Raw genomic sequence first — 111707 nt, 5'->3', positions numbered from 1 at the left:
GTACTGTATCTATCCCATGGAGCCAACAATAAAAAAACAATGAAAGAAATAAAGAATATGATAATGCATGTTGTGCAGTGTGTGAATCCCTCGTTTTATTTACGCACCTACTTGGTGCCCCTGGATTCTAACGGAAAAGGTTCCCACTTAAAACGATTTTAATCCAAATTTCTTCAAAATTAGTAAAAATGACATTTTTTACAGAGTTAGGCAATGTTCCAAGAATGTCCCCAGCAGAGTCGCCAGCCTGTGGACCCCGATCCTGAGGACGAATGTGGCGAGGGACACGAGGTCCCCCGTCGATCCTCAAAGATCTTCACAATGTGAAGGAGAGCTCTACCCAGGAACTCTCGAAATGGTGCCACTCACAGCATGGGTGGCGATGTAAATGAGATACCTCTCGATTCAAGGACTAGCCCGAAACCGAGATGTACCTATAACAAAGAAGAGTCGCCATCCAGGGAAGTAGGCCCTAGATCCCATGAAATACTCTGTTGCAACGGATAACCAGAGATACAAAAGTTCGTGCCTGATGACGAATGGGGAAGGTGTTAAGCGCCCCCAATTCGCCCAAGTGCAAACACCTAGTCTCTTATGCCATTTTTAATTAATTTTGAAGAGTTTTGGGCTAAAATCATGTGAAATGGGAACGAGTATCCCCGAGAAAACGTCTATCTATGCATGCATGACCCGGGGATGGGCAGAAGAAAATAAACATCCAAATCCTAACTCACCGCATCTAATCCTAACCCATCACATCTAGGAAAGCAATAACATCCGCATGCACAACTACAGCTAAGCAAGTAATAGCAGATATGATAAGCAGAAAAGCGGTAAATATCTACAGCTAAGCATATGATCATGATAAGTAAGCCAATAAATGTCACAGCTAAGCAAGTAAATAAGAAGGTGAAACTAAACGCACAAGGAACAAGCAAGCTGAAAGTAAACACACACGGAACCAAAGACAAACACATGATAAGCTAAAAGACGCGAGGAAAGAAAGGAATCAGAAAATAGACGGTATGCGCAAACCCAGGATGCCAGGGAAAAGAAAATGGGACATACGATAGACTCAGGGAGCGATTCTAAAGGAATCGAGCTCAGTGATCCTGATCCGCTAAAATCGGATAAGTCTCACGATCGTCATAGCCTATCGTTGGGCTCAGCGAGGACAGTCCCTGTGAAGGGGCCACGCTACGTCATCGCCCGTCCCAAAACCCGATAAAACATCGGAAAACCGATAACGCCGGCAAACCACGATCAACATCGGAAATGAAATGAAAAGAAGGCTCCGAGTGACCTGGCAATCACCATCCTTGCCGATTTTGGTTTTTGCATTTTTGAGAAAAAGCTTGAAAGATATTTTTAGATGCTGAAATGATTTTTTGAAGGATTTAAATGATTTTATTGAAAAGTTTGACTGAACTTGGGATGACGATCCCAAGCTGCCTACGTACCCTGTGAAAAGGGATCAAGCCAACGTAGTTCGAAACAGCTTTTCGAAAAACGCTTTTGTTGCTTTTTTGATGTTTTTGGTTTTTTTTGTTATTTGATTTTTATGTATTTTTATCCATTTTGATCGAAAGGGGGTTTGGCTCAAGAGGTTGCCGTCCGTCATCGCCCTAAACCCGACGATGTGCTCCCAAAATCGATGGGATCCCGAAATGCAAAGAGAATCCCGAGGAACGTATGAAGAGAAGACCCGAAACTGAGGAAAGGAAAGAAACCCCCAACCCTGTAAGAAGCAATGATCCTGAAGAAGGTGGAATCCCTAAACCCTCTAGAAAATCCTAGGACAAGAAAGGGGATAAGAAGGGAAAGGGGTTGGCTCAGGAAAAATTCCGTCATCGCCTAACCCGACGAATTCCGAAAACCCAAAGAAGATATTAAACATTGGTAACAAACCCGAACTCTAATGAATATCCCTAAGACGGGAGGGAGCTTTAGAGATCGGAAATGAAACCTCAAACGCTTGACAAAAACAAAAAAAAATAAAAACACCACAGCCCTGTTTCCATCATGGCAAGGATTATAAACCATTGGATTCTCAGATCAAGTGCTCATTTTCTTTCATGTAATACCCAAGGTTACTTTCAAATATGGCATGCAAGTAAAGAAGCTATTATACTGATCTCATTTCTTACTTGATTTCATCTACTCTAGACAAGCAAACACAACTCAGGTGATCAATCAATGGAACTCTTAAACAAATCAATGAAAATAATAATTGGTTGAATACCTGTCAAAATTCGCTGCAAAAATTGCTGACGTAAAATGCTCACTGAAGATGATCGACGGACCCGGAACGGTTGAGGGTGGTATTGGTTGCTGAGTTTTCTGGCAAGCTTATACTGGGATTTCTCCTCCAGTGCTGCACTCGTATTATGCTCGAGACCGAATCTTCTTCTTTTTCCTGGCCACTTGCAGAAACAGCGATCGTGATGGTAGTGGAGACGAAAATGAGGGTATGATTGAGGTAGGTTTGGATCAGGGGAATGGGGGGATGGTCGGCTTGGAAACGGGGGTTCTAAAATAAATAAATAAAAGATTTAGTGTAGAGGGTGAAGAGGCAAAGATGGAAGATGGTGGTGAAATTGAAGGTGGATGGCTGAAGGGAACGAAATGGGTTTTGCTTGAAATTGGGCCCGGGTAGTAGGGGTTAAGAAATGAAAATGGGTTAAGGGTGTGAGATTGAGGTGATAAAGATGGGGTTAGCTTGAATTGGGAAAATGGTTGAGGCCGGTGGCAACGGATTGACCGGATATGGTGATTCGATTTATGATGGCGGTGGTAGAGATGATGGGGAGATGTGAGTGTGGTCGGTTAGGATGTTGACCGGCGGTTGGAGGTGGCTCAGCTGGTGGCGGGAAGAAGGAGAAGAAGAAGAAGAAAAAGGGGAAGATGGTGGTGATGATGGTGGGTGACCGGCCGGATGAGATGGCCGGAGAAGACGAGCCCAACACCCTTTTTCCCTTCTCTCTCTCTCTCCTTCTCTCTCTCTCTCTCTCTGTTTTGCAGAGAAATGGGTTTTCCCCTCTCTTTCTTTTTTTTAGAAGGGTTTTGAAGGGAGGCTGAGGGTGGTGGTTGGGAGATTGATGGTGGCTGTTGAAGGAGAAATGGTGAGGGTGGTGGCGGTTTGGAGAAGATGGAGAGGCGGTGGTGGCCGGCCGGTGGTTGGCCGGGAAATGGATTTGGGGGTGGTGGAATGGAGAAGGCAGATTTGGGTTTCAATTTTTGGAGGTATAGACAAAGGGGTTTCGGTTTTTTGAGGTGAGGAAGGTGAAGGTGGAGGATGGGAGGGGATTTTCGAAGGGTGGTGTTAGGGTGGAAATAGGTTTTGGGTTTTGGGTTGGAGGTTGAGGGTGGTGGCTGGTGGTGGCGCCGTGGAGAAAGAGGTTGGAGTGCGGTGGTGATTGGTGGTGGTGTCCTTCTCCTTCCTCTCTCTGTTTTTGTTTGTTTTTTTTATTTTATTTTTAATGGTGGTGCTAGATTCCGGTGGCCAAAATTGGAAGAGGGATTGGAAGGAGATGGTTTAGAGGGAGGTGGCTGTGATGTAGATGGTGGTTGATAGGCTAGGGTAGAGTGGTAATGGAGGAGAGAGAGATGGTCGGAGGTAGCTTGGTGGTAGGTCACCGGATTCCGGTGAGATTGCCGGAATCCATGGAGGCTGAGGAAGGTGGTCGGATTGGAGATCAAGATAGGGTTTGAAGGGATACTTGATGGTGGAGGGAGGGGATGTAGGAGTTGAAGAGAGTGATGGTGATGGTGGAGGAGGTTGAGGGTGGCGGTGGAAATGGAAGAGTTTTTCCTCCCTTTTTTTCAGCTCCCTCCCTGTTCTCTCCTTTAGAAAAATTTTGGCCCCCCTCTCTCTACCCACGAGATTTTCCATTTTTTATAGTTAGGGTTGCCACCCTCCTCTAATCTCAGCCATCCATTTCCTACCTTTCTTGATCCTATGGCCTTTGATTCCTTATCCCTCTTGCCCTAATTCTATCCTAGGAACCCTAGAAATCTAGAGTGTCTAGTTGATCTAAGCCCTACACCTCACTTCCTTAATCCAATGGCCCATACTTGTGGCTTGTAGAGAAAGAAATGCAAGCTTCCAAAAATGCCCTCCTGAGAGGAGGATTTTACACTTTTATCCACATCCCTATTACCCCCTTTTTCTTCTTCTTCTTTTGCTTTAATGGGCACCCATGCTCGGCTATCCCACCCGCTTTTTATAAAGAGCAACATATATTTGCCCTCTCTTCTTTCATGGGGCAGCCCCCATCTAATGAATTCTATATTATTATTTTTGCAACAAGGGGTGGTTTTGGGCAAAGGAAGGGATAAAATATATCATTACTTATCCTTTGCAATGATTTGAGCACAATTATATTTTAATAGTCGCACTAACTCGTCTGTCCCTCTTCCTTAATTAGCTTGCGAGGGCCATCCTGGGAAATGTGATACCCCCTTAATAGCTCCTTAAACACTACGACAGGGCGAGTTAGCGAAAAAAAAATCAAAATATTGTACGCGGATAAACACTAAAACTCAAGAAACCCAATGGAGTGCCACTACCAAAACCAGGGGTCCTTTGCAACTCTTTCAAACTTTTACGAAAATGAGAAAGAGGATCAGGGCAATTTGAACGGAGGAATGCAATGGGGTTCAGAGATCACCCAGGCTTTCAAACGATTTCCAAAATATATGGAAATGGGCATTTGTAGGGTTTTAGGGTTTGATTTTTCAAAAATTTTGAGATTCGGTTCCGGGATCTCGACTCAACTTCGGGATTGGGATTTTATTCAATTTAGAGAATTTATTCGATTTTGGGGAAAATGGTCTTGTCAAAATGGGGTGTCTACACCCTCTCTCTTTTCCTTCGTGAAAGTATGAAATGAAGCGACTGAAATGAGTGAAATCGCATTCTCATCCGATTCATTTAGTGATAAGAGAGGTTTTGACCAAAGTACCCTTCATAGAACAGTTAGCATTAACAAAATTTGGAGGGTACTTTAGTAAACCATTTCGGATCGTGACTATCCAATGGGCATATGTGGCGTACCCATACACAATCCAAAAATTTTCGGATCTCAGATTTGATGATCCAAAATATGCCCATAGATCCTATTCATATGTTTAGATCCCGTTCATTAACATTTGGATTCAGACGATCCATCGGACCGTCTGGATCCATTGACACCCCTAGCAACCACCATCAACTGACCCTCTCAAACTTGATTTTTAAGGTAGCTCAAAAGGAAACCATGATCCGATAGAAGTTAGTCTTTTTTTAGGGTGGGATGGGGTGTATTTAGAAAGTTATTGGGCAAAGTTACCTAATTAATCATGTTTTAGATCAATTGGTGAGACAGATTCAAATGAAGTGAGAAGATGAGCACTGAAGCTATCTCATTTTATAGTGGAGATGCTTAGCATTTGAAGGGGCATTAACCCTACCTTTAAGCATACCATTAAGCATATACCAAAAATCATCAAATGAGATTGTGGAATGAATTGGCAAGGGGTGCATAGGAGTGAGCTTACAATGGGTGACACATTTTCATTGTAATGTTGATGTATTTGAGTTAAGAATGATGTTGAATTGTATGGCCCTCTTTCTATGCATTAGGTGTTTGATTGTAAATGGACCTCACTATGTTTTATGTTTTCTTGATTTATAATGGTGGCGGCCAAGCATGGTAATGACACTACAACAAATACAACTTTTGGCAACAGACATAATCCGTCGCCAAAAGGTAAAGTTCCATCACGATGAAAAATAACTCCCATTATAAAGCGTAATTAGACGGAAATGGCGACAGTTTTCTATCTGTTGCCAATTTCAGACAGATAGCAACGGAAAATATCCGTCGCTAATGGGACGTCTTGGAGATTTTTCACTTTCTCCCTCCGTGAGCAATGCTTTATTTGTTATCTTCTCTCTTTGTTTCAATTATTGTGTACAATTACCCGCCTCGGTCTTGGGATGTCCCCCTTCTTTTAATATATATCTCATCATTTCAAAAATAAAAAAATATGTCGCTAAAATGCATTTCTAAAAAGTAAAAAAAGTGTATTATGTTATTAGTCGCCAAAAATACTTTAGCGACAGATATAATAAATTGCCGCCAAAAATGCTTTAGGGATGAACATAATAAACCACCAATATTGCTTCTGTAAACTAAATGAAGTCAATAATGAAATAACTCATGAGGATTGTTTGGACATAGTTGTGAAAATAATAATATGATTTTCATTTGAAAATTATAGGGCATATGATGACAAATTTGAATGTATTTCTTCACTCTCTTTTTTTCAGATTTTTTGGTTAATAAGTTATAGGATTGAGCCCTAGACGGCTACACCTCATGTTTTTCACACAACACACCTCCACTGGAAGCCTTTCTATACTTATTGTGTGGAAGAATGGTTGAATGAATGTTGAGTCTGTTTAACATTTCCTTAATGGTTCGAAAGTACACTATGCTAGTTAGTGGAAGAAGATATTCAAGCTTCATTTATGAAATATCAGAATTGAGTTTCTCAATAAGTTATTATGGTTTGATTCTTTGGCTCTGACAGCTGTAGCATCTAGCAAAAGGAAGAGACATTTTACAGTATCTTAGACCCTTAGCTATGATTGAAATTTCAAAGTTTAAAGGACTGGCCAGTCCACTTTACATGACAAGTTTTAATAAAGTTCTTTTTCAAAACCACATATTCACTTGTAGACCAAGTGGGAGACTGTTAGTGCTAGGGGTGGACATGGTTCCGGTTCGAACCGAGGAACCGAACCGAACTAGCACATATGGTTCGGTTCGGTTCGGTTCCATATTTATATGGTTCAGTTCCAGTTCTGATATCCTGGAACCGATGGAAATTCGGTTCGGTTCTGGGTTTGGGATCCTGGAACCAAAAACCGAATCGAGAACCGACCGTCACCTTAAAACCCAATGCCTCATCGCTTTGCCTTTAAAATTTTAATTCATCCCCCAAATTTGTGCTTGATTATTCTAAATTTGTGCATGTTTGTAGGTCATATATAATTTTTGCGTTGTTCAAATTTGTGCAAATTTGTGCCTGATTATTCCAAGTTCGTGCATGTTAGTGTTTGTAGTTCATATATAAACAGGACCGAACCGATTATAAATACGATTAGGCAAAATATCTACATTTGGTGAAAGTTGGGTAAACTCAGAACCGAACCGAACCGAACCGATTATATATGGTTCTGGTTCGGTTCGGTTCCAAACCTATATGGTTCGGTTCTGGTTCCAATTTCAGGAAACCGATTATATATGGTTCGGTTCTGGGTATACCCCAAAACCGAACCGAACCAAACCGAACCATGTCCACCCCTAGTTAGTGCATACACGGGTCGTAAAACTATCTCTATGTGTTTACCTAAGGTTGAGATGTAACGATCAACATGTTTAGACCTTTTGGGGTGTAATCTACACACAAGTTGTACCCAAAATGCAAGTGAGTTGCACAGCCAAACTAATCCTAATCTACTTATGTTGACATATTGAAATGACACTTTAGCTATCACTGCTCATTTTACTATGGAATAACAGGAGCCATCATAGACTTTAGCCACTAAGTGTTTATAGGAGAGAAAACAGCATATACCAAGAATCACAAATCAAACAGCATATATCAACATTCAAAGATCCACTTTCTCCATTTTAGACCAGCACCCAATGGTCCACTCTCAAATTGATAAATTGTCAATTCAAGGTCAGGTAAAAAAAAAACATATAAAGTAGCCAAGTTTACTCTGTAGCAGTTGTGGTTAACCTCCTCGGCCATCAACATGTTCTTTGCTCATTCCCATTTTTAGACAGGACGAAACATGCGGGAGAGAATCTTGTATAGTGAGTCTGCTTTGCTCGCAAGTCATAACAAGTCACTGCAAATTTCTGCTAAGTGTCTGAAAAGTTGCAAAACCTTTGAGAAGAAAGTTAACGTTCTGTTGATTTTCCTTTGCTTTTTATGTTAGGAAATTATTCTAACGGTAGATGTAGCATGTGTAAGATCAACGGCCTAGATCATTTTGTTAGTTGGTTTTGTGAAAAGGCATTAAGTGAAAAGCCATAAAAGAAGGGGTGTAAATGTAAGAAACTTTTGGGGAGGAACCAGCGTGATGAGGAGTTGTGTTTGTTCCCATAAATGTCTATTTATTCTCTCATCCGGTCCCTACTTACACACAACAATTTCTACATCCTTCTCTTTGCAGTGTGTATCTGAAGATTACATAAGCACCGCACTTATGTTGGCAGATCCTTTGACTGAAGGCTTGTCACCAAAGCTCTTCAGAGAGCATGTAGCGCGCATAAGGTTGGTTGACACTTTTGATAGCCTATGACAGTGGGAGTCTGCATTAGGTATTGAGATACACTGTTGTGATCACATTTTATTTTATGATTCTGATATATATTATTTTCTACCGCTCCATTTTTGTGGCATGTGCAAGATCAACGGCCTAGATCATTTTGTTAGTTGGTTTTGTGAAAAGGCATTAAGTGAAAAGCCATAAAAGAAGGGGTGTAAATGTAAGAGACTTTTGGGGAGGGAACCAGCGTGATGAGGAGTTGTGTTTCTTCCCATAAATGTCTATTTATTCTCTCATCCGGTCCCTACTTGCACACAACAATTTCTACATTCTTCTCTTTGCAATCCACGGCAAAAAGAGAGAGGAAGTCGGTCCCCATCACCGTCTGTTGTGGAGTGAGGAGAAATACCGGAATGGAATCCTTCCAGTAATAGCAAAACGATATTCGGCTTTCGGTATGTTTTCTTTACTGTTTCAATTTCAATCCATATGGTTAATTGTGATTTTCTCAAAGTTGGACCGCCAAAGATCCGTTGCCTGTGTTCCTTTTATGATGAACACTTACATGTGGTATCAGAGCCACGGTTCCGGCGAGAAAATGACGAGAAAATCACATTAAAAGTGATTGAAATAGGGTTTGTGAAAACTTGTATTTTGAGTGCCGCCATCAATTCTGGAGTTGGATCGATGATTAAATGGCACTGAAACGTTGCTTGTGTTCCCATGAATCCAACGCAACAAACGGTTCATCAATCCGATGTCTGGATTGCATTTGATGGCGATTTAAAGATGAAAATTTAACTTTTGGGGAAGTTTTGGACCTCGCCGGAAAACAGTGTGCCGCCGGCGACCGGCTTGTCCGACCGGAGATTTTCCAGCGTGGTTGCGAAGTTAGTTGAAAGACAAGTCCAATGGCGTATTCTGAGCCTCAATCGGACTTCAAACGAAGCCGCAATAATAAATCGAACTTTGAATGTTTTTTCGGATTTTGCTGAAATTTTTACTATTTTAATGAAGAAGACGATGAATAGTGTCAGGCAAGGATAGGAAGCGGGCTTTTCAATTAAAAAGGGTCCAGTAGACCCTCTAAGCCCACCAGACCGCTTGGCCCAACCTGACCTGAACCGGCCCATAGGCCCAAACGGCCCAAATCTGTGTTTGACTCGGTTTGGCCTATTTTTGTGAGATTTTTGGCCAGATTATAGCGGTTCTGGAGGTTTTGCACCCTTCTAAATCCATTTTTTGGGTCAGTTTTGGCATTTGGTATCTGTATCATATAGGTATAGTGTAAATTCAAAAAAATTTAATTTTTCAAGTTGGTTTTTTAGTCAAATATTTTAGGGTTTTAGCCCTAATAAAACTGGTTCCGAACGTTTTGCAACCCTTTGAAATCATTTTTGCTATCCGTTTTGCCATTTGAGCATTGTATAATACACTTATAATGTATTTTTAACACTTTTGACTTTATAAATTTGGTTTTGAGTCAAAAGTTTTGGAGTTTTGGGCTCGGATTAGATTGGTTCCTAAGGTTACAGACTGTTCTGGACCTATTTTTTAGGTCATTTTTTATATTTAAGCACTGTATGATATAGTTACAGTGTAAAATCAAGACTTTTGGTTTTGTAAGTTTGATTTTAAGTCAAATATTTTGGAGTTTTGGACATCGGTTAGACCATTCCTATGGTTTTAGACGATTCTGAACCCGTTTCCAAGGTCTGTTTTGGTGTTCGGAATCTGGATTTTAAAATTCCAGTGTAATTTTATAACTTTTGGATTTTTAAAGTGGGCCTTGAGTTTAATTTTGATTTCAAACTCTTAAAGAATTAACTAAATGCCATAGAGACCCAGTTATGTAAAGTTTTGTTGTTGTTTAATGATTAAAACTCAGTCAATGAACACCTTTGGTTTCTAATTCTTAACTTAAGAACCCCTATATGTTGTTTATATGCTTTATGTTTTGCATATAACTTAAAGGTTAAAATGATTAGTTGAAATCATATATGGGACTAAACTTTTAACTTGAATGCACATTAGTTCATGCCAGATATGCTTAAAACCCAAGCTTATGGTTATAATAAACTGATAGTGTGTATTTTCAAAACCTAAAATATTGAATTATGTTTGATCATGGAACTTGAAAGTTGGTTTTGTATACACAAGTTTATTACGTTGTTCATTATTTTTAGTTGAAATTGAACTATATCTTGTTATGATTGGTCACTAAATGAATGAACAAAGAACTGCGATTCCGACTGGGAAACGAAATCGTTTAAGGTTAAGTGGTTAATTTTGAGAACCGTGTCGTATAGAATGACACATTTATGGACTATGAACCACTTTCAATTGCGACTATTTGTCCAAGATCATCTTAGCCCAACGGATGACTGTTGTTTTGCACAAATAGGCGGTGTGAGAGGGCTAGGCCTGGGTAACCTGGTTTGGGGTTATGCTTCTGCCCAACGGTGATGTGCGCCTCAAGTATAGGGTTATTTGGCCCTAATTGGTCTCATGGGAGAGCCAATTGTGTGCTGTGGCACGGCCCAACGGACGGCCCACGGTAACACACCTGGTGTCTCGCCAGAATCACAGTATTGTGATTTCCTGAATTGAAAATCGTTTGTGTGTTGTGGCACGGCCCAACGGACGACCCACAATGACACGTCTGATGTTTCGTCAGGGTCACATTTTTGTGATTATGGGCAATTAACTAATTTTCTCTTAAGATAGATTGACTGAGTATTGTATGTGAGAACCAATTGTGTGCCGTAGCACGGCCCAACGGACGACCCACGGTGATACACTGGTGTCTTTTCATAATCATGGTATTGTGTTTTCTAAAGTAGAAACCAATTCTGCATCATGGCACGGCCCAACGGACGGCCCACGATGGCACATATGGTATCTAATTAGAAGCACACTTATGTATCATCAGGATTTTATACATTTTAGTCATTCTTTTCAGTTGGATTGATTAAAATTGTGGATTGAGTTAATTAAACTCCATTTGTGGACTGAACAGGTGTTATAAGAAATGAACATGTTTGGAACTGCAAGTCTGTGTCTGTGACATTGAAGTTGTTGGTATCTTAGTGTCTTTTCTAGATACCGATTATGTTGAGTACTTTAGTGGGTCAGAAACCTTAGCAAGTGATGTAATAGATCTGCATAATTCAAGACCACAAAAGGCTAGACTATGTATCATTGAATGACAGGCTCACTAAACCCACATCTAAAAAATGCTTATGAATAGTGGGAGTTCAATGTTAGTATCACTCTAGTAGTAATGGTAGATCTCCATTTTTTATGCAATTCGAGATGTTTTTAAGACTCGAAAATACAAAGGAGTTCTTGAATGTAGTTAGTGAATATTTTAGAGGATCATTGGAAGCACTTGCAAATACCCTTATTATGTGTTTTGATAACCTTAAAGTATATTCACCAAAGTTGTAGTTTTGAGCACACTTTGAAAGGCTTTAGATTCAGAACCTTGGTTGTGCTCACATTCGACACACCTCTTGGTTATTTTAAATGGCAGCATTAGAGTCCTGAAGATATAGACTAGTCTTAGCATTATCAATTAAAGAGAGTGAACTTAGTATCAAGTGCCATTATCTTGAATAATAAATGACACATAAAGTATGGATCCCTTAAGTTCGATATGGCCTGGAATTAATACCATATCTTTGTATATTATGATTTCTATTTCGTAAGTACTCCGGAAAAAGATTTGTGAATAGATTAAGGCATTACTATTCACATTTAGAATTCTATGTGACGTCTTGGTGTGAGTTAGGTGCTTAGTAGAGGAGAGTATACCATTATATCGGGAAATAGAATAAAGGTGGCTGTTGAATCCATTATTACTCGCCACTTTTTTCTGAAATTTTGGTTTCATATGAACTAGAAACCTTATTCTAGAAAAACTTGATTCCTTTGGCTATGAATCAAGGTCTGGAAGTGTAATGGATTCTCTCTAGTTTTTCATTTCTCATTTAGTGATTTTGGTTCTCTTCAGGGCAATCCTTATTGACTTGGATTGCACTTCTCTCAAGGTCAGACTTGACCCACCTTGCATTAGAATGAGATAATCAGTATTGTTAGAAATAAATGAAATCGCGTGAACAAGAATTTATCCAATCAGTGGCTTAAGTTTTTTAACCACATATCTGAGGATAGTTGGGTAAAAGAAGAATTCTAGATTCACTTGATTTTACCGATTTAAACAATGATACGGGATACATTGAAGGAGAAATATACAAAGATTAATCGGTTTAGGGTGTCACCAAGAGTATTGATCTACTAAAGGTCATTCACAATGACATCTTGGATCTTTGGACTCTGACAGTTGGTGGCGGAAGGTGTTACCCTTTTGGTTAAATCTTCTAGCCATATTGAAATGTGTCTTTCTAATCAGAAGTAGGAGGCCCTATCTTTGTTTGTGATCTATAAGGTAAGAGTCGAGAATTAACTTGACGTAAACGATCAAAACAATAAGGGTCATTTATGCAACTCTCTGTTGCCTAAGATTGTGGGTTAAAACTCTTAAAACACCCATGTATTTTGTGATCCAAGTAAGGCTGTGCCTAAGACCCTTTAAGATTTATGGATCATTAGGAAGCTGAAATTGAGAAACATGCAACTTTGGGTTGTTTACATGAGGCAAAAGTTTATAACCCACGAATATAGTGATTAAGCTCTATGACCATAAGTTGCAATTTCATAGATTATCTTAAAGTATTTAAGGATTTTAGGTTCTGTTGATTGACCCATAGTACGTATATTGTCGGGATTAAATGTGCCAAGACTTCTAAAGGATGGTGACCTTAGTGGGAGTGTAGTGTCTTTAGTAAAATCACATTTAAGGAGAACCAGATTGTAGTACCGGTGCTGGTGATCCAAGAGAAGGTGGTACCAATGCTCATTGGAATATTAAAAGACACATATAAGTTAACAACCTACATTATAGATGTTTTGGTGGTGACGACTACCGAACAATCCTTGAGGCTAAGGAAAGAGGCACATAGTCTGTAGACTTAGAGATTCTGCTTAAGGTTTAGAGCAGACTTCCCGACAATTGTACATAAAGTTTCATCCAGTACTCTCTATGTTAAGTTTTAAGGAATTGTCACAGGATAATGGATATATCTTAAGGTCAGAGGAGTAATATTATTTTCCTCGTGTTATGTGTTGATGGTATACTACTTGCTAGTAGTACTTAGCCATGTTCAATGATATTCATACAAAAGAATTCAGGTGAAGCATCCTACATAATAGGAGTTTAGATTCACCTAGTTGGGACTCGAGGATTGCTGAGATTGCAGAAAGCTTATCTTGGTAAAGTCCTAAGTATTGAACATGGATAAATTACTCCATTTGTAGTGTTCTTATAGTTAAGGGTGATATATTCAGTCAGTTCCAAGGTCCCAGGATCGATTCATTATAGGAGCAGATAAAGAGGTTCCCTAATAGTTCCGCAATTGGGGTCTATTGAATGTTTAAATCTACACCTATCTGTGTATAACCTATATGGTGGGCAAATTTAGAAAGTACCAATGTTATTTATGTATGGATCATTGAAAATTTGCCAAAAGGTTATATATTGTCTGTAAAGGACTAAAGGTTTAATGCTCACATAAAGTAAATTAGATAACCCTAGTGTGATTGGTTAATCTAATTCCGACTGTTGTCGGAACACCTAGAGTTCTGGTCTAGTATATTTTGCAGAAAGTCCTAAATCGTGGAAGAATGTCAAATCGACACTCAGTTGCTTCCACCTTGGGTACGGAGTTTATTGTGTACTTCAAGGCCTTGTACTATGCCTTGAAGTCGCAGAATTTTGTCTCAGGGTTTTATCTTGTTGATAGTCGACAAGTTACTGAGAATGTATTGTGATAATTCCGTTGCGGTTTTACAATTCCAAGAACGACAAATCAAGTAATGGGGTCAATGTATTGACATATTGTCGTGAGGAAGTTCAGAATGAGTGTGTATTTGAAGATTACATAAGCACCGCACTTATGTTGGCAGATCCTTTGACTGAGGGCTTGTCACCAAAGCTCTTCAGAGAGCATGTAGCGCGCATAAGGTTGGTTGACACTTTTGATAGCCTATGACAGTGGGAGTCTGCATTAGGTATTGAGATACACTGTTGTGATCACATTTTATTTTATGATTCTGATATATATTATTTTCTACCGCTCCATTTTTTATGCAAATTACGTAAATGGATTGTGAGTAAGAGGTAGAATGTCTGTAGACTGTTTTGGACCATATTTACATCTTATGCATGTATGCGTTTACATTCATGTTAGTAAGTATTACTAATGATATAATCGTGGAGTAGGCTATTGGGTAGAGTTGGTGACCCAATGGTTACATGGTTTATTGTTAGTAGTTTTTGCTGAACGGAATGTTGTGTTTATCATCTAACTAACTTAAAGATATGATCCTTATGTTTGGCTCAAAGATCTTGCTGGCCAAGTGGGAGAATGTTAGGAAATTATCCTAACGGTGGATGTGGCATGTGCAAGATCAACGGCCTAGATCATTTTATTAGTTGGTTTTGTGAAAAGGCATTAAGTGAAAAGCCATAAAAGAAGGGGTGTAAATGTAAGAGACTTTTGGGGAGGGAACCAGCGTGATGAGGAGTTGTGTTTCTTCCCATAAATGTCTATTTATTCTCTCATCCGGTCCCTACTTGCACACAACAATTTCTACATCCTTCTCTTTGCAATCCGCGGCAAAAAGAGAGAGGAAGTCAGTCCCCATCACCGTCTGTTGTGGAGTGAGGAGAAATACCGGAATGGAATATCCTTCCAGTGATAGCAAAACGATATTCGGCTTTCGGTATGTTCCCCTTACTGTTTCAATTTCAATCCATATGGTTAATTGTGATTTTCTCAAAGTTGGACTGCCAAAGATCCGTTGCCCGTGTTCCTTTTATGATGAACACTTACATTATATACAAACTTTACAATTGTATCCCCGAATCTTAGGGATCAAAATAAAAAGATTTACAAAGTTTGAAATTGTATCAAAATAGAAAGAATTTACTTCTAGGACTTTACACCGAGATTCTGCTAAGATTGTGCTGCTGGTTCCACAAAGATTCTCCTAAGATGGTGATGCTGATTTCACAATCATTCTTAACACTCCCCCTCATGTTGGACAGTGTATGTTTGTTACACCCAACTTGCCAAGTAAATGACGAAATTGTGCTGCTCCGAGTGCCTTCGTAAAAAGATCTGCAGATTGTTGAGTCGTCGAGATATGCGTTATTCTGATAATCTCTTGTAATTTTTCATGAATGAGGTGACTATCAATCTCTATATGTTTTGTTCATGAAAAATTGGATTTGTGGCAATGTGTAGGGCTGCTTTGTTATCACAATAAATCAAAGCTGGTTGCAAATGCTCCACCTTAAGATCGTTTAACACATTTTAACCATGTGATCTCGCAACATGTCATTGCCAAATATCTATATTAAGCCTCAGCCGACGATCGTGAGATGATCTTTTCTTGGTCTTCCAACAAATTGGTGAATGACTGATGAATATGCAATACCCAATAACTGACCTGCGTGTATCTCTGCAATGGGCCCAATCCGCATCACAAAATGCCCTTAATTGAATTGCACCAGAGGCAGATGGAAGGATTCCTTGATGTACCTTAGCAGTCGATGTGCAGCTTCTAAATGTGGCACACGCTGCTTTTCCATGAATTAACTTAGTACGTGGTAGTGCATAACCAAAATCTGTCCGTGTATTGGTTAGATAAATTAGCCGGCCTACCAATCTTCAATAAAAAGAAGGATTTTCCTAAAGTTCCCCATCAGATGTATTAAACTTCAAGTTTTGTTCCAAAGGAACTCTGCAACTCCTGCAAGTCGTGCCCCTAAAAAACAAGGATTTCTACCCCACATTTTCTTTGTGACAAGCATATTCTTTTCTTTGAATGGGCCACCTTAATCCCTGGAAAAATATTTCAAAATGCCAAGATCGTTGTTGATGCGATCATTTAAGAACCGCTTAAGCGGTTGAATGTGATCCAAGTTGTTGCCAGCTAAGATTATATCATCAACGTACATAAGTACAATGGTAATGCTCTCTCTGTTGGATAGAACGAATAGAGAGTAATCAGCCTATGACAGCTTTCATCCTGTATCAATAAGAGCTGATGAAAATTTTATAAACCATTGCCTGGATGCTTGTTTCAATCCTTACAACGATTTGTTAAGTTTGCACACCCTTATCTCTCCCGTTCCACCGAACTTGAAGGAAGATCCATATACATACACCATGCAAAAAGGCATCGTTGACATCAAGTTGGTGGAGGTGTGAACCTTGAATGGCAGCAATGACGAGAATAACTCGCAGAGTGGCTAATTTGGCAACCGGAGGCTAATTTGGCAACCAGAGCAAAGGTTTCTTGACAGTCGAGGCCTTCCTTTTGGTTGCAGCCCTTTACAACTAAAACGGCCTTGTACCATTTGATTTTGTAAACGGGCCTTCTACCGTGCCATCTAAATTGTATTTAATTTTGTAAACCCATTTACATCCAATGGGTTCTTTGCCAGATGGAAGCACAATTAGGATCCAAGTGTCATTGGCTTCAAGAGCATCTATTTCATCTTTCATATCATCTCTCTATCTTAGATCCTTAACAACTTGGGCAGAGGTACGGGGTTCTGGCTCAACAAAAATGGAGGCTATAAAATCACCATGAGTGGAAGATAAATGATCATATGAGAGAAATGGAGATGAAGGATATGTGGTACTTACATGTTTAGCCAACCCTGATTTTGACACCCTAAATGGTTGGGACGGGAGGCTAAGCCCAACATGGTAATCACGTAAATAGCTTGGTGGTTTGGATGGCCGAGTGGACTTTCGGCTTGCTTATGGCAATGGGGCCGGATTTTCAGGTTGCTTATTGCAATGGGTGAGCCCATAGGTGGGTGGGACCTAGCTATTTCATATTGAGCAAAAGGAAACTGAATTCAAAGAAAATGACATCCAGTGAAGTAAAAACCTTGTGGGTGTCAAGTTCATAGATCCTACACCCCTTCTGACTGTATCTGTAGCCAAAGAATATTCAACGTGTAGCACTCGCATCAAACTTGGAGGGCTTCTTCGCATGTTTTGAAGCAAAACACAAACACCCGAAAATCTGAGATGACTATATAAAGGTTTGTTATTGAGCAACATTTCATAAGGTGATTTGCCGGATAGAATGAGTGTCGGAGTACGATTTATTAAGTATACAACAGTTAGAATTGTATTCCTCAAATGGTTTAGGTAAGTTAACTTGAAATAATAAAGCCCGAGCCACATTAAGGAGGTGTCGGTGCTTTCGCTCCACCACTCCATTTTGTTGTGGAGTGGCGTTGTAGCTAAATTGGCGTATAATTCCCTTTTCTGAGTAGTAATATGTCATGTCAAACTCTTTCCTATTATAACTCCGGAAAATGTTAACCCTATGAAAAAATTGAGTTTCGACCATTTGCACAAAAGATATGAGCAACTGTCGAGGCTCAGATTTATGGCTCATTAAAAATACCCACGTACAACTAGGCAGTCCATAAAATCAGTGTAAGGGGTGTTCTGACATGAAGACATGCTTGTTTTTTTTTGTTTTTTTTTTGTGTCATATTAAAAAATCTCATGGAAAGTAATTTGGTCATATTAAAAAACAAGATGATTCATTTCTTTTTTTAAAATGGAAAGCAGGGGTTAAGGGGTGTTGTGAGGAACTTATGATGAATAGCACAACACTTATGATGAATATTCTCCATTTTCAACTCTAGTCATCAGGATAAAAGGTTTCTCATCACCAGTGCACTAATGGCACACTATGCCGGAGTAACTGTTAATCATAAAAGACATTTACCACATTATAAACTATGTCCCAATATAATATATTTGGATGTGTTTTGAAGTTTCGGCAAAGATAGGAAAAATGACATGAAGACATGCTTGTTTTAAGATTTTCCTAAACAGCAATCCTAATGTTGCTACATGTACCAAATACAGGTATGCTTGTCATTTTCACAAGAAAAATAAGAATGTTATTCTAAAAAAAATACAGTCACCGTTCTTTGACCTAGAGGCCCGAGGTTCAATCCCAACTTACCTATCAAAAAATAAAAATAAAAATACAGTTACTAAGCTAGGCAAAAAAGGGAGGGTTGTTGAGAGGAGTCCCTGAAATCAGTGTCTTTCTAGCAGCCTTCATAAGTATAATATATGTGTATTTAAATATAAATCTATAGTATATACATGTGTATTCAGTGTTTAAAACTCATTGACTCGGCAAGGAACTCGCCCGAGTTGACTCCTTTTTACCTTGGCCGCATTCCGCTTTTCACCACATCCGCGTTCCGCGTTTTGCCTTACAGAGTCAATAAATTCCTTTGACTCTCCCGAGTTATGACCTTGTCAACCATGTCAACCGCGTTCTTGGCCGCGTCCGCGCCGAGTCAACAAGGATTTTTCTTGGCTGCGTTCCGCGTCAAATCCGCATTTTGCGTCAAATCCGCATTTTTAAACACTGTGTGTATTTACACATTTGATGTAGATAAATAGAGAGAGAGAGAGAGAGAGAGAGAGAGGAGCTTTGATATATCATATTCCAGTGCTTCCTAGTGTTGATAGTACATCTTGGGGAATATTCACACTGTTGCAGAACAGAGGAAACAACAGCAGGGGTAGGTCATATGTTTCAATGTTTGAAGAAAAGGAAAAAAATTAAAGTTTGGGAGAATGTTCACACACTCTTGCAGAACATGGGAAACAACAGAACAGGCAATTAGATAAACATCCTATTCTCCAAAGCCAGGGGAAGGCCCCATGTTTTAAGCGATGGCAAAATTTAATTTATTTCACAGCAAGAGGTTGGAAACATGACTCCTGTGGACCTAAGTAGTTGCAATATGATGGTCACCCATGTGACAGGAGCATTAGATACAGGAGCAGCAGCGATAATAAGAGAGCAATCCAGAACTATGGCTCAGACTTTGAATGATCATAGGCCGAACTGAGCAATGGATTGAATATTGTCTAGCAATCCACAAATCTTCCATTTCTAGACATGTGTTACCGGTGTGACTTTTCCTTACTGAGTTCGACATTCTAAGTTCTAACCTTGACAGCCGAGAATTTTAGTAGAGAAATCACGGTCGAGAGCATAACTCGGTGCAAGCCGTATTGGCAGAAAGAACCAATGTGACCAACTTCAGTGGCTGTTTGGATATGTGGATTTCAGAATCCAGGTTTTATAGTTTGAGAGAGGGGTAAAATTCTGGATTTTACAATCCATTGTCTTGGATTTTAAGTAAGAAATCCAGGTTTTAGAAATCTCTCCCCCATTCAGAGATTTTTAAAACCTGGAAACACATGACGATGTCCTACTCTCTCGCTCGACGGAAAGAAGGGCGAGAAATCAGAAAACGACGGATGATCTCCTTCTCTCGTCTCCCATCCTGGATTTTGAGGAAATCCAAGATTCTAAAATCCGCGTATCCAAACGGCCCCTCATGGTACGAACAATAGATGCACAGAAAATGTTGAGACTTGCCTTTGAACTGCTACGACGACTAATTAACCATTAGGATAGGAACAGAAATCAGAAACTGCAGGATAGTAGTCCTCTTCTCCATTAGACTCCCCAAGTTCTGTGGTCTAGAAGCAAGACAGGAATACATAGAATAGACAAAGATAAATTATCAGTACTAAAAAAACAGTAACCCCAAAAATTACAATCTGTGGAATAGAAGTGAACTAAATCCCATGATAACTGTTTTCTCTTTTTTATTAGTGAAATACACAATAATACAGTCTGAATAAAAAGGGAAGAATGTAATCCAAAAAAGATGTTAGCAGGATGGTAATCTGCAATAATTAAAGTCATTAAAAAAATAGAATGCTTGGGTGAGCCAACAAATTGTACATCGTCTCACAAATACATGAACATTGAACGATAACACTACGCTTCTAGTTTTATTGGGTCTGCACAGGGCATCGTAACAATATGGTAACAATTATGTTAACTACCATTCTTGGGATGGAAAGCATTTTGACATGGTTCATAATTTCTGATATTGCAACAAAGAACAATACCGATATTGCATTAAATAACAACACAAACTAATTTTCGTTATATGTTCCCAAGTCTAAAACAATTTAGCAGGACTGTAACCTCTATCAAGAAATGTTCGAATCTCCAAACCTTGCTCGAAAGAGCAGCGGCGGCAATGAAAAATTTTAAACAGTATTCTGGCGATATATCAATTTTTATTTGGAAGAATAAAGACTAATAATCTCCAACGTCGTGCAAAACATGAAAAACTACCTATTAGTCTTTTGTCTCTTAGCGCACAAAATCAGTGTTCGGACTATCGATCATAAAGTATTGAATTGGAAGATGTTAACGTGATTTTTGAGGGTGTAGTGGTACAATACATTGATAAGTTCCCGAATTTGTTTTCTTCAATCATAGTTTCCCAAAATATTTGTATAAAGCATTACCGTTTAAAACTATATATTTTAAGTATTTTCAAAAAAGTATAATAAAAACATGACTTCTTGTTGAATGTATCCCTTCTTTTAACACTAACTTTAACTTATTTTTCGGATATGTCCATGACCCTGTTGGATAGTCTCAAGCAGTGTTTCAAAAACTCGAAGTTGGATGAGAACTCGGCCAAGGTAATAGGGAGGCAGCTAGGGTGTGATTGAAACGGTTATAACTTGGGCTAGTCAAAGGAGTTTTGATTGACTTGGCAGGGGAAAATGCAGACTTGGACAAGAACTCAGTCAAGTTAAAAGGGAGTAGAATCTGGCAGGTCGACAATTGACACGAAGGATTTAAAACAGCGGTTCCAACAAGCAAAGACTGGAAATTGAATATTTTTTATAGCGCAAATGGTAAATGATAAGGATCTTGTCCAAAATATCTGTCAAACAAAATGCAACAATCCAAGGAAGAGACATAATTTTCCAAACCCTGAGATACCCAATACAATTAAAAGACCTGAGACCGGAAAAAAAAAAAAAAAAACTTCATCCCTTCCAGATCCTATAATTTGGAGCATCTCGTCTCGAATTCCAGTTATGTATTACATGTTTGATTGAATGCACGTTCATTTATGCATTGGCCTCCTGTTTTATTGGCATGCCTGGATTCGCTGAGGATCCCATATGACGAATTGAGCGTTAGCTCACCCCGTTGAATATATTTTATAGATCGTGAGAGCTGAACTTTGTTGAGATCAAGAGGAGCGTCGTGCAGATGTGACAGGATCTACTAGCTTCAGTTATTACTTTCTTTACGTTAGTGAGTACCATGGAATAGACTTATGTAAATGTTATTAATTTGTTGGGACAGGGTGAGATGCCCTTTAGGATGTGATTAAATATTGTCTTTAGAGTAAATGCTGGAACTATGTTAGTTTGATACTTGATTGGTGATAATAGCAGTTAGTCATCGTAATTGCTAGATAAATAGCCTTGAATATATGTGAGTTTTGATTGCAGGTTTGCAGCGCTGTCACATGCCTGGCCATAGGCTCGGTTCGAGGCGTGACATATACTCGGGTGACAACTAATATGAGATTACTTTAAAGTTCATGGAATTACACCATGACGTGCGTATCATATATCATACCATACATGTTGTATACCATTCCATACAAGTAACAGATTGATCTCTGCTATTATTTTCATGTGGGAATACAAACTTGTAAGTGGTCATTGTGTCCTTAGCAATCCTTCAATTTGTTAAGAAGTTGAAATTTGATGATGCACACTTTGGCATTCTTACCTATGATTGTGATTTATCTGGCTGGTGGAGGCATTGCTGGAAAAGAAGGTAGACTGATATTGAATGACATACATGCTTGGAAAAAGATTGCGTGATATTAGATCACGCCTTTCGTAGATCTAACCGCCAGCCATGATGGCCATTTTTTTTATTTGCCAACAATTTTGAGTATTTAATTTGAGATTTAATTGTGTTTATTTAATTAAGAGTAGTAGTTTTAAGAAGAGAAGTTTGAGAAACATCTTTTAACTCAATAATTTGATTAGTGCATGAGGCTCTGCGTTACCCTTTCACGTGGGGGTATAGATTACGGATGTTGTCATATTTGTTAGATGAAAGTTTGGTCCTTTGTCTTGGTAGTGTGAATATGCCCGATCGTGAAGGTCTCACCTATTTAGGTATCAATATGAGATATCAATGTTATCTATATTGTATACACTAGCATTCTTGGCCCATGCTATGCATTTGTGTAAAATATTGGGCCCCAATGAGAAAAAAAATGTTGTAAGATAGTGGGCCCACCCTATATAAGTGCTAGGTAGAGATTGTTTGACCCGCCAAATCAAAACAATTAGTGGGTCCATCCGATGCATGGCTTGAGTGAAGTTGGAGGGACCCATGCTACCAAAACATTGTTGTGGGCCTCATCTTAGGCATGAACTTGAGCGCAGAGTGGACCCATTCATGGGTGTAAAATAGTGAGCCCTACTCGTGAGGTGTAAAAAGGGTTCACCGTAGACTCTCTCTCTCTCTCTCTCTGTTCTCTCTCTGTTACCACACCGATTCCAAAATCATGAATAAAGTCCCAGAAATAAATACTTTACACCAAATTTTTAGCGATTACAAGAGAAGGAAGAGAGGGAAAGAATCTATTGCCTTAAATCGCACAAATTAGGTGCCGGTTTAGTAGGAAGAGACTCTTAAATCGTACTAATTAGTTGCCGATCTAGAGAGAGAGAGAGAGAGACGCAAAACCATAGGGGAAATAGTTTAAACAGCAAAACAAATTAGGAAGTGCGAATGAAAACCATACACTAACCAAATTTGTAGAAGAAAAACCTTTCCAAAAAATATTTTTCCTGGAAAAGGCGATTGACATTTTGGAATCATACAGGCTTAGTATATATTATAGATAGATTATACATACATACATCATACATACATACATACAGAGAGAGAGAGAGAGAGAGAGAGGGGGCGGGGGGGGATCGAGAGAAGCAAGGGCACCCTTGCATAAGATGCAGTAAAAGGGCCCTTGTTTGGATCCACGTCAGTAAGTGCAGCCGAATTTACTTTTTCAACCGATTCAGTTACCGAAAATGACGTGGATCCTAGCAATGGCCCTTTTCCGGCTCCTTATGTAAGGGTGCCTTTGCATTTATCATTCCTCGCACACACGCACTCACACACATATACTAGTATTCGGGCCCATGCCATGCATGGGGTGTAAAAGGGTTGGAGGGTTGGCCCCACACCATCAAAACCTGAGGTGTACACACACACACATATACTAGTAAAAATCCCCGTGCGATGCACGGGCCGACAAAGAACTGTACGGACCACGTCATAGGTTGATCCAAACCGTCCCTGTGATGGAACACAACATAAATAGGTTGTGCCCCAAAAATCATTTCCATAGGCTGATCCTAGCCCTCCAATCTGTAGAGGTTTCCATAATTCCTCTTAAATCGGATGGTTAAGATCACCCTATAGATTTTTTATTAAAAAACCATAAAAGAGGGGGGTGAGATTGAAATTATGTGGCTTTAATGGGTGCCTTTGTTAAAAAGCATAAAGGAGGGGGTAGGATTGAAAATATGTGGGTTGAATGGGTGCATTTGTTAAAAAAAGTCAAAAAAAGTGATGTGTAATTCTCATAGAATTTTCAAAAAATTCAAAAATTCTTTTCTTTTCTCTTCTGCTATATAGTATACTAGTAAAAAACCCGTGCGATGCACAGGCCGACAAAGAACTGTACGGACCACGTCACCACGTCATAGGTTGATCCAAACCGTCAATGTGATGGAACACAACATAAATAGGTTGTGCCCCAAAAATCATTTCCATAGGCTAATCCTAGCCCTCCAATCTATAGATGTTTTTATAATTCCTCTTAAATCGGATGGTTAAGATCACCCTATAGATTTTTTATTAAAAAACCATAAAGGAGGGGCGTAAGATTGAAATTATACGGCTTTAATGGGTGCCTTTGTTAAAAGCATAAAGGAGGGGGTAGGATTGAAGTTATATGATTTATTGGGTGCCTTATTTAAAAGCATAAAGGAGGGGGTAGGATTGAAATTATATGAGTTGAATGGGTGCATTTGTTCAAAAAAGTCAAAAAATGTGACGTGTAATTCTCATGTAATTTTCAAAAAAATAGAAAAAACTCTCTTCTTTTCATCCCAGCTTATTGTAGTATATATATATATATATATATATATATATATATATATATATATATAGCGAGAGAGAGAGAGAGAGAGAGAGAGATTTTAAATCGTGGTGGTATAAGGGTATTTATTGCAAAACTGATTTAATAAGGAAAGATGAAGTTTGCAAAAAAAAAAAAAATGGAATTAATTGCAGAGATCAAATATATAGTAGTGAGTGCCAAATTTTTAGGCTATTAATTGATATTGAAACCAATGAAGTAGCGAAAACTGTTACAAGACCCAGCTGATTTGATTTTTCCTCTTCATAAACCGAACTTTATCATGAAAAACAATTTTGTAGGGACACAAATACTAAAAATTGAATGTTAATAGAATTAGTAGAGGGCAAAACCGTTCTTATTGGAGGAAAGAGTTTTCCAATAAATTTTTTTGAACAGTGCTCTATTATCCTCTTGAAAAGATAGTCCCACATGGGAAAGTGGGAAAGATCTTTGCATCCTTATAAGAGGGGTTGTTAAGGGAAAGGCTTGGCCCTTTTCAAGGGCATTTGAATTTGGTTGGGTTAGGGGCTTTTATAAAGAACAAAGGGATTTGCTAGCGTCCATTGCAGAAGGCATTTCGCTGATGGCATGTTGATTGTGAAAGCATCGCTGATGGCATGTTGATTGTGAAAGCAACCACCTCGTGAATGAAGACAAAATCTGCTGAAAAGTGAGCCTATGTGGCTGCTCTCATGTGCATATGTGAAATGCGCCAAGCTGTGCCATGCGGAGCGGGGCTGAAGTGTGGGTGTTCCCTAAAAGGTATATTTATTTCCTTAAAGGGTGTCACGAGCAGACACGTTTTGCTTATAAAAACAGATGTTTGTTAGAATTTTTTACACAAAACAGAACCTGAGAAAAAATGTCCAACCTTAAGAGACCCAATGCTCTATATTTCCGTTTGTTAACATCTCTTTGTTAACTTCGTTTCTTCTCTGTTAACTGTTGTTTTACTCTCTCTTTAACAATAGTTTTTTCTCTCTCTAGAAACAATATTTGCCTTCTTCTTTCTTCATTTACTATTTTACTGTTTTGTTGGGCAATCAGATATTGTTCATTGTTTGGTCTGATCGTACAGTTCAGATCTATCTGATTGTACAGTTCAGATAGATATCGCCAGTGCGTCGGGCTGTTGTATTTTGAGGGTGATTGCATTCAGATCTGCTGCACCGGAGGTTTTTCTACAGAGGCGCAAAATCACCTTAAAAAGAGCGATGCAGTCTATGCCTCATCTCGCCCATCGAAAAGGTTCATCTACTCATCTTCTTTCCGTTTTTTCACAGAAATCAGGTAGGCTATATTTTAATTAGATGAATAAATCTACAACATTGTCTACATAAGCATTCATATATATATATATATATATATATATATATATATATATATATATATATATATATATATATATATATATATAACAACCATATCAATTAGGGATTTGCTAGGGGCTTTGCGTGAAGGCATTTCACGGCGGGCTGTTGCATGAGAGAACAGCCAGATGTGTTCAATTTTTAGCAGATTTTGTCTCTTTCATCTAATTCATCTGACGTGGCTGCTGTCTGATGCAACAGCCACCCGTTAAATGCGTTTCTCCAGGATATATAGATTCTAGGCATATACTTGCGTTGTAAGAAAATCTCAAGAAAGCCCTTCATTGAATTGTGCGATTAGGGTAGGCGCAGGTTAAGCCCTCACACCCAACGGACTACATTAGAATTAAACCCTTTTCCACATACAAAACACACCTCTTCGAACGCAATCCTACGCTACGCCGCTATTTCAAAGGTCTCTCCTTTTTCCAATCTCCAAAAAAACCCGAATAAGAGAGGCGAGGCTTAGGGTTTTTCTCCATCTCGTCTCAATTTTCAAGGTAAAATCCCTTCTCTTTGAGATTTTGTACATGGCTTGATTATCTAACTCAGGATATGGATTTTTGTTTTAGTTGTTTCATTTTTGGTGCGAATTTCGTTGTGTAAGAATAATATGTAGGGTTCAATGGAGTTCCTGATCTGATTTTGATGTCAATTTGGTTTCCTTTGTGTTATACTTTGAAATTGTAAGTTTATTTACTGTCATTCTTAGCAAAATGTGAAGTGGGCTTTTGCCTTTTTTGTTAGATTGTTAGTGTTTGTAGCTTTTAGGGGTTTTTCAATTCAATTTTCTTTTCTTTGATGATGACCTAGACATTTTCATGGATGGATCAAGTCATTTATGATGTCACTTTTTGTTATTGTCAGCGATTCATTGTGCATTTTCTTCATTATGATAGAAATGTGTTACATTTTGCGAATTTCTTGACCTAATATTGATTTCTTAGGTGTTTATACTCTGGTACTCCTGTTTACTTACTGCCTTTTGTAGGAAATCTTAGGTGCGTTTTACTTTGAAAATAAAGGGCTTTGATTAGACGCGGTTTTGTTTAGTTTCTCAGAGGAGGTAACTGTTAGGCTTTGTTTGGTTGTAGGTAGTTACCTCGTAGATTAGTGGTATAAGTAGTTAACATGGAGGAGATAAGCATTTGATTTACCTAGAATTTTCCTCGTAGAATAATTAGAGGGGGTGTCATCACAATACAGAAAGAGAAGAGACAGGGGGAATAAATAAGAAAAAAAGGGGGAATAAATATAGAAAGAGAAGAGAGAGGGGGAGGTCATAAGCGTCTATACCGTAAAATCGATTTTCAACGGGGATTGAACAGACATATCTGGTAGATTCGTAACCAACAAAATATTTTCTTTGTGCGTCGGTAAAATAAAACATGTTTTTTTGGAGAGAGAAAGATAAAAAGCATCATTCCCAAGAAAATCCAAGCCAAATTCCACCTTTTTTGAGGAATTTGGTTCGATGTTATAAGGAGGGGACATGGATGCCACATCAGGAGACATGCAGTGACTACCCAAGAGGTATTCTTGGTAGTCTCCAGGGATTTCAATGCTATCTTGGCAACCAAACAAGGGATTTTGTTGACGTGGCACCGGAATGCCAAGCAAAACCCCTAATCCATCACCCTTAGGGTTTTGCAACTAAACTCAGTGTTCTTGTTTTTGTGCTTTCTAGAGATTTATAAATGGCTGTATGAAGTAATTCGGGACATGGGATTCATTGATTTATTGCATTGGAATTCATGAGTTCTTGAAATGTTTTTTTTTTTTTTTTTTTGGTTATATATGCATTCTTCATGTTGGCAGTTGCTGTTTGCCCACTGTTTCCGTGGCAAATCTTTATTTGACCCCAAAGAAGATACTTTAAAATACTTGTTGTTTCTTTTAGATTGCTATTTTGGTGGCTATTAGAGCTTTAGCGGTTCCGTGTTTTGTTTAAAAACTTGTACTTGGCCAAGAACTCACCTGGCAAATGTGAGTCGGCTCGGATGATCTATGAGTTTTAAGGTGTTGGTTAAATGTGACATATGTGATCTATGGGTTCTAATTAATTTTCTAAGAAGTATAACTAATTCAATGGAACTTCCATGAAAACCAACTATAGTAAAATCCCAAGTAACTATCTGGATCAAGGAAGTAGGATTCTTCCCTGAGAGTGGGGAACCGTGATTCCCCGATTCGCGAATCTAAAATGCGAATTTTCTCGAATCCCAAAAAACTGGAAATTCCAGTTCGGATTCGCCGGAAACTCGATTCCCACTTTTGGGAATCGTGGTTTATGATTCCCCGGAAACGCGATTCCCACTTTGGAAACCGCGGTTTAATGTTATGTTAAACACAATTTTCGGTGATTCCCCTGAGATTCCTTGGCGATTCCCAACTCCCCAATGATTCCCGCTCTGGCAACCTTGGTCTGGAGTGAAACTAGTAATTGAAGCACTACAATAAGGATGAAATGACTTTCTCGATTTGGTTGAAGTACCTGGGAAACATGCTGTCCTGAAGGCAAATAACATCTCCACTTTGATTGAGTATTTGATTCAGATTGGCTTCATGATGACTCCCTCCAAGATACAATCACTTGGAGCTTAATATGGGCAAAATACAGGTTAAAACATAATCTAAAGAACACACAAACCATGCTATTAAATGCTAATAACTCCATTGTCCAACTTCTAAAAAATGAAAATGTTAATAGAATGTGAAAATCGCATTGCATGGAAACAATAAAAAAAGAAACTGAAAAGAAGCCCACCTACATATGCACACCACACCAACGCCATGCCCTGTCCTGCCATTCCCACAGCCTGGCCTGGCCTGGCCTTGCTGGGGTCATACAAGAATAGTAAATAAATGCCTGACTAGTTTTCATTGATTCCTATCCATAAGGAGAACAACCTTCACTTATAAGCTCTGGATATTCAGTCTTCAATCTGACGTGGGACTGAACTTTTGGGCAACAAGAAGGAGCTGAAAAGGTGTCAATGAAAAAGGTTCCCCTCCATATTTTAAGATATACTTTATAGCCTTTCTATTAAAATGCCTATAGCCTAGCACTACCTTTTGCAGGAAATTTGAGGGATTTTTATTTTTTTACTACGAAATCAAAGGTCTTTGATACTTCAAATGATCTCTTGTGGGAGTTTATGGTTATGGTTTTGCAATTAAACTTAATATTCATGTTTTATTATGTTTTGAGATTTTTACATGGCTGGATCAAGTAGTGCAAGACACAAGCTTCGCTGATTATTGGGAATTTCCATCATACAATGGAATCGCGTTGTCATGAGTTCTTAAAACAACTATTTGTTATATTTTATTTCATTGGTGTTTATATTCTGTAGTTTTTTGTTTATCCATTGTTTTGATGGCACATATAAGTTGTGTTTGACCTCAAAAGAAGATGGTTGAAAACATTTGATGTTTCTTTTACTGCGGTGGGTATTAGAGTTTTGCAGTTTCAGGATGCTCTTGTTTTTTGACATCTTTCCCAATGTTTAGAAACTCATTTTTTTAACGGTAGCAAGAACTTTTATTAAAAAGAATGAGAGGCAAAAAGCACAGGCGAAACCGAGTTGACTCGGATGAGTCAATTATTGACATTGCAAGTTTTTGTTTGACTTAGTAGGGTCAAAGCCGAGTTGGCTCGAGCAACTCATTGATTGGGCCAGTATTTTTTTTCACCCATTGCCTTTTACATTGCCCTTGCTTGGATCATGCAATCCAAGGTGTGTCATTTTCCAAACTGGCAGTGACGGGGCTTGGTGTTCTCAAGAAGAATTTTTGTTGTCGTTCATCGCCTACGTGGTGGGGTAATGTTTGAAGACGTTCCTTTTAACTACTAAAAGATATAAAAAAAAAGATGTTTTCTCTTGGAGTGTGGTTTGGTATTCACTGCCTCCTATTTGGGCCAAGTTGATCAATCTCACTCATTCAAAGAAGCAAACAATCCTTGGAAAATGCTCTGACATATCTGTATGTGGTCGTAGTTGTCTCATGTCTATTCTAGACTATCAAGTTCCCTTGAGTAGTTGAGGAAGATAATCAGGATATTTCTAGTCCTCAATAACATCACTTATAAATTTTGCCTTTGGCTTTCCTTTTTGCTTTGCAATCTTTGTGTTTCCCTTCTTCGTTACAATGCTTCCCTTTTTTGTTTTTTTAGTAAAGCTCTTCTTTAAAGTGAATTCTGCTTGGTTTGGGGTCAAGTGCTTGGCAGAAATTGGCTATGATTAGGCATGAATAATAGAAGATTCTTTTGTTATCATTACCGGGCCTAAGAAGGATTTTTGGCCTCGAAGATTTCTGTGCCTTTTCTGAGAATTAGAAGTTCTTTGCTCGAGGTTTGTTGAGTGCTGTCTCCCATATTCATGGGAAGGAAACTCAAATGTCGATAAACTTGCAAAACATTGCATTAGTTGCAAAGATGTGTAATTTGGCATGAGATGCCTGAGTTGTAATTTTGTCTTATTTTCCTTTTCTTCTCCTCTCTTTTCTTACATTTGTTGTTTATTTCCATTACCTCAATTGTATGTCATCATGGCTTTTCTTTATTTAATGATTTATTTGTTCAAAGAAATTAAATGGTAAAGATGAAATTTTCTTCAGGCAAATATCTAAATCCTTGTATCATTCAAAAATAAAATAAAAAAAATCTAAATCCTTGTAGGTAGTGTCCATCGATTGAAATTTGGTTCTTTTCATTCGTGGATGGCAATCTCACAAGAAAGAAAGAAACCAGTTCGTTCTGTAAAAATAGGAGGTAATACTTTTGAGGATCATAAAGGGATGGAGGAAGCAATTATTTTGCATTCTCTTCTATCTTTTTTGTCGGATTGGAATTCTCTTCCTTGGATATACATGGATTTTCCTTTCTTATCTAAGAATGATGAAGATTTTCTGAAAGCTCCTTGCTTTTGTGAAGAGGTTAGGAGAGCGGTATTTGATTTTAACAGAGATAAATCACTTGGTCTTGATGGTTTCATGTGTGGTTTCGTCTCAAGATTTTTGGGATATTAAAGGACATGATTTTATGTAGGCTATGAATGAGTTTTCCTTTTGCCACTAATCTGTTGGAGCTTCATTGCTTTAGTTCCAATGTTTAGGAACATCGAGGATATTTATGGCGTGTGCAGCAACCCTTCTTGGAATATATTCTTGGGGGTTTTTGCTTAAAAGAAAGGGAAAAAAATAACGAAAGAATGTAGTTTGGCACATCTAATAAAAGCACATTATTTTTAATTAATAGGTTTTTCAACTGAGATTTTGTGGAGCGACTATTTGTCGCTTCATAAAATCCATTTATTGCGTTTTTCAGGCTAAAGCCCTAATCACTGTTATTTTTCATCTCTTCGTCATCGCTTTTTTACTCTCATTTTTCATCTCTTCCTCTCAGCTATCTTCCTCCTTCAAGTATCTCTGCGGTGCGAGCCGACGATCTCTCTCTCTCTCTCTCTCTCTCTCTCTCTCTCTCTCTCTCCACGAATGGAATTGGTTCTTTCTGGGAGGACATTCTGACCATTTTGCAGACTTCCAGTTCAAATACGTGTTATTGCAGGAAAAAAAAAATCAGATCTCTGACTTTTTTATATGGCTTGCAGAGAGAAAAATATCTTCTAATGGGAAAAGTTGCACTTGTTAGGAGGGAGGGAGGGTCTGGAGTTTTACAGTAAAGAGATCTTGAAGCTTCATTGAAGAAATTCCTAGGAATACAGCTCCCTTACCAGTAAAATGGCGTTTTGGCAAGTTACACTTTTATTGAGGTCTTGTGCAGCTAATGGCCTCTCTCTCTCTCTCTCTCTCTCTCTCTCTCTCTCTCACACACACACACACACACACACACACACACACACACACACTTCTGAAATCTCCCTCTCTCTCTCTCTCACTTCTGAAATCTCCCTCTCTCTCTCACTTCTGAAATCTCCCTCTGTTTCTCTTTAGCTATCACGTCTTTTAGTTTTATACAATGAATGAAAGATGGCAAAGGGATTAATGTTCTACAGAGAATGGGGATAGGGACGGTTCTTTCAATTGTTGCCATGGTTGGGCCGCCATTGTTGAATCAAAGAGGCTTGAGATTAGTAGAAAAACGGGGCTTGATCAATCATATAATGCAACAACACTTCTATGCATCAGTATCTCTATGCATTACTTGATTTTTACCTCAATACATTCTCTTGGGGCTTTTTGATGTTTTTATAATGGTTGGAAGGCAAGAGTTCCTATACCCACGTGCCTAGATGAATGACGACCATAGGGATAGCTTTTAGTGTTTTTGGATTTGGAAGTTCTCTCTTAGTGCCTTTCTAATCTCAGTCATTGCCTTGGTTATCAATTTAAGTGGGCAGACCAACTTGTTTTTCGATGAAACGAGGGAAGCTGAGCTAGACAAGTGCTATTGGCTCTTGGCTCTGTTAAGTACCATAAGCTTGCTACTGTTTGTGAGTTTGTATAAGAATTACAGTTGTAGGGGTTACAAAAAAAAGGTGGTAAGGGCTACATAAGCTTGCTCTGTTAAGTACTATTGGCTTTCTAACCATCTTCATATATACATATATGTGTGTGTGTATTTCAAAATTTAAGTACGTCAAAAAGCAGTAATTTCTAAATATCTTCATTTTCGTGTCCTCATTTGTCATTCTTTCTTAAGATGCGTGCTTACTCCAATGAAGTACTTTGGAGAGTTGAGGGAGTTTGATGCAAGGAAGTTGGTGATGGTAGGATTGACTGAGTAATAGGAGCAGGTTGGGGTGTCATGGGAGCGGTTTCTGTCTCTTCGGGGTCACGCTCCCAGAAGCTCCTTCCTAAGAGCGCCGAATCGCAGTTCTAGGTGGGAGTGACACCCATGAGGGAAGATTCCTTCTTCTAAGTTTGTGCCAGGGCGGATTGGGGAGTCTTGCCCCCTCCTGCCAAGTTGTTGATCATCTCGGGAGTTATTCCTTATTCTTATTATTAATTCATTCTTTACCATTCAAAAAAAAGAAGTTTGCATACATTATGTGTGTGTGTGCGCGCGCGCGTGTGTGTGGGTGTGGGTGGGGGCGCATAGGCACAGGTGAAGGTGAGGTTGAGATCAAGGCCATGGGCGTGTGTGGACGGGCCACTTTCTGATGGATCGGCAAGTATGTGGCATGTGGCAAGTGGTGCACATGCAACTGTGGGTGCTTGTGACATCTAAATGTTTTTTAAATTTCCTCCGACCCACGAAACGACCAAAATGTTTCCAATTCCATCCCCATCGAGACTCTTACTGAATCCAGAAGACATATTGAAATTAAAACCGTAAGTATACTAGTGAGATACTATATCAGTATGCATTAGTATTATATAATTATATTTATATGAACTGCACGTGAAATGTAGTATATGCATTATGTATAATATGAATTATATAGGTTTTCGATGCTGTTAAACCATTATGGATGGTTGTCTTTGCTTATACGATGGTTTGTAAGTGTGTTTTTTTGCTTATTATAGCATTTTCTGAACTTTCATCATAAAATTCTATCATTTGGAACCTTGTCTATCACGCGTATAGGCGTACAGCTGGCATTTGGAAATGCTTAGACTCATTTTGGCTAGTATTTTATGTTGATCATGGAAGGAGGGTTTATTTTCATGTTTTCTTTTCTTTTCTGTTTTACTGAGCATGTGCTTTCATGCATTAAGAAAGTGAGGACTACCTTCTTTTTTCTTTTTCTTTTTGACATAGGATATCCCCACCCCAATTTCTAGGGTGGGACTATTCCCCACGGATTCGCGCAATCACCCGTAAACCATGCGCATCTGGTAAGCTCGTGGGGATTCGAACTTGCGTCACTGGGGAGCATATCCATGACTTTAAGCCAAAGAGCCACACCTGTACGGGTTCAGTGAGGACTACTTTGCATGCACTTGCATGGATGCTGCACTTTTCTAAAAGGGAGTTTACTTCAAACTTGCATGCGGTGTTCTCATCCGTTTTCATTCAGAGTAAAATGTTTTTTCAGTGGACTCATTGATATAGGGCTCGTGCATCATTGGACCTGTTACATTGCATACATGATTCATGTCTTGACTTTGATTATTTTGGATTCGCATTCTTTTTTTATTTTTTATTTGGTAGGTAAAGCTGGGATCGAACCTCGGACCTCTAGGTCGAAGAACAAAGCCTTTTGACCATTGAGCTAGAGGCTCAATCCCGCATGCTTGTAATATTTTGGATTTGCATTCTGTCTTACAAGATTTTATATATGAGGAAAGTGTTTCTGAGCTCGAGCTCAAAAACTCATGCAGGCCCACATTTTTGGGGTGATCCAAAGCATTCATTTGAAAGGCCCTTACATGGATAGGGTGCCTACAAAAAATCAGGTCTATAGGATCATCCTAACCCTTCCATTTGTGGAGGGAAAAATGGGCAAATCTGTGGAGAAACAGTATCGGTCCATTTTTCCCTCCACTTTTGGATGGGTTAGGATGATCCTATGGACCCGATTTTTGGTACACACCCAATACATGCAAGGGCCTTTCAAATGAATGCTTTGGATCACCCCAAAAATGTGGGCCCACCTTATTTTTGACGCTCAAGCTCAGAAACACTTTTGGATATGGTGTCCACTATATATATATATATATATATATATATATATATATATATATATATATATATATATAGAGAGAGAGAGAGAGAGAGAGAGAGAGAAGGGTTTCTGTGCTCGAGCGCAGATAAGCTTATCTGCGCTCGAGCACAGAAACAGCGTGGGGCCACATTTTGGGTGGGATCCAAAGCATTCATTTGATGGGCCCTTTCATGGGTATGGTGTCCACTAAAAATCAGCTCCTTTGGATCACCTTAGGGTGTTCATTTGTAGGGCAAAAAATGGACAGATTTTTGGACAAACAGTATTTGTCCATTTTTGGCCCCACAAATGGACACCCATTATTCATCCAATGGAGCTGATTTTTAGTAGGGCCCACATCCATGATGGGGCCTTCCAAATGAATGGTTAGGATGCCCCCCGCCCCAACGGCCCCACCACCCTGTTTTTGTGCTCGAGCGCAGAAACCCTTTTCTCATATATATATATATATGAGAATAGAGTTCCTAAGGTGTCACCTCATATAGCTTAAATGAGGTGGCGCTCGCAAAACATAAGGGGCCCACATTTTTGGGGTGATTGAAACCACTCATTTGAAAGGCCCTTAGATGGATATGGTGCCTACAAAAAATCAGGTCCATAGGATCATCTTAACCCTTCCATTTATGGAGGTTAAAAATGGGCAAATTTATGGAGGTTTATACCCATCAATTTCAACCTCCACAAATGGAAGGGTTAGGATGATCCTATGAAGTTGATTTTTTGGGCACACCCTATCTATGTGAAGGCCTATCATATGAATGCTTTGGATCATCCAAACAAAGTGGAGGAAAAGGAGTGTGCGGTCGACCGCATATAAGGTTATATGCGGTCGAGGGCCCAAACACACGGGTCCCACTTTTTTTGTGGTGATCAAAACCATTCATTTGTAAGGCCCCATCATAGATAGGGTGTGTACAAAAAATCAGCTCCATTGGATCATCCTAACCCCTCCAAAAGTGGAGGGCAAAATGTGTAGATTTGTGGCAAACGATGTCTGTCCATTTTGCCCTCCACTTTTGGATGGGTTAGGATGATCCTATGGAGCTGATTTTTTGTACACACCCTATCTATGTAAGGGCCTTGCAAATAAATGCTTTGGATCATCCTAACAATGTGGGCCGCACCTAAGCTTGGTGCGGTCGAGCGCACAATCTTATTCCTCACACATATATATATATATATATATATATATATATATATATATAGAGAGAGAGAGAGAGAGAGAGAGAGAGAGAGAGAGAGAGAGAGAGAGAGAGAGAATGGTTAGGATGCCCCCCCCCCCACCCTGTTTTTGTGCTCGAGCGCAGAAACCCTTTTCTCATATATATATATATATGTAGAGAGAGAGAGAGACTAGTGTTCCTGCGCAGCTGCTCATATAGCTTATCTGAGCAGCTGCTTAAAAATCTCATGTGGCCCACTTTTTTGGGGTGATCTAAAGCATTCATTTGAAAGGCCCTTCCATGGATAGGGTGTGTGCCAAAAATCAGCCCTATAGGATCATCCTAACCCAATCAAAGGTGGAGGGGAAAATGGACAGACACTGTTTCTTACCATTTTTTCCCTCCACAAATGGCAGGATTAGGATGATTAGGATGATCCTAAAGGGCTCATTTTTGTTACACACCCTATCCGTGGAAGGGCCTTCCAAATGAATGCTTTGGATCACCCAAAAAATGTGGGGCCACATGAGTTTTTGAAGCAGCTGCTCAAATAAGCTATCTGAGCAGATGCGCAGGAACACTTTTCTCATATATATAGAGAAGGTGTTTGTGAGCGGCCCCTCATATAAGCTTATATGAGGTGACGGCTAGAAACACGGTGGGCCCACATTTTTGGGGTGATCCAAACCGTTCATTTCATAGGCCCTTACATAGATAGGGTGTGCCCAAAAAATCAGCTGCATATGATCATCCCAACCCGTAGAACTGTGGAGGTGAAAAATGGAAAATTTTGGGCAAATTTATAACTGCCCATTTTCACTTGCCCAGTTCGAAGGGTTGGGATGATGCTATGGAGCTGACTTTTTGGGCACACCCTATCTATGTCAGGGCCTATCAAATGAATGGTTTGGATCACCCCAAAAATGTGGGCCCACATGAGTTTCTAGCCGTCACCTCATATAAGCGAGTATGAGGGTATATATATATATATATATATATATATATATATATATGAGAATACTGTTTCTACGCTCAAGTGCAGAAAACAGAAAACAGGGGTGGGTCCACATTGTGTGTGTGGGGGGGGGGGGGGGGGGGGGGCGGGGGGAGGGAATCCAAAGCATTCATTTGGAAGGCCTTTTCATGGATAGGGTGTCCACCAAAAATCAGCTCCATTGGATCATCTTGGGGTGTCCATTAGTTCTTGATATAAGTATGTTCAAATGGGACTGAATGCCTCGAGGAATCAATCGGTAAATTGAAATCAAAGGGAAAACTTAAACTGTAGATACAATATATCTTGAGATAGAGAATCGGAGATAGGAATCGAAAATGATAACTTATAAGAGAGGGATAGGTAGCAAGGTTGGAGTCATACCAACCAAAACCCAAGGTCTCATACTAAGGGGCTCCTAGGCATCACACCATAGGAAGATCAAGGCCTCACACTAAGATCTATGGATATTTCATCCATTCCTGCGAGTAGGCATCCATAAATTTATTTATTCAATTCATCATAACATGCAAAAATGGCCCAACCTTGGTAGGCGGCGTTATTCGTGACCCAAATGGACATTTATGACATTTTCAGGATCAACAGGAACGTGTGATGCCAATGAAGCTGAAGATAAAGCCCTCTACTTTGGGGACTAAAATGGTACATGAAGCGCAAGTTGGGACGCTTCATGATTTTATAACGAAAAGTCTAAAGAACCCCTATAAGTTAAAAGGACTTGAATAATTCTCCTGTGAGATAAAATGACATCTTTTTATCCAAACAATGAGGTGCTTGATATTACTTTTATGTCCTTAACAATCATTCATTGCATTCTTTCTGCTTTGAATCAACTGTGGAAAATAGATTACTGATTTAAGTTGTATTAGATTCTTCCTTACTGATTTATGTCATTAACAATCATTCTCTACTTTCTCCTCCTTAAAGCTCGCACATTTTTTTTTTTTTTAGATTGACAAATATATTCATACCAGCAAAATTACAATGGGGACCAGTAGTCCCACAAAATTTACATAGTATGAATTACCCAGGAGCATTCTCCTTGGCCCAAAAGAAAAACCCATTACCCCTTACATTACCCAATAGCCTCAATTAAATCTAAAAAGTGCCATATTTGTGGGACCCCAAGTCAAGATCGTGACCTGCCACGTCACACCGATTTCTCCACTACAATCCGCTGGCAAATTCGATTTTCAAAAATCCCGCTCGAAGGCCCAGAGCTATTGTGCGCCCCTAACTGTGCACGATAGCCAACCACCCAACATCATCATCCGATCTCCGGCGACCTCCACCTCGAACCACCACCAGACCCCGACGGCTTCCCTTTAAAAATATATCAAATCAATCCACCATCTTCTCCAAAACCAACTTCAACTAACCCAAAAATCATCCCATCCTTAAAGCTCGCACATTCCCTTGGCTTTTTCTTTTTTTCCGTTGGGGGAAAATATTTGACTCATTTTCTATGTTACGTGAACATGATATTTAATCTTTCATCTCTTGCACATGCAAACCCATCATATACTGACTGAGTGATACTCTTTGACATTTCAGATTGTATGCTTTGCCTTGTCCACAACTGTTTGGCATTGTCTTCCACTTTGAATCCTTTGAATGCAATGTAGGACAATTATGTCTGGCCTGATCGACGGTCTCCCTGACGCAGTTGCACTTAGGTGCCTAGCGCGCGTACCCTTCCATCTTCACCTTCGTTTACAGCTTGTTTGCCGCTCATGGCGATCAGCCCTTCGTAGCCCTGACCTCCTCAAGGCCCGGCAAGAGGTCCAGTCAACAGAGGAGCTTCTATGTGTTTGTGCCTTTGAGCCCGAGAATATGTGGCAGCTCTATGACCCTCTTAGAGATCTTTGGATGACCCTCCCTGTTTTGCCCTCAGAAATCAGGCACCTTGCCCACTTTGGTGTTGCCTCTACTATGGGAAAACTTTTTGTTCTCGGTGGTGGCAGTGATGCTGTTGACCCATTGACTGGTGACCATGACGGGATCTTTGCCACCAATGAGGTATGGTCCTATGACCCTGTCCTCCGCCTGTGGGCCCGAAGGGCACCCATGCTCGTCCACCGTGCCATGTTTGCATGTTGTGTGTTAGATGGAAAGATTGTGGTTGCAGGTGGTTTCACCAACTGTAGGAAGTCAATATCAAAAGCTGAAATTTATGACCCAGAGAAGGATGTGTGGGACCCAATTCCTGATCTTCATCACACGCATAATTCTGCATGCTCTGGGGTTGTGATTGGTGGTAGGGTACATGTCCTACATAAGGGACTCTCAACAGTGCAGGTCTTGGAAAATACCGAGCACCGTTGGGCTGTTGAGGACTATGGGGGGCTCCAAGGTCCCATGGCCGTGGTTCGTGGGGAGCTTTATGTGTTGAGCCACGGCCTTGTTTTCAAGCAGGACAGGGAGCAAAGGCTAAGAAAGGTGGTTTCATCGGCGTCTGACTTCCAGAGCAGAATTGGGTTTGGAATGATTGGATTGGGCGACGAACTTTATGTGATTGGAGGGGTGATAGGGCCAGGCCGTTGGAATCTAGTCATTAAGTTGCTCTCTGATGTGGATGTTCTTGCTGTTGGGAGCGAGAGACCGATTTGGCGCCAGGTGGCGCCAATGACACGCTGCCATGGAAGCATACTTGGGTGTACATTGCTGAGAATTTAGGTCTTGTTAGTCTTTGACGAGACTTGTTTGTTGTGATGGTTGATGTTATGGTTGTGGATTAGAATCTCCTTATGGGAATGCGAGAAAAGGGATACAGGCTTTTTTTTTTCAATGGGTCTCTGGACAACATTTTCTACCTTCTTTGTGAACCATATCTTGGCCATCTCTTTGTTTATCTGTGTAAGACTTTTTTATAAGAATTTTTATTAGCAGGGTAAAATGATGGGGGGTTGATTGGCACTAGTGAAACAAGTATCTATCTCTTGGTCTTCTTAGAATGAACATGTTCAAGACCAACTTTTTTTTTAAAGAAGGGTTAGAATCATTTTTTGTGAGTTTGTTTGGTGATATTCATTACTAATTTCCTACATTGTTTATGGTTTTTCTTCAGTTCTTCTGCCTGGGATTTGTGGCCAGTTAATACTTGTTTCTGTACTTAAAGCCATGAGAATTGATTCACAAGATTGGTGCGTCCAAAAATAAGGCATCTGAATGCCCATTTTTACACTCAAAAAGTAGGCTTAAAATTTGTTCTACACCCATTTTACGTCGAAAGAAACAGTGCTTTAGGCCATGTACCCTAGTTTGCTTTGCCATTCTCAATCTGACTAGAGTTTTCTTTGCCCTGTTTTTACTTCGCACCAACTCTCCCTAGTCTCAGCACTTGGTGAGCTAATTTTCCATGAAAAAAAAATCATGGTTGCCAAACATTGCCCTAATGAAAACAAGGATCATTCAAGCAATTCTCTTAACACAACTATTAAGTGTTGATTAGTTAGAACTTGGAGATTGAATTAGTATGGGTTGATGCCACTGAATTTGGTGTTTGTACATCATAACCATTCAGTTTAATTCGATTAAATTGATGTCATCCAGAATCTGGTGCGGGAGTTCGAGTGTGAGGGTGGGCCCCACCCAAACATCCTGTAAATACTGATCAACGGAGATTTCAGCCACTTCCCACATCAAAATTTGGCTGTCAATCGATTGACTCTTGATTATTCCAATGACCCTGTTTGTTTTGGGATCATGAGAATTGATTTCGAGTCCAAAACTGATTATTGGAATAAAAACTAAGGCCCTTTTCATTTTGGATTTTGAGAACAGAACTGATTATGGAACTCAAAATTGCATTTAATTTTTTAATCCAATATTCAGTTTTTGACTTAAAATCCAAAGGCCCTTTTCATTTTGGATTTTGAGAGTCAATTTTGAGAACAGAACTGATTATGGACCTCAAAATGATAAAACTATGAACTACACCTAATCCAGTTACATTGCAATCTTATATTTAGGGGACTGCTATCCGCACTACCATACCATATTTTGATAATGTTACCATCTATTCCCAATATGCCCCTCCTATCAGTCTTCCCAAATTCCCCATCCTATCAGATTTCAATCTCCTTTTCTATTCTATTGATCGATAGTAGGGAGCTTGGCTACTGATATTGTCACTGCCATGTTTTGATAATTACACTAACTCATCTTGCCTTTTATTACTTAACCAGCTGTCAAAGGTACCAATTTAAAAAGAAAAGACAAGGTGATTTAGTGCAATTATTAAAACATGGCAGTGCCAATATCAGTAGCAAGAAATTTTGTTACTGTGAAGATAGAAACAAGATCACACAAAGGCAAACCTTACCCTGCAACCCAAACTATATTACTGAAAATGTAGAAATGTTGAATCAAAATTACATAAGGAGCACCACTTTCCAAGGCACCAAAACAGGCAAGACCGATATGGAGTTCTAGATTGCAGATTTACCAAACCCATTTTTAGAATCTGTTCCATGTATCCCCATAATGCCCCTATCTATAACATTGCTAATTTGCAATTTAATAAACTACTTGCATCATTTGCTCTCACCACTTTGCAAATCTGCTTCTTGTTTGCATCATTTGTAGCTGATACATCAGCACCCATTAGTTGGAATTTCACAACCATCATTGATTCCCAAAATGGCCCCACATTTGGGAAATCATCAGTTTTGGAGGACCCCAACAAATGATCATTTTGGATCAATGCAATCCCTACAGTAGAATCAAGGGAATACCAAATAAAAATCCAAAGAACCCAGTTCTCGTTGACAGCTAAATGTAACAGAACAAAACCAGTCATTTTCCTTATGATGAACACTAGATTCCAATGCTCTTCGACCTGTAAGTTCTGAGGACGAGCTTATTGTTTCAAACCTGATGTTCTAATCACAATGTACCATTGTTCAACTCCACATAGCCACGTTAACTTAGCTTTCGAAGAAATTAAGTAAAATAAATTAAAACAAATCAGCTTGGGTTAGCGTGGCTATTGAAGGCTTGCACTAACACAAGGTGTATTCAGAATCTCGATCTTCTTGTAGCGCAATGTCAAAAGGTGGCAATTGGGCTCGCTTGATCCTCTTTTAAAGACCCAAAATAATGCTCAAGAAAGCCCTAGAGGAATAGAGAGCATCCAGAACTCGAGGTTTTTATGCTCTCTACTCCTTCAGGACTATCTTGAGCCTCCTTTAGGCCTATAAAAGGAGAGCAAGTGAGCCAAATTATCACAAGCAGGAAAGAGTTTTGTTGGATACCACAATGATTTTGGCTTGAATACATAGAATAGAGGCAAGTAACAAACTTTCAATCTCCTTCGTTGTATCTAACAGTCAGAGCTAAAAATTCATAATCTACATACACTGCAATTATGATCAAAGTAGGAGAAGTTTCAAAAGGTTATCTCTCATAGTCTGACCCACCAAGTCGACTTGTTCGCAGCTTTTTTCTTCATAGCCAGCATCATGGTGATCGGGCAAAGGAACATCAGAATGTAGTTTATCTCCACTGTCAATTACAATATTGTGAAGTAGACAGCAGACCAATATTATACTGGGCAATTTGTGCTTATCTGGTCTCCACATGACCTTGTGAAGGATTCTCCATGTGCCCTTTAATTGTGACAATGCCCTTTCTGCGAGCAACCTTGCCCCCATGTGCTTCACATTGAAACCAACCATTGAAGGTGAAAGATCATCACCTTCATAAGGTGTGATAAGCCATGGTAGAAGAGGATAGGTGTAGTTTCCCACTATAAATTCTCTGACTCGTGCTCCCTCTGACAACCCTCTAACAGGACCATTCAAACGCTCCCCACTTTCGCATAGTTTGAAAAACCCAGAACATTTCAACAGGCGGGAGATGGTCATGCGACCAGGCCAACCGGTCACAATGTCGAGAAACCTCATCTCATCGTCCACTACTACTTGTAAAAACATACTGTAATTTCTCTCCTGATCACACCAATCATCTGAAGTTTCGACCGCTGGTAGGGTCATTATGATGTGAGTGGCATCAATGGCACCACAACAGTTGGGAATTTGGTAATTTGTTTCAAATTTGGCCTTGATTTCCTCCAATCTGTTGGCATCAGGCCATTTAAGATGGTGCCTGGCTCGCTCCTCCATGGCCTCGATAAATCTCCACGTCACTTGGGAAACTGTAGATTGGCCGACTCCAAAGGATGAGCCGACCGATACTTGGGACTCCCCGGATGCCAGTCTTCTTAGGGCAATGGCAACTTGTTTCTCAACACTCAGAAGCCTTCCTTCAATGTTTATGAGACCTGATGGAGGCCTTGACACAAGATCTTGCCTTACTAGGGAGCAAATATAATCAAAAGTTTCCCTTGATACCCTGAAGAAATATTTAAACCCTTCTTCTTCATCATCAGGAACTTCTGCCCCTGCACCTTTGGTGGCTCAATTTTCTAATAGATTCACATGAAAGCAAAATAACATATTTTATGGAAGTATTTAGCTATTATCACTAAAATCTTGACATGTTCCATGTTCCATGAATAAAAAGACCATTACAAACAAGACACACACAAGCAATTGAAGAAGTTCAAAGCAAGGTGATTTAGTGTGAATTACCTACTTCACTCGATGACATAAGGTATTGCAAGCCGATTCGCAATAGGAATAATTCGTCAAGATAGGAAGTCAAAGGAAATTGTTGGAGTTCCGGGTTGGGCTGCTAAATACCAAACCAGATTAAAAAAGAGACAACTAGCGTTGGCAGCGTAACTGTTGGTTGATGGGAAGGGAGGAGGATTGGCAGTGCTCACGGTGCTGCTATCACAACTTTGGTTGCGGCGTAACTGTAGAAGATGCCCACAAGCCAAGATGCTCCTCTCTTCCTCATCCCGCTCATCTCGTGGAAAGGAAAGGGAGTTGTTAGGACATCATAATCGAGACCTTAAAACTGGTGCTTGGTTCTGCTCTCCCTGCCAATATGTAAATTTTAAGTGGCGGGAAGGGAGTCATTGGTGCCGTAGGACCAGAATCCCCTCTAAATGGGTTCCTCGCTCTACACCTAAGGAGTTATCCCTTGGCTGGTCGGACTCGGGTAAAATTTCTCGCCTCCATAATCCAGGGCTTCCATTATTATCCATCTTGGGTCGGGAAGTGGATGTGCGAATGGGTTCCCTAAAGCTTGCTTGATTGGGAAAAAGTTAAACCATCCTGAAACCCTTCAGGATCTTTGGAAATGGGCTCAGGAGTGCTGGGGAATTCCATCCCTTCATTATCCTTATTGTCGCAGAATGAAGTCATTTTTATATTCGAATCAGAATCTCAAGCCCTACAAATCCTTGCAAAAGGCTCTGTGGCCCTGGATAATCATCTGTTGTCTCTTTCCCCTTGGACAAGGAATTTTGTTCAAGGTAAGGAAGCTCTCTGGGTTCGCTTCTTTGGCATTCCCCTGCATGCCTAGACTGTTCCTATGGTGGAGGCTTTAGGAAGTCTCTTCGGCAAGGTAGTAGAATCCAAAATGGAAGGATATCACCGAAACTGTATGAGTTTTGTATCGGCTAAAATTTTAGCCCCCCGATGGATCTTCCTTATCTCTGATGTTATCCTCAGAATTCAAGATCAAAACTATACTATTGGGGTTGAAATCGGTGATGAAGATTATCCCTCACTGGTGGAATGCCTTCTGGCGGGTCGGAGCTCTTCGACCGGCGTGTCGTTAGCTCCCGTAGGGAATTCAAATTTCAAATTTAAGAATCATATCAATCTAGGCGGGTCTTCCGAGAGATTGTCATTAATTCCTAACAAAGGAGTGATGGGACCTAAAGTTAGGCCTGCAGACGCTTCTGAATGTTTGATGGGGCCTAAGTTTGCTTCGTTGGCTGCACCTAGTAGCAACATCAATTCATCTCGCCTTCGCTCTCGAGCCAAAAATCCTCGAATTATGGGGTCTAGACTGCCGGAAAGTCTCCTTATGAAATTGTTTGGAAAATCCCTCGTATTAAAGACTGGTGCTAGAAGACTAAACAGTAGTCTGTTGAAATTCCGAAAAAGTCTCATGGGTTTGGCCCTCTATAACTATTTTGTAGCAAAGGGCTCTTCGAAGAAGGCGGATAACTTCTATAATCGCATGTTTTAGGGGTGTATTCTGTTTTGGAAACTACCTTAGTCTGGGGCCCACTCTAAACAGGTCAGGACTTAGGCTCTAAGCTGGTTAGTCATCTTTTTTCTCAATCTTTGAATTGAACGTAGTTGGGAAGATGTGAGAAGACCCTAATGATGGGAAAGCTTGGTTAACGTAAATCACTTGTCTCTGCAATAGGTTTTTTGGGATGGGTAAGTTTCAGGGACTTCTTAGTCCTTTTCCAAAGGCGGTGAAGTACTTAGTTAATGAACGAATTTAATGAATTGACTAGATTAAAACGATTTAAGTGTATATAACATACTCGTATATGTAAAAATGGAAGGACAAAATCCTAGGTAGCAGGAATCCTCATCATGCCCAGAGGGCGTAAGTGGAATTTATTCATGGAAATCATGGTGCTAGAAAGCATCCGTCATAAGATAAGGAGGATGTCCTATGATGAGAGATTAGCCTCCATTAACAGATTTCTAGAGAATAGTAGAAATCGGAAGAGAACATGGGATGTCTCGAAGGAGATGGCTATCTCTTACTTCGAGGAGGAGACTGAATCTCGAAGAAGCCCGGGGTTCCTGAAGAGTAATCCGGAATCGGCAACTTTACCGACGCCATTTCTACAAAGTCTTCTTGACGACCTTGGTAAATGCTCCCCTTAGTTGTTAGGAGGTGGTTTTGGTTCTGATCTTCGCTTGGAAGTTTTGGGTTAGTTATCTGGAGGGGGGTGGAAGGGGGGGCAAATTGAGGTGGGCCATAGTAATGTCCCCAATGAGTTTGGGATTTCTTCGGCAATCAGGACTTTGGTTCCCTGGTGATGGGCAGTGTAAAGGAAAGGAAGGGGAATGGTGACGGTCCTTTGTTTAGTAGATGAAGAATTTGAAAGGGAAATAGTTATTCGGCATGGTGGCAGCGTATGGTAGTGTGGACCTACCTGTAGCTGGTGACCCATAAGATTTTCTTTTGGTTTTTACTGACCTAGGAGAATGCTCCTGGCCACCCTTAATTGATCCTATGTAATGCAAGTAGGGACCCCTGGTCCCCAATGTAATTTTCATAGTATCAATGAAATTGTCAATTTAAAAAAAAAAAAAAAAAATTCGTCAAAATAGCGAATTATGAACCTAAACGTAAGGTAACTTGTTTGACATCAATTTCAAATTGTGACGTTCTTATTCCCAACTCCTATATGTATTTTTGACTTTCCACTTTTGAGTCTCAACTCCCCATCTCCTGTATATATTAGGATTTGTGGAAGATTTGAATGGTTTTCCTAAGTACAACTAATAATGGAGCAAGGAGGAATGCTATAGTCGGGTGCGACCTCACATAAACTATAGTGAGACATGCATCTTGATATTCTCTTCCCTCCCACTGCTATAAATCAAATGGAAAGAGGCAATCAAAAGTCAAAACCCCAAAAAAGAGTCTCCTCCAGTAGGGATACAGGTGAGACCTTCGTTTAATCTCTGTACATCCAACGCTTTTGTAGTATCATGCCCTACTGTAGCATCCAACCTTGTGCATATATGCCACTTTGCCTAGGAATAGATAAAAATATTTTATGGTATCAAATGTCTTAATATCAATCTTCCTATAAGCAAAGACAGAGACATAGACCCACTCTTTTGATCTGATCATTCACCTAAAACGTCCAATGTACCTTCAAATATCAACTGAGCCTAATAAATCTAGCATTTAAATTTCATCAATCACCATAATATACCTAAAGCTTGCTTTGTGCAATTGACATTTTAATGGGATAGAGAAACTATTGATGTATTATATAATATATGTCCAATGCAGGCAACTGAAGAGTAAATATTGACCTGTTTCCTATCGAATAACACAAATCGTTAACCATTTCTCCTTCCGAGTTGCTGGTTTTTGTTCTTAAATTCATCCCTCGTAATGCAGTCGGAGCAATTGAAATTCATAACTCCTCTTCCCATTCATGATGATCTGATTTGGCATCCCAAACAGCCACCATCTCCATCTACTTCCTCGCTTTGAAAGCTTTCGTCACCCTTCAACCAACATTAAGCTTGTCTTTTATGGCAAGCAATTGATCCTTGTTAATCCATCCCACTTTGCATACACTTACCTCAACACAGTCATTTTAGTCCCTCTTTCAAAGAATAAAAGATAACTGAATGCCCGGTGAAAATGTTCGCATATAGCATTTGAGAACCTATACACCCCGCTGAACTTGCCCAATGTCGGCGCATGCTTCCTCTTGAAAATGGAAAGAGAAAGCAACTCATGAAAGATTCACACATTTCTCTTGCCATTAGAGACGCTTGATCCACAGGAAGGGACGTCAAAGTAAGGCAACATGTACAAAGATCCATCCAATCTCTAATTTACTTCCTCATTTCCTTCCTGAGGAAAAACCCTGGTGGGAGGTGGACGTTAGACAACGGTCTCATCTATATCCCTGTTAGAGGAGACTCTTTTTCTGCTTTGGATTGCCACTGTCTCTTCGAATTGCAGCGGGGGGAGGGAAGAGGATACCGTGAGAGAGAGAGAGAGAGAGAGAGAGAGAGAGAGAGAGAGAGAGAGAGAGAGAGCCCAATGGTTAAGGGCATAGTTGTCGAACTCATACGAGTCGATTCGTGAGTCGTACCGAGTCATGAGTATTTCGAGTCAACTTGTATGGGTGACTCGTACGAGTCATCTAGCGACTGTATGAGTCGGAGCGAGTTGACTCGAAATCTTAGGACTCGTACGAGTCATAGAGTTTACATCCTAGTTGTAAATTTCTTCTTGATTCTCTTCTCTTCTCTTTTCCGCTTCTTAAAATTTACATGTAAAGTCATTTAAGTAAATGCATGTAAATAAGGGACTACCCCCCATTTGAATCTATTAAAAATTGTTTCAAGATCAAAATCTAAAAGGATAAAAAGTTAACTTTCCAGTTCTCGTACAAAATTCAAAAAAAGAAAAAAAGGGTCTGGTCAAAATCTTAACTTCCAAACGATGGTGAATTTTTTCAATTTAAAAAATTAAAAAATTCTATCATGTCCAAACATTATTAAATCCCAAAAGTACGGTAAAAAAAAATCTCACAATTTGGTCTCTAAAAATTTGTCATCTTTTCAGGCACTGGTCAACAACACAAGCATTTTAGTTGATAGTGATTTTTCTTAAGTAAATGTTTGATCTTTTACATATTTTGTTCATTTAATTGTTTCTTATATTTTTCTAGCAATTTCTGATTTTTTTCACATATTATCAGCACAATCAAATTTTGATATTTGCACAAACCCAGCTGTCTTTTCTTCTTTAATTGGCTCCTGAGAGCTTTTTGGGAAATGCAATAGCCTTTTCACAGCTCTTTTATGTGTTTCATGCCTTCATCTTTTGATATATAATATAATTATAATTTTTTCAACTAAATTTCTGTTCTTGTTAAAAACTCTTACGGGTCATGAGTCGAGTCGAATCACGAGTCGGAAAATTAAGAAATCGAGTCACGAGTCGAGTCACGGGCTGACAACTATGGTTAAGGGTCTTTACGAGGCCTTTTAATCTTACCGGTCCAAATCTAGTGGACGATCGAGATGTGCACCTCACTGCAGTTTAAGTGAGGTCCTGTGGTAGCATTCTTCATGGATCTAGAGCAAACCAAATGTTTGATCAGAAGAAGCCTTTCCTAACAAACCAGTTTTGTATGAAACTTGGGAACCAGATACCAAATACCAGAAACCCAAACCTGAATCATGTAAATTGATGAGCCGGGTCTCTTTTTTTTTTTGAAAATTGAACCAGGTCATGGTTTACTTGTGAAAAGTGTGTTTCTTAGGTGTTTATTATCACAAAGTGAAGGTGGAGAAAATTGGTCCGTGCAAAATCTTGAAGAAAATTGGACCGAATGCTATCTTATTGAATCTTGGTGCAATAAAAATCAGCCCAATTAAATATTCATATGAGTATCTGGACACAGATCAACTTTATAAGACGCCATAATTATAAATTGGAGAGAGAAGCCTAGTGATAACAAGAAGGCAGTTACAGACGATCCATAGTAAAGTGATGGTAAAAAAAAAGATGGTTCAATGAAGAGGAGCTGCAACAACTCAATAAAGAACTTTATCAGAGATATATTGATGCAAATTTTTCGAAGCCAAATCCTCTCCACCAGGAATTCCAGTTAGCATTATTAATAGCTATCAGCAAGCAACATTTTCATCAAAGAAGAGTAACAAAGTAGGGAGAAAAAAGTGTCAAAACACATGTTGGTGGTGGTGTCATTACATCATGCTGGCATTAGCAAATGGCGCACATGGACTTGATTGTCTTTGAAGGTTTAGAGGCCATCATTTTGGGATTCAGAATTATTTGGCATTTTTAGGAATGGGTAACTTGGGTTTCAAGAAAATTCTAATCATAGATTCGGAGTTCAATCTATATTAAACTATGGAGACATTTAACTTGTTTAGAGTGACTTTGGTTCTTTTAAAAAAGGAAAGCTGGTTAAATTAAGAATTTTGTTTGGCAGAAGTACAATAAGAATCCGGTCTATATAAACAAGACTATAAAGACTTTTCTTCTAGTTTTGATGCAGTTTTAATTCAACTGTTGGAGTTCCAAGCTGTGAACAACTCTCTCTCTCTCTCTCTCTCTCTCTCTCTCTCTCTCTCTCTCTCTCTCCATGGTTCTTTTGGGTTGCATTTCGGGTGTTGAATAGTTTCTTGTTCTCCATCTATTGACCCACTCAGCTTACTTTCCAAAGATTTAGTTGAATCAAGATTAGGAATGATCACCTTCCCAGAGATAAGTGAATCCATATTGTGTTCAGATGCAGAATTGATTATTATTTGGGCTGGTTATTTTGTTTGAAATAACTGAATCATATTCTAGTTTGATCGAGTGACTCCGAGACTTGTCTGAATTTAAAAAAATAATTTAAAAGATATTTTGACTGAATTTAACTACTTTGGCATCACAACCCCAATATACTTTCGTGAAACCCTAGTCATGTTGGGTGCTTCCAAAAGGCTCTTTGTTGATCAAGTAGGTTCCCGGATGTTGGTTTGAATGGGTCTCTATGTTCCAACCTAAGCTAGCCTCCTTAAATCGCATGTGACAATTTATCCTTCAACTGGCATCCTTCCTCATGGACTTGAATGTATTAGGTGAATGCCATCAACCAGGGTGGCAAAGACATTTTGCTCAGAGGGTTGGTGAATACCATCAACCAAGGTCTGAGTTCCCTTCCCAATGCCCAGAGTTTGCATCTTTGCTTAATTAGTTCCATATTACTCTTGTTTAGTTCTTATAGAGCATGATATTTGTCATATTAGATTTTTCCAGAAAATTGGTTTCATGATACTAGCTCCTCGTCAAATTTCTCCCTCCCCTTTTTGTGAGGTGACTGCCTAAGTACCTAGGTGATTACAAAGAGCCCAGACATGTCTATTAACGGGGCCACTTCAGGCATTTGACTGTATAGATCTTCATCATTTCAATTCTTGTGGATCCATCTAGATCCTAACACTCATCTTAATTATTTCATGAATGGTATGTGACCAACTCTACAAGTAGTTGCACAGTTGCGATCTAACTCGAGTATTTTGGCCATGATACCAGTTTTCAAAGATTGCCAACCATTTTCAGTCGTAAAAAAAGTTTAGAAAACACCTTTGCAAATGAATTCAGGGAGAATGCTAATGATTGTGGAACTTCAACATTACTGCCAAATCTCATGTTCTACACAACCTATTTATTCATATGACTTTGATCTTGTTGACACACTAAAATAGACTTCAGTGATTGCCAATTCATGTCAATAAGACAGTTGAAACTTTATAAAAACTGCAGGGGGGAAGGGGAACTGACAGGAAAAAAGTTGGGAGAAAGAAAATTTTGCCAATCTGAATAGAAGATGGCAACAAAACTACAAGTTGAATTTTCCACATATTTACTTGTAAGGGTTCTAATCACATTGGCAATCTAGAAGAGAATTCTGATGATGATTGCAAACATAACGACAAGAAGATACCAGTATCCTTAAAATCAAGGATAGGGCAAAGGCGACTAATTTTTAGGGCGATGATATTTTCACCCGTCCTTCATTATGCATGCACCCCCCTTATAATGTCAAAAAGCGTTAAAGTTGCCCACTTTTCACGTCAAATCACTTTATAAGGGGAGCGCATGTGTAATGCAGGGGGAGTGAAAATATCATCTCCCATTTTTTAACTTAATAAATCAAAACTAAAAAAGTAAATCATGTTAGAGGAGCTAAAAAAATCCCCAAAGAGGAGACAATTGCAGTATAGTTCATAAGTTAAATGATCTTCATATTGACATTCCAAAAAGAATTCAGATGATGGCTGGAAGCAAATAATGATAGCAGGGGAAAGGGAACTAGAAGCTAAGAGAGAGAGAGAGAGAGAGAGAGAGAGAGAGAGAGAGGTGTAAGCATAATGTTCGAAGGAATAAAAATTCCCCAATCAAAAACACAAAACCGAAAAAAAAAGAAGAAGGATTGTGATGGATAACTCGTATGGGTTCTGCTCATACTGACATTCTACAAAAGGGTTCAGATGATGGTAGCAAACACATGTAGGAAAAGATAAAATTTTGTAAAAGCACTGCTAAGTTGCATTTTCTACACATTTACTCACATGGGTTCTCATCACAATGACATTCTAGACAATAATTTAGGTGTTGGGTTTTCCAAGAACCACCAGTTTAGTAATCCCATCCCACCCATAAGAAAACAAACAAAAACAAATTCCACAACATTGTAGAGAGAAGATTAGAAGAAAAAAAGCACCAAGAGCAAAAATAAAAGAAACCAAACAAAGAATCATTGAAATTTGAATACGACATAAGTTTCTGATTACTTTATCATTGTCTTCTTGTAAGAAAAAGAAAACAAAAAAAGAAATAGTGAAATACCAGAAGCTGAGTTCTTTTGCCAAAAGCTGTTCCACCAATCAGAATCTATGGTTTGGGATTCTACAGGAGAGATGTTGTCAGTGGGGCATTTTTGTGAATCTCTCACTTTCTTTTTGGTTTTCTTTGATTTCTTCAAAGGAGCCATGAACACCCACAAATTCCCACTCTTCGTTTTTCCACTTTGCTAAATGAAGAAGGTATTGGTAATCGTTTTTCTGTCCGATAGAAGATTGCTAGCGTCACTCGCTCGAGCTATAAGCTTTGCTCTCTGTTTCATCTCTACTGTACACGTGTCGTCCGTATGGGTGATCACGTGTTTCAATCTTGTGGGCCATCTCATCAAAGTCGATGCGTGGCCTGGCCTCTTAAGAAAAGTAATCGGAATTGGATGATCATGATCCTTTGATTTATTTGTTGTAAATGGACGGACCAAAATAAATGATCAACCATCCGCTTTGATTATTTACTTTTTAATTGGATGATCATGACCCTTCGATTTCCTGGCTATTAGAAAAAAACATATCTATATGTATGAGTAGGGTTCTATTCTATCGAAAATAAAATTACAATAGGGCCCACATGGTTAGATGATCGAAGCCATTTATTTATTGGGCCCCTCAGAAAAATCATCTCCTTAGGACGATCTTATCCATCTCAACCATAGGATCCGATGAAGTTTTTTTGTAATGGTTCTGAATTCTGATCATATAACCATGTGGACCCCACCTTTTTATAAAAAATAGGAAAGTGATATATTCGCCCCCTATTCTTCCCTGCGAACCCTCCAAAACAGTGTACTGACTTATGTAAGTTCCGTATGACCTCTCTTTTTAGTTTTTACACTCCATGGGGGTGGGCCCAGCGAAGCAAAAAGCGCGAAATATCATTTCCCCCAAAAAAATACATGTAAAACCTCTCTCTCTCTCTCTCTCTCTCTCTCTCCTTCAAACCCTAACCCTAGCTAAGATTTGTTGCCTCGCATGAAAAACCAGAAGATGAGCGGAAAGGGCTCTTCCCACAAACCCTCCCCGTCTTCTTCTTCTCACCGGAAAACCCGGTGGGAGTCCGGAAATCCCCCACTATTTAGCCCACCTGGATCCGAATCCCAACCCCATGGATCCGACTCCAAAACGCCCAACACCAAACCCTCCTCCTCCTCAAACCCATCCGATCCAATCCTTCCCCTTCCATTACCTTTGCCGGACCCCTCCGCCTCCGGCAGAAACCCTAATCCTCCTCCTCCCTATGGCTTCCACATGCTGGATCGGCGAACATTCGTCTTGGCCGACGGCAGCGTCCGATCTTACTTTGCGCTCCCGCCGGACTACTCGCAGTCACCGGCGGGACGCTCCGGAGACCTCGCCGGTGATAAATTTCTCCCGTACGGCCACAGCGGTCACGGGCCCGAGTCTTCAAGTTTAGGGTTAGGGTTTCAAAACCATCGGATGAGCCCAGATGGTTTCCGTCGTGACCGCGAGGAACAGTACTGGACTTCTTCGCGGGGGCCGCCCATGCCGGAAAGCTCCCTGAAGAGGAAGTATAGTGAAGAGGATCATTTGGCGCGGCAAAGAGAGCAGCTCTTGCAGTATGGGAACCCTAACCCTAACCCTAACGGGTTTCTGTCAGCTCCTAGTGATAGGTCTGATTTTATGCGTGGAAATAGCAGCCCATGGCGTAGGGAGCTGCCGGATTCCGGCAGGGGCGGGGCAGGTGATTTACGGCATTCGAAGTTTATGAAGGTGGGGGGAGAGAATTACGAGGATTTGCCCTCACGGCGAGGCTTGGATGGAAAGGGTGTGGTGGCGGACGTGGATACGAAGAATTATGATGTGAATCCTCACACCATGAAAAGGAAATTTCTTCATTATTCGAAATCACTAAATGAGAACGCAGCACAGCGGACAAATTATTTGGAGGATGGGAAACATGGGCCTATGCAATGCCTCGCTTGTGGAAGGTTTGATAAGATTAGCTGGTCATTGGCTTTTACGTGTTTAAATTTTTTTATCTCCATTGGAAAGATTAGGTTTTTAGTTACATGGATAAAAGTATGCAGGGTATTGCAGGGTATGGTTTTGCTTTTAGGTTCGTAGGGGTTTTAGTGGGTTTCGGGTAGAGTTTCTAGAATATTCGTCAGTTGGGGATTCTTAAATTTTGTTCTCCATTATAAAGATTAGGAGCTTAGTTTTTGTATATAAGAATCTCCATTAGAAAGATCAGGTTCTTAGTTATTTCGATATAAGAATGCAGGGTATTTGATGAGGTATAGGAGAAGAAATCTTCTAGTGGGCATTTAGTGATGGTTTTGCACTTTTGCTTTTAGATTTTTGAGCCAATGTAGGTGTTTTAGTGGGTTTTGGGTAGAGTTCCTCGAAGATCTGTCAATTGGGCACGACCAGTAGAGTTTGTCCTCTTCATTTTACTATATGATGTAGCATAGGATGGAATAGTGAAATAGTCTCAGTTAAAACACAAATAGAATATTATGGAAATGCCACAAGAGTGCTCTTAGTTACTTGTATATAAAAATGCAGGGTATTGGAGGATGCATACTAAAAGTTATCTTCTAGTGGGCATTTAGTGATGGTTTTGTTTTTAGGTTCTTGAGCCAATGTAGGGGTTTCGTGGGTTTTGGGTAGAACTCCTTGAAGATTTGTCAGATGGGCGCAACCAGTAGAGTCCACATTCCTCTTCATTTTACTGTATAATGCAGCATAGTATGGAATAGGGGAATAGTCTCAGTTAAAACTTAAAACACACACAGATTAGAGAAGATTTTTATGGAAATGCCACTAGAGCTGCTCTTACAGCTTCTCAAATGAAAAGCACATAAAAACTTCAATCTCTATAAGCTTTTAGTAAGTTTTTAATATGGCCTTCCATACCACAAGACCACAAAGTTCTCTTGCAAACCTAATATGAGATGCCCAATTATAACTTATTCCTAACTTCAGATCAAATCCAGCTCAATGCAGGTTTTCAGAACCCATAAACTATTCCTAATTAGTTCAAATTAGGCAACCTGCTTAAAGTACTCTCTTTACCAAACTTGGATTAATTAGGAAATCCATCTAGAAATCTCTAAAATTCTAGAAAAATAATGAGAATCCTAATAGTTCGAAAAGACCAGCGTTGAAAATTTCAAATCAAATGGACCACCGGTCACTCTTCTGGTGTCACCATAATTTTCTTCATATTTTTGTCATTAATCTTCGCACTGAACTTAGAGACATGTTTGAGACCTAAAACAATGAAATCTTGCAAATTCCTTTTATATAGACATTACGTGTCTGGAAAATATCTTTAGAACAAATTTGGATCACTTAATTTGAATACTCAGGTGATATGTTATGGTAAGAAAACAGTGAGTTTTCTTACCATTCAAAAAAAATAAAAATTGAATATTCAGGTGAATGTTATGCCCAACAGCCTTTATCAATTTGAGTCGCTGTTGTTTCATACATGCATTACTATATGTCTATTATATATATTATTTGATAATGACTGTGCCTATTATATATTTCTTTTCTTTTTCATTTTTGCTTTCGGATTTGGATAAGAAAACTCACTGTTTTGTATCTTAAATCGATGATATCCAGTTAACACTGTATGGGTGAACTCACTGGCGTTTTGCCATACCAAGTTTGAGCTTTAGTTGAAATTGTAGTTTCTATAGTTAGTGACAAAAGCTTGCAATGATGGTGTATGTTACAGTTTTCCTTTAACCAATTTGTTGTGGTTAAAGAACCAGCATTGGTATGTCCTCTTTAATTACTCATACTACTGGTGTTGCCATTTCTACTGTGGTGGGAGTCAAATTTTTTTAATGGATATATTGTACCTTTGGAGCCATTCACTATTATCTGGTTTGTAATGAGGTGTGTCTCTACATTTTTTTGTTTGTAGTGCCACTGCTCATTGTTCGTCAAATTTACTTTCAGAGCCTGCGTTCTTTGATTGGGCTGTTGTGATGCAAAATTTTTGCTGTTCAACTTGGCCTTAGTGATCTGAGTGTAATATATTTTTGTTGTGCCCATATGTTTGGCCGTATATTCTACTAAAAAACCTATTGCCTTTTGTAGTAAAATACTCCATTGCACATTTAATGATGGTTTTGCCGGGAGATTTTTGAGCCATGATATGCATTTTGATGGGATTTGCATAAAGTTCTTTGAAGGTCTGTCAATTGGGGGGTTAGTGACATGTCTAATAGATCCCTTAGATTCCTGTATGTATGTTTATTCTTTTGTAAACCTGTCCAGTGGTTTTATATCATTGTTTGACTGATTGGATCACTGTGGGGTATTTGTTGAAAATTGTATCACTAACATTTAGTTATATGGTGGTGTGTCTATGTTTCGAACTCTAGGTCAGTGACCTACGCTTGTGCTGAGAATGCAAGGAACTCTTAATTCTTAGCTTTCTTAGTGTTTGTAGCCTTGGCTTGGGTGGCTTGTTGGGTAATTTATTAGTTTTGACCTGAACTTACTTCGACTAGATTTTATTCCAAGGATCCTCTGCTGCACCATTTTTTAGAAGGACTAGAAATTTGTTTTGGACCTTTGGTTGGTGCAACTCAGTATTTAAGGAAATGCATACCTTGAAAAAAATTCAATATCTTAGGAAATGCATCATTTGCTTTGTGTTTGTTTGAATATTTTTATTTCATCTCAAAATATTGCAACAAGTGAAAGCTTGCCCCTTGCGAGGAATGGGGAGTTGCTAGCAATGTCCTTGAGGGTTGTAGTATGTGCTTCTGAAAGGAACACTTTACACATGAGTGCTAATACTTTTACTACAGCTAGACTTATTTTCCATCTAAGTTATTAGGACTAGAAATTTGTTTTGGTTGGTGCAACTAGGTATCTAAGGGAATGCATAATTTGCTTTCTGTTTGTTTGAATATTTCTATTTCATCATAAAATATTGAAACAAGTGAAAGCTTGTCCCTTCAAAAAAAAGGTGAAAACTTGTCCCTTGCCAGGAATGGAGAGTTGCCAGCAGTGTCCTTGAGGGTTTGTAGTAATTGTGCTTTTGAAAGTAACACTTGCGCATGTATTCAGGACTATTCTGCCAGATTTCGTGTCTTCAACAATTTGGTTGATGTATCTGCTTATGATGGGTTGTATATGTGGCTTGGAAGACTTTAATTTAGGCAATGGTCTTGTTTGATACAGGACATGTGCATGGATGTTGCTAGAGCTGTGGGGAAATAAGTCTTCTCTCTCTTGACTTATGTGGACACACACACACACACACACACACATCCATATGCATTTGATTTGTAGGAAGTACAAGCAAATAAGATTAGATACTACCCACTTTAATGTGATGGTTCTACACTTGTTGGAGGGAAGGTGTTGCCTGTTAAAGTTCTATAGCATGATTTCACTGCTTTAAAATTGGAAATGATTCCCTTTTTCCAAATGTAAGTTCTCTTATTTTATGCTGCTATTCTTTCTGTTCATGCTTGAAAGCGTTCTCTACACTTTGGAGAGTCTACATGGACTTTGGATAAACAAATGCATAGGTTGGCCATTGAAAATGGCTTTATTTTGGGCCTTTTGGGGTTCTTTTGCTTAAGAATATGGCCAGGATGTTGGTAAATGTCCTATCTTTGAGGATTACATGTTCTACCATGAATAGTTTCTATATCAAGGTGGTTTTGGAGGATTCAGTTTTATGCATTTGACTGTTACATATTGATTCTTGAAGTTATTCTAACACGGTGGTTTTGTGGAGGCATGGGTGATTTTTTCCTTGGAAACAGTGCTTGGTGATTTGAAAAAGAAATATCCAATTAGAGCAGAAGTACAAGTCCTGGAGTCCTAGCAGTTGGCTGTAGTTGATTTCAAGTTGATCATGGGGCATTATTATTACTTTGAGATGGATTAGCCGATTAGTATCTGATATATGGCACGACACTTGTAAAGTCGTGTCCTCTACTGAGCATTTGGGCCTTGTCTTATTTGCTGGCAAGTCTTCACACTCAATAGTGTATTTAACTTGTAGTCCTTGTGTGTAGGACTTCTATTTTAGTTCGTGTGTATTTGTCAATGAATATATTATGATTGTTTGTATGGTTGAAGTTTTTGGGATTTGGCCTTAGTTCTTACTAAGTTTGAGGTTTATAGAAATCATAGTACACGCCTCTTGTTAGTGACAACGAGCTTGCAACGATAGTGATGTTGAGCTTTTCTAATGTGGAAAGGTTGTTTGTCACTTTGTCCTTCAAAGTTCTTGGCTGAATCCTCCTTCATTGGACAATCTTATATGACTCATGGTACTTGTCTGGGTTTTCTCCACGTTCCATATCTGAAATTTCTAAGGACTATTGGCCGTTAAAAAGACATCGAACATGTCTATCTTTGCTGCAGGTGGTATTTATCACCACATGGTGCAATCAATTTGCTAGCAAGTGTAAGTGAATGAAGTAAGAAGTTATGCACTTCCAAACATGGTTCTAAATTTCGGCCGAAATACTGAAAGTTCGGATTTTGGCCAGGACCGAAACTAGGTCGATAGCCTTTCCTCAATCCAAATAATAAAATTGCCGAAATTATAAGATTTTCACTGAAATTTCCACCGAAACCGAAATTGCCATCTAAATTTCCACTGAAATTTCGTTTTTGGATGAGGCCAAAACCGAAAACGAAACCAAAATCGAAATTTCAATCCTTGCTTCCAAGTGATGTTTATATGGTCGTTGTAGGGCTTGGATCACCTTTTTAAGTTATGTAGTCGCTATTGCTTTCTCTTAATTGTTTTGAAATGGCTACCTTTGTCTATTGATGAGTATCTATATGTTATACTACCAAGTGCCATCTTTTTGTGTATGTGCTTGAATATGTACTTTCATCTCTCTCTGCATTTGGGGATGGATTTATTGAGCTCATCTTCCCAAGGTAGGTTGTTTGTTCTTCAAATAAGGACATGGGATACTCTTTAGGCAAATGCAAAATACGCTCTTCGACTATATTCTGTATCTACGGTTTCTATGGTATGTTGTTGGTTTGGTTAAATGCGTTGATCACGCGTATCTGTCTATACATGGTTATTAATGCCAACATGTTGCAATCACTGCTTGTATTATAAATGTTGCCTGATTGATTAGCTTGCATGCTGCCAATTTGATTTCTTTATGCAATTTGTGGGTGATCATACTCTATCAAGAAACACATGTTGTGTTATTTAATATGGAGAATATGACTCAGAGGGCGTAATCTTCATTCATTAATCTGTTTTTTTTTATGGTCAAATATTCGTTAAATAATGGGGACCGAGATGGTCAATTACAAAAGATACAAACAAAGAGACCCGGATACAAACCCGGTGAAAACAAAAAAAAAATGTCAAGGAGGAAGGAAATCATATTGCTCAAGAGCCTCCCGCTGAACCCCCCTTCCAGCTAACCTGTCTGCTTCACCGTTTGCCAATCTCCTAACATGTTGAAAACTAATAGATGAGGAGCTAACTATATCATGAATTTCCTCAAACTATTGAGCAAAGCGTCACGGATAGCTTTCCGAGCCACATAACCATCGGATGACATTCCTAGAATCACCCTTATGCTCTCTATATTTGCTTGCATGTTGTTTTTTGATATGTTTCTTCAACAACTGCTTGCTGCATGGAGCTTGGTGAAAGCAAAGGTGAATTTGTTTTGTTTGCGAATTCTCTTTCTTTTTAAACATTGGGATGCACGATATTATTTAAGCATTATTATGTTTCTCTTAATTAAAAAACTATAATATAAAAGATGAAAAAAGGCTTTCATCACCAGCTAGAATAGTGCTTGTCATCACTTTTTTTCATAAATGGCTTCTTTACCTGGATCTAAGTGACTTGTGGCCTAAGCATAGTTTGGATGCTTTATTTAAATGGCCAAAATTGAGGCATTGGCATATCTGTTTTGCTTTTCTTTCTTGGACGTATTTCCTATGGTGGTTTTCTTCTACATTCATATTTAAGGTTTCAGAATATGTCCATAGGAATTTTGATGGCTCTAGCTTGGGTACTCGTGGCCCGGCTGGGGTTGCTGGAGTCTTGAGAAACGACCATGGGGTGGTTCTTTGGGCGTTCACGGGTCCGATTGGTGTGGTGGACGCCTCAGAAGCAGAGGTGCGTGCAGTTCACCAAGGATTAAAGTTATTGGGTAGAGATTGTCTAGATGATGTGGTGATAGAAGGGGACTCCTTGAACGTGATTCGTTGGTTAGGCAAATCGGAGAAACATCCGTGGAGATTTTACAGGTGGTTTGATGAGATGTTTTATTGGGTGAGATCTTCTTCTATGACCTTTCATCGCGTTCGGCGATCCGCCAACTCGGTGGCGGATGGTTAGCTAGAGATGGTGTCACCAAGGAGTCATTGGCTCTTTTTTATTCTCTCCCTCCTTGAATGTATCACCATTTCTTGTAGTGTTTAGCTATATTTCTTTTATTTCTTTCTCTGTTTTACTCCGACCATCTCAGTTCTTTTCTTTTTCAATAAAATTGGCTACCATTTTCAAAAAAGAAAAAGAAAAAAAATAATATGTCCATAGGACCTTTATGCGAAGGTATGTTTGTGAGCAAAGCCTTACCCCTTATCGCCACCTCAGCGACACTGGCATCTCTTTTTTCCTTGTCTTTTATCCCAAATATATCCTTTTGACTCTCTCAAATCCAATGGATTAGTTCTTGTTAACTGAATAATTGTTCTTTTAGGAGCTCCATATATTTCTTAATTGCTCTCTCTCTCTCTCTCTCTCTCTCTCTCTCTCTCTCTCTCTCTCTCTCTCGTTACATTGGTGGGGGTAATAGGCAAGATATTTGTGGAAAATCCCGCCCTTATCCTTTTGAGAATACATTGCACATAACAATTTTTGTCTTTGGGTCGACTAGTGCCAAATGCGTGCTCCCCATAATGGGTGTATTCTTACAGGAGAGGACACAGTTCTTACAAAGATTGAAAGTAGACAAGGACAACCCCTTCACAACTTTCACTATTGTATCTATACGTGCCTTTTAGCTTTCTAGCTGCCAATCATGTAGACTACATGCTGCGTCTTGTTTGTGTCCAACTGTTTGTGAAGATGAGGTGTGCCCTTCTTGTCCTAATTATTCAGTGCTTCGAAAGTCTTCTGGACATGTGTTGAGATTGAAGATGTGATCGGTCTAAAACTCTTAAGTTGTTGGTTTTTTATGTCAAATGGATCTCTCTTATTACTTTATGGAGAACATGATGGTATTTCCATTCAAATGCTTGTATGGGCCTTTTCAATTCCATCACCATGTGATGTATTATTGCAAAGTATTTGGTGCAAAAGTCATTTTGTGATATAAATTGAAAATATAAATCCAGAATTGGTTTATATGTTCTATGTGCATCGAGACTTAGGATCTACTATAATTCTCGAATGACTGGCATGCTCATTTTGCCCAATGAGATAATGGGAACAACCATTTCTCATCATCCACTAAGTGATCTTTTGGAAGCTACTGGGTATTGGAGATTACCTAATGAGCTAGGGGGCTACTGGCTTATGTGCTTTTTTTAGATTATTTGTGGAGATGAAGGCAGTGGATTACAGGATATTGTTTAGCAGAACCTTTCTTTTATGTGGCCTTGTCCATGTATATTTCTCTTGTGCAAAGTAAAATTATGTTAGTTTGATTATTCTTGCTGTATCGAGGTTATGTTTTGAAGATGGGGGTTATTTTCCTGCTTCCTCCTGTCCTAGAAAACATGTTTATTTTGTTTGCAAGTTTTAGTTAGATATCAAGCGAAGCTATGTTGTGCATATGGTTGTTAATTTGAGTTTTTCGTAGAGAGCTTCCATTCTTATTCCAGTATTGGTATTTGGCAATGTATGGTGAGTGTTCTATCATGGGGTTGGATGTCTTGTTTGCTTGCACAGCTTCCCTTTGTTTCGTTTAAGGAACTCAGAGAGTCATTCAGGAGTCCCTTTATTATATCTGTGATTGGTTTTCAGGTTGCTCATTTCATTGTGATAACCACCTATATGGGTCAGCACAATCAATGGATAATCAATGTTTTTTTTGCTCGCACAGCTTCGCCTTTTTTATTTAAGGAACTTAGGGAGTCATTCCAAGGAAGTTTCCTCATTATTTTTGTTATTGGTTTTCAGTTGGCTCTTTTCTTTTTCTAACCACCTATATGGGCAGCACAATCACCGTATAATTATTGGTGCTTGCTTGATAACTTTCTAGAGATTCTCAAAGTATAAGGTTTAAGATTTGGTATGCGTTTTGGTCGTGAAAAGAATGAAAACATGTTGGTTTTGGATGGAAATTTTGATGGAAATCATGTAAGATCACGGAAACGTATGGAAACATATGTAAATGATGGACATTTAAGATGAACTTCAGGAAGTGCTAGCATAAGCACAAATACACACTAGAAAACCATCAGATAAGCAAAAGACCATCAATAATGGTCTAACAACATTGAACACCTAGTGATATGCGCCATATTTGATAATGTAGTACATACCACATTTCATATGTAATTCATATAAATATTTATCATAATATGCACCATAGTTTACATGCTCAACTCAACTCAACTAAGCCTTTGTCCCAAACTAGTGGGCGTCGGGTTAATGAATCCTTTAGAAAATTTTCATGACCATAGTTTACATGCAATTCATATAAATATAACTATGCATTGTATACTTGGATATTATACCACTACACTTGTGGTTTCGGGATGCATTTCGGTGGGGATGGAACACAAATATTTCAGTCAGTTCGTGTCGATTTTGGTGGAAATTTAAAATCATAGTGATTCTCTTATTGTTATTGGCATGTAACACTGTTGCCGGTTATAGTCTAAGCCTTCAATCAGCCCTCAATTTTTTTTTATATTCATCTGTCTTGATTATGTCTGCATCCAATGTGAGTTCAGTTAGATAATTGGTCACAAAATGGTTTTTTATTTGGAGTGGAAAGTTTTCAAAGAATTGGCAACACAGTGTCAATTGTTAGCTGATGTCCATGTTGATGGTTTGGCATGCAATTGTACTAATCTGCTCTTTTAGCCGAGGTGCTTGTCACTAGCGTAGTCTATTGATTTTGGTATACTCCAGATTGTAGGTATAAACTCTATTTTTCAAATATATCTGTCAGTTAGGGGCAGTTGTGTTGTACCTTTGTAGAGAAGTCTTAATCTTTTTCTTGGTTCTGTTGCATGATACCCCCATGTAAATAGACAGCCCGATCTGCATAATTGTGTGGACTTATAGATGCTGCAGTTTTATGCTTTAATTAGCTTGAAGAAGGTTGTGTGTGTAATGGAACGAGTGATGTTCTCTGAATTTTATTGGAGTGTATTACCCTTAGTTGCCAGGGTGGGAAGCGAGTGTGAGAAGCGATGAAGAAGAGAAAAGTTTTAAAGAAAATAAAGAGAAAATGTGTGGGATTGAATAAGCCTCATTGGAAGCAAACAAGTATATAGAATGAGTAGGATTGTAGTAGGCAGAGAGGAAGGGTTAATATAGGATTACAAGTAGAAAAGAAGACTTCGTGACTATTTTTTTTTTTTTTTTTTTTGGAATGGTTGACTAATTAGAATTACTAGTTATAGGAATTTACAGTTCCACATTTTTTATTCATACTTATCTAATATTAAGATTTGGGAAAAGTGACACAATTTTCATTTCAAACTTAAAGATGAGTTTTCAAGTTTTAAATGCACTTTTTTTAATAAGATCCTTCGGCATTGTCAAAAAGATGAAATATTCTTTTAGTAAGGACACTTAAATAGAAAGAGTACTCTCAATTAGGAGGAAACACGTATGAAGCGTGCTTCCCCTAAATTTGGGAAGCGAGAAGAACTTAGCTTCCAAAGCTAGTTTCCCGGAAAAGCGAGCTTCCTATCCAACTAATCCAACTTCCGGTAACTATGGTATTACCAACCTTGCTCTTGGGTGGTTCTTATCTCATGATGAATGGTTTCAAGTTGAGCGGCATACAGAGGCTCTGTTTAGAAGTTATTTGAATTGCTCATGATATATAGCTTGAAACTTCCTGATGATCATCTACCAGGCAGCGGTTAAATTGGCTCTTTAAGCTTAATCCCTTCCCATAAGTTTTGCTAGGTTTTCTTTATAGTTTATATCACTGCATGTATTGATTATTTTCTGCTATGTATTCAGTTGTTGTGTTTCTTTATTCTATTAGTAATGTCAGAGCACATAATCTTTTTTTTTTTTTTTGCTATTTGATGTACCTTTATTGTAAACCTTACAGGGATTCCAAGGACTTTACAGATATACATGGTCTTATCATGCATGCCTACAATTCTAAAAACACAGACTTACGTGCTGACCATCTTGGCTTACACAAGGCTTTGTGTGTTCTAATGGGGTGGAATTATGTGAAGGCACCAGAAAACTCAAAGGCATACCAGACATTATCTGCTGATGATGCAACGGCAAATAGGGAGGATCTGATTATATGGCCACCAATAGTGGTAATTCACAACACAAATTCGGGAAGGAGAAAAGATGGCCGCATGGAGGGTCTGGGTAACAAAGACATGGATAATAAACTCAAAGGTATAATATATTCTCACCTTCATGTTTTCTAGTGTCCTAGATGATATTTGTTCAAGATGATATTGAGACTTGATATAGGCTAGGAAGAGAATAAGAAGAAGAAGAGAGGTAGGAAGAAGAGAGAAGGAGAAGATGAGAAATAGAAGAATTAGAGGGAGAAATCTCAATATGCTGTAAATCAATCAATTAATCATCAAAGTTAAACAAAAAAGGTCTGTAGATTGGCCTCTAAGTAGGCATCCAAGAATCCGTAAAAGACTAAAATACCGTAAAAAGCAAGAAAGACTAAAATAATCTTAATAATACCAGATAATCCCAAAATTACCCTATGAACAATAAAAAGATCCCTACGAATAATAAAAATGACCCCTACTGGGCTTCCCTAAGTCCAGACTCTTATTTGGAACCTTGACGCTGGTTAATGCAGTGGCCATTGAACTTTTAGGCATGCTTCTTTAGGTAGTCTACTGATCTATTCAGTTGGCATCTATTCTTATGGTCAGTATTAATTTGAAATCTTTTATATATCTGCTTACGATGCTTTATATTGTTAGTAATAGTGATTTAATCTATTTGGTCCCCATTTTTGTGCCTGCCCTCTTCACATGGCGATTATGGGGTTGAAACGTATGCGTTAAGTTTCTGAGGCTTCCTTATTCCTCGAGTGTGCATTCCGTATTCATGGCCCCTCTATTTCAAGAGAGAGAGCCACCTCAATACTGAATTTGTCTTATTCAAACAAGGTGGCACTTATCTACTGAATTTTGTCTTATTCAAGAGGGGCAACAAAATTGCTCTTGCGAATTTGCCTAAATAATCCAGTCTTTACATTGACCTATATTTGCCAGATATTGTTTTTAAGTTATTTGTTTAATCTATTTGATCTCGATGTCTGGGGCCACCTTCCCATTATAAGTATTAGGTTCAATCTTAGGGATTGGATTTCTGAGGTTTCTTTATTCCTCCAGTGTTCATTAATTTCCTTTCTGATTTCTTAATGGCCTCTTAGTTGTGGTTGAATTTTTTTGCACCCCACTATTATGCTATCTTCATATGGCCTCACAACAATATTTGTACTTTGAATTGGTTGTAGCTGATAAGCAAGTTTGGGATGAGTTAGAACATAGGTTGGTAAATCTAACATCCCAGCGTTGACCTGGAGTGTCATATTGTGAATGAACATCCCCCCTCGCCCCCTTTTTTTAATTTTAAGATGATTGAGTGATTCAATTTTTTGATCTAGCCTGTCGTTATACCTATACTAAATGCTATTTTAACATTTGGATCTAGGTGGTGGTTGTTTTTAAACCATTATGGTTGGTTGATGCTTTCAAAGTGTGTATTAGTTCTTTTTCTAGCATTTCTTGAAGTTCCATCTTAAAATTCTATCATTTGCACATGTTTTCATACATTTCCGTGATTTTGTAGGATTTCCACTGAAATTTCCAACCGAAACCGAAACGTTATCATTTTTGTGGTGACGGAAACCAAAATTGAAAACTTTTCTTTAACAATTTTTTTATCATAAACACGTTTCAAGTAGGCTCAAGTTATCTGAAGATTCTTAACAAATGTTTACATGTATGAGATGCTCCTTGACAGATGATTCCTCAATATCTTTAGAGATTCTGATTTAATTGACCTCTATTTTTTTTCTTCTTTCTGTTTTTTTCACTTCATTTTTCATTTATCTTGCATGTGGGATTCATTAAGTGCCTTAAGTTATTTTGACTTGCTTGATTGGCTAGGGTTGCGACTTGGGGTGCAATTAATTCTTGGGTGGGAGGTATGTCTCCATTTTTGCAGGGTTGGTGATGATTTTCGTAAGGGATTATAAGTTCAGGTAGGGTCTGAGACTATCAAGTGAGGCTTTTGGAAGACATTTGACTTTATGAAATTGGTATTGGCTACAAATTGCTTCGAAATAATAGGAAGTATTGTTGTTTGGAATCTAATTGTTGGAAGAAACACGAGGGAAGATGAAATTTCTCAAAGGGGGGGGAGGGATTCGTTGGTCTACTGGAAGTGTGACATACCGGGGCACTTTATGAAATTGGTACTGGCTATAAATTGCTTCGAAATGATAGGAAGTATTGTTGTTTGGAATCTAATTGTTGAAAGAAACACGAGGGAAGATGAAATTTCTCAAAGGGGGGTTCGTTGGTCTACTGGAAGTGTGACATACCAGGGCACTGGTAGGTTATTTTGGTGGTGGGATACCTAGGGGTGGTTTTCTTCTAGACCTTTCTTTATCAGCGACTAAGGAGGAAAGTAAGGTTATCTTTCAAAAAAAAGAGGAGGAAAGTGAGGTCTCTGCACTGTGTGATAAGTTTGGTGGAGTTAGATGCCACTATGCCAGTTTTCTTCTCTCCTTGTACTTCTACGACACAAAGATCCAACTTGTGTTTTTTCTTACTTTTAGACGGGGAACAATTGTCTTGTTTTCACATGTATCTGGTTTTTTCTTTTTTCTTTTTGCGTCCACTTCACCTGTTTGTAGACAATAGTGTATATGGTTGGTGATGTGTGTTTGTCGTACGTGTTTGAACATGTACCCTTGCAACATTCTTTGGGCACAATCTTTGTTGCAGAACACAAGAAAGGAAGCCGGAGGGTGTAATTAGCATTTTCTGCCTATTGATAGTAGCAATGGCTAGTAATTGTGTCTCTACTTTACATGGTGTAGTAGTTAGATGCATTTGTTGAATTAGTTTATTAATTATTTCCAAAGTTTGATAGAGGCTGTATTGCGTGGTTAAGGTGCATGAACTTTCTTGTAATTGCTTTTACTGTTAAAACTGAAGTGTTGGACGTGGTTTCAACATTCATTATGAATTGTCTGAAGAGATCCAAGATATTTTATTTATTTTATTTTCTTTAAGCAAAGATTGAACCCTGTGTCAATGTTGCACACTTGTAGTCATCACCACTAATGCAAAGGCTAAATTTCTTATTAAATGCCATACTAAAGTCACAACATCAATCATATCAACATACTATGAATTCCAACTATTACAAACTCGATAGGTGGAACGGCAAGTTGGAACTTTGATGCCATTAGTTGGTTGTCAGAATGTTGTTCTGAGGTTTTGCCAAACTCTGTTGGTTTTTCTAGTTACCAATGTACATGGTGCACAAGGCTTGAGCCTATAACTTAATTTGACGATGCCCTGTGTTGAAATGCTAAGTCGTGACTCCTAGGTTCCATCCCAGCTTTATCTACTAGATATAACAAAATAATTGCATGTCTCAACTTTTGTATGTAACTCTTGGAATCTGAAAATGGGTACACATATCATGAACATACTCCATATGGATTCTACCTTTCTCCATTGATTCACTTTTTCTTGAATCAGATAATTACAAATGGGGCAATATTGCAGATGTTAATGGGGGTTTGATTGTTTTATTACTTTAATAGTTGGTGGTGGCAAGAAATTGTTGTTTTGTAGTGGGATCGATGATTTTCGGTTTGTCACATGAATGGGTGGGGACATTACTTCGCCTCCCCCTTTTCAGGGAGGGACAAGAATCACAAGCAACAACTTTCTGATGAGTTTTTGGCTACTAATATCGCAGGACTTTAATATTATAACATTGCTTGTACTTCTTCGATGTAGCCTATATCTGTTACAAAATTTAACTCTTAACACTGAGATTTTATACGGTGTAAGCCCTTATAGTCCCTTATTTTTCAAAAAGTACTGTACGGACCACAATATAGGATGATCCAAACCGTCCATGTGATGGGCCATAACGTGAATAGGTTGTGCCCAAAAAATCATTTCCATAGGATGATCCTAGCCCTCCGATCTATAGAGGTTTCCATATTATGCAGTTCCTCTATAGATCGGAGGGCTAGGGTCATCCTATAGAAATGATTACTTGGGCAAAACCTATTTACATTATGGCCCATCATATGGATGGTTTGGATCATCTTATATTGTTGTCCGTACAGTACTTTTTGAAAAATAAGGGACTATAAGGGCTTACACCGTATAAAATCTCCTTAACACCACCTTTATTCTTTTGGATGTCCGATCGTAATCATGGAAGGCTATGGACTACTCACACCTCGGATGCCTTTTCTGCAATTGGGTCGTGTGTGTACACACATACGCACCCATACAACCAACTTTCTTTTAAATTTCCACAAGTTCATGGTTGCGATCGTAATGTTTCCATTTCCGCCGAAACGCATATCGAATCCAAAATTGTAAGTTTATTATTGACGTATTATACCAGTATGTGCTTTATAATTATATCCATATGATTTGCATGTTAAATGTGGTATATGCATTATGCATAAATATTTATATGAATTGCATGTGAAATGTGATATATACTGAATTATAAGACATGATCAACAGTGCATATTACTAGGTGCTCGATGTTGTTAAATGATCAACAATGCATATCACTGGGTGCTTGAAGAATTTACCTTCCAATGTGAGCTTCCATGTGAATGAAATTCCAACCCAACTGTGGGATTTCCGGTGTCTATAGTTAAGAGTTACATTCTCTCTTCTTGGGGTTCTCTGACAATTGACATATTCAATGTCTTCTCCCTCACAATTTGATCTACTCAACAAGGAACCTCACTTTCTCATGTTGCACCATTGGAGGTATAATCTGCATTTTTAGGATCTGTGTTTACCATTCATTGGTTTCCTTTTTACCTTTTTAGTTTTGTTTAATTACTTTTCTCTACAAGCTAGATTAGGCCGCCAGTTCGGTGGTGTTACTGGATGAAGGTAAAGTGTGCTATGTTTTATATGTTTGTTTGCAGAGTTACATAGTGTACCTGAATTTTGTTGCTGTTGTGAGAGTTGGCTTTCCATGTCAAATCTACACTTCAGGAGCCATCTCGTGCCCTGTTAGAGGGATGAGATGCTATTAGCTAAATTTTGGCCTGTGGGTTCAGTTCTATCTATTAAGTATTTAGATATAAAGTTCATTTCTATAGCGATGGGGTATTGGGCAGAAGGTCCTAGCTTCTTCCTTATGAAACTCGTAGGGGTATCATCATTTACAAAATTCATCCTGCCGATCCACAATTCTTCTTCCTTTAGGAAAATCCATCCTGGAAATCTCTTTTTTATAGAATTATAACCCCATGGCAGTGTGGCTCTTGTTCACGGCAGTGTATTATCTTTAGATGCCGAAACCCATCTTCACAAAATTCTTTTTTTTTTTTTCTGCTTATGGTTTTCAGAACTTGGTTTTGGTGGTGGCAAGTCAAAGTCAATGTATGGAAAGGAAGGGCATTTGGGCACTACAGTGGTAAGATTTGCTAGCAATCAATCTGGCCTGAAGGATGCTGAGCACCTGGCAGAATACTTCGAGAAGGAGAACCATGGGCGCAAGGGCTGGGCCCATGCCCAAGCTTTGCAGTCGGGCAAAGATGATGAGAGCAATCCCTACCTAGTCAAAATGGATGAGAAGACGGGTGAGAAGAAAAGGATCTTTTACGGGTATTTGGGGACCGCATCAGACCTGGACAAGGTTGATTTTGACACCAAAAATAAAGCCGTCATCAAGAGCAGACGCGAATTCGACCCATCAGATTAGTCGAACAAGGTACTTTCTGTATTGATATTTCGACTTCTAACATTATGCCTTTGCTTAAAATTGCTTTCTAAGATGCTTAGGAATGCGGAAATATTTTGAAGTTTCTCGTAATTTAAAATTTTTGCTCTAATGTCAGGCTGTGAATTGCTGTGAACAAAAACATGCATCGTCTGATTGTTGTAGTGTGAAATCAGAATTTCCTTGCATTTTCTGCATTGAAAAGCAGTGTAGTCACAAATATGTCTGGGGAATTTCTTGGGAAGGGTGTATCTCGGAATATTTTAAATTTCTGTTAATTTTGGGTTTTTATCAAGAGAAAAAAAAAACTGGAAAAATATAATATTTAAAATATTCAAATTGGAGGTGGTTGTTTGTTATTCATGTGTTGCTGATTTTCACCTCTCTGTGGTCAGGGGATCTAATATCGGTTGCACCGGAGTTGGTTGTGCAAAAAGCGAAGGGGTTTTGATTTTTCGCTGTTAATATCAGCCTTTCTATTTCTCTGAATGGCCGGTTTCACTTTAATGGAGCTCTGGTGCGATGAAGCTTAGACCGCCTTCTTTGTATTCTGCTTTACAGGTTTAGTATCTCTTTTGGTACCTCTAAAAATTATTTGTATTTCATCTTATACTTTTTGAAGTTAAATATGGGGTGATGATGAGTCCACTCGCTTTTTTCCTTTATTCACAGAGTCCTTTTGAGCTTTTAATTTTCCAAATGCCAAGGTTTTTTCACCTCTCAAATCAGAAGGAAAAGAAATGGGGATCCATGGGTTCCTTTTACTTCTATTATGTACAGTCAAACTGCCCTTGGGGCATGTTTGGTAACCATGAAAAATTATTCCATATCATACTGGTGAGTCCGATTGTAATGAGGAAGGGGAAGGACTTGAGAGGGCACAAGTGGAGAGAGCTTGAAAAACATCCTTAAATACAAGTAACTACCACCCGGCCCATATAATTTTTCAATAGAATAATTTTTCCTTGGTTGCCAAACATGACCTCTAATTTATGATGTTATCCCTCTAAATTAACCATGGTTGTCAAATGACATTAAGACAGCTAATACCACGCAGAAAAGTTTTTCTTTTCCTAACTTTTTCTAGAAAATTCCTGCAATACAAACAGGGCCATAGAAAAGAGGATTATTTCATTACAAAGCTGGTAGTCCCATGTTTTATTTCAGATCCCTAAAAGACAGTTCAAAAACATGCACCCAAAAACAAGAGCAAACAAAATTTTAGAATTCCACTGTTTATTTCAGGGTTGGCTTCAAGACTTGAGGACTGCTTAGCGCCAGAGTCGGCCTCTTAGTAGTTGGATCAATGGCTTCTTTTTGTTACGGGGCATCACCATATCTATACATTTTGAGGTTCCTTTCATTGTTCTGGGGCCTCTGAGGTTGTCACTTCCAACCCGTTACCTGCACGCGATATTAGGGTTTTAAGATTCTACATTAGTAAAAATAAGGGCCATAACCAGACAACCAGTAAACTTCTTATCAATTTATCAAAGAACATTATTATTAATTATCCTGCAACAAGCATAAGGACGATTATCTAATTGCAGGGAGTCCAAAATATTAAACATTGTGTTGAGAAATCCAATCTGATCGTGCACAAGGAAATAGATGGTCGAAATAAAAGTAAGTTTTAACGTGGTCTGGCCAATATACCTACGTCCAGAGAGCATGAGAGAGCAAAATTACATGGATTACAGTGGATTGACTGAAACCCACAAACCTGTATATTCTGTTTCTTTCTTAATTGCCTTCTCATTTCTTTCTTAATTGCCTTCTCGAAGCATTTTCGGAACTGTAATAACCTTTGACAAATGTTTAAATAATAAAAACAAGACAATTTTGTGCATTTATCAAAATATTGCATTACCAAAATGCCTTTTGCAATGGTCCCTAGCAAATAAATAACTATAAAATTGCATAATCATGAAAGCTTACCATCTGGGTGAAAGAAGAATACTGGTTTGTTCTTCCCATCGGGTTGGGTCTGCTCAAAAGTCTTACTTCATTTTTCCTACGAATCACTTTTGTTAGTCACCCAAATTTATCAAAATAAAAACAAATGAAAACCAAAGAAAGGGATAACTGCTACCCCTTGCAACAACCAAAATCTTGATTTCAATCAACATTTCAGGAATAATTAAAAAAAAAAAAAAAAGGGCGGAGCGGGGTGGGGATACACTTAGACCCCCTATGGTTTCTGACACATTCAACTTAACCCCTAATGTTTAAAAAGTTACAAGTAGACCCCTCAATTGACGGTTCGTCCACAGATTGAAGGGTTAGGATGATCCGATGCAGCTGATTTTTTGGGCACACCCTATCTATGTCAGGGCCCATCAAATGGACGCTTTGGGTCATCCAAACAATGTGGCCCGTACCCGAATCCAAACACTACTAAAAACACAGTGGCCGATGGCGGCGGTGAGAAATGGCGTAACCCTATCCCCTCTGCAAATGAGGGTATTCTTGTCCTCAAAATATTAACCATGATTATTTTTAGTCTTTCCGTCAGGTTAAATTGACAGACAGTTGACGGAGGGGGTGTACTTGTCACGTTTTGAAACCACAAGGGGTCTACTTGTAACTTTTTAAACTTCACGGGTTAAGTTGAATGTGTCAGAAACCACAGGGGTCAAGTCTAAGTGTATTTTTCCCATTATTAAAACATGATTGTGCTGATATCATTTACCTGTGGTGTATTGTAAATAACTTTTGACAGATGGGTAAATAATAAAAGACAGGATGAGTTTATGCAATTATCAAAACAGAGTTGTGCTAATATCAGTAGCCTCTAAATAATGTTAAGGTTTCAGCTACATAAAAAACAGGTTTCAGAAGCTGTAAACCTGACAGAGCCATTGGAGGTCCATCTCTGGGTCACATGGGAGACCAGAGGGAAAGACATGGGAGACCAGACTCTCTCTCTCTCTCTCCATTTTTCTTCTGCTACATTGTTCTAATGCAGTTTCTGGTTACATGGGTGATGCTAATAATGATGTTTTCTTCTGATATAAATTTTTTGTGGGGTGCACTTTCTTATGTAATATGAAATTGGGCTCTTGCTATTATTAGACTGTGTTGTTAGGATATGCTTATCTTCACCCTATCCTCCAAGAGGTTGTGTTTGATTAGGTCTCTACATTAAAGTAAGATCTGAAGAGCATTCGAAAATGAAATGACCAATAAAGAATCTAAGTAGATATATAGTGAGTAAGACATGGTTAGATGATTAGATCCAATCCGAAATGGGTTCATTGACACTCCTAGTTGTATCCAGCCTCAAAAACCTCCGAATCCTTGATGGGGTCCACCTTAAATTGTCCAGACCCAAAAAGTCTCGCAAATCTGCGACAACTCACATCTTCTACCAACACAATTGAACGTCTAGAGATTGACGATTGTCGGCCACGCGGCTAACATCACACCCATTGGTTTGACTTTTGTACTCCACTTGGATAGACTTTTGAGAATGACAAATAAGGAAGGGAAGTGATATATATATATTCGCCCCCTTTTCTTCCCTGGGCCACCCCCTTTTAGTAGTGTAAAAAGGAGTAGTCACAAATGAGATTTTATATGGTGTAAGCCTGTATATTCCAATATTTTTCGAAAAGTACCGTACGGTCTGCACCATAGGATGATCCAAGCCATTCATTTGATGGCCACAACCAAAATAGGTTATGCCTCAAAATCCATTCCCATAGGATTATATAGAGGTTTATATAATATGTGGTCCCTCTATAGATTGGAGGGCATTTTTGGGCACAGCCTATTTACGTTGTGGCCCATCAAATGGATGGTTTTGATCATTCTACGGTGTAGACAGTACGGTACTTTTTGAAAAATACTGGACTATACGGGCTTACACCGTATAAAAACTCTCATAAATACACTGGATGGGGTTTGCCCCTGGAAGAAAAAGGGGCAAATATATCACTTCCCTTTTAAAAAAGTTGCACTACTTGCCAATTTCATAATTCTCATTTCTCAATCACACCAACTGTAAAATACTTTGTGAAAGGCTTATACCAAAAGAGAATGATGAGAGTGTTGAAAGGCCAGCATGCAAAAAAAAAAAGTCTACTATGACTGCTAAAGAAAACAAAGTAGCGTGACTACCGGTCTCTCTCAGCCTCAATCTTCAAAGATTTAAATCCCACCTTTGAGCCGTTAAAAGAGTCTGTATCCCACTTCTCTAAGTGTAGAACAAAGAGAGAGAGAAAGAAAGAAAGGAAGAAAGCAAACTCCATGGCCAAACCAAGCCCATATACCACTTACTTCATCCTCTTCCTCTCTACACTCTCGTACAATCTCATCATGTCTTGCCCTGAAGAACACAAACAATCCCTCCTGCAATTCAAATCCATACTCATCGGAAAACCCAATAATGAATCTTCCACAGACGACGCTGCCACCTTTGGCTTGGAAACATGGAATTCTAGTTCTGATTGTTGTCAATGGGAGCGGGTCACCTGCGCTTCTCATTTGTCTTCACGGCCTGTTATCGGTCTTGATCTCTCACTAATTGTTCCCTTGCCGCCACCAAATACTGCAACTTCTGCCGTTTTGGCCCCCCTCTTCCATATAAAGAGCTTGATCAAGTTTGATATCTCGTCAAATTCTCTACAGGGTGAGATTCCAAGAAGCGGGTTTTCCAACTTGACTCGATTGGTTTATCTTGACATGAGTTCTAATGGTTTTCAAGGTTCCATTCCTCTTCAACTGTTTGGCTTGCGAAGTCTGCGGTACCTTGATTTGAGCAGTAATTTATTCAAGGGAAATCTAAGTAGAAATGTGGGTTCCCTTACAAATTTGGAAGTGCTGAATTTAGATGAGAATTTTATAAGCGGAGAGATCCCGGCTGAGATTGGTGACATTGTGGGGTTGCAGAATTTTTCAATTCGCAATAACAGAATTACAGGTAAGATTCCAAATTCGATTTTGCGTTTGAAGGACTTGACACTATTGGACCTGCGAAACAATTCTCTATCGTCGGAGATTCCAATTCAGATCGGGAACTTGCCTAACATTTCAACTCTGGCCCTTAGCAAGAACAGATTATCTGGTGGAATACCCAAGTCGATCAAGAAAATGCGTATGTTGGAAACATTTCTGTTAGACGACAACTCTCTCCATGGCGAGATCCCTACATGGTTGTTTGATATCAAGGGATTGAAGGTGTTAAATCTTGGAGGAAATACGCTCACTTGGAATAACAGTGTAAGGATCATTCCGAAATGTTCCTTGTCTCTATTGTCTTTGCGATCTTGCGGCATCACCGGAAACTTCCCCAACTGGCTTTCCAACCAAAAGGAACTCTATTTCTTGGATTTAAGCGAAAATGAGATTGAAGGAACTATCCCCCAATGGCTTGCAGAAATGGATATTGGAAGTATCATTCTCTCTAGTAACAAGCTCACTGGGTCTCTACGACCTCGTCTTTTTGAATCCAAGAGTCTATCGCTCCTCGACCTTTCGGGAAACAATTTCACCGGTGAATTGCCAGAAAATATTGGTAATGCAACGGAGATAATGATCCTTGTTTTGAGTAGGAACAATTTTTCCGGCTCATTGCCAGAATCTCTATCCAAAATCCATCGTCTGTTGATGTTGGATTTGTCTGAGAACAACTTTTCAGGGGACAAGTTACCAAAATTCGATCCGATTATCGCTCCCTTTCTTGCTTATGTTGATCTCTCCTCCAACAAATTCTATGGTGAGGTCCCGATGAGCTTTGGGCAACAAATAATACTACTCGCATTGGGCCAAAACAAGTTCTCCGGGCGCCTACCTGAGAATCTAACTACTCTCAGCTTCCTCGAACACCTTGATCTCAACAACAACAATATCGTGGGAGAAATCCCAGACTTTCTCTCACAAATACCCACCCTTCAAGTGCTGAATCTAAGGAACAACTCCCTCAAAGGGTCGATCCCCAATGGTCTATCCAATCTTACTAACCTTCGAATTCTCGATCTCTCTAGTAACAACCTCGTCGGGGACATCCCTCCAGAGCTAGGAAATCTTATGGGGATGATCGAAACGCCCAAGACTATCTCAACAATCTCTGATGTCTTTAGCTTCCCACCCGATTTCGTTGATGTGATCCTCAATTGGAAGGGCTCCATGCAACCTATAACAACCAAGAACATATACATCTATGCTTTCTTAGACATATCTAGCAATAAATTTTCTGGGGAAATCCCATCTTCCATAGGCAATCTTGAAGGTTTAAAGACACTCAACATCTCTTATAACAGACTCTTTGGTGCAATTCCAACAAGTTTCGGCAAATTGGAGAATTTGGAGAGTTTAGACTTATCACACAACAAGCTCTCTGGTAAAATACCATCTTCCCTCGCAAAACTAATGCAACTTGGTACATTGGACTTAAGCAACAATGAGCTCGTGGGTGAGATCCCAACGGGCATTCAAATGAATTTGATGAATGACCCGGATGATTTCGCCAATAATAGCGGGTTGTGTGGGATGCAAATTCAGATACCGTGCGACACGACGCCACCAGCAGAACATTCACCGGGAGGTTCGAATGAGAGTGAAGATAAGGAGCAGTGGTTTTCATGGAAAGGAGCTGGAATTGGATATCCATTCGGACTCCTTTCAACAATGGTAGTTGTTTACTTTGCTGGATTTCTCAACCCAGAATCTAGGAAACCACGACGTCGGCGTGATCACCCTCTCCGGCGCAGAAGGTAGGTTTTTTTTGTAATGGTGTTCCTTTGGGAGGACAGACTAGACCCTTGAAACTAGTTGGGCTACTCCGTTATCGTTTTGTAAAGAGATAAAAAGAAATTCACTCTAGTAACAATAATCTGTCTTTCCTTTAGAAACAGTCTGTCTTTTTTTACTGTAGAAATCATCTGCTTGCCTAATCTGTAGAAGAGCGCAAATGTTTTTTTTTTTTTTTTGAAATGGCAATATTGAATAAGAAAAAACGGGAGCCCGAGATGAGCCACCCCAAGAATACAAAGAGAAAACAAAAGAAAGAGAGAAAAATACAAGAAAGCACAAAAAACCTCAAGGAGGAAGATAATCAAACCACTCAAGCAATTCAGCAGAAACCCCCCTCCGAGCAAGCAAATCCGCCTTCTCATTAGCCGACCTTCTGACATGATTAAAAACAATAGATGATCCCATGATTAAATCCTCTATTTCATCAAATACGGCCAGGAATCTCCAAGGAGGAGCCACCCCTTGCTTAAGCCACCGAATCACATTCAAAGAATCTCCTTCCACAATAGCTTTATCCAACATACCTCTGCTAATACTCTTAATACCATGATAAGCAGCCCTAACTTCGGCTTCCGATGCATCACAAAAACCAATTGGACCAGAAAATGCCCAAATCACGTCTCCACAATAATCACGGCAAACACCTCCCACCCCGGCCGGACCCGGATTACCAAAACTTGCACCATCAAAATTCACTTTAAACATATCATGAGGAGGGGGCTCCCATCTTTGCACTATTTGAGGACTCCTCTCCCTACTAACACAAACCTCCCTCCACCCTTCCCAAAGGTCAAAAGCCGAAACAAACCGGAACAAAGGTAAACATCTTACCCAGGAGATGACCAACGTGATAATTTTCAAATAGAGCCAATGAGGAGATTTAGCCGTACCCTCAAAGACTCTAGAGTTTCTCTCTTTCCATATGATCCACCAAGTGGCAAGTAAACAAGAGTTCCACAAGGTTCTACCTTTCTCCCTCCAAGGAACGAAACTTCAATGATGAAGCAACATTGAAATATATTTTGGGAATATCCAAGAAATCCCAAACCTCATGAAAATGAATCGCCAAATGAGACGGGTGAAAGAACAATGCATGAACAGATGGTCCACAGACTCCCCATCCTCTAGGCATAAGAGACAATGATCAATAAGCCACATTCCACGGTCTCTCAGGAAGTTGATCGTTTGAATCTGCTCACGACAAACAGCCCATCCAAAGAAGCAAACTCTAGGTGGACAGTGGAATCGCCAAACCTTTGCTGAATATGCAGGGTCAGTGAAGGGCATTAGGCTTTTGTAGAATGATTTGACGGAGAAAATCCCTGAAGGTTCCTCTGTCCATACTCTTTTATCCTCCCCATTTCTCTTAATGTAGCAACTCTTAAGAGCGCAAATGTTAGTTCTACTTTTCGATATAGATGGAGTGCCATTTGGAGTTTATGTGAATTGGAAGCTCACAAAGACTAAAACAGGGTTACAAGAAAAATGCTAAAAAGATGTGGCTATTATGCTCTTTCCTAACAATCACTTTGTGTCCCACATGTGCCACAACGATGGCATTAGCTCTACTGATTCGAGCGTGGACTAGAAATCCAGTCCATTGCAGTTGACCCCACCTTTTGATCGGATGATTCTAGCCCCTTCATCTATCTAGCTTCTATAGGGTTCCATAAAGACCATATCCCCTTTCTGGACCCAAAATATTATCATCAAGATTGATCGGTGAATGTCCGCCTAGATAGATCAATCGAAACAATTGGGGCCTGCATGGTTGGATGAACCAAACCATTCATTTATTCGGCCCCAACTTAAATATGTCATGCCCAGAAGGTTGTCCCCATAAAGATGATCCTAACCCTCTAATCTGTTGAGGGATGGCACACTACAGAAATCTCTTCTGATCGTAGGGTTAAGATCACCCTATGGAGATGTTTTTTTAGAGCACTTCCAGTATAGATTGCAACAATCCCTTTTGCCCATCCGAGAAATTGTGCAGGATTCTGCTTAATAAAAAACCATGCCCAAGTATCATGAGACTCAGATTCAATGACCACATATGCGAGGGGAACCATTCCATTATTCCCATAAAAGCCACAAGCAATAAACAATACCTCCGAATACTGTCCCTTCAAGTTTGTTACATCCCTTGCTATTGAAGATCACAACATGTAGATAAATGTCTCTTTGCATGAAGCAAAGACATGAAAAAAATTGACTCTCAACGCTCCCTTGAAATACGTCATAAGCTCAACTTACACGCATAAAACTCTTTAGGTTGGATCTTCTCAAAACCATCGAATATGCAAGTAATAAATGATAAAACTCCTCATAAGATCCACACGTAACCTTTTTCATGATTTCTTTTGCTAATTGCACCTTCCTATAGCTCAAGGTTGTGTCCCACATCTTCTAAACATTATAAATTATAACACTCCTCTTGATGTCTTCTATTTTGGGAAATAAGTGGATTCATATTTTAGCTGATCAATCAGTTGTAAAAAGAGGATAATCACCACTATTGATTGATAAGAACATGTATGATATGGAATGAAAAGTGTGACCTTTACAATGCTCGAATGCTTTGTTGTACGATTACATGACTTGCGCCTATGATCTTTTATCTATATAATAGAGTACTTAGAAGCATTCTACGCCGTATGACATCTCAACGTTTTTATTAATAGTGATTCATTGCTTCTAATCCTTCTATTAGCATTATATGCCCTCAGAAGCTAATTCTTGGTTTCAGACTTAATGCATCATAAGTCATAACTTTTCATAAATATAATTTTCTATTTTAACATCACTGTCATGATTTATGTGTACTTTTGTTATAATTAAATTTCTTTGGTAACATTATAAGAGCATCATGCCAAAGAAAAGAGTCTTTGGTAGGATATATGGTGTTTTGGTTCCATGGAAACTTAAAATTATTCACCATTGGGAATGAAGACCGGAAATCACATTCAGCATCAGTTGTCACATGTTGAGCTGCTAAATATAGAGTGATATATCTCATCACTGGGGTGAAGACCCTGAGGAGACGTGTGTGAAAGAGTTTCATACACTAAACAGGGTTGCTGATATGGAACATGTATTGGACAAGACTACTTTGTTCAGTTATATGAACATGGATATGAGTATTTTAAATATAATTCAGTTCAAAACTGGATTATCTGGACTACACACACACACAAACTGATTTCCAACGCCAACCATTTGGGTCATTCTCTCTGTTAGCTTTATCTGACCAGTTCAACCTGTTTCAATATAGATTAGTACATTCTGAGAATTTATGAGAAAATCCACAGCATGAAAAGAAAAAAAATACTGCATCTGAGAAACTAAGGAAACAGAATAAAAGGGGCAGATAAGAGTGAGACCAAGGCAAATAAAACTATAATTTTACTAAGATATGATTTATAACCATCCACCCGGGACATTCCCTAATACTAGAACATAAATTCATAATATAAGATTTATAACCATCCACTCAGGACATTCTGCTGTTTCCTGCAACACATGGCATTTCTAGCAACAAGAGGAAGCTAAAATAGCACAAGAAACCAACCAAGTTGAGAACTGTATATTCTTATTCACTTTTATTTTTATTTGTGAGGTTCTTTGGCTTTTGGGGTACATTCATACTCTTTTATTGGTACTATTCATATGAGGAGCCTTCTGTGTGCATGTCCATTGCGGAGTCATCCGCACTTTGAGACCCATCTGCAGAATGAAAGACTTGATTGTCTGGACCTGCCCCGTATCCAGCATTACTTCCCTGCAAGACATTGCCACCGTAAACTCCTCCATGTGCCATATGAAAAGGTTGTAGGCTGCTCCTAACAGGACTTGACAGAGCATTTGCGAAAAAAGTCCTCGAGCCTTGACCACATGTTGCCGGCCCGAATGCTCCTTGTGGCATTTGAATGCTTGGAGTAGAGAATAGCATCTGGGCATTAGAGTTTGGATTTTGAGGTGGAGGGGGCATTAGTGCATCTTCTCCACCATAGTTGAGCTCATTCTGGAAATTTTCATTAACAATAAAAAAAAAGTCAAATTAAATACAGAAAAACAGCAAGTACTCGCATGGTAGAAAAATTCATGATTAAAATGACGTAAAAGACACCCATAAAAAAATGATGTAAAAGACTAATGATGTGGCCCTTCCCTCTGGAAAAGAATTGGGATACCATTGGCCATGTGTTTACAAGTACTTATGCACTTAATAGCCATAAAGAATTCTTGAAGGCACCTCAGCAAAACATCAATAAAAGTTTGTCTAGATGAGAACATCGTTCCTCGAATTTTCACACTCAGCGAGTTGAGAAAGCTTGCAGGAAAAGACAATATGACTCTCATTACCCAGCTGAGTCAAAGTTTTAAAAACAATTTGGCGCCAAATTTTTGTTATTGAACATTGGCCTCGACAAATGTGCGTGCGCACTTTTGTGTGTATGTGTGTGTGTGTGTGTAGAGAGAGAGAGAGAGAGAGAGAGAGAGGGTCATTTGGGATTACGTCCCCATGACACTAGGAACCAGTATTGGTTAAAGGAAAACTCCATCTGTATCTTCCAAAAGAAAAAAGAGATGCAAGGTTAGATAATCTAGACTCTAGAGAATCAATGAGCACAAGTCCATTTCCTATTTAAATAACCAAGAAATACTTTTTTTTTTTAATGATTAAAGAGATACATTGTCTTTACAAATCAGGGAGAGAAGAGGAAGGGGTGGGAAAGGATATAGTTATAGTCGTGTGTGTGGGTGTGATATCATGTATATCCACATGTGTGTGTGTATAGATAGATAGATTGAGAGAGAGAGAGATGCCAAATCTTTATCAGTGTTGTTATTGTCATTTGTGACAAATGAGGCATATGGATAGATAAGTAAAAAAAGAGACATTCTCGTAACAGAGTAGGCCTAGATGTCAGGCCCAGATATGTATATATATTATTTGTCTTCTTTCTTGAAAAACTATATAATCTATGTGTGTGTCTGGATATGCTAACTGCCACCTTGCTTCGAAAGGTGAGACGGGGGTGAGGGATAATAGTATACTACACAAACTTCGGTTGGAGTAAATGAGGGCTACAGGTAACTACTGAAGGTGAGAGTTAGATTTTCTTTACAAGGGGTGAGAAATTTTCCAAGGGTGATAGATAAGACATTTGGCAGGTCCAAATGAAGTTTGTCATCCTTCATAAATGTATTGCCCAAAGCTGTGTGTAATAGAATGGAACTACTATGATTTAAAATATCAGTTCAGCTCATCATTTCTGAATTTTATAGAAAAAAGATTACGAAAAACTATTTGACCAACAGTGAAAAATGAATTGCAGAAAAAAAAGAAATCGTAAAACCTGAAGGTATGCAACAATATCTGCGACATTTACTCTTGGTCCTTCTTCTTGTCGCCTCATAATCCACTGGTGCAGTTTCTCCTGAAGAAAATATAATGAGCACAAAAAAAAAATCTATGCTTAAATTCCAATTTAGCATAGATAAATCTCAATTGTGGAAGCATAACTTGCAGTGAGGTTATACAATTATGAACATAACAAAGGGTAGCAAAATGATGCTAGCATATGAACATAACAAAGGGTAGCAAAATGATGCTAGCATTGACAGAATACAGACTGGCAGAAAAGGAATTGTTAAAGATCCAAAAGGCCAAAAGAAAAAAAAAGGAAAAAATTGAGTTGGAGAGAGGATAAGATAGCTCAAGCAAGATATCTATTAAAAGAACAGATAGAAACAAGGAGGATGAAACGACAAAATTTCCCTCTATAAAACTAAGAAAGGGCCCGGATGCATTGCCACTCCATGATTTTAAAGAATATCGTTGAGCTTCTACCCTATTCTTTTAGCTAAAATACTATGTCATGGTATATTGGATGATGGATTGGTATGGAAATTCTGTATGTACCAAGGGAAAGTGTTACAAATAGTCCATATATGGAAAGTGTTACAAATAAAAACAACTCAAAGAAAACTCCATTGTATATGGAAAGTGTTACAAATAGTCCAGAACCCCCCTTCCAATCCCTCTTGTTCTTGCCAGTCACACGCCAATCATGTAACTGATTAATACAAATTTTAATCATAAATACAAAATATTAGCTCCTCTTACTACCACACAAACTTCCTCTACCAGATGAATGTTCTAGTCCCATCCCTTATAAGTCCTATCTTCTTTTATTTACATCAAAGTAATATCCTTTACGGTCCAACGTACAACTTCTTTTCCTTCCAACCATGCACCAAGTATGTAACTGCTTAAAAGGATGGCACCATCACATATAAACACTAATAGTAAATTCAAACTAGTTGCACTTAGGGCACACACTATGGTCAATGCCAATCTGAATATCAAATAAAAAACTATAGGACTAGTGGATAAAACATTAAAAAATTTAAATATATGATGTGTTTAGGTGATTGTGTATCATAGAATTCATAAAGAGATATAGAGAATAGTAAGATTTTTAAGTATTCTTTTAGCCAATCCACTTCTGAAACAAATCTTTACCAGACGAAGTTCTAGCCCAAACCCTTATAACCATGCACCAATTATGTAACTGCTTAAATTGATAGCAGCAGCAAATATGAACATTAATAGTAAATACTCCACTCACAACACAAACTATGGCCAATGCCAATCTGAATACCAAATCAGAAACTATGGACCTTCGCCGTGTTTCTTTCCATAGAGAAGATTCTGAGGAAAAAAAATTATAATCTCTGTTTATTTTTTTTCCAATTGATTGCAATGGATGGGTTTTTCTCTGCTTTATGAATTAAATGGTTTGATCAATAGCAGTAGAATCCAACAATAACAGAAGACATTCATCTCAGAAGTTTTGTTCTAGTTACCATTCAAAACAGGAAGAAGTAAAGGAGCTTATTCTCTATAGAAAAGCCATGAGGAAGAAACAGAGCACTTGATAATAAGAAGAAGACGGATTTGAAACAAATAAGAGTAAATTTTTTAAGAATTCTTTTAGAAAATAATGGTAAAATCATTTAAAAAATAGATGTGGCCAAATCTTCTATACTCTATTATGTTACATCATATTTGATTCAAAACATTAAGGTTTCTCCATTTTGACCTGGTGGTCATGGGTTCGAGTCACAGAAACAGCCTCTCTGCAAAGCAGGGGCAAGGCTGAGTACATCTAGCCCTCCCCAGACCCCGCAATGGCGGGAGCCTCTGCACTGGGCCGTCCATTTGACTCAAAACATTAACACCGTAATGTATTACTATGGCACTTCTGTTGCAATATGGAGAGAATATACTTGTGGGAAACTCTCTCACAAGTAAATAAAAAGGAGGGAGTACACTCAATTGGGGTAGCTTCCATTCTCACAAAAACTCTCCTATCCTTTCTTTTTCTTCTTCTTTCTCGGCTCTTTTTTATTTTTTTAATACTCTAAATGACATCAAAGAGGATATACATCCAAAGGTATCTAGTTTCTTGATCTGTCAATCAATAAAAATCAAGGGATCTTAGAAAAACCTATTTCAGATAGAAGGAAGCATATCGTGACACCATTAACGATACAGCTCATCTCTCATCCAATCTGAGGCAAAAGATGGGATTTGATTAGATCTAGTCTTAGAGATATTTCTTATGAATTTTAATCAAATGTTTTATTTATTTTCAGATGCTTCTATGAAGATCAAGAGATTTAAAAAATCTGAAATTCGAGAGTCCAAGTGTTTGATCTGTTTTCCTATGGGATAAGTTTTTGAAGGAAAATCAAAGGGAATGCTATTGTTTTTTATAAGAAAACAAATGGAAATGGTCTCATAGCATTGGGATGGGATTTGAATGTGTTGGAGACACATCTTTGAGGCCATTATGATCGTGTAAGTGCATTTTTTTCCTTTTTCGCTGAAAATTCGTTGATTACACGGTTGGAAAAAATATAAAATTTATGGTTATCTTTTTTTATTATTTGAGTTTCGATCTATGGTATATGGTTCACCAGGTTCGCTTAGTTCGTGTTTGGGTTGGAGGTTCGCAGCTTTTATACAGACCTGGTTTGTTACAAGAGGGATTCTTTGATTCACTTCTATTGGTTAGTTTGTTATGGTCTTATCCAGTCTTTGATTGCATATACAAAACTATTCAAATCCCTAAATCTATGGAAGGTGAGAAGTACATATCCAAAAGTGGATGGTGAAAAATGCATATGAGAGAGCCGAAAATATGGAAATTGTAAGTCAAAATTGGGCATCAGCTATCTTTCATCCCGTTCTAAATTTGCCAATTTTGACGTATTATCAGGATCCATATTGGTTTGGATCATGTCAGAAGGCATGCCAGCCTTGGCGCAACGGTAAGGTTGCTCCATTGTGACCTGGTGGTCACGGGGTCGAGTCACGGAAACAGCCAGGGGTAAGGCTGCGTACATCTAGCCCTCCCCAGACCCCGCAATGGCGGGAGCCTCGTGCACTGGACCACCCTTTTTTAATTATCAGGAACCATATTACAAACCGGTTCCTGCATACTGGTTCACAATGCCACGTGGCATAGAGCAAACCACACAACATAGGTTTGGATCACGTCAGAAGGCATGCCAGCTGCTAGTTATGCGACCAATCAAGCCCATTTCAGACTCATGGAAGTAGTGACATGGACCACCCTAGAGACCGCATCACAATTGTCAAACTAGATGGAAAAATTATCATGAATGATCATAGTCAGCAAAGATGTTCATTGGTATAAGATACAAGTTGGGATATATCAATAGCCAAATCAAAGAACCAAAGGAGGATGATCCCAATTGTGAAAAATGGATACTGAGAACCTCTCAGCCATGGTATATATTTCATTAGATCAGCTCATCATTAGCAGAGGGTTCTACTATTTTCGCGAACCGCAAAGGATGTTTGGGATGATATAGACTAGGCATACTCTCACAGGGATGATATTATTAAGGTCTACCAATTGCACAAGGACATAACAAATCTCACTTAGGGATAGATGTTGTGGAAGAATACCTATGTTGCATTAGTACGGGTATGAGTGTTGGAATCCGATACGGGTATCGAGTGTCAGATTCGGGAAACCTCAAAAAGAAAGATTTGTGGATTCACCAAAAATTTTTAATTAATTCTGAAATTTCAATTATAATATAGAATATATTAAAATTTAAGGTTGTGGTAGCAGTATTCAGAAAAATAATAATTAAAAGAGACCTAGAAAGGTCTCTGTGAATCCTAAAGTATTGGAATCCGAGGCCTGTCCAACACGGATTCTTCTCCCATTTAGATTAATCCATGTAACATAGAAGAATACTATGGTATTCTTCGGAGCAAATGGGAAGAGTTAGACATTAACCCATTGCTCATAGCATTGACGACATGAGATGATGAGAAAACAAACTGAACATAAAGACATATTGAATTCCATACAAGGATGAATTAAGTATTAGAGATCTCAAGTCCTGGAAAAGGACTCTCCGCTCCCTTTTGAAGCAGTACACAACTATATTCATAGTGAGGCCAACGGAAGAGCCAATGTTAAGGCTATTCAAGCCGGTACATTTCTTCATATTCGAGCAAGGTTTTAAATTCCGGTTTCGTCCACCATCGAAATTGAAATATTTCGGCCGAAATCTTGTAAATTTTGGTGAAATTTTTCGGTATTTCTAAAATTTTAGTGTAAATCTTTAAAATTTCGGTGGAAATCTTGTAAATTTCGGTCGAAATTTTGTAAATTGGCTTGAAAAAGAAATTTCGGTTGAAAGTTGGGCGAATTTTTGGCAAAATTTTGGCAAAATTTCGTATGTTGATTTTGTTTCAACCCAGGCCGAAAGCGAAATATTTCGGCCAAAACAACATGTTTCGGCCGAAATTTTAAACCATGTATTCGAGGACATGAGTGAATGGAAATAGTGCTATTATCAGTGTTGGATGAGGCACGAATAGTGGGTGTATGACTTCTGCAGCCTCGCTTCTATTGTTCTCTCCCGAGCAGCAATCCCCAATCTCTTATTCTCGATCCGTCCCTCATCTGTTGACTGGCAAGCTAGGGAAGTCACATGCCAAGATGGCTCCTCTCGGTCTTGTGATGCCTTCGGCCCAATTCTCAAGAGTTTTTCGCTCCTTTACTTTTATATTAGTCAAGGGCGGATTTGAGTAATACCAGTGAGAGCGTGGTCATGATCATCGGAGCAATCAGCGGAGTGTTTCCTTCAGTAACGGGATAAATCCCTTATTCGAAGGTTCCAGGCTTCTCTTCCCCTAGTAGCTTTCGAGTTTTCTACTCCTTCCGTCTAAGAACAGGGGCAACTCTGATAGCCGAGTTCCCCTCGCGGTGCTTCGGCTCAAATCTCGAGATATAGGGGGATGGATTGAATCACACCCTTTTAAGGGTGTCAATTTTGGCTCGGGCTTGGAAGCTCGCTCGAGCTCGGCTTGAATCCTTAACGAGCCGAGCCGAGCCGGTTGGCCAGGCTCGTTAAGGCTCATTAAGAATTTAATATATTTAAATATATATATATATATATATATATATATTATTTGTTTGAAATGGCATTAAATATATATATTAATATATACACTAAAAGGGTTGTCCAGGGAGTGCAAGGGGGAGGCAAAATATGTCACTAGATAGGGCTCTCCAGGGAAGATGAGGGGTGTGAACTTAATATAACCCGAGCTCGATAAGGCTCGCGAGCCTGGCCGAGCCAAGCCGAGCCCGAGCCGAGCTGTTGAGCTTAACGAGACGAGACGAGCCTGGCCAACCTCGGCTCGGCTCGTTTACACCCCTATACCCTTTAGGTTAGCCTTCATCGGGTTTGGAGCGTTTTCAAGATGATTCTTTTCCTCTAACTATTCTTATTCCAGTGGCCTTGATTTCGGTCATGTGCCTTGGTCCCCGAACCTTCCCTAGGATGTTGGGTCACGCGGTACGGAAGATTGGTCCACTCCGCAAAGCTGAGCTCTGCGGTTCGCTCCCCCTATGTGGACCAGAAAAGGAGAATCACGCTCAAGCAAGACTTCCGACGTCTGCCGCCCTACTGCTGCCCCCCTACCGTAAGCTGACCAACCAGATGCACCCCGCCTCCCAACCACGGGAAAAACTAACTCGAATAACTCTTCCTTCCGAGTGAGAGGGGCGTTAGTTAATAGGGCATGTGTCAAGAGCTTCATCTCCATCTATAATAGAGGATGAAAGGCCTAAGTTCTCATGCTACAACTAAATAAGGGGAAGAAAGGCAAGGTGAGTAGGCTGAAAAAAGCAATGAATGATTTGAAGAAATCCCATAAAGCATGGTTTGATAGGTTCAATTCGACAGTGAATCTCATAGGTGTCAAATATTAATGGGCAAATTGAAGTGGCCATATCAAAATGTGGGATTTTTAATATCAAAAGAACTATGTGCTTGATCTATGGAAAGAAACTGGTAAGGTCATTTATCTTATGATTACTGGTCCAAATATTGCATATAGTCTGTTGACTCTGTTCATTCATACTCGTTGCCCAACTCAAAAGAGGCTGTCCATATGATCCTCAAATACCATAAGGGGGCATGGGAAGGCATCTTATATGCTATATCTAATCATGGACATATGTATGTAGAAGGATACTCTAACACAAATTGGGATGGTTCTCACGCTAATTGTAAATCTACCAATGGATATTGCATGTTTGGAGTTAGTTTGGTTACATGAAAGACAAAGAAACAAGCAGGTATTTCCCAATCAAATGTAGAAGTTGAGTGCAAAGTGAAAGCGTATGCTACTTGTGAATTCAAATGCTCCTTAGAGAATTTGGGGTTGAAGTTGATACTCCTATGCGATTATTTTGTGACAATCAAGCAAGAACTCATATCAACTACAACCCTATTTTTCATGAGGACCTAAACATTGAGCTAAAGTTGTTCAAGATGGCCAGTAATGGGACACCAAGTGCTGATGAATTTAATTGTTCTACCAATGGAACCACTTCAAAAAGAGAAATGATCTGAAATCTTACATAAATTAAATTCTCCAGTGACGATAAAATATGAAATTAAATTGAAATAAGAAACACATATGTCTCACCCTATTTTAATCAAAATATAAAGAGAACAATGAATTTTCGAACTAGATTCAAACAATACTTCTAATTCAAAGAATAAAACCATTTAATCGGTTATCATATTGGATCCCCATATTTATGGCATCAATCAGAAGTCTAAAAACGTCTATAGTTTGGATTCTTAATTACAGGATCTTAGTGTTCATGACTTTTTTATTCTTCCAGTGGAAGTTTCGCAATCTATCCATTCACAGAACAACTTCCAAATAAGAGACTATCTAATGTATATTACCCATGACGAAAAAATCATACATTATGTGAACTTATTGAAGGGGCGTTAAACCATAAAAATAGCAGAAACCAACAATAAATGACCCACAAAAAATAATTAAAAAAAAAAAACATTTTCTCATATAAGCATTGTACTCAGGATCTTAACATTGTTATCAATCAAAATAACAATATATATATATATATATATATATATGAGAAAACGGTTCCTACACATATGTGTAGAGAGTTCTCTACACACTAGCTTAAAATACAGTGGGGGCCCACATTGTTTGGGTGATCCAAGCCATCCATTTTAAAGGCCCTCACAAAGATAGGGTGTCTACAAAAATTCAGATCCATAGGATCATCCCACCCCTACGATTTGTGGAGGTAAAATGGATGTCTTTAAACCTTCACAAATTAATCCATTTTTTGCCTCCACAGTTCGAATGGTTAGGATGATCCTATGGATCTGATTTTTTGTGGACACCCTATCTATGTGAGGGACTTAAAAATTAATGGATTGGATCACCCAAATAATGTGGCCCCCACTGTATTTTAAGCTAGTGTGTAGATAACTTATCTACACATATGTGTAGGAACCGTTCTCTCTCTCTCTCTCTCTCTCTCTCTCTCTCTCTCTCTCTCTCTCTCTCTCTCTCTCTCTCTCTCTCTCTCTCTCTATATATATATATATATATATATATATATATATATATATTCTCACCCATTGCAGTAAAATTGTCAATTTTATTCCATCAATCAAAAGAAACAGGCCAAAATCAGCAAGAAGGGGAGTATGCAAACAAATGACTAAGAAGAGGAAATCTGTTTGGATGAACTTGATAGAGCAATGTACACAACTTTCTGCAGCACTGCAACTTCGCTTTCGCAGTTGTATGCGCAAGCTCAAAATCAACAGCACCTAGTTTACCAGTCCAGTGACGGCCCACAAGAAATGACCCACAAAAAATTAATTAAAAAAAGAAAATTCTCATAAAAGCATTGGACTTAGGATCTTAACACTGTTATCAATCAGAATAACAAATGAGCTGACAAGTAACCATCTTTCCTATAGATATTTCCTCGCCCATTGCATTGAAACTGTCAATTTAATCCCATTGCCGGATTGGTAAGCTAGTCGCTGCTGATTATGGGCATGCATATACAACTGCGAAAGTGAATTGTCTATGCTGGAGAAGGTTGTGTACATGTTTCTATCAGATTTGTTCTTCTTAGTCATTTCCTCACAAACCCCCAACCCCCTTCTCTTCCTCTCTCAAAGTTTCTATAAACCCCATAACCGATTTAAATGGGAAAAACCCAGATGGAATCCACTGTTTCTTTCAAATGCCAGGCACAAAATCTCTTCGGATATGGACGGATATTAGAGTAGAAAAAAAACCCAGAATGAAAATCTGGCAAATTAATGACGAAATGCCACTTTTAGAAGACAAAAAATCCCCTTGGATTCTCTCTCTGCAGCACTAAAAACGGGTGCATGCGTTTCTTCATGGTTCTGTTAGAAGAAGGGAACATCTGTCTCTCACCATTTGAGCTTGAACAGTATGAAGTTAATGTCAATTCAACACTTTTAGTAATGATGAAGCTAAATATAGGCTTTGCCTTTGTGTGATAAGAGGGGCAAAAATGTTGCACTTAAATAAGACCTTCATAGTGGGAGTAATGAGAGAAGCAAATTTTAAAAAGTAAATCAGTTCAACGAACATGCCTTAATAATCCAATAGTATGGTCGTATGTTGGGTACTAGGACCAAAATTACAAAGTGAAAGTTTTAGTCCAGCTTGAGAAGTGCTCATGTCTATTAGCTGAAGATCTGCCTTCCAAGGTGAATAAGTTGTGTGTGGAGGTGCCTTTGCTAAGAAAAATATAAGTAATGATAGTACAAGAAAGAAAAAGAACTATACAAAACACACACACATGAGCGCAGATGAAAAATAGGAAAAAAAGAATAGAAAGAAATATCTCATTTGTATTACTAAGCAGAATAAATGGCTGATTTTCATTGTCAGTGTAACTTTTTCTAGAGAAAATACAACAAGCAATGATAGTATAGCTAGAAAGAAAGATGTCGGCATCTTGTCTCGGCTGGTGTTTCAAAACACAGATGTCGGCCAAAACGTAGGCAAAGCCAATCCTAGTCGACTCTGAGTACTAAATTGACTCGGCAGAGTACTCGGTGTGAGCGTAATTCAAGAGTTTCAATTGAGCTTTGATTGAATTTGTAAGTCAAAATACAGACTCAGACAAGGACTCAGCCCAAGTAAAAAGGAGTCGACTCGGGCTAGGGTGAGTAGACAATTGATGCGGGGAGTTTTGAGACAGTAGCCTCAGCTAGTATGATTTTTTTCGCATGCAAAACATTCAAATCATAATTGCATATATTAACTCTTAAGGTAAGTTGAAGGGAGGCTCTCTTTAGAAGATAGGAACCAAACAATATGTCATAAATATGATGCCAAAGATATTGGGTGTAATAACAAATGAAGCAAGTATGATTTTTGTTGGAGTTCATCATTTTCGTTAACGGTGGTTCTATAATGTTAGCCTCTCATTTGGCGTAGAAGTCATAGATGAGTGGAACACTTATCATGATTACATTGCCTCTAGCCCAGCCTTCTATATATCAAGACAAGAGATCGGACAATTTGTTGAAGAAATGACAATTAGCATACCAAATAAATTGGAAAAGAAAGGTATAATCAACCTGAAAGGCTGGGAATGATTTGCGTGCTTCTACACACTAAAGGGAAATTTTAATATGGCAACTTCTAAAGTACTATATTATTCGTTAATGATGGTTCTATGAATGTTAGCCTCTGATTTGTCTCTATTCTTTTTCTTCACCATTTTCAAGCGTACGTTGATTTGATAAGGCAAATTTTTGTCTAAACAAAAGTATTGATTAATAGCTGTAATGGTATATGCATATATTTTATATTAAACAATGTACTATAACATTGTGATATTCATTTAGTGTAAAAACCAAGGTCATGGATAACAAGGAGGGATAGAGTTTATTCACCAGAGAACTTAATCTCAAAGGAAAAGGATGGGAGAATTATATAAACAAGAAATCAGAGGGTAATCATCAGATTTTCAATTTTTTTAGAACATAATGCAATTACCTGCCGTAAGCAACTTGTTGATTGACAAAGAACAATAAATATATTTTGCCTTTAATCAGAAATTATTCAGAATAATTAAGTAAGAGATGAATTGAAATGAACATTTTTTTAGTATCTCTACCAAATGGAAATATTGGTGCTTTGATATAAGTCAAATGCACCCTCTGTGAGGGAGGCCTCGGGGTCGAGTCACCTAGTTGTTATATGATGCCATTCAAAAAAGAAGGTAAGTCAAAGAAGATCATAAAATCATCCTTTGCCACTAAAGCGGCGGAAGACAGAGCAGCAGCAGCGATGAAAAGTATATAATGAGCAATTTAGAACCCAGAGCCTCTAGGAATAGTGGAATGTCTACATGATAGAGATACTAAGCCGAAGATTTGTGTGACTATATGTTAAGCCACAATAAAAAAAAATGGTACAAAATAAGCTATGCTAGAATCCATGTTGTCCATGAGATTTTGGAGTGGGAACATCAATTGATGAAAAGGTTACAACAAGAGATAATCAAGAATGGATTCTACAAGAGACAAAACTCCAAAGTATTTGAAAGAAGAAACGCAATCCTTTGAATGCATTTACGCTAAGTTTAAAAAGAGCAAGGAAAGAAAATAGTTGGAGTTGTTGGAGGTTAGAGTAGTAGAGAAGAGACGAGGAGAGAGGGAAGAGATGCAGTGAATAGTTCCCTCGCATGGATATTCCTGTATATTAATTATAAAATACTACATGGCATCAAAAAGACATAAATACCCCCCAAATACAATCTACTTCTCATACAAGAAATAGCCTTTATTTACTACAAAAATCGTTGTTTCTAACTACAATAAAACAATTCCTTTATGGCCAAGAATACTTTTGTTTTTTCAAAACCAACACTTATGGCATTGTCCAGTGAATTTAATACATCAAAGAAAAAGAAGTACAATTTGGCTCCCCGGTTAAAATCTCACCTAATGATACTATCAATTGAACACTTACATGTAAGTTTTTTTTTTTTTTTTTGAAGAATATTCTAGTTTATAGGATATTATAATCTACGTAATTCTTCAATTCTTTTGGTTGAAGTTTGACAATTTATCTGCCAACGGAACCACTTTGAAGAAAGCTAGTTAAGAAACTAATGTAAAGAAAGGGGCGACCCAGTGCACGAGGCTCCTGCCATTGCGAGGTCTGGGGAGGGCTAGTTAAGAAACTAATGTAACATACGATAAAAAAAATGACAGCAACCATACACTTAATTGAAAGATTGGGTTCCTACAACCAATAATTACCTTTTTGACCAATAATATAATTTATTTGCCGATCGTCCCATATACCAGCATTTATGGTATTATTCAAGAGATTTAGTATGCCAAGAAAAGACATACTACCATTCAGCTCGGTCGAATAGTCGCTCGCCAATGAATACCATTATGATTTAGATTCTCAATTATAGGAGATAAAGAGTTCATGATTCTCCTTAGGTAACCCAAGCCCTCGGGAATTGGCGGAGTACTAAGGAATGAATCAAGAGAAGCGATTTGGGTTTTTTCAGGTCTGATTGGGGTGGCAGATGCCAATGCAGCAGAGGTGAGAGCAGTTCATCAAGGTTTAATGTTTTTAGATTTAAGTAGCTCAAATCAAGTGGTGGTGGAAGGGGATTCCCTAAATGTCATTCGGTGGCTTAAAGGTTCACATAGCCATCCGTGGAGAGTTGATCACTTTTTCGACGAGATGAGAGTTCAGGAGGGGTTTTACTCTACCGCCTTCCAGAATGTTAGGAGATCTGCTAATGTAGAGCCTGATTCCATGGCCAGGGAGGGGGTGTCTAAGGAGTCTTTAGCTTCATTTGACCTTCTTCCTCCTTGAGTTTCTTTCCTTTATGTTTTCTTATTTTCTGATGTACTTTTTCCGCTTTTTGTTTGGCTTGCGAAGATTGTCTTGTTCTGACCATCTTGGTCATCTTTCTTTTTCTAATAAATTTGCTCCCATTCAAAATAAAAAAAGAGTTCATGATTCTCCAATTCTTTTGGAGGATGTTACACACTTTATTTGCCAAAGTAACCATTTCAAAAGATCAGAATATCTAAAGAGTAAATACTACATTGAATTCTAATAAGTCATTACAAATTTCATGCACTTAAATTGAAGAAGAAACGTAATCATCTCTCGCTTTTTTACCCTGAATTTAATGAGAGAAATAAGGGGGGAAATCGAGGTCCGCTAACTACAGTCAAACAAAAGAAACGCAATTATGGTACTGTCTGGCAGAATTCGTACATTGGATAAAAGATACGCAATTATTAGTTCAACCGAATAGTCGTCGAGGAATGCAACCGAACAGTGCTGATGACTTCAATTGATCTAAAAATAGAAGCACTTCAAAAAGAGAAAGTATCTGAAATCTTACATAAATTAAAATCTCCAGTGAAGATAAAATATGCACTTAAATTGAAATAAAACACACAGAAGTCTCACCATATTTTAATCTAAATTTAATGAGAGCAGTGAATTTTCTAACTACATCCAAACAGTACTGTTAATTCAACGAATAAAACCATTTATCCGGTTATCATAGGCCTCCTTGATGACATCATATTAGGGTGCTCTCGCTCCAATTTCCTTCCTTCCGTAGTAGAGGGATCCTAGGTACAACGAGACCACAACTTCAACTTATTCCACGTGAAGTGTGGTTCGAACTCGCGACTTCTGGCATGACAGACCAGCACTCTAACCAGCTTAGCGATTTCCCGTCTGGATTTCCATATTTATGGTATCATTTGGAAGTTCTAAAACATCCGACAAAGATATGCAACAACCCGTTCTGGTTAAATAACTGCCACAGAATGCTACTGTAGTTAGGATTCTCAATTATAGGATCATATTGACTATTTGATTTTTTCAGTGGGAATTTCGCTATCTTTTTTTTTTTTGGATAGGTAAGCTGGGATTGAACCGACGACCTCAAGGTTGAGATACAACACCTCAACCATTGAGCTATAGGCCCAACCCAGGAAATTTTGCAATCTATCCACTCACAGAACAACTTCCAAATAAAAGACTATCTAATGTAAATTAAAACCCATGATGAAAGCACATCACGCATTAGACAGACTGATTGAAGGAGCGAACTAGAATTAATAGTATGTTAAAGTGTTAAACCATAAAAAGTAGCAGAAAGCAACAAGAAATGACCCACCAAAAATTAATTACCACCTATTTGACGAATAATACAACTTATTTGCTGATCATTCCAGATCCTCGCATTTATGGTATTGTTCAAGAGATTCGGCGCGTCGAGAAAAGACATAGTACCATTCAGCTAGGTTGAATAGGCACCAATGAATATTAATATGATTTAGATTCTCAATTATAGAAGATAAAGAGTTCATGATTCTCCAATTCTCGTGGAGGATGTTCCACACTTTTTTTGCCAAAAGAACCATTTCAAAAGATAAGAATATCTAAAGAGTAAATACTAAAGCAAATTCTAATAAGTCATAACAAATTTTATGCATTTAAATTGAAGAAGAAATGAAATCATCTCCCCTGTTTTACCCTGAATTTAATGAGAAATAAGGAGAAATTTTGGGGTTCACTAACTACAGTCAAACAATACCATTTATTGACCGGTCATCTCGACCTCCCTGCATTTATGGTACTTATTATCTGACTGATTTCGTACACTGGATAAAAGATACGCAATTATTAGCTCAACCGAATAATCGCCAAGGAATGCAACTATGAACAAGATTCTCAATAATGGGACACTTAAGTGTTGATGACTTCAATTGCTCTACCAATAGAACCCCTTCAAAAGGAGAAAGTGTCAGAATCTTCCATAAATTAAAATCTCCAGCGACGATAAAATTTGCACTTAAATTGAAATAAAAACACAGATACCTCACCCCGTTTTGATCTAACTTTAAAGAGAGCAATGAATTTTCTAACTACATCCAAACGGTACTGCTACTTCAAAGAATAAATCCGTTTATCCAGTTACCATATTGGATCCCCATATTTATGGTATCATTCAGAAGTTTTAAAACGTCCGACAAATATATGCAACGACCATTTCCGGTTGAATAACCGACAAGGAGTACTACTCTAGTTCGGATTCTCAATTACAGGATCTTAGTGTTCATGACTTTTTTATTCTTTCAGTGGATGTTTCGCAATCTATCTACTAACAAAACAACTTCCAAATAAGAGAATATCTAATGTAAATTAAAAACACATGATAAAAACAAATCATGCATTAGGCAGACTGATTGAAGGAGTATTATGTTAAACCATCAGAGTAACAGAAAGCAACAAGAAATGACCCACAAAAAATTAATTAAAAAAACCATTTTCTCATATAAGAGACTATCTACTAACAGGACAACTTCCAAATAAGAGACTATCTACCGTAAATTAAAACCCATGATGAAAACAAATCATGCACTACGTAGACTGATTGAACAAAACAAACTAGAGCTCCAATAGTATGTTAAACCATAAAAGTAGCAGAAAGCAACAAGAAATGACCGACAAAAAATTGATTAAAAAAACATTTTCTCATATAAGCATTGAACTTAGGATCTTAATACTGTTATCAATTAGAATAAGAAATGATCCGACAAGTAACCATCTTTCATAAATATTTTCTCACCCATTGCAGTAAAATTGTCTGTAGGCATCGGACTTAGGATCTTAACACTGTTATCAATCAGAATAACAAATGAGCTAACATGTAGCCATCTTTCCTAAATATTTTCTCACCCATGTCAGTAAGATCATCAATTTTATTCCATCATTCAAAAGAACAGGCCAAAATCAGCATTTTTCTCATAGTGAGCATTGAACTTAGGATCTTAATATTGTATCAATAAGAATAACAAATGAGCTGACAAGTAACCATCTTTCCTAAATATTTTCTCACCCATTACAATAAAATTGTCAATTTTATTCCATCAATCAAAAGAATAGTCCAAAATCAACAAGAACCCACATTCTCTTCTGAAGGAATTCCATACCAGCGCATTTCGCTCGCCAATTTGGGAACGCAGCAGCTGCTGATTCTGAGATTGCGCATACAACTGCGAAAGCGAATTAGCAGCGTTACAAAAAGTTGTGTCCAATGCTCTATGCAGCTCATCTAGACCACTACTCTCTGATTTCCTCTTCCTAGACATTTTCTCACAAACCAACCCTTCTCTTCCTCTCTCAAATTATCTAAAAACCCCATAACCGATTTAAATGGGAAAAACCCAGATGGAATCAGCCGTTTCTTTCAAATGTCAGTCACAAAATCTCCATGGATATGAACGAATATTAGAGAAAACAAAAAACCCAGTATGAAAATCTGGCAAATTTATGAAGAAATGCCACTTTTAGAAAGAAGAAAAAATCCCTCTGGATTCTCTCTCTGCAGCACTAAAACCGGGTGCATTGTGGGAGTAACGAGAGATACAAATATTAAAAGTAAAGTAGCCGAAAATAAGTATACTATGATTTTTCGAAGCAAATAGTAGGGAATTGCCAGCGTCCATTGCAAAAGGCATTCCGCAGCTGGTCTGTTTGGTCTGTTGCCTGTCAGGCCATCCGCGGAATGCCTTTTGCGATGGACCCTAGTAAGTCCCATATGATAAAAATACAATGCCAAAGTATTGGGTGTAAAAACAAATGAAGCAAGTATAGATTGAGAAACTTTGAAACTAGAAATTAATCGTTGTTTGGTTTGCCTTAATTTTCAAAATCATGTATTAGTGTTTTAGAAAATATTTTATAAAAAGCGTTTGGGAAAAAGAAAATATTTTCTTGGAAAGATTTGCTTTTACAAAAGGATGTAGAAGTGTAGTTGAAAAGATAGTCCCGTACCGGATGAGAGAAAAGAAAGAGAAGAGCTTATAAAGCACTATCATTTTCTATTACTTGTTTGATTGCACATTGGGTTGAACCCATGGTTGGACCCGCGGGACGGTGCAACGCACCGTTCGCACACGCGCACGTGCGGCGTGGGCAATGGGCTATAGGGCGCATAGTGGCGCTTTATTGGCACTTTTTTAGGCGCACTTTGCACTTCGAATTGGCAATTCTGACAGACTTTACACTCTCTTCTACACTCCTACAAAAATCCCCAAGTATTTCTACATACTATTTTTCTTTTGTTTACTGTTCTAGATACTGTTTTTCTGCAGAAACAGAATCTAGAGATTTCTCTAAGGCTTGAAATTTCGGAAGGGCATTTCGGGTTTGATTCCGCTAGTGCTACGCGTCATCAAACATTAGTAGGGCTTCCCTACTAGGCTTCATTGTATCTTGGAGGCAATTCGCGGATCCCCTTTGCACACTACTAGTGGGGGCGAATCTTGTCTTAAGGAAAGTGATATCACGCCTTGAAGCAACAAGTTTCTGTTTTCTATCATCAACAGTATCCTCAACAAGTTTTTCCAACAATCTTAAGGGGCCGTTTGGATATGAGGATTTTAGAATCTTGGGTTTCCTTAAAATTGTAGATGGCAAGCGAGAGAAGAAAGAGACAAGCAGTCGTTTTTTTATTTCTCATCCTTCTTTTTGACGCAGGAGATCATTTCTTGTTTCCAGGTTTTAGAAATCTCGGGATGGAGAAGAGATTTCTAAAACTTTGGATTTCTTACTTAAATTCCATGAAACACTATCAGGACATCATACAACAGGTCGATCATGAACCCTCTTTTACATTGCTTTCAAACTAAAACCAAGATTCTAAAATCCACATACCTAAATGCTCCTAAGTCTTACTCTACATTACAAGTGATCGTAAGAAAGACAAGTCCAATTGTTGAAGTACAAATACTTAAATAACTTTTAGAAAGATTGGTTGTTTGACAATATCAGAGCTATTGCCTCACGGCAGGTCCTAGGTTCTAAACACAACAACTCCTACATATTAAAAATCCACGTGCATGGCCAACGCAAAAAGAAAGGGGCTACACATGAGGGGGAGGGGGGAGTGTTGAAGTATAGATGATCAAATAACACCAACACTTTTTATTTATTTTTGGGTGATAAGAAGAAGTCCACCTACAAAACCACCGAAAGGGTCGGTTGTAAGAGCTAACCGGGTTTTGATCCATTTGAACCAGACCAAACCAAACCGTTTTACTAATAACATGTACCAAGTTAGTGTGCGCATTTTTTTAGCGGGGCTAATTCCTGACGGTGGAAGTAATGACAGCGAGGACAAGCTTCATCAAACGCGTACGCCTCTCTGTACTTACTGCCTTTTCTAACTCCCCCTTTTAATCCTCTTATATAAACATTGATTGATGATCACCCTTTCATCTTTAATTCAATTTCAATTCAAATAGAATAACCCACCTTTTGGCTTTTCTTGCTTTTCCTTCTTAGCTCTGTCTTATCATATTCTCTCTACCTATCGGAGATCTGATCTAAGGATGTCTTACGCTTATCTTTTCAAGTATATAATCATTGGAGATACAGGTTATTCTCCTCCTTTTGATTTCAATTGTTTGGATCTTTTCTACATATATTTTTGAATCTAGGGTTTTCAATTTGGGAAGGAATTTTTGTTCAAGTTGATGGGATTTGGATCTCTAAGTGGGTTTTCCATGCAGAACCTTGGATGTCTGTATTTGGGTTCTTTTAATTTTTTGGAAAAAAATGTTTGTGGGATGTGTGCAATTCATGACAAACTTGGAGGCAAAGCTATTCGTTTATGCAAGGGCCTTGGAGAATTCTATGATTTTCTTTTTTATAATTAATTTGATCTAAAAAATTTTCTTGGCAATTTTTTTTTTCCTGTCCACAATTTGAAGGGAACTGATATGATTATGGTTAATTTAGAGGGATATCATCCTCAATTGAGGACCCTTCTAAATAAAAATTGTATATGTTTGCTTCCTATTATCTTTTCAATGTCTTAAAAAAGCAGGAAATTTTAGAAATATTTTTCCTTTCCAAACTTTTCGCCTTATTCTTGGAATCCAAACAGGGCCTTATAGAAGGAGTTGGAGGGTTTTATAGGTCTGAGGTTTATTATTCTAGACCCATGCTTTTCTGCATGTCTGAATTTTGTACTGATCATAGATCTTAGATATGTTTTCGATGGAAAACTTTGGAGGACCATTCTGGGTTGTAGTTCACAGGACAGATTTCTGTGCAATATCTGTTGAATTTTATGATAGTCTTCTAATTTGTTTGTGTGTGTGTTTTTCAATATTATTGCAATGCTCTTGAAGGCATTTTATAGTTTTTTTTTTAATCTAATATTTTGAAGCTGATTATTTATTTATGCTGAAATATGTTAAATTATCAGAATCTAGGTGTATGGAAAACTAGTCGATTTTTTAATTTTTAATTTTTTCTAAATGAGGAAATCGTGTATAGCATGTCCTGACTTCAAGGTGATCTTGGAAACTAAGCATTTTCTGTCCAAGATCTCTGGGGATTAATGGGGTTTTATGTTTGATTGCTTTGAAGTTTATGTCTCTAACCATAAACTTCAAAGTAATTATGGGATCTAGGTGCCTTTTTGTGTAGCACTTTGGATGGTATTTTTCTTAAATTTTCTATTAAGCTTTTCCGTCCAATGTGTGTGAACTTAATTTTGGATCCGATCACACTTGAATGTTTAGACATGGCTCACAGAGACAACCATGCTTATTTGGACAATGCCTCTATTTATTCTAATCTTGTGCTTTCCTGTGTCATATATGCACTAAATATATGGCTTTAATTCATTACTGTTTATTTAGATACGTTATGATATTTTTACAATAGATGTTGGAAACTCCTTGGGGGGAGGTGGGAAACGCATTTCGGAAACGTTTCCGAAACATGAAAAAAATTGGAGGAAACGTTTCCGAAATTTATGGGAAATGCGTGTGAAACATATGGAAAACTTGTGTAAAACATGTGTGAAACGTATGGGAAACATGGGAAAAACGTACGCGACACAAACAGAAAATGTATGTGAAATGTATGAAAAAAATATGTGAAGCGTGTGGGAAATATGTGAAACGTTTTTTAGAAATCACACCACAAAAAATTGTGGAATACATATTAAAAAGGAAAACAACAACATATATAGCAATTAAAAATGGAAATAAGTAAAAAAAATCTACTAAAAAATAAAATATGTAAGAAATATACATAAATCATCTATATATGCCTCTAATTTAAATAAAAATTACGAAAAAGTTGCATTCCTCTCACGTATCCCTCATGTATTCCTTGTATTTCATGTGTTTCCTTTGATGTTTTTCTATCGTTTCTAAACTGTTTCTAATGCGTCTGTCATACGTTTCTCATACGATTTTCTATTACTTCCCCGTTTCTCGTTTCTCTAATTTTCCCTCGTCTTTCCCGCTTTCGGTTCACGTTTCACTTCGCAAATTCATTTCCCAACCTGATAACTATGATTTGTACACATATGAACTAATACAACAGTTTATCTTTTATTATGTATCTGGGATGATGTATCAAGATATCTGTGTTTCTGGGGTTGCTATACTTACACATCGTGACTTCTCACACTGACACTGTCTGAGTCTGATATACGCAGGGCGCCTTGAGGGTTTCTTTCAATGCTTGCTTGCTGCCTAGTTCATTTCCTTATTCCTAGCATAAAAGCTGTCTAGAACATACTTTGGCTCATTTACATTTGCCTTTCTCTTATTTGTTGGTTTCATCTCTAGGACTTCTATAGTTTGCTAGTGTTAACTAACCAACTTCTCCAAAAGCTTAAGCTGTTGGAGAAAGGCGTTATTTATCTTTTATACTTTAACACTCCCCGCACGTGTGGCCCACTCGGCAAACACGTGGCACATGTGGTCCCACTTTGGGCCGACCATCACATGTGGATTTTTGCTATCTGGGAGGTTTGAACTCGAGACCTTTGGCTCTGATACCATGTTGATTGAGAGAGAGAGAGAGAGAGAGAGAGAGAGAGAGAGAGAGGGAGAAAGAGAAATTCACTTTAGGGTTTTTAATGGTTAGTGTATATACTATGTTAATACAAAAGTGGAAAGACCAAAATGTCCTAACACTACCCTTCATCTATATCACCGTGTATTCTTAACATTCCCCCTCAAGCTGGAGCATAGATATTGATCATGCCCAGCTTGATACACAGACTGAAAAAGACCTACACCCACAGCTTTTGAGAAGAATCCAATTGATCCTGTGATTTTACATGAGGAGTTACAATCTTCTTAGCCATAACCAACTCCCTAATAAAGTGGCAGTCAACTTCTATGTGTTTTGTTCTCTCGTGAAATATTGGATTGTTTGCGATATAAATGGCTGCTTGGTTATCACACATCATACTCATCGGCATTCGAGTTGGAATAGCAATCTCATCCAGTAGAGATTTAACCCGCATCATCTCACATGCAGTATGAGCCATAGCAATGTACTCAGCCTCGGCACTTGATCTAGCTACCACATTCTGTTTCTTGCTCCTCCAAGTGACTAGATTTCCTCCTACAAAAGTACCTACACCTGATGTTGATCTTCTATCTGTCTTGTTTCCAGCCCAATTTGCATTTGAGTATCCCACAATGTCTAATTTTTTAGAAGGTCTAAACACGATACCTTTCCCAGGTGAACTCTTCAGGTATCTAAGTATTCGGTACACTGCATCCATATGTGGTTGCCTCGGAGCATGCATGAACCGACTAACCATGCCAACCGCAAAAGTAATGTCAGGTCTTGTGACAGTCAAGTAAATCAGTTTCCCTACCAACCTTCTATAACTTCCAGGGTCATCCAGTAATTTACCTTGCTCTTGATCAAGTTTCACGTTAGGATCCATAGGAACCTCCACTGGTTTAGTCCTTAGCATCCCTGTTTCTTCTAGTAAGTTTGTCACATACTTTCTCTGAGAGAGACAAATACCACTCTTTGACTTTGCCACTTCAATGCCCAAAAAGTATCGCAGTGGGCCAAGATCTTTGATTCTAAAGTGTCTGCTAAGATGACACTTTAGCTCAATAATCCCCACATTATCATCACCAGTAACAATAATATCATCCACATATACCACCAGAACAATTATACCATTAGTTCGACGTCTCACAAATACAGAATGATCTAATGATGTCCTCTTCATCCCATACAATGCCCACTACCGCACTAAATTTGTCAAACCATGCTCGAGGAGATTGTTTGAGTCCATAAATGGACTTCTTTAATCAGCATACCTTACTAGACAACTCCCCCTGAGCAACATAACCTGGAGGTTGCTCCATTCACACTTCTTCCTGTAGATCCCCATGGAGAAAAGCATTCTTTACATCGAGCTGATACAATGGCCAGTGTAACGAAACGGCAACAGAGAGAATAACTCGGATTGAATTAAGACGAGCAACAGGCGAAAAGGTCTCAACGTAATCCAACCCAAAAATCTGAGTAAATCCTTTGGCCACCAACCTGGCCTTTAACCTCTCAATAGAGCCATCAGGCTGGTACTTGATGGTATACACCCAACGACAACCAACGACATGCTTTCCAGGAGGCAAATCAGATAAATCCCAGGTGTGATTTAGATGAAGAGCGGAGATTTCTTCATCCATGGCCTTCTTCCACTCAGGAGATGAGAGAGCCTGTTGCAAACTCTTAGGAACATACACAATAGACAAGGACAAAGCAAACTTACGAAAAGAATTAGATAACTGAGTGAAAGAGAGAAACTGTGAAAGAGGATAGCGACTAGTAGTACATGAACGAGTACCTTTACGCCATGCTATAGGTAGATCAGGAGAGGGGGACCCGTCCGACGAAGATGGAGATGGGTGAGGAGACTGAATTAGAACTGAATCGTCTGGAACCATATGGTTCTGTTGGGGAGATACCTGTAGTGGTTGAACGGGCGCTTGCACGGAAGATGGTAGAATGGGCTCCTGCACAGGAAGAGGAAGTGGAACATCAGCAGATACATTCTCATCCTGAGTATAAGAACGAGGTTTATGGGAAAGTCTCTGGCCTGTTGGAGAGAAAAAAGATGCTCCCTCAAAAAAAGTAACATCAGCACTCACAACATATTTACGAGAAATAGGATTCCAACATTTGTATCCTTTTTAGTGCGAGAATAACCAACAAAAACACACTTAGTTGCCCGAGGAGATAATTTATCGTGCCCGGGACCCAACACATGCACATAGGCTACACAACCAAATACACGAGGATGTAACTCAATGACAGGACGAGATGGAGAAAGTACAGAAATAGGTGTGCGACCTTTTAAGACAGACGAAGGAAAATGATTAATTAAATGACAGGCGGTTAACACAGCATCTCCCCAAAACATCTTCGGGACATGCATAGTAAGTAATAAAGTGCGATTCACATCTAACAAGTGTCTGTTCTTCCTTTCAGCCATCCCATTTTGTTGTGGGGTGTAACTACAAGAAGTTCGATGAATAATACCATTAGTCTTACAAAAATTTTGAAGTTCACCTTTAACATACTCAAGGGCATTATCAGAACATAAGATACGAATATGAGAATCAAATTGCACTTGAATTTCTTTATGAAATGACTGAAAGATAGATAAAAGTTCAGACCTATCCTTAAGCAAATACAACCATGTCATACGAGAATGATCATCAACTAAGGTCACAAAATACTTAAAACCCAAAACACTGTTAAGCCTTGCAGGACCCCAAATATCAGAATGAACAACATCAAATAGCCGCAAAGCACGATTATTCAAACGACAAGGAAAAGACGCACGATGGTGCTTTCCTAGTTGGCAAGCATCACAATCTAAACTAGAAAGGAAATGTAAAGAAGGAACCAGAGACTTCAATATGGGCAAAGGCAGATGCCCAAGACGATAGTGCCACTGAAGCGGAGAAACGATAGCTTGACTTGCCACAACAGTCTTTCTTAGATCACATTCCAGATAGTAAACTCCACCATGCTCATATCCCTCCCCCCAACCCCAAATCGTCCTCTTCGTCTTCAGGTCTTGAAACACGCACGAAGAAGGAAAAAAAGTCACTGAGCATTGCAAGGTTTTGGTTAACTGACTAAGATGGATAAAGTGAGGAAAATAAAAAAGACTGACCTGTCATATGCGCAAAGGCTCCTGAGTCAATTACCCAAGGATTGGACTCCTGGGAGACAAGAAGGGCATTAGTACCTGGGGCGGCAAACGTAGCAATGGAGGAACTAGTAGATGGTGGAGTCCTTTGATTATGAAGAAGAGTACTATATTCCTCAAGTGATAATTGTACAGAAGTGCCCTCAGATGAAGCTGATATGCCTGTATGAGATGATCCAACCTGTGGTACGAAGTCATCTGCAGTATAATTGGCATGAGTGCCCCAGGTGTGTGGTCTCCCATGTAAATCATAACAATAGTCAATAGTATGACCAGTAAGGCCACAATGGATACACCTCCTCCCTTCATGACCACCTCGACCACGACATCTGTCTCTCCCACGCACACCATGAGTCACAACTCTACCACCAACTGAACCGCCTCTAGTACTAGTAGTGTCACCACGACCACGAGAGAGGCCCCCACGACCACGAGCACCATGACCCCTATCAAGATTAAAGAGTAATGCCGAGTTATCTATCATCACGGGAGTGGACACAACAAGTGGTAAAGTGGAAGCCTGCTGAACTCTTGAATAGACGGTGTGTATATCAGGAACACCACCATCTCCTGCCAAAATTTGACCTCGAATAGTCTAGAGGTTGGGATCTAAACCAGAACGAAATTTGGCTATCTGAAATTCTGGCCGATGTTTCTCCATAGCTTTGACATCTGCTGAAATAGGATGATATAAATTCAATTCCTCCCACATAGCAGGAAGGGAGGCAAAATACTCACTTAAGGGCTGACCATCTTGCCGAGTTGTAAAGATATTCTCATATAATTCATAGACCCTGGAGATATTTCTGTCATTAGAGTACCAACTCTGTACTCTTTCCCAAACACCCTTAGTAGTCTCCATAAAGATGCAATTAGCACTAATGTGTGTTTCCATACTATTCCACAACCACGACATAACCACATAATTTTCTTGTTCCCAATCAACATATTTTGGATGTGTTTTAAAGGGAGGATCTGCTAAGATATACTTTAACTTTCCTTTTGCACCAAGGAACACTTTCATAGCTTGTTTCCACAACAAATAATTTTTTCCATTAAGCTTAATTGAAGTACCTTGGAGATTAACTCCATCATTAGTAACAGTCACAATTTGGGTCATTAGTAACACTACCCTTCATCTATATCACCGTGTATTCTTGATCCTTATTGATTTTCTTTATTCTTTCCTTCCTATTGATCTCTTCTCCCTTGAGATTTGCAACACATAATACACCGTCGTCTTGCAAAGTTGAGTTTGGGGTGATCAACGTCATCTTTGGGTGTCATTTTTTTTTTTGTATTGTGGTAGTGGTAGTGGTGTTTCACTGTTTCCAATAATGACTTGAGGACTTGAAGTCTTGTTTAATGCCTCGTCTTCTCATTTATGTGGTTCTTGTTTGGTAAGATTCGGTTCCTCCTCCTTCGTGCATATATTTGGTGCATCTTGATTGTGTTTATGCAGAAATTATAGCTATATATTGTGGTAGAGCATTTATGCTTCTATGTGATTGGTGATGCACGTGCTAATTATTATGGGATCGACAACCATTTGTTATTTGTATTAAGGGCTGTTTGGTGTGCTTTTTGAAGAGTAATATTGTACAAGGGATGATATATGGGAGAATCTAGTGAGAACAAAGTGACCCAAATTGTGACTGTTACTAATGATGGAGTTAATCTCCAAGGTACTTCAATTCAATTAAGCTTAATGGAAAAAATTATTTGTTGTGGAAACAAGCTATGAAAGCGTTCCTTGGTGCAAAAGGAAAGTTAAAGTATATCTTAGCAGATCCTCCCCTTAAAACAGATCCAAAATATGTTGATTGGGAACAAGAAAATTATGTGGTTATGCTTAAGCTGTTGGAGAAAGGCGTTATTTATCTTTTATACTTTAACAGCTAGTTTGCTGAAACAAATTTTAAAATTATCATGATGTGTGAATTCATTTTATTTTTTTAAGGAATATGCTTCTTTTCGTTATTTAGGTTTCTAGGTGATGAATCTTTGTGGAGAAGGATTTATTCTAGTTCAGTTGCTTGACATCACATATTTCATTCTCTATTCTGCAGGAGTGGGAAAATCATGTCTTCTTCTGCAGTTTACTGACAAGCGATTCCAGCCTGTTCATGACTTAACCATTGGTGTTGAATTTGGGGCCAGAATGATTACGATTGACAATAAACCTATAAAGCTGCAAATATGGGATACGGTTTGTTCGCTTGTCCTTCTTGTTTTGGTTCTCCAGGTCTACATGATGATTGCAAAAAGAATGTTGAATTTATATTTTTGCTTAGGGTATGCTTGGGGCGCAACCCAATTGCATTTTGGATGCAGTTTGTGTGTAAAGTTGCAATACCGAAAATGCAGTTGGGTTGGTCATTTGGATCCGTTAAAGTTCAAAGGTCTTTTCTTGATTTGTGAGCAACTCTTGCTTTGACTGTTTTCTCCATATTAAATGGTAAATTGTATTGTTCAGTGATCTTAATCTTAACGATTAACCTCTCTGCCCTGCTGAAATAACCTATTGCTCATGGCAATTTCTTCACTGAATATTCTTATTTCATAGTTTTTTTTACAAATAAGGACTGAGGAGCCTTGTGCCTCGCATACAAATTCTGATAGACAGGTAGAATCTTGTTTTTCAATAATCCAATAGCCTCTTAGGACTGTAATTAGTTGAAGTCCCTGGACCTTGAGATCCTTGCTCATCATAAAAGGTACCCATGTTTATGAATTTATGTATGTTGTGTTGGGCCCCATTCAAAAAAAAAATTGTACGTTGTGTTGGGTTGATATAGAGATCAACGTTGAAGTGGAGCTGGTTTACTTGGCCTACATGCCTTTTATGCTTGTGGTTGAGACCTGGTTGTGTACAGATTCAAGGCCTGTTTGGCTCCACGTCTGGGTAGATTAATTTAGTTTGCTAGAAGTGCTAAGATAAAATGAACCCATTCAACTGTCCCTCCTTACCACCTTTTAGATCAAAACAGACTGTACGAAAATGTACAGACCATACATACTTTACTGAGATGGCAAAGGACTAGCTATTCATTCAGTTTTTGAGTTTTCAACTTCAATCTCAATTCCCGAACTGAGAGTTTGATCAAAAGGTCAGTAAGGGTTGGTTGTGTATTTGATGGGAAATCATGTTGTAGGAAGCTTTTTCGATTTGGAGATGATTCAGAGAAGCTGTGATGATTTCAGACATATTATGGTGGTCGGCTAGATAACATTTTGCGCCTCACACATGTATTTTTTACTCATCCTCGTGATTGTCAAACTCCAGCAATCATGTGTAGTTTATTTGGATATTTTGTGTAGGTGTGATTTCCTACTGTTCCTACGTCCTGTTTGGAAAAGATGTCGGAGGTTAATCAGAGTCTGAACAACCCATGTGGTGGAGAAGTGATTCATTTTGGTGCCCGGAATGGTATCCCCACTTTACAAATCACAATTGCAATGCTAAATTGCAGTTCTTGCATGGTCAAGGTCTACCCTATTGTTCATCAAAAGCAGAGAAAAAATAAGTTTCTTGGATAGAAAGGTTTCTGAAACAGATCTTGATGATCCCGAATCTTCCTTAGAAAGTCTGGGTAAAAATAACTTACCCAGCCTTGTTCTAAAGTAGGGAGTGTCGAATAAGTGTCTGATATATAAAGCAAGATCCATGAAATCAAGTGAGGAGATGCATCCCCTGCTTCATACCATGCTATATTACGGAGTCCCTTGGAAGAGTTGGATCATTATCAGAATTTTCAAGCAGATTGTCCTAGAGTTGCTCATCGTAGGCCTACCTTGGAGCTTCCAGCTGTACTCCCTTGTATGCCTAGTCTTTTCACAACAGTCACATTCCAACTTATCTTTCTCATCAGAAGCGGTTTCTCCCCTGTCGTCTACTCACAGTTTTTACTAACACATTTTCCGTCTCTATGGGCTGCAAATGCTAGAACTGACCTCTCCTGAACAACGGGATGTAGCATGCACTGCATCTACTCTTCTCCCCCTGAACAAATACATATGCCTGACCAAGTGTGGGGAAAGGATCTCAACCCAAGACCTTAGCTTCAACCTGATCATACTCAAGGTTGAGTCCTGCCAAGAAATCACATATTTGCTACTTGTAAGAGGCTAATAATACTGGTATTTTGGACCTTGATCTTTTTTCATTTAGAAGCTATAGCAGTGTGGTCGCTTTGATTTTAGTATGAGAAGTTGACTATAGTTATCATGACGATCCATGCTCATGCTCTGTAGATTAAAATCTTTACTTATAGTTTATTGCAGCATTCGATAGCTATGAAGCTATTTTACTTCAATGGTATTAGATGATACTGAAGTCTTTATCATCTTACAGGCGGGCCAAGAGTCGTTCCGATCTATTACAAGATCCTACTACCGAGGGGCAGCTGGTGCACTGCTTGTCTATGACATAACCAGGTAAATATGGTTTGAAATGGATGACATGGAACTCCTCGTCGCCAACATTAAAAAAGATGCTCATTTCAGTGGTTATACGCAATTATTTTTGTTGTTTTTTTTTGGTCAGGAGAGAAACTTTTAACCACCTTGCAAGCTGGCTGGAAGATGCGAGGCAGCATGCGAACGCCAACATGACTATTATGCTTATTGGGAACAAGTGTGATCTTGCCCACAGAAGAGCTGTCAGCACAGAGGAGGGCGAGCAGTTTGCTAAGGAGCATGGACTGATATTCATGGAAGCATCTGCAAAAACCGCTCAGAATGTCGAGGAGGTGAGAAGCCTTATGACTTCTACGGTGAAAAATGTTTTTACACATGAAACCTTTGTATTCAGTTCAGCTAATTTTCTTTTCACAAAAACTTTCCAGGCATTCATAAGCACGGCATCCACAATCTACAAGAAGATCCAGGAAGGGGTCTTTGATGTATCAAACGAGGTTAGCTTCCTTTTCTCTTCTACATGGGCTTATGGTGTTATGATTTCATTATGGAAAAATTGGAAAAACAAAACAATTCTGATTTTATTTTGCATGGAATTGTTACGTAGTCTCAACCTTATAAATTTTCAAATGGATACTATAGTTCTTCTAAATTGTACGACATCAGCCGTCCTTTGAAACTCCACCACGTTTTATTCAGATCACATGAAAGCTGACATTTGCAAATACTTGCAGGAGTAGCACTGATGACTGTGCAGCAATGTGGTAATATCTTTCATATGAGAAAGAAAAGGGTATCTCTATCGCTTCTTAAGCGATCGAGAAGGTTTTTTGGCACCCTATCATTTGTCGTAGCTATAAAATTTGTTTTGTTTTTTTCCAATTTGGGCAAATATGTGACTGAATGTAGTAATTTCTTGTGCAAGTGAGTTAATTGCGCACACGAAAATTCAAAGGATAAGCTTCTTATCATTGTATCAATGCAAATGAGTCAATTGCACTTGAGAAAATTCTTAGGACAAGCTTATCATCCTCTGTTTCAATTTGGCAATTCTGTTCTTCAAAAAGAGAAAATTTTGTTCGCCGATTGCCAACTGATCCTTGGTATTTGGATTTTGAGGGTGATGCTAGTTTATACGATAGTTTCAAAACTCCCCTGAGTCGACTCCCTTCTACCTTGGCCACATTCTTGTCAGTGTGTTTTGCCCTACAAAGTCAATCCAAACTCCTTTGACTTTTTTGAGCTATGATCACGTGAACAGAATACTCAGCCATGTCGACTGAGTATTCGACCGCGTTGTACTAAGTCAACTAGTATTTGCTTTGGTCGTGTTTTGACCCGTATCCACATCTTGAGACACTGGTTTATACCTTCCAAGTAGTTAATATTCTAAGATGCATTTGGTTGTCTCTCCTGGCATCGCTAACATCTCTTCTTATTGTTTTTCTCACTCAGTCTTATGGAATCAAAGTTGGATATGGAGGAATCCCGGGCCCATCAGGAGGAAGAGATGGATCTGCCTCTCAAGCAGGGGGGTGTTGCAGCTGATGTTTAGATCATACTGATTCAAGGGCCCCTCTGATGATTCTACTATGCTCTCTTTTCATTTCTTACGTTGAATGTGTGAATTGAATTAGTTATTTGTTTCACTTGAGAGAACCTGGAACTTCCTGAGCTGTGGTATATGGAAATATGAAATATTGTAAATCTTCTCTGCTTTCTTCTTTGATTGTTTGTACATCTGACAGTAATTCAAGTTCTATTCAGTTCATTTTAACTACATGAGCAGTCTGAAAATATTCAGGTTAGATGATTTCCTGAAACTAATTATTCCAAATAGTACAAATTTGCATGTTGTTTAAGTAATTAGAAATTCTCCTCCCTTTTAGTTGGGCATTTAAACAGTGGAGCATTTAAAAGTTTGGATTGGAGGAATTTTATCTAAAAGATTGGAAAAAGTTAGGGACCTGTTTGGATTGGAGGAATTTTCTCGAGAGGTTTAGAAAAGGAAAACTTATCAAGAATTTCTTGTTTTTCCATTGTTTGACTATGCATGAAAGAAAGGAACTT

General features: G+C 38.7%; 6 protein-coding genes across 9 annotated transcripts; 4 read left to right on the top strand and 2 right to left on the bottom strand.

Annotated features, from left to right (window-relative positions):
- The first annotated feature begins 26230 nt into the window (after window positions 1-26230).
- Window positions 26231-39818, top strand: LOC143881440 (Galactose oxidase/kelch repeat superfamily protein). Its single transcript, XM_077384509.1, has 2 exons — window positions 26231-26454; window positions 38320-39818. Exon 2 carries the CDS (start codon window positions 38380-38382, stop codon window positions 39439-39441), a length of 1062 nt encoding a protein of 353 aa, XP_077240624.1. The 5' UTR covers window positions 26231-26454; window positions 38320-38379; the 3' UTR covers window positions 39442-39818.
- Window positions 39819-42049: 2231 nt separating this feature from the next.
- LOC143881428 (nuclease) lies at window positions 42050-51991 on the bottom strand. 2 transcript variants are annotated; one of them, XM_077384494.1, is made up of 2 exons: window positions 51781-51991; window positions 42050-43174 (listed from the first exon to the last, which is right to left on the bottom strand). In XM_077384494.1, exons 1-2 carry the CDS (start codon window positions 51923-51925, stop codon window positions 42138-42140), a joined length of 1182 nt encoding a protein of 393 aa, XP_077240609.1. In that variant the 5' UTR covers window positions 51926-51991; the 3' UTR covers window positions 42050-42137. The 2 variants fall into 2 exon arrangements, with proteins under 2 accessions (XP_077240609.1, XP_077240617.1); XM_077384502.1 differs by having other exon boundaries at window positions 42050-43168.
- A 665-nt stretch (window positions 51992-52656) lies between these two features.
- On the top strand, window positions 52657-70595 carry LOC143881420 (uncharacterized). The gene is made up of 4 exons (XM_077384483.1): window positions 52657-53737; window positions 64034-64341; window positions 69557-69921; window positions 70326-70595. Exons 1-3 carry the CDS (start codon window positions 52761-52763, stop codon window positions 69910-69912), a joined length of 1641 nt encoding a protein of 546 aa, XP_077240598.1. The 5' UTR covers window positions 52657-52760; the 3' UTR covers window positions 69913-69921; window positions 70326-70595.
- Window positions 70596-74104: 3509 nt separating this feature from the next.
- On the top strand, window positions 74105-76784 carry LOC143887559 (uncharacterized). The gene has a single exon (XM_077391644.1). It carries the CDS (start codon window positions 74182-74184, stop codon window positions 76648-76650), a length of 2469 nt encoding a protein of 822 aa, XP_077247759.1. The 5' UTR covers window positions 74105-74181; the 3' UTR covers window positions 76651-76784.
- A 3286-nt stretch (window positions 76785-80070) lies between these two features.
- Window positions 80071-97587, bottom strand: LOC143887548 (uncharacterized). 2 transcript variants are annotated; one of them, XM_077391640.1, is made up of 3 exons: window positions 97119-97587; window positions 82050-82130; window positions 80071-80710 (listed from the first exon to the last, which is right to left on the bottom strand). In XM_077391640.1, the coding sequence occupies exons 1-3, from the start codon at window positions 97263-97265 to the stop codon at window positions 80348-80350; spliced, it is 591 nt and encodes a 196-aa protein (XP_077247755.1). In that variant the 5' UTR covers window positions 97266-97587; the 3' UTR covers window positions 80071-80347. The 2 variants fall into 2 exon arrangements, with proteins under 2 accessions (XP_077247755.1, XP_077247747.1); XM_077391632.1 differs by having other exon boundaries at window positions 97144-97584.
- A 1617-nt stretch (window positions 97588-99204) lies between these two features.
- LOC143881410 (ras-related protein RABB1c) lies at window positions 99205-111417 on the top strand. Of its 2 annotated transcripts, none has more exons than XM_077384461.1 (6): window positions 99205-99349; window positions 107288-107427; window positions 109573-109655; window positions 109765-109969; window positions 110066-110134; window positions 111093-111417. In XM_077384461.1, the coding sequence occupies exons 1-6, from the start codon at window positions 99262-99264 to the stop codon at window positions 111183-111185; spliced, it is 678 nt and encodes a 225-aa protein (XP_077240576.1). In that variant the 5' UTR covers window positions 99205-99261; the 3' UTR covers window positions 111186-111417. The 2 variants fall into 2 exon arrangements, with proteins under 2 accessions (XP_077240576.1, XP_077240584.1); XM_077384469.1 differs by lacking the exon at window positions 99205-99349 and adding an exon at window positions 99403-99592.
- Window positions 111418-111707: the final 290 nt, after the last annotated feature.

Source organism: Tasmannia lanceolata, unplaced genomic scaffold (genome assembly GCF_043159265.1).
Source record: "Tasmannia lanceolata isolate RefF3 unplaced genomic scaffold, GAP_Taslan_0.1 ptg000002l, whole genome shotgun sequence".
Taxonomy (NCBI): domain Eukaryota; kingdom Viridiplantae; phylum Streptophyta; class Magnoliopsida; order Canellales; family Winteraceae; genus Tasmannia; species Tasmannia lanceolata.
The sequence above is the reverse complement of the archived record's forward strand: the minus strand, read 5'-3'. Positions and strand labels throughout refer to the sequence as shown.

What these genes read in the sequence shown, in the direction of transcription:
- LOC143881440 (XM_077384509.1), top strand. Translation starts at nt 38,380, where the DNA reads ATGCAATGTAGGACAATTATGTCTGGCCTGATCGACGGTCTCCCTGAC.
- LOC143881428 (XM_077384494.1), bottom strand. Translation starts at nt 51,925, where the DNA reads ATGGCTCCTTTGAAGAAATCAAAGAAAACCAAAAAGAAAGTGAGAGAT. An exon ending in GCAAAAGAACTCAGCTTCTG is followed by an intron (nt 43,175 to 51,780) that starts GTATTTCACTAT and finishes GAGCCACCAAAG; the next exon opens with GTGCAGGGGCAGAAGTTCCT.
- LOC143881420 (XM_077384483.1), top strand. Translation starts at nt 52,761, where the DNA reads ATGAAAAACCAGAAGATGAGCGGAAAGGGCTCTTCCCACAAACCCTCC. An exon ending in CAATGCCTCGCTTGTGGAAG is followed by an intron (nt 53,738 to 64,033) that starts GTTTGATAAGAT and finishes TAAACCTTACAG; the next exon opens with GGATTCCAAGGACTTTACAG. An exon ending in CATGGATAATAAACTCAAAG is followed by an intron (nt 64,342 to 69,556) that starts GTATAATATATT and finishes TATGGTTTTCAG; the next exon opens with AACTTGGTTTTGGTGGTGGC.
- LOC143887559 (XM_077391644.1), top strand. Translation starts at nt 74,182, where the DNA reads ATGGCCAAACCAAGCCCATATACCACTTACTTCATCCTCTTCCTCTCT.
- LOC143887548 (XM_077391632.1), bottom strand. Translation starts at nt 97,302, where the DNA reads ATGTCTAGGAAGAGGAAATCAGAGAGTAGTGGTCTAGATGAGCTGCAT. An exon ending in TTGGCGAGCGAAATGCGCTG is followed by an intron (nt 82,131 to 97,143) that starts GTATGGAATTCC and finishes TATTTTCTTCAG; the next exon opens with GAGAAACTGCACCAGTGGAT. An exon ending in ATATTGTTGCATACCTTCAG is followed by an intron (nt 80,711 to 82,049) that starts GTTTTACGATTT and finishes GAAAATTTCCAG; the next exon opens with AATGAGCTCAACTATGGTGG.
- LOC143881410 (XM_077384461.1), top strand. Translation starts at nt 99,262, where the DNA reads ATGTACCAAGTTAGTGTGCGCATTTTTTTAGCGGGGCTAATTCCTGAC. An exon ending in GGACAAGCTTCATCAAACGC is followed by an intron (nt 99,350 to 107,287) that starts GTACGCCTCTCT and finishes TCTATTCTGCAG; the next exon opens with GAGTGGGAAAATCATGTCTT. An exon ending in TCTTTGATGTATCAAACGAG is followed by an intron (nt 110,135 to 111,092) that starts GTTAGCTTCCTT and finishes TTTCTCACTCAG; the next exon opens with TCTTATGGAATCAAAGTTGG.